Genomic DNA, 128650 nt, shown 5'->3' with positions numbered 1-128650 from the left:
TAATTGTTGTTCTAATTTTACATAAAAATAAGAAAATTTCATAAGTAAAAGAAAATCAATCAAAGGTTAGGAAATTTATGAGAAAACTTATGGTGGTGACGACAATTTGGCCATTCTTATTCTCATCATAATGCAAGCTAGTAACCTTGCTCTTACCTAATTTCATTCCTCTTCACTTCCAGTCCTGCTTCCCCTTACTTCCAATTTTGATTATTTTCAAGGAGTATCTTATATTTGCATTGAAAAGAACATTAAAAGTTGTTTAAAAGATCAAAAAAAGCAAATTTACGATCATGCATTATGTATTACTAGGAGTTATCGAAACTGCCTTTTTAATAAGGTTGAACATAAATATGATCCACTATATATGAAGGCTTTTGAAGGTTATGAAAACTGCATTGAAAACCGCAAATTTGTCCTTCATCGTGGAGATTGTTTATATGAATGTTACATATCCCATATAAAAAAGCATTGAGACATAATAATACATGAAATCCAAGAGCTAACTCAAATAATAAAATTGGTAAATACTCTCTCTCTCTCTCTGAATAAGAATGTTCACATGCATGAGAAATAAATATGTGACCAACCAACACCTTATGGGTTTTAAGATTACACCATTAGCCTTATGGGTTGGAAAAAAGTATCTTTTAACAATTAGCATTTAAATTTTAGTAAATTAAAATTATTAGTCTCATTGATCAATATTTACAATTTTTAGATGATTCCATGATAGTTTGCGTAATTTTATAGACAATAAGTTCTGGCGTAATAAAAAAAAGAAAAAAAAAGGAGAAATGTATTTGTTATTCAAATTTACCTTCCAATCCCTAAAGATTAGACCAGACCGACCCAAAGAGAGGAACGTGCCCACGAGGGCACCACCAGATGTTGTTAATGAACTTACTAAAGAAGAAGTTGAGTATATCATGGCTGACCGCACCATGGGCTAGCCCATACACCCATTGCACGAGTGGAATACTACTTAGTCAAGTAGAAGGGCCAACTTGAGAGCGAGGCAAGCCGGGAACGGGCTGAAACTTACGATTCGAAGACCAAGTCATAGACTACTGGACGTCCCACAGAGCGACTCTCAACGAGGTTTATTGCCAGCGATGCTCGAAGACGAATCGGCTCTTTAGACCCGAATTGATTATGCAATGGATTTAACAATGACGTTCCAAATAATAAAATTATGTGATCACAATTATGACAATTTAAACCACAAAATCAGAAAGTAACCAAAGCTCTAAAGCAAGATAAGATAAAAATAAGAGACAATGATATGGTGACAAAGTAGTAGAAAAATCGATGGAGAATGTTTGCAAAGGAAAAACCACTACCCCAAATAAAGCAATTCACCATGAAAGAAGAAGTATAAAATCTAGAAGAAAACTATGTGTGTGGGTTCTTTTTTTGTACAATAGCACACGGGCCCAAGTGAAGGAACAAAATCCTAGGCTTGATGCTTTATGCTTTAAGGGACTAAGTTTGGTTCACCGCAGCTAAATTTGGTTGATTTCGAACCAAGTGGTGCACAAAGCGCGGATCCTACAACACATACATACTAACATACAACAAACATATATGTATTGAATAGAAAGGAACAATAAAGAACGAAATAACGAGGAAAAGAAAGTAAAGTAAAATGTTAGGGATCCTTAGGAAAATATGGAATGTTTCATTATTTTCTTAATTTTGTAATACATCATGCTCACTAGGACATGTTACAAGGTCCAAATAAGTTCAAAAATCGCAGACTTAGATGGCTCTTTAGGCCTCTAAGACTTGTGAAGTTTAAATTCTTTTGAATTCAAGTGTGTTCTCTAATGACTGTTTGAGGATCTTGGACGGTGTTTTCCCTCTTTTTTTTTATTTTTTTTATTTTTAAAATTCTAACAGAGCTTTTTCAAGAATTTTTCAGTCTAATTCATTGTTGTTGAATGTCCTTCATTGTTGGCTGCTCCTTTTATAGTGCCATCTTAGGGTTTTTTGGGGTACCATTAATCCCCTCCATTTGTTGCCCTGAGTACTAGAACCAATGTTGTGTCAGCAATATTGGTGGTTGGTCCCTTCCTCATTCTTTATTATTTCCCTCTTTTGAGGTTCCCTCTTCAAAAGTCCTTGGTTGACTTTCCCGTTTTGGGGGGTCCTAGAGGGTTGACCTTTGATCCTTCTTTTTCCAAGACTTCTAAATTTCACCTTTTTAGATCCACCTTTTGACTGTTTTCCCTTTTGTCATTTTTCCTAAATGGGCCGATTCCTTTCTATTAGGCTAAAAGATCCTCAACCTCCTTCCTTTATGGTCCATCTTCCTAGGTTCCCCAAGGTACTAGACCCCTATTCATGAGTTGTTGGTTCCCAAGTCTTTTGATCATTTTTTGCATCATTGGGTGGCTGATGGGACATATCTACCCTCGTTCTTTGTGTCTCTGGGCATGCCCCTTGAACGGTCTCAGTCCTAACCTGGCCTTGCTGTACATCCCGAGGATCCCAGGCCTTTAGGAATCCCCAGGTATACTGGTCCAGCTTTCTCCTTGGGCTACCCAGTGATTTTCTTCCCTTGAGGGCTAGGTTGGACTTCTTCTTCACTTTGTTTCGTGAGGTCTAACGCTTGCCCATTCATGGGCTTTGGTCCCTTCCTATTGACCCTTCATGGATTTGGGCCTTCCCCCTTTTTTATTGAAAGCCCGAATGCTTTTCTAGATTTCAATCCTTTGTATTGTTTTAGGCTTTGATACAGCATTGTGATATTTTGGACCTCAACACTATGTTACATTGACTTCACAATTCCAATAGATGAACTCATTGTTGCAACACATTGTAACTTCAAAATTTCGTAACTTTTTTTACATTAATCCCTTCATGAACAACACAACAACTAGGGCCTAGAACAAATACCAAGGCACCTTTGCAAATTTGATACCACAATGAGCTTCACTAGGATGTGGTTTCAAGCTAGTTCTTTGATCACACCATATGGATAAAACCTGATGGAATATACTCTTTTGAACTCACGGGTGCACTAAGATGGAGGCTTTATTTTTCTCTATGTTTTTGCCTCTCTAATTGTATATAAGCTATGCAAAATAAATCCTTATTATAGTAGACTTTAGTAGGGATTTGAAAACAAAGCAACTGCCTTTGAGTTCTAAAACATGTCACTATGTTGCCAATTTTTGACTGATTGAGAGTTGATTGAATGGAAGTAAAAATCTTGTGCTTATCGAGTTCGACATTCATGTGTGACTTTAAACAACTATATATCACTTATTTTAAATCCTAATTAGGTCAAATGCGTGTCTATTTTGAAATTCTAAATGTCTACTTTCCAATGAAATAAGTTTCACTTTGAAATTCACTATGGGTAAAATATCATCAACTCTCATCTTAAGCAAACCAAAACTTTGTTATCTTTCAATAATTTCTAGCTTGGACTCAACCCAATTTTACAATGAATAAGTTACACCAATAAACTTGAATTCATTACAAACAAAGTTGTGGAATGGGCGAACAATAAGAACCTAACAAGCCCCTTAACAAAAATTTTCCTATGTGCTTTTATATTGTGTCTTATGGAGAATAATCCCTTAATTGTGATTATGGAGAAGACCTAACTACAAATTTGACTATCATACCCCTAATTTTGTGGATTTGACTGGATGGGATTGTAATGTATGAGTGTATGTTGTGTTGTCCTATACTAAATCGAATGTTGAATGTTTACTAGAAAAATTTTGTCTATATAATTGATTATTTATAACTCTTAATTGTAACTTGACTAGTTCTTTTGGGTATAGAAAAAAAATGTAGCTAGTATTTCTTAGGTTATGTGGCATAGGGCCACTATAGTGCCACACAAGTGTGGGTGAGGACATCAATGATTTTTGAGGTGGAGATTGTAATACCAAGAATTATGATAATTTTGATTGGATTGGACTACAATGTATGAGTGTATTGTGTTGGCTTATGTTAAATACCACATTAGTGTATTGGCTATATAGGTGATTATGGGGAGTCCAAATTGTAACTTGATCATTCCTTTTAGGTATAGTGTAGATGTGAATAATACTTTCTTTTGGTTAGAATAAATGCTACCATAGCCAACCTAGTAATGCCATGTGGCTTGGGGGCATTGTAGCGTAAGGACAACCTAACAATGATATTAGGAATTTAGGTTGAAAATATTGTGATACCCCGAATTGTGGATTCTATTGGATTTTGTTAGATGAATGCGATATATAAGTGTGTACTAAGTCCCATATCGAGTGATTTCTAGGTCAATCTAGGTTATATAAAAAATTATGAGAATCCCAAATTGTAACTTGACTAGACTTCTTTAGGTATTGTGCTAAAAGGACTAGTGATTTCCTATAGTAATTGCAAATGGAATTGAAGCTACCTTAAAAATATTATTTAGCTTAGGGTTACTAGAGCGCAACATAGGCCCTGACAAGGACATATGGGATAGAAGGAAGGAAAACTTTGATATGTCTAATTGTCAAGATTAGTCTTAAATTGGATGTGAGTGTCGATTGAATGGGCGTGCATTGAGTCTTACATCATATGTGTACTTGGTCGATTTGGACTTTGTAAGTGATTACGGTGAATCCTAATTCCATCTTTGTTTATTCTTTTTGTGTATATAAAAGATGTGGCTAGGGGTTTTTACTGGTCATGATATTGATGAAAATTAAGAAATTTATTATTGTGCAAAAGATCCGGGCAAAAGATCACCAACTCCTCATTTTGAGCACATTGAAACTTTGTTTTCTTTGATCAATTTCTAACTTTTACTCAACCTGCTTTTACAAGGAATTAATTACACCAATAATTCATGAAAATGTGAACAAAAACATTAAGTGAACCATGTGGAAAATAGAGCAGGTAAAAACACAAATAGTTTAGTAGCTTAAAGAGAGCATGTATCATATAGGAAGAAGATATTTAATAAACAAAGGCATATGTGAAAAAATAAAAAACAGATATCAACTTAAATCAATTGAAGTAAGCATTAAAATCATTTGCAATAAACACTAAAATCATTTGCAATAAGTACAACAGGATATCAAAAGGAATGGTTAGATAATCCAAGTTTTACATTAAAAATATACCCCAGCTCCCCCTAGCAAAAATAACACAAAATTCCCCATGAAAAAAACAAATAACCCTCCCCTTGAATCTTTGACCTTGTCAATAATAAACATTTCTCACTCCCCATTTTTGTCACAAATCAGAAATAGCACAATGAATATTAGAGTTTAATGTGGGAACATGCAAGGACCAATACATATCATAAGAATGCTTAAACAAAAGACCATAAATATATTATATAGGTTTCTGATAAAAAGCTTGAACTAAAAGAGAGTGTTAGGAAAAGGCTTTTTGGAAGTCTTTAATTAGTATTTTAGTTGAATTTTAAGTATTCTAAGTGCTTTTTGATCACTAAGTTTGATGCTTTGCCTTAGGTTTGAGCCCTTTTTTTTATAGTTAAAAATGGCAGAATCCATGCACTAGCGATGTGGGAGTAGTGCTTTGCATCACTTTTTGCTAAAAAAAACTTCCCATCTAAGGCTTTTTGGCCAGTAACTAAGCATGCAAGAATAAAACATAAGTACCTATCAGCATAATAAATCATACGTACGTATTAGCATTTTTAACATGCTTTGCTCTTTTTGGCTAAAGCTTGCTTCTTATAATTTCATGGTGATTAAGGTGTAGGGGCATGTTTGTTTGTTTATACATCTTAAAAGCAAATTGTTTAACCTAATATATTAGCCAAGTGATTATTTAGGTTAATTATCCAAATCTAAGTTAAATGATAATCAATCATATCATGCAAAACAGCGGAAAATAAATAACACTACAATATGATGACCCAGAAAAACCAATGAAACCAACAGTTTCAAGGTAAAAACTTAGGGAGGATTTGATCTAACTATCCTCAAGATAAAATAAATCCACTAATAAAGAATTGAAATTTTTACAAAAGATTAACCCTAAATCTATTGCTACCTCTAGTAGTAATTTATTGATAGGACCACATGCAAGCTTCAAATCCACGGACTCCTTCTCATTTAGATTTGTAGCACACAAGCACTCACGCTTGTGACTTTGAGATCCCACTCAAAAGTTTCTGATCACAGCTTTTTGATTTGTACAACAATTAGATTCCACCAACACTTGATTGTAGATCTTGTTCCGGTAGATGCTTGTAGAGTTAGAAGGTACAAAACCTCTAAGATATTATAGGAGTAACTCACAAGTCTTCCAAGAGTCTTCAAAATGTGGCTAGGGTTTTCTTTTTATATGTAGGAGTGTTGGATTGAAACCCTAAACATTTTCGACGGCTTAGGCTTGTTTAAGAATTCTGCGGAAATTATTTTTCTGCAATTCTCAATCGGTTGAGCCTCATCTTTCGATTGGTTGAGCTTCACAGAAAATTAATTCTTTTTCCTGCAGTTTGAACATTATTGAGTTTTGACCTATACAGTTTTGAGCAATGTCTAACACTTATCCTAGACATGCTTTTGTTCTCGATTTGCCAACACTTAACCTAACATTTAATCCAAAATCTTTATAACCTAACACAACCAAACTTGAAAACATGTTCTTAGGGTAGAAGTAGTATATTATTAACTTATTTTTTTAGAAATAATTACAATATGCTGCTAATCCCCTAACTCGAACCATTTTCCCCATTTAGATCTCAAGCACAAAGTGCTTGAGGAGATACCAATTCAATTACAACACTTAACCTAACATTTAATCCAAAATCTTTATAACCTAACACAACCAAACTTGAAAACATGTTCTTAGGATAGAAGTAGTATATTATTAACTTATTTTTTTTAGAAATAATTACAATATGCTGCTAATCCCCTAACTCGAACCATTTTCCCCATTTAGACCTCAAGCACAAAGTGTATGAGGAGATGCCAATTCAGTTACAAGTTCCTTAGTAGTTTGTGATATATTATTAACTTAGTTCATGATGATTTCATAGTATTCACAACTACACGCTATTACTTGATGAATTTAGTTCTTCACTAGAAATGCTTTGTGATACCATAAAGAGAAAATTTTATTTATATTTACTAGAAGCATATTTTTCTATCTTCTTTTTCATGCAGTTTTACTAATTTTTAATTTTTATTTATTTATTTTTTTCATTTTTAGCTTGATACGGTCCAAATTCTGTTAGCGGAAATCTCCAAGTTGGTGCACCAATTAGACTTGCTATATGGAAATTTCAAAGTTTCTTAAATTGTGTTGTTTTGAGTTGTGTAGTAATATTATGTAGGAGAGTGTATTACAAGACTTTATTTTGTGATGTATTTAAGTTTCAAAGCTATGATAAGCCTTTTCAAGCCCGAAATTGATGTCATGTACGAATTTAATTTTATATTAGATTATATTGATTAGTTTTTACTTCGTTATTTTATCTATTTTGTGGACGAGATTTTAACTTTAGTTCTTAGGTTGGGCCTGAGATTTTTAAATGAATTTATTATTTGAAAGGTTCTTGGCCTTTTTGGCCCAAGACTTTGCTGTTCTTAATTTCTCATAATAATTATTGTGATTACAACAAACTTTGGACACGAAACTAGCCTACGCTAAAATTACTTTGATAGATTCAATGACATGAAGTTGAAAGAGTGTTATAGTTTCTGGCATGATAAATTCGTTAGAAATGTTTAGATACAATAAATTAGGCACGTATAATGCAATTCGAATGGAAACTCTATTACTCTAGCTATTAGCGGCAACAAAAATCTACCCAAGAAAAGCTGTCCAAAGTCATTATTTTGGAAGGAGCTGCAAATATTGTATTACAAGCAGAGAAGCTACAGCTCAATCGGCGAGAAATGAAATAGCGTAGGATGTTATATTTGACGTTTTAAGAATAGTTAACTCCTTTAGCTCACACTGTTGTTGCCTGGGTCTCTGTTTGTAATTTTGTCATATTTGTTTTAATCTCTTTCCTTTCTCGACCTTGTTTTATCTGTTAGGAACCTCTACCAATTCTTCAATGCAAAAAACAACTATATTTGTGGTAATCTACTAAGTGTGAGTTTGGGACCAGATTAAAAAGCTAACTTATTTTACTATTCAGTTTATTTACTTTTTGGTATTATTCATGAGTTCTACTGTACTATTTCAGCTAACTTTTACCTTTATTTATAAGGGTCTGGTTAATATGTACCCTTAAACTATTCATTTTTGAAAACATTTTCTTGAGTATTGAAAAAACTGTCAATACTTTTTCAATTCCCAAGAAAATATTTCTAAAAATGATTAATTATTGTGTGCCCTTAGGACATACATTAACAAAATCCTATTTCTAATATTTTCAACAAAAAATTTTTAACTTCAATAAAATAAGTAGGTCTCCAATAAACCATAAATAGTGATGGACCTCAATTCATCATGTTATAATAGCATTCTTTATTAAATGAAAGAAAAAGAAAAAGAAAATCTTATGTTTTTCATTTTTGCATTAGAATGTAAAAAATTTAAAAGTACCTATCAAATCAGGGACCCAAAAAAAAAAAAAAAAAAAAAAACCGACAGAACATAGAGGCAGCGTTGGAGAGATGTGGACGTGTGGTGTGGTCAATAATGCTACTCCCAAATTATTATGGTTTAGAGCATAAGCATCGATTTTCGAGACTCTTCACTTTCTGTTTGCTACTCGATTCGATCGACTTTCATATATGCATGTCACTGAATAGGTTCTACTCTCTTTTTTTGAGGTGATAAAAATTTAGAAACTCTATTAGTTAGCAAACTCCATATAATTATTACCATCTCTTTAAGGGGTTTCTTTTTTGGGTCTCTTTTTTTTTTGCTGAATTGGGTCCTCATCTTCTCAATAAGAGAAGTAAAAATGATTACCCCATTTAAAAGTTTGTGATCATAATAGCAAACCACATGCATCACATTGTACCCCCAGAAAATATCACACGTACACATTAGACATACTTTTAATCTTTTATCATTGGGAAATAATCTAATTGAAAACGTTTTATATATTAAAAAAAAATTGAGATCTTCTAAAATTCTTAAAATAACCATACATGTAATTCTTAAAATCTATTATTAATGGTCAAATTAACTAATAACTTAAATTTTGACATTTTACTAACGTTTATTAGTCCTATATATTCTTACTTCTATTTAAACAATTGGTATAATTTAAATCACTTGTCTAATAATGAACACTTAAGATTTTCATAATTTTGTAAAAGAATTATCTTGGAAACCCTAGAGATCAAAATCCCTTAAAATAATAAAAATCATCACTAAGAAATAAGAAGTTTGTTATCACTACTTCTCAACCAAAAAAAAAAAAAAGTTTGTTATTAGTTATTACTAATTGTTCTTACAAGAAAAATAGTAAGTCTTTATATCTATTTGGACATAGCTAGCATCCTGTATTCTATCATGGGAGACAACCTAGAGTGCAAAATACACATTTCTTTGGATATATGTGCATGAAAAAAACCACAACCATTTCTTACTGTTATTTAGTCAAAATTTTCTTGTGAAATTGGTATACGCATAGCTTCTTATCTTTTTCTTATCATGAAATTTAAATAAGTCCCTTTTATATTAACTGACTTTTTATTTTATTTTTCTTGAATAAGAAAATTTTATTAACACAAAAACTTAAAAAAAACAGAGAAATGATCCAACCAACTCTACCCTTCCCCAAACGAATGGATGATATATAGAGATGGAAACAGAGAAACAAAGAGTTCAAATCTCTTTTTACGACAGAAAATTTCCAACCAACAAAATTATTGCAAAGGGAAACTATATCATCTAAGATTGAGGACACCCAGCTTCGCTATATAATTAACTTGGTACTGTTAAAAAAAGCATCTGAAATTCCATTTCCATTAAAAGTGTGTGCCTTGCCAAAAAAATATTCTACTAATCCTATTCTACAGCCAAAAGTCATCACAATAGTTTTTAAAATATTCGTCTAAATCCTTCATCATATCTATGAATGATTCAATATCAACAAGGCCTAAGAAAAATCAAACTAATCCCATTTTGATGCCTAAGCTAGGCTATAGATTATAGGCTGATTAGACACTAACCTTAACCTATATATATAGATTACGCTAGTCCCATCCCTTCTTTATTTTATATATATATATATATATATTATCTTTGATTGAAACCTAGAAAAATTAACCCTATTGATGTATATACCTAACCCTATTGACTTATGAATGAAAACAAACGCGTAGAACACAAGTTTATATTTTCTTCTACGTCAGCTGAATATGCATATGATGTGTGCACAAAAACTAGGATTCTATTTCTATAATTTTAATCGAAAATTATTGCTTTACGATGGATTTGTGAAATTTTTTGATACAAATAAGACTATATCCATTAATTCAGGGAAAAAGAAAAATCCAAATATAAGCAGTACAACTGTACAAGTTACAAAAACAAATCAGTATTTTAGAGAGAAGCTACCTCTGCTGTAATTTAGCTAATTGGTGCATGTGATACTAATTAGTAAAAATAAAAGTTTCAATATTTTTTTTATTATCTAATAATTAACAATAACATTAATAACTAAACTTATTTCTTATTTAATTAAGCTTTTATGATTATTAATAATTAGATAGTTGGAATAAGGGTTTTCAACCTTTGATGACTCTGTTGGATACACAAAAATGTGTCAATTAATTGAGCTATAACTTATAATGCTCTTGGCCTTATTTCTGTTAAGTTAAATTTACACTTTATCTCCAAATTGTTTTTTTTTTATTTTTTTATTTTTTTTTAATTTTAATAACTTTATAGTTGAAGGATGGGGGATCTGAATCTTAAAAGTCTTATTTGGAAATATTATAAGATGCCAACTAGTTGAATTACAAAGTTTTTAATATTTAAAAATAGATAAATATGTAAGTCTCAATTATCTCATATGGTAAAATTTCTTATCTTCAAGTAAGAGCTAGACTTGTGATTGAATCATGGCTACAACACAAAAAATAAAGGACAAAAATCTTAATATATTTATGTATATTTGTTAAAAAATTTTAAATTTTAAAAGTGGATATTTCTATTGAAAATACCATTAAGTACCAACCAGTTGAATTACAAAACTCTTAATTTTTTCTTTGGAATAAAGAATTTATGCAATAATCATTTATTATAATAAGTTCTGCATAGGCAGCGATGTTAAGAATAAGCCAATAAAATACCAAATTTAATATGTAACTAGAGGACACTTATACACCAATAACTAAGTTTTAATGTTCCAAACCACCATGTAGAAGCCAACCAAGTGTGATGGTTACAACTTTTTGCAAACGTTTGTGAAGATAAATATGTGATATGTCTTGATTCCGACGCCTTTTAAGCTAGGGCTTTTTACAATGATTTGGATGTAGGAGAAGTTATATAATGTTTCCGGTGCATGTTACTTCTCCCTCACATGAGGGTGGACCCCACAAGTAAGGGCCCAGTGTCTACCCTCATGTGAGGGAGAAGTAACATGCAGTGGAAACATGATAGAGTTTTTCTTGGATGTAGAAGCAAAGTCACGACTCACGAGTAAATTTGATTAATATATTCTTATATATTGACTAGTATTATCACACACGCTTTGCATATGTGATGAAACTTTTTTGTTTTTGTTTTTAGTGGTCCTATTTTGTAATAATAAAAAAAAAACTATGTTATATATATATATATATATAATTTTTATTTTGAAAATCTAATTTATAAGTGAATAAATCAATTTGAAAATTAATAGGAGAGTGATCTTATTTTTTAGGCAATATTTTAGTGGGAGTTAGAATTGCATTTTTACCGAATTGTTCTTTAGTTTGTCTCTACTTAAACATAGGGGTGGGGCATTTTTGAACTAAAAAAAATGAGGAATCCAAATAGGGGAAGCCCCTTAAATAATAGTATAGAATGAAAGTTAGAGTTGCATTTATACTAGATTGTCCTTTAATTTTGTCTCTACTTAAATATAGGGGTGTAAGAGCATTTATGAACTAAAAAAATAAAATGAGAAATCCAAATAGGAGAAACCCCTTAAATAATAGTATAAATAAAAGAAACAAAAAGAAAATAAAAGAAAAAGATTCTTATTCATTAGTAAGTATTAGTAATTATTATTGAAAGGTTTCACATTTCAGTAAAATAGTCTATAAATTTCATTTATAAGCGGATAAAATAAAAAGTAAGTATTATGACTTGAACTTTTACCGTTTTCATGATAGAATTCTCTCTTGACCCTTTTTTTTTTTAATAAAAAATTATATAAAAAAGAGACAATATAAAGAGATAAACATTCCAAAATCATTGTGGCAACAGAAATAATGCATGTCATCCCAAGCAATCAATTAGTTAATGAAAATTATGAAATGGTTAAGATTTTTTTTTTTTTTTGGAATAATTTGAATTATTGAAGTATAAAGAACCATTGTGTGAAAGTGGTCTCTCTATCTGCTAATTGATACTTTTATTAATTTGTTACTAATTATCATGGTAATCTAACTCAAACTTTACTTTATTTTAATTTTTTAAAATGTGATAGCTAGTTACAACATAGAGGGAGGATTTGAACCATAATTATCTCTGATGATTGTATAAGAGATCTGAGATTAATTCTCTTTCTACACCAAAAACTGATTGGTGTCTTGGTTCAATGATAAAAAGTTGTCATTATCATTACGAACAAGAGTCATAAGTTGAAACTCTCTTAAAAAAAACCTTAAAAAAGTATTAATTAAATTACAAGAAACTTAGCTTATTTTTTTAATTTCTTTTTGGAAAGTAGATCTTCCACCAAAATGTATACCTATGCCCATTACCTAGGCTAATAATGGTACACATGTATGCAAGCGTTATTAAAATTCGAACTTTTTTTTTTTTCTTTTTTCTTTCTCTAATGTTGCCTAGTACTCCCTCAAAAATAAAATAATAATAATAATGTTGCCTAGTAACTCACACTTAAATCTAAATTTAGATGTATTCAAATATAGAGATAAGGCTCAAACATTTAACCAAAATTTTGTGCTTTTGATTAGCAAAAAAAGGGGAAAAAGTGCTTTTGACACATTAAATTTTCACAAACAAATATAATCAATTGGTAAAAATAGATGTGATAAAATATGAATAATTAGTTCATTTTCTAATAGTCTTAAGTAGTAAGTATATCATTTCTGAAGTTATCCTTACATCTATTTCGGAAAATAAATAAATAAATAAATAAATAAAGTGCAAGAATTATATGGGTGTTTGTAGTGTTCAATCTATGGTTTTTATTTTTTTATTTTTATAAATGCCATATCCACTAGTTATCCACCACCATGCAAATTAAAGTCTAAACTAGTGGTACTCATTACAAATACTTTTATAGTTTATGATGCACATTCTAAATTATCTCATAATTTAGGGTGAATAGTTACCTACCACACTACTAATTTGATTACTAATGTAGACATGGGGATAGACATTGAAGATAATATCGTATTAGGGTGTTGATTACAAAATTTTGGAATTTAAGATACATACTAAAAAATACATTATATATAATTTAGGTCAGCAATTGTAATTAACCTAAAAATGTGTTAATGGGTATATTCACATTGAAGATAAAAACATTCTCATGAATTGTAATTACACAATCACATACTACTTGGAGTAGATGAAGTAATATTATTGGAGTATTACGTTCATGACAAAATTATTAGAACACTAATAATTCCACTTATTAAAATTTTAGAAAAGAAAAAGGTTCCTCTCATTATGGCACATCAATATCAATCCGGTTGGCCAAAGAAAGGGTTCAACTTTATCCAGGGAAATGAGCTAGCCTACTGCCTAGCCCCATAGGGTAGCTAGCCCTAGCCCTAGCTCCTAGGGTCCAATCTTGACCTATTTAGACTAGACTGGCTGGTCCACCAACAACATTTTGTTTGATGCTATATATGAGTAATATTTTTCAAAGAAAACCTTAGTGATGTTTACCTAACCATATGTCTCCTTATAAATAACATGCCAATTGCCACAGTCCAACCTGACCCACCAAAAATGGTGGATGTTTGAGAAATGCTTTTAATTTATTTTATTTTTTTGTGAAAATTGTTTGCAAACCATATTTGAATTTTGGAAGGTTGAGAAAAGAAAAGTAAATTTTATATTTTTGTTTCTTTGTGAGAAGTGCAGGTATTCAAACATTCAGCTACTTATTAGACTCGTACATTTAATGAAGACAATAATTCTAATTAAAAGGTTTCTGAAAAACAAAGATGTTAATTAGTCCACTGATTGAAAAAGTCTATAATAAGTTGCCCCACAGGTGTAAAAGAAGCTTTTATTAGTGTGACCTGTCTTGAAGAAATTGCTTCGAAAACGGTATCCCATCTTGATCTTGTCATATTATGCTTTCTTTCACATGAATGTTGTTTTCTCTGTTTCAAAATAAATAAGATTGTTTGTCTTTGTCCACAAAAAAAGAAAAAAAGAAAAAAAAGAGATAATTTTAAATGAAATTCATTTTGATGAAAACAGAAATGGTGGTTTTTCTTGAAATATCATTTGGTTGCACCAAGAAACATTATCATCAATATTTACCTAATTAATCAACTATTCTTGAAAACTTCTATGTATTCCATTAAGATTTTTGTTTTTAGTTTTGTTTTATTAAAATACATATAATTTATAATAATTTCATCTATTTAGATGAACAATAGTAGTTCTGTTCAAGTGATGACTCAACAGTATTGGTATCTTTTATAACGTCAATATTTATTGTTTGAATCTCATCTCCTCCCTTGCCACTAATTACTGACCTAAGAAAAAAAAATGAATAGGAGAATTAAAAATGAAAAACTAAATTGACCTAAAACTATATTTTTATAAAGCATTTTTTGATCTTATTTTTCTTATTTGATTATATATATCGTTTCAAACATCCATGATCTATATGTGAATAAATCGAATTACTTATCTTTCGGGCTATTAGTAAACTACATCTTTAGAAACTGCGAAAGACATTCCACTAGAAATATTTTTAATATTGCTTTGACTTATATTTCTCAAAAAGTAGATACCACTCTAATAGTTCTAAATAAATTAATACATGCATTAAGATTGGATGACTTTTTATCTTTAAAATACATATAATTTATAATAATTTCATCTATTTAGATGAACAATAGTAGTTCTGTTCAAGTGATGACTCAACAGTATTGGTATCTTTTATAACGTCAATATTTATTGTTTGAATCTCATCTCCTCCCTTGCCACTAATTACTAACCTAAGACAAAAAAAATGAATAGGAGAATTAAAAATGAAAAACTAAATTGACCAAAAACTATATTTTTATAAAGCGTTTTTTGATCTTATTTTTCTTATTTGATTATATCGTTTCAAGCATCCATGATCTATATGTGAATAAATCGAATTACTTATCTTTCGGGCTATTAGTAAACTACATCTTTAGAAACTGCGAAAGACATTCCACTAGAAATATTTTTAATATTGCTTTGACTTATATTTCTCAAAAAGTAGATACCACTCTAATAGTTCCAAATAAATTAATACATGCATTAAGATCGAATGACTTTTTATCTCTCACATGAACGAAAACACTTTCTCACTCTACTAGGGGATGTCACTTTGGAAAAAAAAAATTCCATACTACAAATTAAGATAAACTAAACCAATATTATATAGCAACTCATAACGTTATCTTGGTAGACCTTCTTTCCATTTGCACTTTTTATTAGACTAATCTTACATTGGATGATAAAAAATAATTATGCAAAAAATAATCCCCCCAAAAAAAAAAAATGGTGCAACATATAAGAAAATGACATAAATAACGAGTTACTATTTAATCACCGCCTTTTTCATGACTTAAAAAAAATTAATTTTTTTTTTTTTTAAAAAACCTCAAATTATCATCATTCTTGTACCAAGCGAAGAACTTTTTAAAAGGTGCAACTTAAGTGTCAGTACTTGTAGCAATGGTAGCTACAACCCCCTCACCATCAATGGCTCCCTAATAATATTCTCGCTCTCTAACTCTCACTGCCAAACTACCTCAGATATTCATTCACATACATCAAAAAGATTCTCAAATCAGATCACATTCTTATTCTCCTATTAGAGCATAGTCCTATTTCACTCTCATCATTTCTGTCTACCGCCAGTACCATTATTGATTTTTATTCTAAATAACCAACACTCACAAACCATATCATTCACCACATTTCTAAGCATGTTGGGTCTCCGAGACTTGGTTCTCATAGCTCCAACTCCATCCATGCACCAACAACAAAACCAACCCATTAACTCTGATCACCATCCCAACCTTCCTATACCTTCCTCAGCTTCACTTGGAGTTAGCCTCGGGATTTTCCCGCTCCTCACTGCCACTCCATGCATTACACCACCTTCTAATCATGGTGTCCAAGATTGTGGTAATAACTCAAATAACCCCAACTATTATTGGAGCCTAAAGAGAGGCCAAGAACAGAGTTGTGGCAAGAAAGATGGACTAAATAACAACACCACTGAAAATGATGATTCTGAGCAAATGGTGGAGAATGGTATGAGGGTGTGCAAGGACTGCGGGAATAGAGCCAAGAAGGATTGTAGTCATAGGAGGTGTAGGACTTGTTGTAAGACTCGTGGTTATGATTGTTCTACTCACGTGAGGAGCACGTGGGTGCCAGCAGCTAGAAGAAGGGAGAGGAAGATGTTAATGGTGGGTGGTGCTAGTACTATTGGTGGTGGTTCGTCTGGGTCTTCTTCTGGTGTTAAAAGGACAAGAGTTGTGGTGCCAAACTTTAATGTTACCAGTGCTTCTCATGCTTCTACTTCTAATGCTACCACTCCAAGGAGTATTGACATTCGCTCCAGACATCAAGGTACTCACCCTTTTCTCTCTCTTTCTCGCTCTCTCTTTGATTTGTCTATGTTTCAAAGTTATATAGTAATGGACTGTTACAAAAGCTGACTTGGTTTTAAAGAATCTAATAGATGCAAGCTTTACACTTTCTACTTGAACTCTATTTATGCCTTGTTATATTCCTCTTCTCTGTTAGGGGGAGTGGTTTTTAATTATTAGAGTTATCCAAAAAAGGAGTTTGGTTTGTTGAATAATTGATTCAAATATCTCTCTTTCCCTTTATCTGGAATTTTGTGTGTTTGAAAGTGGTTGTAACATGAACTTGAGAGAGTTAACTTGGATTTTGTTGAACTAAAGAAGCAACCTTTAAACAGAATGACTTGTTTTTGCTGGATTATAGATAAGGTTCTGTCTTTTCCTCTGTCTTAATGCTCTGCATTTCTAAGTGGCTGATTAATGGAATTGAGGAACCTTTTTTATTTAATTTTTTTTTTTGTTAAGTGAAATTGAGGCACTTCACTGAATTGGGTTTAGTTAAATCACAGATGCAAGTTTTAAAAAGTCCTTACCAGGCCAAGTTCGTGCACCGGCGGTTTTTAGGTGTCACAGAGTCACTACCATCAGTGATGGTGCAGCTGAGTTTGTCTACCAGGCTACTGTGAGCATCAGTGGCCATGTATTCAGAGGGTATCTCTATGATCAAGGGTTTGATGAGAAAAATGCATTCCCAAGTATTTCACAACTGCATTTGGTAAGTAGTGGCAGTGGAAGGAAGAGGGACGCTTCTTCATCTCCAATTGTGGCTCCATCAAATACCCATCCGGCCCCTGTCAGCTGAAAATTGCTCAATGGTAAGGCCTAACACACTCAATAGCTTAATGTTTCTAGGGCCGTATGAAATGATCAACTTGTTTAAGAGTCAAATGTGAATCATAATGATTGCTTGGAAGATATCGACCTTTCAAAAAATATGAAGTTATTAGGAATTTCACATTAGTGTGCAATGCTAAAAAAAGCCTAAAACTCTGGCGTTTGTATGTCCTTCCTAAGAAGTTCAATTTTCTTGGAAACTTGTGACAATATGTATTTGGTTTGTACAAGGATTTGTCATTCATAAATTGCAATGTTGTAACCTTTCATAACAAAGGTCAATTAGAATTATATGTTTCTCTCTAGTTTGTAGAAAAACTTGCAGCTGAAGACATGATAGATTCTTATTGAATTCAAATTATTACAACATATCATGGTTTTCTTATTGAATTCTTTCAATGAAGTTAGATTTGTGAGCATTAAGCCATTAAGTAGTTCGAAGTTTCTTAATAAGTTTGGAAGCATCGCTGTTGCTATTTCATTACTTATCAGTGAAGAAATTGGAAAGGCATTGCATTTGTCTTTTTCTACATCACTGTCGAAAAGGGAAATGCATTACTTTTGTGCATCTAGGCATGATATACATGTACTCGATTCAATTTCTTATAAAAACTTTTTGTAGGCCCAATTGTTTTTATTCCAGTTTCTATCAAGCTTTTTGTGCATTTTATATCCAGTCTCAATGTATGTTTTCCCTCAATATATGTAAATCTTAGCAAAGGTTTATACTCCTTTCTTCCCTTTACTTTCCCTTGTAAAAGGGGCACAACGTTTTTGATTTAGAGTCAAATTAATAGTGCTTTGGTCTTGTACTGATTTTTTTTTTTTTTTTTTTTTCTTGCAATTGGTTGAGTGATTAAGAATTCTGTAACTTGTAGTTTCTTGTGCATTCTCTAAAATTTCCTAGGGATGCTGCAAGTGAAATATGTATAATTTGGTATCTTTACTCCACCCATTGACCTTAATTAGGCTATCTATCTGAGCTTTAGATATAGGAGACAAGCATGGAAATAATTGATCTTTCTTCACATGCTATAATTAACTTTCTTTATTCTTTTTTTACATCAGTGACAGCTTTAAATCTATAGTAGAAAAAGGATAATGACATGGGCAAGGGTAGCATGCATTTTTCCATTTTTGTTTTCGCTTCATATTGTTAGTTTCCCAACTTCATGTCCATGTAAGAATTTGCATGCAGAATTCATGTAGCTACACCCTTGCTTTATCATGTAATCATGTCCTTAAGCATAAACAATTCTTTCTTTTTTGCCAGGCAAGTTTTAAGTGGATATTTTTGTCGTGCATTGCATAAACCAGTCATGACACTTGATGCAGGAAAATAAAAGAACATTCTCATTAGTAATGCAGTTCAACTATGGTTCATGTTCATTTCAACTTTGGTTGGAAAAATGTCAAAAATAGATACAATTAAAAATTGAAGGTGGCCGTGGCTGTGAAACATAATGCCATTCCTTTTCTACAAATTCTATTACTTTCAACATTCTATTTATTAAACTTTTCATTTTTATATCTGGTCATCATGCATTATTGTAAAAGATAATCACCTATTGTCTCCATCTGATAATTTCTTGAGCTGAGATTTTTCAGCACTCTTTTTTTATGTATGAAACTTTCATAATTGACTTGGAAACAATGTCTAAAAGAAATGCATATTTAGAAAATGAGTATAGACTAAAATGTTTAATTATTGATTTGTTTAACCAAACTTAAAAAATTGTAAATAGTCATAGAGCAACATTGAGTTGAGAATTTTATTCTGAACAACATGTTATTCCTCATCGTATTTATATTGAAATTATATTCTATGTATTTATGGTGCTGTTGGTGCACCCTAAAGTCGGTTGAGAGTGGATTTCCCAAATCTTACAAGTGTCAGGGCTCTTTAGTTACTCATGCAGTCCTTGTCTTGGCCCATTATTTGACACAATAAATTTGAGACCATGGTATTTGCAAATCATAAGTGACTTGTTGCTAAATGATAATCTATTACCTTTGCAATTATTTTCTCTGCTATTTCAGTTCTTGCCTTCTTAGTACTTAATACAGATTCACCTGACTCTTCAGAACATTAACTAAAATTTGTTTGTCATGTGTTAGGTGATGAAAGAGAGATCCACCTTTATAGGTTTTTGTTTGCTGGACAAGTTGAGTATCAAAAAATGTTACTGTAAAGTGTCTTCTACAGAATATATATATGAGAGAGAGAGAGAGAGAGAGAGAGAGCAGAAGGAGACTCCTTTGAAGTTCTAATATTAGAAAAACGGCATGTAATTTTTGGGGCTTCATGGTGACTAGCTGCAAGGTTGTGGAATGAAATATGTGTCCTAATTCCTAAATGCTTGATTCATTTGAACTTTTTTATCTTGGCAGCCAAACAAATCAAATAAGCCTTAGCTGTTTTTTTTTTTTTTTTTGGTAGCATTTAGCTATCAATCTTTACAGGTCATGCGGCTAGCTAGTGTTCTTTTGAAGAGAAAGATGTGGAAGGATCTTCCAAAGGTATTCTTGTTAGGTCACATTGTGTTGTGATACTGATACACATGCGATTGCTAAGTAATTTTTGGTACTATTTATCATGATTCAAATAATGCTAGCCACATCTAACCTATACTCAAATGTACTAATTAAGTTTGAATTAAGGCTTCTTCTAAGTACTTGTATAAAAATAGTTTGAACTTAGAAACACTTAATGTGGGACTCCACTTAACATACAATTATCCAATTCAATCCACATTACTTGGGCTATCATAGTTGCATATAAGGGAAATGTGGTTACACTGGAACAAGTGAGAAGGATTTGAGTCTGCCCTTGGCACACAATGTTTCGAGCTCTCCAAAGCCTCAAAGGTAGAAAAAATTGTAAAACGTAAGAAGACTCAATAGGACAAAGCTACAACAAGAACAATAGTATTCAGTGGCATTTCAGAAGAATACTAGGAAGTTTGTGTGGATTTACTTAATTTCGTTAGTTTTATTTATTTATTATAATTTAATTTATTTAAACTTCACATTATGTAGGCACAATAGTACTTTTTTTCAACTTTTTAGCAAAAATGTTAATCCAAACCCACGACTAAAACGCTCTACAAGAGAACATTGTTCAATACCAAATTATTTAAATGGGATGTTGAAAGCATCTAACACTTTTATCTTATCATTCATCTCGATAATGTACCCACCATATTTACCCACCATTTCTATTGATGCAACTTACGACATTTTGGGCCCAAATTACTCGGCACTAATTTGGGCCTAATTTCAGCTTTGGACCTAATTTCATACATGCCCCTGGTACTTGGTGTTGGAGCCTTATTGACATCTTGGACTCGGAAAATACTGGGGTCTAGTTGTATTGGGCCATGTGAATATTGTATCCAGCATTCTCTCTAGCTATGACCCCCCAGATTGAATTTAGATGCGTCTCTTCGGACTGAACCAAAGGCAGCACATCTAGAAGTTCCCAAAGCGAATGAAACGAGCTTGTCAAACACGATTCTTGAAGGAGTAGAAATGTTGAATTTTATCAAACTTATTCTATACTCACGTATGAGTAAATATCTTATAGCTTCTTTAATGGAAGAAATTATTAGCTTCGATACTTGAATGTTGCCCAACTTATTCATTGCTCACAATTCTCTCCCCTCACTGGTTTATAGCTTTTGTTAGTGGAAGATACAATTATTTTCTACCCCCAAAAAACGGTGTTGTTTTTATATTATTATGTATTTATAAGACTAATACGTATTCCATGATAAACTAGTAATAAATTCTTTCAAAAACAATGAATACCTTTGTGGAATATTTCATGTGCTTAGGCAGGTTGATTACTCCTTAATTTTATAGTGGATTAGGTACATATGAACTACATCGCTCTTGAAAGTTCCCAGAAAGTTTGTTCTTTCTCGACCTTCTTATAAATATGTGCTTTTCCCTGAGTACCTAAGTAGCGAAATCAAACCCAAACTGTTTTCACAAAAACACACCCAATTGTACCTATATTGTAGGCAATGAAAATGTTGAATAATCAATGTGGCCAAGTGAGACTTGAGAGACCCATCAATCTGTCATGCACGTCTTGTAGAATTAGAAGTTTAGAACACGACCCCTTGTACGTGGGTCAAGGGTCAGCTGTGCACTTTGCCGCATTCATTCTCATAGTTAGTAAGATGACCTTATTTAATCTGACAATGACGGATCAGATTACTCTTACACGTAAAAGCCAAATAAATGTATATGTCTCATAACTATTTCTATAAATCTAAGACACGTGAATTTCATACACAATTTCATTGGAATATCATTGGCAATGAAAATTTAGAAAAATGAATATGTGGTCATTTGGATATAGAGACCCTTCAGTCTGTCGTGCACGTCTTGTGGAATTAGAACATGACTCACTGTAAGTGGGGCTACTTTTTACAGTGACTAATGTGAGTGACAAATTGTTTTGGGTTGTGTTGACCTTGACAGTGACCCACGTAATTTGACAAGGGCTGGTCAAAAGACCATCAATCTCTTGCAAATTGAAATTCAACCAAAACTCTCCTGCATGGAATCTTTTACTTGCGATTTCACTTTTATTAATTTATTATTTGTAAGAGTTAAGTGATCAAGCATCTCATATGTCTAATCTTAGCACTTGGATTCGAGACGTGGAGAATATTATTACTAGAGTTAACAAGGTTATTTAGAACGGGAGTTTAACTCGACATGATAGAAAGTGAATTGTTCCCACTATTCTACCTTTTCTTAATCAGCAAAGGAAAAAAAAAAAAAAAAAAATCTATTACACATAAAAACCAAATAAATCGTATGTACAATAACTATTCTTTTCAATAAATTTAAGACCCACCCAATTTGCAATCTCACACAATTTTACCACATGATGAAATGATCTACTATAAATGATCCATCACTTTTTATAACATTTAAGATGAATGACCACGTTTTTTCTATAATTTTTAATCCCCCACTTCAACAAATTATAAAATTACTTGCTAAAAAAAAAATTCAGTGGAACATAGTATTTCGTACATTTGACTTCTAAGTTCTAAAATTGATTTGGGTTAGAAGCTTTGGAAAATATTGATGGACAAAGTTTCTTTCCAAGTTAGTTTAAAGAAAAATGCTTTAAATTGATTCTCACTAAAAATTAACATGACTGCATATTTTGAAAATCTAACAATTGGATTAAATGTTCTTAACACGTATATTAAATTTAATTCAAATGTAATATTATTTACTATTTGATCTATAAACTTATTTTTTATGCATAGTTTAAAATTACAAAAACATGAATTTTAGATATTTTCTTGAATGACATAGCTATCGATATTTGATATAATAAGAAAATTCAATCTAATGGTAAATTTATCATAATTCACTTTCAATAAATAATAAAAAATAGGAAGAGTCTGAAAAATAATTCTCTCCCCTCACTGGTTTATAGTTTTTATAGTGGAAGATACACTTAGTTTCTACCCCAAAACAACGGTGTTGTTTAAATATATATATATATATATATATATATATTTTTAGTATTTATAAGTCAAACACGTATTCCATGATAAACTAGTAATAAATTCTTTCAAAAACAATGAATATCCTTGTGGAATATTTCATGTGCTTAGACAGGTTGATTAACACTACGCCCTAATCCCAAGCTGAATGATTACTCCTTAATTTTGTAGTGGATTAGGTACATATGCACTACATCGCGCTTGAATGTTCCCAGAAAGTTTGTTCTTTCTCTACCTTCTTATAAATATGTGCTTTTCTCTGAGTACTTAAGTAGTCATATTAAAGGCGCAACCTGAATAGAGTCGAACCGTATGAGAGTATAAAAAATGAAATGAAAGTTGAAGGAATTTATTGAAAAAATTTAGACTATAGGCCATAGGGGCAAAAAATTGCAAAATTTAGAGAGTACAATTAATAATTTATTTTCTTCAATATATATATATATATATATATATGTGTGTGTGTATGTATTCGTGATGAAAAGTGTGCTTAATGTTCTCCATATCTTTCATCTAGATGGAGCTTGCTCTCGGATATCCTCCTTAGTCCTTAGTTGGTATTTGCTAAAGAAAACTTTGTACCATTTTATTTTACTGTTTCTCTTGTTGCAATTACTTTTCAAATATCTTGTGATGATGGTCTGATGACTAAAGCCTTATATCCTTGGCAATGACAGAGCCAGGATTTGACTTTAGTGGGACAAAAATTTTATATACGGATGATGCCAAAAAATCGTCAGTTGAATTCCTCATCGATATAGATGGATGAAGGTGTTGACTTCGTCCAGAGACGAACCTTTTGTTTTTGTTTTTTGTTTTTTTTTTTTTTTTTTTTTTGTTTTGTTTTGTTTTGTTTTGTTTTGTTTTGTTTTTTTTTTTTTTTTTTTTTTTTTTTTTTTTTTTTTTTTTTTTTTTCCTGGCTTTATAGCTTTTGGTGCTGAAAATTGTCAGTTGAACTCCATGTCAATACAAATGGTTGGAAGCATTGGATTCATCCAAAGATGAACCTGCAATAATATATGAAATAGAGAAATATGGATACACTGGTGAGGTGTTTGCCAAACACCCTCCTATGATCAAGTTAGAATGAAATTCAATTGTCGTATATGGCAAGAGAATTCAACTTGGAAATAGTTTTTTTGGGATGAGAGTTGTGCACCTCTTTGCCTTTGGTTTGTGTGGGATTTTATAGTCCTTGTCTTCATTGTCTAAATAAATATCTTCATTTATGAGATATGAAGCTGTTGGTATTAATGGCTGGTTTTTATTTTCTGCGAATAGCTATTCGTCCATTGGTGCCCGTACGTTACTCCCTGGCTGCCTGGGGCATTGAATGTCTTTTATGGCTTTGTCCATCATTGATGTCTATACGTTACGCCTTACATTGAATAGCATTTAATTCATCCGTCAATAGATAGACGGTCTTCATAAATTAACACTCATTAGTAATGAATGCCGAGGCGTTATAGACTTCAATGGTCTATTGCTTGTTAGTTCGTTGGTTACACTTTTGCCTATCTTATGTCATTTATGGGAAACTCATTTAATGTATGTTGCAGTCATTCATTATATGGACGTTGTTGGCTAGATGGACGATGCTAAAATTTTCCTCTTTTGCTATATGATAGACGAGGGTGATTTTTTTCCTCTTCAGTTGCTCCCCTATTCCTGCCATCATCTTTATGGACGCGGTTGGAATATGAAAGGTGATGAAGCCAAATTTGGTAGTCGATAGGTTTATCCAAGCAGAATCTGTCGTGATTGAGTCTGAGACTTGGAAGAGAATAAAAATGATGTTTCTCTCCTTCTAGTCACCGTCATGGTGCCAGCCAAGGTGCTTTTTCTTAGGTTTTGAGGTGATTTATGTAGATCTTTGACTTCTCTAACCGTTGGAGGCCATCAATGGTGGTTTTAATGGTTCTTGTAACGTCTCTGGTGGCTTTATAAGGTGATTGATTATCTTGCCAACGGTCATGTACACCTTTAGGTGACTTTATGTTTAGATAGTCCACTTGTAGGTGACTTTGGTCATCCGTCCACCCGTAGGCGACTTTGTGTTTGGACCGTCCACCCATAGGTGACTTTAATTGTTCGTTTACCCGTTGGCGACTTTGGTCGCCCGTCCACACGTAGGTGGCTTTGTGTTTGGACCGTCCGCCCTTAGGCAACTTTGGTCGTTCGTCTACCTGTAGGTGACTTTGTGTTAGACCGTCCATCTGTAGGAAACTTTGGTTTTTCGTCCACTTGTAGGTGACTTTGTGTTTATATCGTTCACCTGTGGGTGACTTTTGTTTAGACCATCTACTCATAGGCGACTTTTGTTTAGACCGTCCACCCATAGGTGACTTTGGTCATTCGTCCACCCGTAGGCAGCTTTGGATGTTCGTCCACACATAGGCGACTTTTGTGTTTAGATCGTCCACCCATAGAAAACTTTGGTTGTTCAATTCCTTCTACCCAAGCATCATAAGTGGAGAAAATGTTTTTATTCAAATGGTAAGCTCACAAGTCTCAAATAAGCAAATAACATCATATTATAAGTTGTGTCAAAACATGACACTTATAAGCAATGTATGCAAAGGAAATGCAAGCAAAATAAATGTAAACATGGTTGAAGGAGTGAACTATTGGAAGTAAAGTGTTTGGTGTTCCAAGGGTAAGGTAGCTTCTACCTGTCAAATGTCTCTTGTCGGGTGGTTGTTGTCCAAAGCGACATATTCCAGTTCCTCCATTAGTTCTACCATCTATCTTTGCTCTTCAATGGATGCTCTAAGTCGCTCTTCCGCTTTACCATCAATCTTGCAATGTCTCTTGTGATCATTCTTATCTCTCCAAGGGTTGCTCTAGGCCGCTCTTCTGCTCTACCTAGTTGCTTTGGTCCTTGTAAAGGTTGTATCTCAAGTCCACCTTAGAAAAATTGCTACAACTTCCCCTTTCTAATAAGGGCTTTGATTTGACATGTCAGCTTTTAGCATTCGGAGGTTTTGTGTCCATGGTCAGGATGGAAGCGACAATATTTTGCTTGGATCGCTTGTCTGGATCTCCTTTTATCATTTCTGGCCAATTAAGTGCGGAGTCGTCCTTGATCTGCATCAATACTTGATCCAGTGGAGTATGTTAGGTTCTAAAAGTTTAGAACAATTGGCAAACCATGAACACAAATTTGTCTAGATATAGATCTTATTGTCTATAGGTATTATTAGACAATGCTCAAGGTAATACAAGTCAAGATTCAAGAATATACAAGTTACAGAAAGAAGAGTTCAGAAATTGCCTGATTCGACCGATTGAGAAACAAGCTTGACCAATTGAAACACAGGTCTACAGAATTTTAAGTCGGCCTAAACAACAGTTCAAGCCCATTAAGGATTAGGATTTCAGATCTACTTCTTCTAGTATATAAAGGAAACCCTAAGCACGTTTTTCAGAGATCTTTTGGAGACTTTGGAGGTGCTCTTGTGAGATCTAAAAGGTATTGTGCCTTCCTTTTGTTGGAAAATCTGGTTTTGTATCTCATACAAAACACACAGTGGAAGTAACAAAGATAGATCTATTTCATTCATGATTGATAACATGCACTATGTAAATTTTAGAATTTAAGAACAAGATAGCGTATCTTGGTGCGGTGAAATTCAAAACAAAAGATTATAAGTACTTGGGAACACTTTTAATCTTCACTCCAATTTCACTTTACGTCCAAGAAGTGTGGTCTCTCAATCAGTTTCTAAGGGAGAATAATTGACTGGCTTCACTCACACATACACACCATTTCACAATGATGTCTTTCTTTTTTCTTAATAAAAAATTCTGTATATTTCTCCCTTTATATTTAACTGATTATCTAATTGGGCTGGCCTGTTGGGCCTTTCCAATTGGGCTTTAGTGTATGGCTTGGAGTGAGACCAAAAGGGAGCAATAAGACACTAGCTTTAATGGGCATTGGGCTTTTATGTCAACAAGTCCAAAGTTACCATTAATTATATTTAATACTATTATATAAATATAATTGCATTCTAGATCTTATTAATAAATTATATCTCAAGATTTTATTATACATGCAACATCTTCATAAAATATTCGTAGTAATACAAAGTCATGAATGTAGACTGCTACTTGGAAGATTACTACATCTTAATCCTTGAGTACCTAGTTTAATCCTTTAAGTTATTCATCATATATTTATGAAATCCAATTTCAAAAATATATACTTTAGTAATTTCTTACTAAAGTGGTTAGACTTAACTCTCTGAATAATTGTACCCATTAAACTTATCTCAAGGGAATATTTTATATCTCCGTTAAGAGACTATAAATTCCATCTTGAGAATATATGTTCTATCAACACTAAATGTGGCTGTCCAACATACTGAGGTTTTGACCGTTACTTTAAATCTTACTCTTGATATATCAAAGCAACCTACACTCCATGATCAAGTCCATTATTCTCTCAAGATTAAGAGTTTATGCAAATAAAAGTCATAAGATTTATTATTCATTTGACAGTCGTTAGAAGAATAATAAATCTCATAGCGGTTTAGTTCAATATGTCTTAACTCTTAAAACATATCAACATATCAACTAAAAGTCTCCACTTCCATGATCAAGACAAATTATCTTAGTTGATATGTTATAGTCTTCGTAGATGAAATACCCAATTTCATCACCGACTACGAACTATAATTCTGAGTTTACAAAGAACTTGTGATTTATATCTTTTGTGACTTTTCACATAAATCACATACCATGCATCTTATAGACTATGATAATATCCCATTAGTTCATAAATAGTCTCATATAATTAAACAACTTAATTATTTATGACATGCCAATAAATTGGATTTTAGGGCACAAACCCCAACACCTCTATCAAAGTCACTAACAAAAATCACTCTCATATTATTAGAACCAGTAGATCTGGAGTTGCTGCTATGAGATTAACATTTGCTGATGATCTAAACCTTCAAGGGTGATCTTGGATTCATAAACAGGTGAGTTTGTGTTGCTATACTTTTGAGTGGGATCTCAAAGTCACAAGCGTGGGTACTTGTGTTGTAAAGGCCAAGGAAAGAAGTAGTCCGTGGACTCGGAGCTTGCATGTGGTCCTGTCAGTAAGTTTCTACATGTGATATCAATAGGATTAGTGGATTTGCTTTACCTTGAGGATACCTTGAGGATAGTTAGCTTGCACGTGGTCGTGTCAGTAAGTTTCTTAAAATTATTATGCACCAGACCAATGAGACTCATTTTTGAAGTAAGACCCGCGTATCAGTGATATATGGGTCTCCAACTTACACATTACACTTTTCCAAGTAATTGTATTGGGCTGTTCTTGATAGTGACAAGGGCCAACTGCTGTGGAGTGGGTACTTTTTTTCCCTTTATTTTTATTTTTTTTATTTTTTATTTTTTTGAAATTGGAGTGTGGACCTTGGTTAGGAAGTCCAACAATCTTTTAGTTCAGTCATTAGTTTTTTTTTTTTTTTTTTTTTTTAAGTAAACAGTAAAACTTATTAGAATATACACGAAAATAGTAATATTAGTGTTTTAAATCGAGCTTATAATACATTACATAATCAGAGTACAACTACAAAATGACCTAACATTTGTAGTTGTAGACTAAGGTTATAAACAGAGAACACTAAACACACACAACCAATATAAGATAAATATCATTTTTTTTTAGTAAACAGTAATACTTATTAAAACACACATAGTCATTAGCTATCTTAGAGCATTAGTATTGGTGGTGCTAAAAAACCATATTGCTATTTTTAGCACTACCAAAACTAAAAAGCATATTGTAAGGATGGAGGGAAAGCCAAAAAATTTGGCTGTTGAACTACAATGCACAGTTAAAGATAGTTGTGCACTGTAGCTAAGATGGTAAAAAAAAAAAAAATTTATTAAAGGTTATATTATTTTATTGTGTTAGTGGTGGTGGTTATTGTTTATTGTAGTAAATATATTGTTTTATTATGTTGTTTATATTATTTTATTATGTTGAATGCTAAAATAAAATCACTGATGTTGGGTGTTTTTAAAGTGGCGTGGTAAAATAGATAAAGTAACTTTTTATATTGCCAAATTGCTAAATTTTTGACACTACCAATACTGATGTTCTTAGACATAAAAGTCATAAATATTTCCTAGGCAAAAATTTCGGTTTATTTTAGTATAAAAATTTATTACTTCTTATACCACCTTTCAAAAACATTAACATAATAATATATATTATATTTTTTATTTTATTAAAATTTTAATTGTTTCTTCACATCTCATACATCAAAATTACCATCTTCTTTTTCCTTCATTCTCAAAAAAATTTTAAAAAAAGAATGAAGAAAAATGGACCATAGAATGAAAATTTACTAGAATAGAGTAGCTAAAATGAAAATGGACCATAGATGCATAACTTTAAACATATTGATGTGAGTAATTTTAAGATTAATTGGTCAAAATTTAGCATTTAGGTCATTTTGCATGGACCAATGCAAGTGCTCCAACTATTTTAATAAATTTAAGAAACGCCCAATTTACAATTTTACAACATGATGAAATAAAATTTTATGTTTACATTGTACTTGCAAGGTAAACTTACATTTGCCTCTTTTTGTGTATCTATAATAAATTTTTGGCACCACCAATACTGATGTTCTTAGACATAAAAGTCGAATAAATATTTCCCAGGCAAAAATTTCGGTTTATTTTAGTATAAAAATTTATTACTTCTTATACCACCTTTCAAAAACATTAACATGATAATATATATATTATATTTTTTATTTTATTACAATTTTAATTTTTTAAAAAATTTTAATTGTTTCTCCAAATCTCATACATCAAAATTACCATCTTCTTTTTCCTTCATTCTCGAAAAAAAATTGAAGAAAAATGGACCATAGAATGAAAATTTACTAGACTAGAGTAGCTAAAATGAAAAATGGACCATAGATGCATAACTTTAAACATATTCATGTGAATAATTTTAAGATTAATTGGTCAAAATTTAGCATTTAGGTCATTTTGCATGGACCAATGCAAGTGTTCCAACTATTTTAATAAATTTAAGACATGCCCAATTTACAATTTTACAACATGATGAAATAAAATTTTATGTTTACATTGTACTTTTAAGGTAAACTTACATTTGCCTCTTTTTGTGTATCTATAATACAACTTTGCATTGTAAGTACAATACAAACATATAAAAGTCCAATAAAATGATCTAAAATATAAGTGATAGATACTAAAGGGTGCATTTGTTTCCAGCGGCTGCGTTTGCGTTTGCATTTGTTTCTAGTGTGTTTTTTTTTTGCTGGTCCATGGCATTGTTCATGGACCAGCCAAGTGCTAAAAACGGGTGAACAGTAATTTGTAGCAATAAAAAATATTTTGCTACAGTATTTTCAATAATAAGTTTTCAGTTTTCAGCAAAATAAGCGGTATCCAAACGTCCACTTAAAGTCCAATTATTACATGCATTCACCACTTTTTTTTTTTTTTTTTTTTTTTTTTTTTTTTTTTTTTTTACCGGGGGGGAATAAAATGTGTTTATTAAGGTTTTTGGAAGAAGTAACGGGATTATGTTTCAAGAAATTGGGCCTCTCTTATCAGAAAAGTTAATGGGTTTCTTCTTCAAAAGTCAAAAAACCTATTAAACTAGTCTAAGTCCTTCTTCAAACAAATTCTACTAAAATAGATTAACCCAATCATAATCGCTTTATAATTGGAAAGTCCTGAAGGGCATATCTAGCCCACGTTAAGTAAACTCAAATATCAAAATCTTTTTTTCCTTCTACCAACAGCACTCAGCAATTTAAATTTCAAACATTATTCACACCTAAAAACTGTAAAATATTATACACATTTGCATGAAAATGTATAATATTTTACACATATTTATTTTATAATATATAAATTTTACATGAATAGTGAAGAGGAGAAAAATCACCCCGTCCATTGTATAGCAGAAGAAGAGAAAAACCAGCATCGTTCATGTAATGGACAACTATAGTAAACATTAAATGAGTTCCTCATAAATGACATGAGTAACGGTTAACACGCCAGCAAGGGAAAGCATAACTGACAGACCAACGGGCAAAAGACCATTGAATTTTATAACGCCCCCACGTTCATTACCAACGGATCCAGAATCATAAAGAGAGGCATTTGCTCCCATACTGAGGGGCAAAGACCTACAAAAAGGCAAAAAGAATCACAACAAAAGTATGCAACATATTCACAACAACTATCTAGCCAAATAAGCAATTTCTCTGTACAATTGAGCTTTGATCTTGCTAACTAACTTGTCAGAGGCTCCTTAGCACACACCACACCGGTGTATTCCAAGCCTACTTATCCCTTTTTGCTGGATTTTGCAGCCGTTGATTTGACGTTGTCCATCTGTATTGACGAGGAGTTCAACTAATGATTTTCTGCATCATTAGTTTGACGCCTTCTGTGGGGACATTTGCAAAGCCATAAAATTTCCCTTTTCTTTACAAAAGAATTCCTCTTGATACCAGATAAATTCCACTAAAGTAGCGCAAAAAATTCAAGCTCTGACAACAAGTGTCGATGAATTGACATGGAAAAATTCAGAGTTAAGGCAGATCGCTAAAGCCCAAAATGATCAAAGAAATGAAGAAATGAAGGAGAACAACAATGATGAGGAGACGGCTGATCCATTGAATCATAGGAGAAGAACACCTGAGGGAGAAAATTCTCCAGGATGGAAGAGATGTTCCGCTACATGAAGAGAAAAATGGATGAACTGAGACGCGCAGATTCAGACAAATCTACATCCAACCTAGACGGCATGATTACGACTTCCACAGCTCGAATCCTTCAATGGATTAAAAGACCCCCTAGACCATATTGAGTCCTTCAAGACTTTGATGCACCTACTGATGACACCAAACGAAGTCATGTGTAGAGCATTCCTAACTACTCTAAAAGGCATAGCCAGAATGCAGTTCAACAAGATATCACCAAGTACAATTGCTAATTTTGAACAACTGAGTGAGAGTTTTGTTTGTCATTTCATAAGGGGACAATGCCACAAGAAACCCATAGGCCACTTGCTGAATATCTGACAAGTAGAAGGAGAAGTAATGAGGCAATATGTAGATCGCTTCAACAAGGAGGTGTTGCAAGTCAATGAGGTATAAGACCAAATTACATTGACCTCATTCCATGTTGGATTGTTTCCTAGAGACTTCTATTTCTCCATCACCAAAACTCCACCAAAGACAATGATAGAGTTGCTTCACAAGCCACAGAAATATATGAATGCAAAGGTCCAAAGGAATTGTTAGCAAAAGAAAGAAACAAGACGAACACATAGATCACCATCCAGAAGAAGGACCAAAATCAAAAGATTTAGTTTGGTAGACCTTGTCTGTTCCACACGATAGGGTGTTAGGAAATGGTGAATTTAATCACTTAACCAATTTATGGTTAAGTGATTAAATTCACCATTTCCTAACATAGGGAACATATCACCTTGTCCATGAAATATTGAGCATCGAAAAATGTATTACCAGTAAGGCCCCATAGTATTTTTCTTAATTCATATCCCTTCCAAGGATTAGCTTTGTTTCCATTGAAGTTGTATTCCATTCAAGTCCTTTTATCTCAATAAAAGTGAAGTCTTTAGAGAGAAGAAATAATTTTCCATAAAAATACGTAACTCATAGAAAATACTGATAAAATATAGTATGCTTCTACATATATATGTGTATGGAAAGTTTAAGATCATCATCATTAATACACAATACAAATTATTATCGTTAATACACGATACAAATTACCATTGTTAATACACGATAAATCATTAATACATGACACAAAGTATCATTGATACATGATATACATCATTAATACACGATAAATCGTTAATACAAGAAATTATCATTTTTAATACATGATACAAATTATTTTCGTTAATACATGATATATCATTAATAAATGATACAAAGTATATCATTGGTACATGATATACATAATTAATACATGATACAAATTATCATCGTTCATACACGATGAATCATTAAAAAGTATCATCGATACACACTTAGAGCTTGTTTAGACCCCCAATTCTTAATTACAACTTGATTAATTTTAGGCTTAACACTTAAATATACGTGATTAGCAAATTAATCAAATGAAACATTCAACAATTGCATGGATGAACATATAAGTGCAAGGCAAATATGCATAGAGCAGTAGGGAAAAGAGACTCAAACCCAAGATAACATGGCGATGTGTTATCGAAGAGGAAGACCGAAGAACTTGGCGTAAAAACCTCTTCGCGACCCTTTAAACCGAAATGATCCACTAGTGAATAAGTTGGAGTACAAGGATACCAAAAAGATCCTCCAAACCTAATCTATCCAATGTACTTGAGGCCTCCAACCTCAAGCTACCAATGGACTTCTTAGAGTTTTGTCTTCACTAGCTTCCTGAATTCCGCAATACTGCCCGATTGCATCGCCAAGCTTCACCAGCTTATTCTAAGAAACACCCAATGCTTCCCAAGCTCCAAAACACCATCTACTCTAAATGGGTGTGGGTTGTGTTTATGCACAAATCTCCTGTCAAGGTATAACAATAGGAGAGAGGACGAGAAGAGATTACAAGGATTTCTCTCTTAAGGATGAGTAGCTCTCTCTATTAATGTGGGTGTTGTAGAAACCTTTCTGGGGTTTTTTTTTTTTTTTTTGAATACCCTCCTTACAATTTTGTGGGTAATGAGGATATATATAGTATGGGTGAAGGGTGTAAGAGTCACACTTAAAATCCCAGCTATCAGTGCATCTCATGGGTCATCTCGCAAGTTGGCCTAATCGCGAGATAAGTCGCGAGATACATTGACTTTTCAGCTTCTAGCATGTGCTTCTCATGTGACCTTTAATTGTCTTGATCAAATCTTCACCAACTTAATACTATACCCATTACAATTAAATCCTACAAAACACAAGGAAATAAATTAATGCAATTACAACACTTTTTGTCATGGAATAAAGACAACATAAATGTTATGTGAAAAACCATAACTTAAAAGATACAAACTATCATCCTTCATACACGGTGAATCATTAAAAAAGTATCGTTGATACATGATACAATATCATCGTTCATACATGATGAATCATTAAAAAGTATCTTTGATATACGATACAAACTATTATCATTCATACGCGATGAATCATTAAAAAGTATCGTTGATACACAAGACAAACTATCATCATTCATACACAATGAATCATTAAAAAGTATCGTTGATACACAATACAAACTATCATTGTTCTTATATGATGAATCATTAAAAGTATCGTTGATGCATGATACAAACTATCATCGTCCATACATGATGAATCATTAAAAAATACAAACTATCATCGTTCATACACAATGAATCATTAAAAAAGTATCGTTGATACACAATACAAACTATCATCATTCATACATGATGAATCATTAAAAATAGTATCGTTAATACATGATACGAACTATCATAATTCACACATAATTATACAGGCAAGAAACAAAGAGAGAGCTAAGAAGACTTACCAGGAACTAAGGCACCAAGTAGAGGAAAACCAAGAAGAAGACCTAGAAGAAACACTTGGAGGAAAGAAATAAAAACCCCAAAAAATAATGCGCAGGAAACATGGCGAACGGTAGGGTTGGGTCGAGTTAATCGGGTTGCGGGCTAAACTTGTTGGGTTAAAATACGGGCCATTTTAAACGGGTTAAAAATGAGTCGGACCAATCGGGTTATGGGGGGGTTAGGTGGGTTTGGGCCGACCCGTATTTTCACATTAAAAAAAATTTTTTAATAAATGTCAAATTTTTAGAGAGAATAAATCAAATCAATCAAAGAAACAAATTGTACATAATGATAGTTCCTTGGATATCAGTAGGTTGACGAGTCTCGAACGATGATGATCTTTGGGCTATATCCTGTAAAACAAGACCACTGAATCAGAGGGGACCGGTGGGGACCGGCCAAAAGTCCTCCGATGATGAAGATAGTGACCTTTTGAACTCTCTGTAAGGAAGGAATACTTTCTTAAATAAAATTGTCTAAATGCCTTACCCTTCATCGAAGAATCCTTATATAGTATTTGTGGAACAGTTATCTGTTTAATAATTGTTCCTAATGTCGAGGAGTCCGGAGAATTGGGGTGACTTCCATAACCGCTATGGAAGTTACCTAGGTTGGACGGCCTGCTCTATGGTGAACTCGTCCATCTTTTATTAAAGACAGACGAGACCATCTAGGACGGCTCGCCCACTGTCTAGGTGATGATGGGTAAGATTCCCATGGGACCTCGTCCGTCCAAAGACGGACGAGATTAGCCAGGACGCTTGGGAGATCACTTAGCCTGTTTGGTTTGTCCTAGCTTGTCTTTCACTGGACGATGCATATGGACGAGTTCAGGAGTTCATGTTTTTTGTGACACCACCAGTTGCCCCCTCGTCCATATGGGTCGTCCAATGAGTAGGGTGAGTAGCCGACACGTCCTTAGGTGCATATAATTGGTCAATTAATCACTGCGCCACGTGTCATTGGATAATTGGCGACTGGTCCCGTCGATTTAGTGTTCCGAGGTAGATGCCACGTGTCATTTTCGTATTGGTAGAGTTGTTTCAAATGCCCAGGTCAGCATCCTATAAATAGTGGAATGCCTCCCTTAACCCTTCTCATTTCAGAGATTTTCTTCCTTGACATCCATCGTCTAGAGCCTCGTCTAGGAGTTCCTCTGCGTCTAGAGTCCTCTTCCATCTAGAGCCAGGTATTCTTCTTCTCTCCGTCTTTAGGTTCTAAGTTTCTTGTCAAAAATGTCTGTTGCTTCTTCGTCCACTGATAGCCTTGATGAGGCTATAGACGAGTATTATGAGGAAAGTAGTGATAGATCTAGTTCTAGTAGTGCTAGTGACGATAGTGGAGGAAGTACAGACGAGAATTACTCTTCTGGGGCCCCTGGGCTCCCTATTGAGGTCATCCAAGAATAACTTAGAAGAGCTTCTGGCTCTCAAGCTGGCTCTCCGTCCAGCGTGCCTCCGTCCAATCCGACAGACGAGGAAGAGACCGTCTTTAGTTGCGTAGTAGGCGTCCATTCTAAGACGGATGAACAAAGATTAAATAGTCTTAAATCTTGGTATCAAATTCCGGACAAGTTTAACCCTAGGCTGCCCGTCCGTGGAGAGTGGTGTTGTGACCCACGTTTTGGAATAGGCGTCTATGAATCTTATTTCCTGGGTGGCCTTAGGTTTCCCTTAAATGCCTTTGCTAGAGAGTTGTTAGTCAAGTTAGGTTTAGGTGTCTGTCAATTTAATCCTAATGCGTGGAGATTAGTTATCTCCATGCAAATTTTGTGGAGGGAAGTTTTTGGTGGGGACCATCCTCTTACTGTTGACGAGTTTCTTTATTGTTATAAACCTTCTGCAATAAGTCAGTCTGAGGGTTTTTACCAGTTCACTGCTAGGGGGAATGATTGTAGGTTAATCAAGTCCCTAGCTTCGTCTAATAGGAAGTGGAAGACGAAATTCATCTTTGTCTCAGGCTTCTGGGCAGGGAACCCTGTGGACATTGGCAGGGATCCCTTTCCTCCTTACATTGGGGACTTAGGGAACCTTCGTCCAGAAGGTATGTCCCTTCCCCTTATTTATTTTTATCCTTCTTTCTATTTGATCCGTTTACAATTTCTAACCTTTATTTACTCATTGTGTTGTAGCTGCCAAACGTCCGTCTTTGAGCAAATTTCATCGGGACCGCGTCCACAGGGCTCGTCTTCATACAGACAGGAGCTTTCGTTCTCTTGTCACTCTTAGACGTCTAGCCAAGTGGGGTTTAGGTCCTGGGTCGTCAGACGAAGCTATTGCACACGAGGTTACTGTGCGCAAAAGTAAGTTTTCAGCTAAGTTTTATATATATATATATATATATATGTATGTATGTATACATTCCTGATCTGTTTGTTATCTCGTTTTAGGAATGTCAACGATGAAAGAAAACAAAGGGAAAGAAGTTGTAGGTGAGGGGAAACGTCCTGAGGCTCAGACCCAGGATCGTCCTGAGGTTTAGGTACGTCCAACGGTTGGGGACAAAAGGAAGTTCTTGCCAAAGAACATTGATTTGGAAGGGCTCCCCAGTCGTCGAGACAAAAGAGTGAAGCAGGGCTCGTCCAGGGTGGTTAAGTCCAAACCTCCACAGTCTCAGCCTTCCATTCAGGTAGTTGATATGGACTCGTCCACTCCGATTGAGTCCACTCCGTCCAAGACTCCTCCGCCCAGAACTCCTTTGTCCAAGCCAACTGCGGCTGGCTCGTCCTAGCTTTCTACGAACATCATTGAAAATGAGGATCTGGCTTGGGAACGTTTTCAGTTGGCGGTCCTAGACAAGGACATAAACGTGTTATAACATGGGCTTGAAGGAGTTTGAGCATTCTGGCTTCCATGACCTCTTTAAGGTATGTTAATATTTCTCGTCCTTGTTCAGTTAATAACCGTTCTTCATTTAACCATCCTATGTTGTTTTATCTATTCATAGGCCATGTCAAAGTTTATGGCAGCATCCAGACAAGCAACAGAACTGGACAAAACGAGGGTCTTGTTGGAGATGAGGATTCAACAGGTGAATGCTGACTGCAAAAAATGGGCTGGGGCTGCTGCAAAAGCTAAGGAGGAGGTCAATGAGCATAACAAGCTGATCGAGGAGCTAAGGACTGATGCATTAGAGAAGGATACCCGCATTGATCATTTACAAAAGATGAACGACGAGCTGAATGCTCGTCTCTCCAAGGCAAAAGAGGACACTGTGGCTGAATTCAAGTCGTCCAAAGTGTATACGGACACCCTGGATCGCAATTATGCAGCTGGTTTTGAGGATTTCAGAATGGATGCTATTGAGAACTTCCCTGAAGTTGACTTTAGCTCAATCAAACTTAACCTTACTGCTGCCACAAGCTCTCTTATTCAGACCGGCTCTGATGACGTCAATGTGGAAGACGACGCCAGCACTCAGCCACCCCAGGACGAGCCCAATGTCAATGCTCCCTCTGCTTAAGGATGAGACCTTTACACTTAGAGCAGTCTTTGTTTGTTTTCTTTTTGTTTCGTTTTTGTTTGGTCCTCTGTTTTAGGACCTTCATTATGTAACAAGAATACACTAGCCTCGTCCATGGTTTTAGGACGGGGCTTTTAAACAACCATTTCAATTTTTTGAACTAATCAAGGGTTTTTGGACGTAGGACGTCCACCCTTTGAATGAATGAAGTTTCATTTTCTTTGCATGGACGAGTGATCTCATTTTCTTTGCATGGACGAATGCTGTTATGCTATTTTAATTCAACCCCAGCTTTAGCTCGTCCATGGCGAAAATACATATTCTTCATATTATATTAGTCTAACTCGTCTTTGCAGGTAGTATTTTTATCCAGCTTGATTCGTCTTAAGACTTACAAGCTGATTTTACACACCATCCTACTTTTTTTGCCTAACTTTTTTTTCTCGTCCAGAGTTTGGATTGTTTCAGTTGGCTTTTGATTCTCACCCTTAAGTTGGACGAAAATGTTAACTTTTCCTCGTCCATGAGTTGGACGAGTATATTTATGGTTTTTTCCTTGCTTTACTTAAGAAAATTTAGACGTTACATCTCTACGTCCAGAGATTTTATTCGTCTTGGATCTTTCAATCCTCTTGAGAATTGGCTTGGACGAAAATATCATGGAGATGTAAAATTCACACAACATGTTGTACATAACATAGATATTGTTTACAGATAAGGCACATGCACACTGATGACTTTTTATTTAATAAGTACATACTTCATAACTTCGTCCATAACCATGACACAACCATAATAAGTAATAAGGTAGTAGTTTCAAACTTCAAACACAAATAGCATCAAACATAAGTAGTATCAAACACAAACAGCATCAAACATAAGTAGAACATAAGTAGACAAACAAGATCCAAGCTCGTCCATAGATTCACTTTTACTGATAGTACCTCCTCAAGTGCTCCACATTCCAAGGATGTTCCAACTTTCTCCCGTCCAGGGCCTCCAGGTAGTAGGATCCTTGCCTTTTACAGTTGATAACTCTATAGGGTCCTTCCCAGTTTGGGCCCAACTTCCCATGTGCTGGGTTTTTGGTTGACAAAGAGACCTTTCTCAGGACGAGATCTCCTATGTTGAAACGCCTTGGCTTTACCATCGCATCATACTGCCTAGCCATGAGGTTCTTGTACTTTGCTGCCCTGTGTTCTGCGTCTGCCCTTACCTCCTCTATTAGATCGAGGTTCAGACGGAGTTGCTCCTCATTATCCTTGTCTTGATACATCATCACCCTGTGATTAGCCATATGTACTTCTGCAGGTATGACTGCGTCGCTTCCACAGGCTAGCTTGAAAGGAGTCTCCCCTGTAGGGGTTCTCACTGTGGTCCTGTACGCCCATAAAACTCCTGGTAATTCATCTGGTCATACTCCCTTTGCCCCCTCAAGCCGAGTCTTGATGATTTTCAACAAGGATCGGTTTGCAACTTCAGCTTGGCCGTTGGCTTGGGGATGTGTAGGCGAGGAATAATGGTTCTGAATTCCAAAGTGTACGCAAAAGTCCCTGAAGAGTGCATTGTCAAATTGTCGTCCGTTGTCAGATACCAATACCTTCGGCACTCCAAATCTGCATACAATGTTCTTCCACACGAAATTTTTCACATTCTGTTGTGTGATATTTGCCAACGGTTCAGCTTCCACCCATTTGGTGAAATAATCGATGCCCACCACTAGAAACTTCATCTGCCTCGTGCCTAGAGGGAAGGGACCCAAAATGTCTAGTCCCCATTGTGCAAAGGGCCACGGTGCCACCATCGGGGTGAGGTATTCTGACGGTTGTCTAGGGACGTTACTAAACCGTTGGCACTGGTCGCAGACCTTAACGTATACTTTAGCATCAGCTTGCATGTTTGGCCAGTAATACCCTGCACGGACGACCTTGTGGACAAGTGATCTGGCTCCTGAATAATTGCCACATGCCCCTTCATGAACTTCTCTTAGTACATAGTTTGCTTCGTCCAGAGCTAAGCACCTAAGGTAAGGTTGAGAAAAGCCTCTCTTGTATAGCACTTCATTCATAAGGACGTATCTAGCCGATCTCATCCTCAACTTCCTGGCTTCGTCCTTCTCTTCTGGTAGTCGTCCGTCTTTCAAGTATGATATAATCGGGGTCATCCAATTTCCTCTGCTATCCACCTGTTGTACTTCCGGGACATCTATACTTGGCATATACTGAACTTCATCTGATTCGTCCATTGATTCATTTGCTGAGGCTTCTTTTGCTATAGTATCAGCTTCCACGTTCTCCTCCCTTGGGATTTGAACGAAGTTAGCTTTTTCAAATCTTTTCACAAGGCGCAGCACCCTACTAAGGTATTTCTTCATCCGTTCTTCCTTCGCTTCATACATCCCATTTACTTGCCCCATGATCAGTTGAGAATCCCCCAGGACACGTATGGACTTGGCTTCCATAGACTTAGCCAATTCTAGCCCTTTGAGAAGGGCTTCATATTCGACTTCGAGAAGGGCTTCATATTCGACTTCATTGTTAGTTGCTTGGTACTGTAGACGGACTTTATGTTTCAGTGTATCTCCTTCTGGAGATTGTAGGACCACACCAATTCCTCCTGCGTGCCGTGTAGACGAACCATCCAAGTGGACGATCCATCTTTTACCGTCTTCTGTCTCATTATGACTTGGGGTAAACTCCGCAATGAAATCTGCTAGTGCTTGAGCTTTTATGGCATGCCTTGGTTGATACCAAATGTCAAACTCACTGAGCTCTACAGCCCACTGGATTAATCGTCCTGCAGCTTCCAGTCTATTCATTGCCTTCTTGAGCGGATGATCTGTCATGACATTAATGACATGTGCTTGGAAATAATGCCTCAGCTTCCTAGAAGCGGTGATCAGTGCGAGGGCTAATTTCTCCATTTGTGGATACCGTCCTTCCGCTCCCCTCAATGCCTTGCTTGTATAGTACACAGGTCTTTGCACTTTATCTTCTTCTCTTATCAATGCTGAGCTCATGGCATGCGGGGTTACCGCCAGGTATAAATATAACTCCTCTCCCACCACTGATGGACTCAACAGCGATGCCATGGTAAGGTATGCCTTCAAATCTTCGAAAGCTCTTTGACACTCGTCGGTCCATTCAAATGTTTTTTTGAGAACCTTAAAAAATGGCAAACATTTGTCAGTAGCTTTAGAGACAAACCTGTTAAGTGCGACAACTCGTCCAGTAAGGGATTGGATTTCCCTGGTATTTTACGGTGGCTTCATGTCCAATATTGCTTGAATTTTATCTGGATTTGCTTCAATTCCCCTGTGGGAGACTACAAAGCCAAGGAATTTCCCTGATGATACTCCAAAAGCACATTTGCTAGGATTCAGCTTCATGTGATACTGTCTCAGTGTGTCAAATATCTCCTGCAGGTCGTCCAGATGCCTTCCCTCGTCCTGACTCTTCACCAGCATGTCATCTACATAGACTTCCACATTCCGCCCAATCTGCAGACGAAACATGTGGTTGACCAATCTCTGATATGTTGCTCCTACGTTCTTTAAACCAAATGACATTACCTTATAACAGAATAAGCCTTGACTGGTGACAAAGGATGTCTTCTCTTGGTCAGCCTTGTCCATCCTTATCTGATTGTATCCAGAAAAGGCATCCATGAAGCTAAGCAACTTGTGGCCCGCAGTCGAGTCTACCAACTGGTCAATGCGTGGCATCAGATAACTATACTTGGGGCAAGCCTTGTTCAGATCAGTGAAATCTACGCACATTCTCCACTTGCCATTTGCCTTTTTGACCATTACTACATTGGCCAACCAATCCGGGTAGTACACTTCCTGAATAAACTTCGCCACCATCAGCTTTTGAACCTCGTCTTTGATAGCACCATCTCTCTCAGGGGCAAACACCCTCTTCTTTTGCCGCATAGGCTTGGAGGAAGAACATACATTCAAACAGTGGGTAATGACACTAGGGTCTATACCCGGCATATCCTCGCGACTCCAAGCAAACACATCAATGTTTTTCTTTAAAAACTGGACGAGGTCCTTTTTAATCTTTTCTTCTAAATCTGCTCCAACCTTGGTACACCTCTCAGGGTTATCTTCATCCAAGGAAATATCTTCCAATGTTTCAGTAGGCTCTGCTACAACCTTCTTTTCTTCAATATTCATGGCTTGAACTTGTTCATCCATGGCCAACATGGCCAGGTAACATTCTCTTGCTGCTAGTTGGTCCCCTTGTACCTGCCCTACTCCGTGTTCTGTTGGAAACTTGACTGATAAGTGGTAAGTAGAGGTAACAGCTTTCCAACTATTCAAAGTTGGTCTTCCAATTATAGCGTTGTAGGAGGATGGACAATCTACCACAAGGAAGTTCACATCCTTGGTGATTTGTCGTGGGTATGCCCCCACTACCACGGATAAGGAAATAGTACCCACTGGTTGCACCTTTATCCCACCAAAGCCTACTAGGAGGGAGTTTACTGGACGAAGCTGGTCTCGTCCTAATCTCATCTGCTGAAAAGCTGGATAGTATAAAATGTCTGTCGAGCTTCCATTGTCCACAAGCACTCTTCTAGTTGTGTAGTCAACAATTAATAAGGAGATGATGAGAGCATCATCATGGGGGCGATGAATTCTCTCAGCGTCTTCGTCCGTGAAGGTGATTGCCTGCTCGTCCGCGGACCTTGCTCTCGGTGATCGTCCAGAAAGTTGGACGCTTTGTACTACCTTCAGGTATGCTTTCTTGGACTTGGACGACTGGCTAGTTGAACTTCCCCCTATAATGACTCTTATTTCTCCGAGTGGTGGTCGTGTTGATTCTTCCATCTTCCCTTTCTGTTTCTCGTCCCTGTGGTCTCGTCCAAGGAAACTCCTCAACTTCCCTTGCCTTATAAGATTTTCAATTTGTTGCTTTAAATCGAAACACTCGTCTGTATCATGACCATGATCCCTATGGAAGCGACAATACTTGTTCCTATTGCGCTTGTTGGGATCCCTCTTCATTTTCTCTGGCCATTTCAAGGAAGGATCATCCTTGATTTGCATAAGGACTTGCTTAAGTGGGGCGTTCAAAGGGGTATATTGCTAGCTCCGTGTTGAAGGGCCTGGCTTCTTACTATCTCGGTTTCTCCTTTCTTCCGTCCGTCCCTTCTTTGGACGAGTACCTTGCTCGGGATGGCGACTGGGATTTGCGTCCATTCTTTCAGACCTCTTCCTCTTCTTAGCAATGATCGCATCTTCTGCATTCATAAAATTTTGAGCCGAATGGACGAGTTTGGCCATGGACTGGGGCTCTTTTTCATAGAGTTTATGTATAAACAGATTCGAATTCACCCCATTATGGAAGGCCGCCAATAGGAGCTTATCATCTGCTTCGTCCACACTCAGGGCTTCTCTGTTGAAACGGCTGATGAATGACCGAAGGCTCTCGTTCTCCCCCTGCTCTATTGTCAACAAACTAGACGAGGAACGCTTGTGCCTTTGTCCCCCAATGAAGTTGTTAACAAACAACTTGCTCAGCTCTTCAAAAGAACTTAACGAATTTGGGGGTATTTTGCTGAACCAAACTCGCGCCGGACCCTTAAGGGTGGTAGGGAAGGCTCTACACATTATCTCGTCAGGCACCCCTTGAAGATGTATGGTGGTCTTGAAAGTGGCTATGTGATCAAATGTGTCACGTGTTCCATCATAAGAATCTAGAGAAGGCAACTTGAATTTTGATGGTAGAGGGTGACCGTTGATGGAAGCCGTAAAGGGGGAATCAGTTCTGTGAATCAAATCTTCTATCGGATTTGCCCTCCTCATATTCTCTTTCATTTCCTCCATAACTCTCTTCATTTGGTCCATTTCTTCCTTCAAGTGTGGTACCGTTCGTGAAGTGGTGCCTCTAAACTGACTTCCAATTTCAGTATTCTCTCTACCGCCATGACTCTGTGTTTGTCCTCCTTCTTCACGTTTTTCACGTGTCTGCCTCCTCATATTAATCTTCATTCTTAACTCTTGGTTTTGGCGAGTCAACTCCGCCATAGATTGTGCATGTTGGACAGATGATGTCTGCATGACCGGTGCAGACTGGCGATCGCGATGAGGGTTGCTGCTTCCCTGATGGCCTGGGCTAGTAGCCTTCGATCTAGTCCGAACCATCAACCCTTTGTCACGGAGAAGTAAACTGTGAAACAATCTCTTCCCACAAACGGCACCAACTGATAGTTCCTTGGATATCAGTAGGTTGACGAGTCTCGAACGATGATGATCTTTGGGCTATATCCTGTAAAACAAGACCACTGAATCAGAGGGGACCGGCCAAAAGTCCTCCGATGATGAAGTTAGTGACCTTTTTAACTCTCTGTAAGGAAGAAATACTTTCTTAAATAAAATTGTCTGAATGCCTTACCCTTCATCGAAGAATCCTTATATAGTATTTGTGGAACGATTATCTGTTTAATAACCGTTCCTAATGTCGAGGAGTCCGGAGAATTGGGGTAACTTCCATAACCGCTATGGAAGTTACCTAGGTTAGACGGCCTGCTCTATGGTGAACTCGTCCATCTTTTATTAAAGATGGACGAGACCATCTAGGACGGCTCGCCCACTGTCTAGGTGATGATGGGTAAGATTCCCACAGGACCTCGTCCGTCCAAAGACGGATGAGATTAGCTAGGACGCTTGGGAGATCACTTAGCCTGTTTGGTTTGTCCTAGCTTGTCTTTCGCTGGACGATGCATATGGATGAGTTCAGGAGTTCATGTTTTTTGTGACACCATCACATAATACCCTTTGTTTTTGTTTTTTTTTTTTCTTCGTAAAGTGGGCACCTACTATTATTAGACTATTTGTGTTATTAGTATACATGTAAAGGGAAAAAAACAAACAACCAATAAACATAAAACTTTCCATATCTTTCCAATTTTGATTGTTTTGTGCCTAACTAAAATTCTTTACACTCATAATAACAAAATCTTCCATGTTAATAACTCACAGGCATAATGCTTATAGTTACAAATTTACAACTTGAGAAAGAGATAGATTTTAAGGAGCACAAAAAGTATATAGTAAGTTTACACACTTCTAATTCAAATTTCACTAATGATATGGATTTTTGGACTTTTTCTTTTACTTTAGTTTTGTATTGTGCTAGTTAGACTTAGTGTTTGTTACTTAGTCCTAGTATTTAACTCTACTACTTAGTATTAGACGTTTAGTAGCGTAGACGGGTAGTTGTAAATAATTTTTCATTTTGTATTTTTTTTCCTCTACTACTTAGTATTTAACTTAGTGTTAGACGTTTAGTAGTGCAGACGTGTAGTTGTAATTTATTTTGTCTTTTGTATTTTTTTCATCTACTACTTAGTATTTAACTTTGTGTTAGATGTTTAGTAGTGTAGATGCTTTTGTTTTTGTATTTATTTTCTTTTAATTAATAATTTTTTAATAAATGGAGGAATGGCCACTGCCACTGGTGGCTACTAAATGGCTAAATAGTGTATGTGCAGTGCTTTATGCACTTATGTCTATTCACCTAGCACCTTGGTATGTAGTCTAAATATTTTTTAGCAAAAATAAATAAATAAAAAAGGGCCAGCGGGTTAGTAGGATCGGGTTGGGTTGGCTCGCAAAAAATTGGGGGGGGGGGTTGCAGGTAGGCCTGTTTTTACTTCAGGATAAAACGGGCAGATTTGGGTTGGGTCAACAAATTTTGGCCTGTTTTGCCATGTCTAGGGAAACCCAAAAAGCGGCTCCAACACGCCTAAGTAAGCATAGACCAACATGTGTCATGACAAGACCGAATATTCCAACCGTGTCTGTAAATACGACGGTAGGAATAAAGGGGCAACTAAAGAGGAGAAAAATCACCCTTGTCCATTGTATAGCAGAAAAAGATAAAAACCAGCATCATCCATGTAATGGACAACTACAGTAGACATTAAATGAGTTCTCCATAAATGACATAAGTAACGGTTAACACATGGAACAGGCAAAAGCGTAACCGACAGACCAATGAGCAAAAGACCATTGAAATCTATAATGCCCCCGCATTCATTACCAATGGTTCCATAATCATAAAGAGAGGCATTTACACCCATCTTGAGGGAAAAAGACCTATAAAAAGGCACAAAGAATCACAACAAAGGTATGCAACATATGCACAACAAATCTAGCCTAATAAGTAATTTCTATGTACAATTGAGCTTTGATCTTGCTGACTAACTCGTTGGAGGCTCCTTGGGACACACCACACCAGTGTATTCCAAGCCTACTTAGCCCTTTTTGCAGGATTCTGCAGCCACTGATTTGATATCGTCCATCTGTATTAACGAGGAGTTCAACTGACGATTTTCTGCATCATCAAATAGTATAATAAAAACTATTAATTTTACCCAGGAGTGGAGGCACGTTGTTGGGTGGAGGGGCCATGGCCCCCCCAAAAGTTCAAAATATTTCTATAATATGGTCTAAAACATTAGTTGGGTTCTTAAAACTTAATAGTTGGCCCCTCCAAAATATATTGGGTGGCCCCCCCAAAGTATGGACTTTACATTTAAATAGTTTAAATCCCACCTAAATGTCAATTGGGTTTCTTACTTTTTAACTTTTGTCTAACTTATGTGTGCAAGTGTGAAAATGTGCACTATGCAACACCAAACTTTTTTTTTTTCTTCTTAATAGCCCATGCAACAACACACTAAAAGTCCACTGAAAACCCATGATCATGACGGGCAAAGAAAAGAAACTCACTGAAAACGTGTACTGGGCTTTAGTGAGTTTTTTTTTTTTTTTTTTTTTTTTGTTCTTCTTCTTTTTAATCTTTAAACTTCACCCTTTACTTCTCTTCATCATCATCATAATTTTTTTTTTCTTTTAAATTAGATATAATTTTCTCTCATCATCATCATATATCATTTTTTTTTCAAAATTGATTTGTGTTCTTTTGGATTGAATTTTGATGCCAAATAAGTTGTTCCAATAGTGATTTGTTCATAGAAGATTATTTGGGTTTGTTGTAGAAAGAAGATATATATCTTTCTAAAATTTCCCTTTTACAGTAGAATCTTCTCAAGTTATGTATAATGATTTTAATAAATGCGTATGCTATACATAGTATTAAAAATATATATTTTATCTGCTTAAATTTTCAATTGTTTGTTACGGTTGATTAAGACTAAAGATAATTTTTTTTTTTTTTAATTGTGCTTAACACTGTGTTTGGTTGGGGTGAATTTAGGAAGGATGGAAAACATAAGAAGGAAAATAGAGTGGAAAACAGTGTTTTTTACTGTTTGGCAAACGAAAGAAAATAGAGAGGAATGAAAACCCGGGAGAAAATTTTCTCTCCCGGGCCCAAAAATGTTTTCCTCCCAAATCAGGATGAAAAGCCTGAAGAGAAAATGCTCTCCCGACACTTTTACCATAATGCCCTCTGGAGTTAAAAAAAAAAAAAAAAAAAAAAACACCAGAGAGCACGACGGTGAAGCACAAAATTGATGGAGCTCTCAATCAAAATACAAACTCAAATCAAAATTTTAAAACTAATCAAATTAGAACCAAAAAAAAAAAAAAAAAGAGAGAGCAAAACTGACCCATTTGAGTCTCGGTGGGAAGAGGACATGCAGTGGTGCTTCTTGAATGATCTGGAGTAGACTTAGTGCTAGAGAAGAAAAGAAAAAAGAAAAGTGAATATTGAAGATAGAGCTCCAAGCGAAGTGCTAGAGAAGAAAAGGAGAAGAAAAGAAAAAAGAAAAGTGAAGATTGAGGCTTTGTTTGGATGGAGGAGTGGAAAAATGGGAGGATGGAAAATTGTGGAAGGATGGAAAAGTGGGAGGATAGAAAATATTTAGTTTTCCCTCTTATGTGTTTGGTTGGAGGGGTGGAAAAGTAGGAGGATGGAAAACTCTTTTGTTTGGTTGGAGAGAAAAATGGAAGAATGGAAAATGTAATTTATATAAATTGACTATTATACCCTTGTTACATAATATGTAAGAAATAGATTTATTTGTACTCATTAAATAATATAAAATTTACCACATCATATATATAAATTTATATTTATATTTTTATTATTATAATGTAAAAATTACATTATAATCTTTTTTTTTTTTCACGTTGAAAAAAAAAAAAAAAAAACAACAACAGAGGAGAACCTGGACTTCTCTGGACGGTGTGCTAGATGAGAAGATGAGAAGGGTATGAATGAGGGTAGGTGGGCAAAAGTCTTCAGCTGGGTAGGTGGAGGGTATGAATGAGGTTACGTGGATGGGTATTACGGTAAAATAACAATGAGGGAGTTTTCCCTCATTGATTTTCCTCCCGATTTGGGAGGAAAGTTTTTGTGGGCCCGGGAGAGAAAAGTTTCTTCCGGGTTTTCCATTCCTCTGATTTTCTCCCATTACCAAACAGTGGAAAACTGAGTTTTCCACCCTATTTTCCCTCTTATATTTTCCATCCTCCCTATATTCCACCCATCCAAACACAGCCTGAAGATAGAGCTCCAAGCGAAGTGCTAGAGAAGAAAAGGAGAAGAAAAGAAAAAAGAAAAGTGAAGATAAGAGGATAAAGCTCCAGACAAGTGAAGATAAAAAGAAAAAAAGAAAAGTGAAGATAGAGACAAGGGAAAGGTGTGGAGGAGAAAAAAAGAGGAAAAAGAAAAGAAAACAAAAGGAACGTGTGGATGAGGAAAAAAAAAAAAAAAAAGAGATAAAGGACAAATAAAATAAAGGATAAGAAATTGAGAAATGCTACTACAATATTTTTACAATAATTTTTAAGTGGTGGGTTGTTACTAATTAATGCAGATGAAAAAAATATTTAAGTGATGTGTTCAAATTAAAATCAGTAATAACTTACCATATATAATTTATTGTGAAAGTATTGCGAAAAATGTTGTGGACGTAATACTTCTCATTGAAAAATATAATTATTGATAAATTTTATATTATTTAATGAGTACAAATAAATCTATTTCTTACCTATTATGTAATAATGGTATAATAATCAATTTATATAAACTACATTTTCTGTCCTCTCACTTTTATTTTCAACCAAACAAAAGAATTTTCTACCCTCCCACTTTTTCATCCCTCCAACCAAACACACATGAAGGAAAACTAAATATTTTCTATCCTCCCACTAATTTTCTATCCTCATACTTTTCCACTCCTCCAACCAAACGGACCCTAAAGGAATAGTTAAATATTTTCTAGATCAATTTTTTAACCATTTTATTAAAGATTAAGGAGATGCATGATAATTGATGATTTTATTCGATGAAAGATCATTTTCAAGCATAACTTTGATGGGAGATGTTAAATTCTTCATTAAAATATTTTGTACATCTTTATAGCAAAATAAACAATTTTTATATATTCATTTGAGTTTAGAAATATTATATATATATATATATATTTTTTTTTTAATTTGATAATTTTTTATATATAATATATTTATAAAATAACGGCTTACATATGAATGTATAATCCGCCCCCCATGTGGAAATTCCTGACTACACTCCTGATTTAACCATTCTTTAACTATGACAATGGTTTTGGATGAACACTACGAATTTGTTTATCTTGAAAAAAAAATTGTCCCTAATAATAATAATAATAATAATAATAATAATCAATTGGAGCACTGATTTTTTTTTTTCCTGCTATGTTAGAAATTTCTTCATAAGAGTACGATGGATTGAATAATGAATGTGACTACGTGTGATTTGCGAGACCCGTCAATCCGTCAAGCACGATACAAAGGAAAGCTGTGAATAAAAAAAGCTAAAATTAAAATCACTTGTTGACGAACGAGACTCATATGTCTCATATACTTGCTCATCGCACTTTTAATAGGTAATAATTGTGTTGGGTTGTGCTTGACAGTGACGAGGGCCAGCTCTATTTGGAGTGTGGATCCTTCTTCTTTTGCTAAATAATTGGAGTGTGGACCTTGGCTACGAAGTCCAGAAATCTTTTAAGTCAGTCAATATCTATCTTAGCCATAAAAATCAAATAAATATATTCCATGCAAAAATTTCAGTTTATTTTAGTATAAAATTTTATTTCTTTTTAGACCACTTTTAAAACCATTCACATAATAATATTTTTATATATTTTTTATTTTATTAAAATATTAATTTTTTATTTTATTGTTTCTCTCTCATCTCATACATCACAATTACCATCTATTTTTTCCTTTACTCGAAAAAAGCAAAAAATGAATAAAAACGGACTATAAATGCATATCTTTAAAGACGTGAATGATTTTTAAGATTGATTGGCCAAAATTTTGCATTTAGGTCATTTTATTTGGACCAATGCAAGTGCTCCAACTATTGCAATAAATTTAAGACACGGCCAATTTACAATTTTACAACATGATGAAATAAAAAAATTTATGTTTACATCATACTTGCAAGGTAAACTTACATTTGCCTTTTTTAGTGTGTCTACAATACAAATTTGCACTGTAAGTACAATATAAACATATAAAGGTCTGATGAGATAATCTACTGTATAAGTGATAGATACTTTATGTCCATTTATAACATGCGTTCACCACTATTTTTTTTTTTTTTTTTTTTATCATTTACAATCTACCACCTTAATAAATTATAAATCATAAAGTTGAGTGTGAACTTCATAATAAAAAATATATATGCATATAAATAAATAAACTGAGTATGAACGTAGTATTTTACAAGCTTTGGAAAATATTGAATGAGGTAGATAGGAACAGGGCCGCTCAACAAGTTTTGGGGCCTTAGGCGAAAAATTTAAATGGGACCTTTTTATAAGTAAATATTAATAAAATTAAAATGATAATTTAACTAAAAATAAAATTTAAAGTATAGAACAATAGAACCTGGTTATTGTAATTTTTCTGAAACCGTGACCATTTGAAAATTTAAACCTGCACAAGTAAAAATTAATTTAATATATAGTTTAATAAATTAGTGTCACTATAATACAAATGAGTTAATATGATATACATCAAATTATTAATTGACATAATTATTTATAATAATAGATAAAGTGTCAGATTAAAAAAAAAAGAGGTTAGAAACCGTCGGACCAAATAAGTAAATAATAGTTATCTCTGTGGTCTTTAACAAAGAACAACAAACAAAAAAAAAAAAAAAAAAAGTGTGGTCAGTGGTCTGTCACGTGATATGACAAACCACTGACTACAGTACCACTATATAAAAAAAAAGGGGTGAGAACCATGCTGTGATCCAGCCGGACCAACCTTTTCTTCAATTTCTATGGCTAAGTTTTAAAGCAAATAAAGGTCCACAGATGGGCAGAACAAAAAACGTGTCCCATCCCATCAACATCAAACAGTTGTTCAGTGACAGTTGCGGTGAAAGTGTGAAATAAACTAAAAATATATATAATATAAGTTAAAGAAATAGAAGACTCTTGGGTCTTTATTTTCGGCAAGGCAAAGTGTGTGTTTGTATTCCGCTTCTGCGTTTGGAGCTGCGTTTTGTTCTTTTATTTTTTTTATTTTTTTATTTTTTGGTTTTCATGCGTTTTGGAGTGTTGCAGTTACTGTTCAATGAACAGTAATCGTAAATGTTGACTTCCTGCAGTGAATAGTGCAAATATGCATTGTTTACGGACCTACAAATTTCATTTTTTATTAATTTTTTCATTAAAAATGGATCCCACAGCACTATTCACACATTTAAAAATTATTTTGCTACAGTGTTTTCTGTTTTCAGTTTCAGCAAAATAAGTTTTATCCAAACACACCCAAAGAGAAAAAGACAAAGAGAAAGAGGGAAAGAAAGAACTGAAGCAGAGAATGAGAGAAATACTTTCTGTGACTGCCGGCTGGTACTGGTAGGCTGGTATGCTGGGATCAACAAAGAAAAATTTTAAGCTAGAGGGGCTGATTGAGTTGATGGAAAAAGATCAAAAATAAAGATGAAGATGAAGAAAAGAAAGGTAAGGCCGTAAGAATATAGATGGACAGGCAGAAAGATAGAGAGATGAGAGGTTTTTGTTTTGTTTTTGATATTTATAATCCCTATTTTAGCATATTTTAAGACAATTGCGTTATATTATTAATGAATTTGTCTGCTATTAATTTTAATTTTAGCATATTTCAAGAATGGATTAATACATTTGTCTCCTAAAATTTAATTGTGTTAGTTGAATTTTGACTTTTTTTCCTTTTTAATATTTTACATTTTAGGATACAATGAGGCCTTTTTAATGCATTTTATTGACCAATAAAAATACTTAAAAAAATTTTAACTAAAATATATAAATAAATATATTATATATAAAATTTTTTTTTTACAAGTGGGGCCTTCTTTTATTTGGGAGCCTTAGACGGTTGCATCTCTTGCATCTACTGTTGAGCCGGCCCTGAATAGGAATAGGTTCCTTTTTTTCTTATCAAATGTCCCTATAATCGCTAATTTTTTTTTTTTTTTTTAAATGTCCCTATAATCGCTCAAGTCCTCGTAGTCAATGAGTACTAGGGGAAAGTAAAGCATGTAATAAATGGACATAAAGGATTACATAGGGGAAAAGTGTATGTCATAAAATTCTCACCCCACAGGGGAAAAGTAACATGACATATGGGTCCATGAGAGAATCTCCATCAGGATGTAAACTAACCATCTATTTTACACAGAAAAAGTTATTTTTTTTACTTTTTATTTATTTTACACATTCATTTTTACAAAACATGCACATTAGTCCATCTATTATACACTATATTTTATATAAATAATATTTTTATATTCTTTTTTTAATATTATTTTACACATCCATTAACCTATTCTTCTTCTTCTTTCTTTTTCTTTCTTTTTCCTTGTCTCTGCCATTTCCTCTTTCATTTCTTCCTCTTTCTCTCACGGTCAAAACCCAGAAGCACCATCACAAGCACTCCATCAACACCATAACCCATCACAAGCACCACAACGTCTCTCCAATCTAGAAGCACTGATCAAAACCCACATCACCGATCAACCATCAAAACCCACATCAACGATCAAACATTCAAACCCACATCACCCCCAAAGAAAAAAAAAAAAAAAACAATGAGAATCTTATATCTATGCTCTTCTTCAGTCCACGGGACACCTCTCCTCCTTTGTGTCTCTTTAGACTTGGACCCAAAATCCATTGAGTCAAACTCATCCTCGTAACTCGGCAACACAACTCGAAGAGCTTGTCCTGGATACGAGACCAGGACGAGGCACCCTCTGTGATGATTTGTTTGTGTGTTTGTGTTTGTGTCTATTTGAGGAAAAACAAGATGAGGATTGAGGAGAGAAGTCAGTTTGTTTTGCACAAAGAAGAGAGAGAGAGAAAAAATGTGCCAAATGAGAAATTAGTAAAATATGGTATACATGAGCTACAGTAGCCGTGCATATATGCACGGTTACTGTAGCAAATGTGTAAATATGCACAATTTTAGAAGGACTGATGTGGAAGATTTTTGAGGTAAAATGTGTAAAAGTGATTGCTTTTTGTATTTTGCAAATGTTTACATTCACTGATGTGGATGCTCTGAGGCATCTTTATTATCTAATCAATGGATTAGTTGTTGTTGTTGTTGTTGTTGTTTTTTTTTTTTTTTTTTTTTTTTTTTTTTTTGAGAGAATTTCAACCTATGCTGTTTGCTCTTTGATGATAGCTTTTTATTATAAGACCAAGACACTTATCGGTTTTTTGTGTAGGCGGGGATTGAACCTCATATCACTCTTATTCAACCATCAAAGACTTTACCAATTGAGCTAAATGGATTAGGTGAATAGGTGTGAATAAGAAACCATTGGTTTATTTATGTTATTAATCCATAATTAATCTTCAGGACACATAATGATCATGGTGGTGTATGGTCAATTGAAGTTTCAATATAAATTAGTAGTGTGGCATGTGAGAATTCAGGAAAATCTACAGCATTCCATGTGGATCATGGGTCACCGTCTAGGCGTCTATTACACGGTTTGATTAATAAAGATGATCAGACTGACCACACATCTTGGATGTAAAATTTTTCCATTCCCAAATATGGAATGTGTTTTGTCATTTTTGTAAAAAATGAGAGCTATTTTGCATTTTTAGCTCTCTGGATGGATGGGAATGCTCAATTAGATAGTGATCAATAAAAATAAAAAGATGTCAGGGTGAGATTCAAACATGGGTACATCCCAAAAATAGAAAATGAAAAAAAAAAAAAAAAATTCACTCTTGGGTTTCAAAAAGCGACCAACAAAAATAATTTCCCTTGAACACAACCATTGTACAATCAACTAGCTCGCTCAATATTTACTGCCTTTCTCTCTCTTCTCTGCCGGTCAGTTTCTCCTCTCTCTTCTTTTTATCGTGTAAATAGTGATTTAGTTAGTTTTTAAAGGTCATGTGCTTCTCACATGCCCATATTTCGTTAGTGTTTTAACGTGAAACTAACTGGAGTATTGATTTGGCAAGTGTATATAGTTTAAGGAGTAAATTGGCCAATAAAAAAGTTTAGAAAGTGTCTTAGCCACTAGTTCAAAGTTTAGAGAGTGTATGAGATTTTTCCCAAATTATTTCACATAAAATTGCAAAGTATGATAAAAAGTCACAATCAAAAGGCAAAAGCACATTTACTAAAATACTAATATAATGGTTGTTAGGTTTTTGGAAAATCTTTGCAAAACTTACATAACCGATGATATAAAAAGGCAGAATCAAAAGATACCTTTGGAAAATCTTGGCAAACTTGACTTGCGGTCTTGCACTATCAACTTTAGACTTTGCAGAGTCTTTTAAGTAACTATACTTTGAAATCTCCCCTTCCAAGTGGAGATTCGAGATTAATTACTTGATCAAAAAGCAAAAGCACATTCACTAAATTACAAACATAATGGTTGTTAGGTTTTCGGAAAATCTTTGCAAAAGCTTACCCAGCCAATGAAATAAAAAGACAAAATCAAAAGATGCTTTTGGAAAATCTTGCCAAACTTTTTTTAGAGGGAAAAATCTTGGCAAACTTGACTTGCGGTCCTGAATTATCAACTTTAGACTCTGCAATATCTCACCAAAAAAAAAAAAAAAAAAAAAGTTGCTTGGTGAGATTCACACATGGGTTCATCCCCCCCCCCCCCCCCCAAAAAAATAAAATAAAATAAATCACACATAAGTTCCAACTTCAACCAATCATTCAATAGCAACCAGCAAAAATAGATTCACAAAGGATGCGAATGCTCTAAGTATTTTTGTTCATTAATGTTGACGTTTCAAATGAATATTTATTCTCTAAAGTTTCAAAAATGCCTTCTATTTAATCATTTCAATTAGTTCTGTTATTTTTCTTGTGTATGTGGCATTGTGGCTAATGGAACAATATTGAAACAACCTATTTTCAATAAAATTTATTTATTTATTTATTAAAATACACTATAACCGCATCCAACTCGAACCCATATTTAAGGGCCAATTTCAGTCACCCAATTTGAGTCTTTAAGTAATTATATTTTGAAATCTCTCCCCCCAAGTAGAGATTTGAGATCAATTGCTTGATCCTACTAATTTTTTTAATAAATATTTCTTTTCCCGCTATAAATGGAAGCTACTTTACCTATTATTAGAGTAGAAAGTCCTAAGTACGATCCTTAACTTTACTCTACTCCTAAATTAAAATATTAAAAATTTCATGTATTGGTCAGACAAAATGGGCTTTTGCCCTTTTCGGGCAAATTAATTAGCTTTATACCCCATTTTCCAAACTAAGTAGGGAAATGCCTCTCTTTTAAAACTCGATTTATGATAAATCAAGTTAGGCTTTATAATGACGTTTCAAGGAGCCTATAGTGACGTTTTTTAAGACCTATAGTGACGTTTTTTAACTCGACTTCAATGAAATCGAGTTATAGGTAAAAAAATTGCCTATAACTCGATTTCATTGAAGTTGAGTTAAAAAACGTCACTATAGGCTCATTAAAACGCCACAATAGGGTTTCAGAATTTTTTTTTTCTAACTCGATTTATCACGAATTGAGTTTTAAAAGAGGGGCATTTCCCTATTTAGTTTGGGAAAGGGGGTATAAAGCTAATTAATTTGCCCGAAAAGGACAAAAGCCCATTTTGTCCTGTATTGGTCTCTACTTATTAAGTGCGAGTTTAGGTCTACACATAAGCTGGAGTGTTAGAGCTAAGTTTAAATAATTAAATTTATTATTTCGTAACAATTTAAGTTTTTGAGACAATTAATAATTTAACAACTACTACCTAACCCAATTTCTTTAATGTTTTGTAGCGAGGCATGTGAGTATTTAGGAAAAGGGAGATGGAGAGGAAGATGGAGATATTGTGTGCTTATATTTGTTGTGACTTGATGTAAAGAGTGTGGATGGAGAAAAAAAGAAAAATGTGAAGCAATAAAAGAAAAGGCCACCACTACACAGGTTTGGTGCAGTGATCACTCCACAAGTAAATACTTGTAGGGTATGGGGGGTAAGGGTTGGGCTTCAAGCCTCTAGAAGGAAGGTTCACACATATATACTTAAATTATGCTAGAATAAAATTTCTATCATGTATAAAAAGAAAAAAAGAAAAAGGAAAGGCCATTCGGCCGTTTGTTGCAAAGAGAGAAGAGTGAAGAGGATTAGGAATTTAAAATAATTATATTAAGGGTCTGTTTGGATAACACTTATTTTGCTAAAAATTGAAAATAGAAAGTTGAAAATATTGTAGTAAAATAATTTTTAAATGTCTAAATAGTATCGTAGAATCCATTTTTAATGAAAAAGTTGCTGAAAAAAGAGGTTTGTAAGCTCCGTAAACAGTGCACGAGATCCATTGGAAGTGTGTTTCAGTGTTGAAACGCGCTTCCAAAAAAAAAAAAAAAATGTAGACACACAGATAGTGTTTTTCAGCACTATCCAAATGCACACTAAGTGTATGGTTGGACAGCTGCCACGTCCAGCGTTTTTTGTGAATCTTATGTACTGTTTACGGGACCTACTTTAAAAAAAAAAAACAAGTTTAAAACTAGACCTCATAGTACTATTCACATATTTAAAAAATTATTTTGTTACAGTATTTTTTGTTTTTAGTAATAAAAAGTATCCAAATAGACTTTAAAAGTCTTATAATTTAGTTGTATTATCTGCTCATCTTTACGAGAGCTATGGTTCGAATAATTTTTTTTTTTTTTTTTTTTTTTTTTTTTTTTTGGCAACTATCAAATTTTAACAATAAAAAAGATGTTGGGTGTGTGGCACACGGGGGTTCCAGCCACACTTGGATTGAACTTATTTTTGCTGAAACTGAAAACTGAAAATATTGTAGCAAAATAATTTTTAAATGTGTGAATAGTACTGTGGGACCCATTTTTAATATATTTAAATGTGTGAACAGTGCTGTTACAGTGCGTAAACAGTGATTTTTGTCTCTACACAATAAATTCATGTGATTTTACTGTTTATGTGCTGAAAAAAAAAAAAAAAAAACGCTAAATGCAGACGCGCAAAACGCGCAATCCAAAGGATACTTTAAAGTTTTCAAGCCAACCATCTGCAACCATGTCTCTTGATCAGACTTCAGTGTGTGGGACACGCTGAAGGGTCTGGAAACGTGTATTTTGGGCTCATCCGAGTACGGACGCTGCACTTCCAAATCCTTAATTGTTAAAACTTAATACACCAAATAAACACACCTTTGGTTTAATATAAAGGGGGCAAAACTATAGCATTCCACGTGGATCATGGGTTCACGGTCCGATTAATTGAAGATGATCAGACCGACTATAATCCCCAAAATTCTCGCACCAAATATCTTCTCTTCCGCTATCGTTATAAATTTGCCACTTCTTGAGATTCTAGACACAGCCAAATTAGCCTTCCCTCACAATACACACTTGTACCAACTGCCTCTTCAACCATATTGCAGATGGGGCTTTCCCAGTGGAGTTCTTGAGATTCTATACACAGCCAAATTAGCCTTCCCTCACAATACACACTTGTACCAACTGCCTCTTCAACCATATTGCAGATGGGGCTTTCCCAGTGGAGTTCTTGAGAATCTATATACAGCCAAATTAGCCTTCCCTCACAATACACACTTGTACCAACTGCCTCTTCAACCATATTGCAGATGGGACTTTCCCAGTGGAGTTCTTGAGAATCTATATACAGCCAAATTAGCCTTCCCTCACAATACACACTTGTACCAACTGCCTCTTCAACCATATTGCAGATGGGGCTTTCCCAGTGGAGTTCTTGAGAATCTATATACAGCCAAATTAGCCTTCCCTCACAATACACACTTGTACCAACTGCCTCTTCAACCATATTGCAGATGGGACTTTCCCAGTGGAGTTCTTGAGAATCTATATACAGCCAAATTAGCCTTCCCTCACAATACACACTTGTACCAACTGCCTCTTCAACCATATTGCAGATGGGGCTTTCCCAATGGAGTTCATCTCCACCGTCCTCTTCTTTTTTCATGCACGCTTTTATCCTTCTCTGGTGGTGTGGCTTGTTAGTCACCTCTGTTGTTGGCGGGAATAATGAGACCGACCGGTTGGCGTTGCTTGAGTTCAAAGCCAAGATCACTCATGATCCTCTCCAGGTTTTGAGCTCCTGGAATGATAGCTTCCACTTTTGTCAATGGCGAGGGGTTACCTGTGGTCATCGACATCAAAGGGTCATTAAGTTGAAACTGCAATCTTCGGAACTGGTAGGCTCTATATCACCACATGTTGGTAATTTAAGTTTTTTGAAGATTCTATCACTCGCAAACAATAGCTTTCATTATGAAATTCCTTCAGAAATTGACCGTTTACGCAGATTGCAATTCCTACAAATGTACAATAACACACTTAGCGGCAAAATTCCAAGAAATTTATCCCATTGGACCGACCTCATATTCATTAATTTCGGTCACAACCTTTTGGATGGGGAAATCCCTACAACTCTTGGCACTTTCTCAAAACTCCAATACATTAATTTTGAAAAAAATAATTTGACAGGAAGTATCCCACCTTCTTTCGGCAACTTATCCTCTCTAGACGTGTTTGCTGCAGCTGGTAATAACTTGGGTGGGAGTATCCCTACTTCTTTTGGCCAATTGACAGAACTTACATTTTTTGGTGTCAGTTCAAATAGGTTATCTGGAAGAATTCCTCCCTCCATCTTCAATTTGTCTTCGTTAATTGTGTTTAATGTAGGAAACAACCAAATCCAAGGGCATCTTCCGTTGGATATAGGTATCACCCTACCTAATATCGAAAGACTTTCCATTTTCTTAAACCAATTTACTGGACCTATCCCTATTTCAATATCTAATGCCTCGAATCTAGAGAATCTTGATCTTAACTACAATAAACTAAGAGGAAGAGTTCCTTCTTTCGAGACGTTATATAGAGTTTCACATTTGGCCATGGCTTCTAACAAGCTTGGAAATGGAGGGACAAATGACTTGAGTTTTCTTTGTTCTTTGATAAATTCTACATATCTAACCATTTTAGAGATAGGCGACAATAACTTTGGGGGAGAGTTGCCCAAGTGCATTGCCAATTTCTCAACTACTCTCAAGTTTCTGCGTCTAAATACGAATAATATATCTGGAAACATTCCTACTGGAATAGAAAATTTGACCAATTTGGAGTTACTAGATATGGGGTATAATAAATTATCAAGTCATATTCCTTTTGAAATTGGAAAGCTTCATAAGTTACAAATTTTGGATTTATCTGCAAACAATATCTTTGGGAACATTCCATCTTCTCTTGGAAATTTAACTATTTTGATAACTTTGTATTTACACGATAATAATCTTCAAGGAAGCATCCCCCTAAGTCTAGTCAAGTGTGAAAATGTAGTTCATTTGGATCTTTCTAAAAACAATCTCAATGGTACCATATCATATCAAGTAATTGGTCTCTCATTCTCATCAATTTCTCTAGACTTGTCAGCCAACAAATTTACTGGTGTCCTTCCTACAGAAGTAGAAAATTTAAAAAATTTAGAACACTTGGATATTTCTGAAAACATGTTGTTTGGAAAAATTCCAACAAGTCTTGGTAGCTGTGTAAAACTAGAATATCTAGCCATGAGAAGCAACTTCTTTCAAGGGGTCATTCCTTCATCTTTGGAATCATTAAGGGGCCTTCAACTTTTAGATCTTTCTAAAAACAATTTCTCTGGCAATATTCCAAAATTTTTTGAGAGCTTTATCTTCTTGAAGTTAATGAATTTGTCTTATAACAATTTCGAAGGGGAGGTACCAACAAATGGAGTTTTCAAGAACACAAGTGCAATTGTGATTAAGGGGAACGGTAAGCTTTGTGGAGGCATGCCTAAGTTTCATCTTCCTGTATGTAAATACAATAAATCCAAGAAGAGGAAGTTGACTCCTTCCTTGAAGCTAATAATCTCTATATTATCTGGCCTTCTTGGAGTAACTTTGGTAATGTTATTTTTACTTCTCTGCACTTTGAAAAGAAAAAGAAGAGAAAGTATTTTAAGTAATTCAGGAAATTTGCTTTTGAATGTATCTTACCATAGTCTCCTAAAAGCTACAGATGCATTCTCCACCACTAATTTAATTGGTGTGGGTAGCTTTGGATCTGTATATAGAGGAATTCTTGATCATGACAGACGTAAAGTTGCTGTCAAGGTGCTCAACCTTTTGCAGCATGGAGCTTCAAAAAGTTTTATTGCTGAATGTGAGGCTTTGAGAAATATCAGACATCGGAATCTAGTGATGGTACTCACAGCATGTTCAGGTGTTGACTATCAAGGTCATGATTTCAAAGCATTGGTATATGAGTTCATGACTAACGGCAACCTAGATGGGTGGTTGCATCCAGTTTCAAGAAGAAATGAGGTTCCTGAAGAACAAACACATTTGAATTTTCTTCAAAGACTGAATATTGCTATTGATGTTGCAAATGCATTGGAATATCTTCATCATCATTGCCATTCACCAATTGTTCATTGTGACCTCAAGCCTAGCAATGTTCTTCTTGATGATGAAATGACTGGACATGTTGGTGATTTTGGCTTAGCAAGGTTCCTTCGTGAGGCCACCCAAGAGTGTTTCACTAATCAATCAAGCTCTATTGGATTAAAAGGAACAGTTGGTTATGCTCCTCCAGGTGAATATCTTTTCCATTTTTGAACAGTAAATACTTTTCTTTTCATAATATTTTTTATTGTGCAAATTTCAAGCATGAAAATAACTTAAGGAATCCTTTTAGACGATGGAGCATGTCCTATAAAAAGTTCTACATGTCATAATTTTTTTTTCATTTTATATGCCGATAGAAATATCTTTCAAAGTTGTGCTATTATATTATTATTATTATTATTTTAATATGAAACTACATCAATCATATTCTAAATGCTATGTGCAATTGCAGAATATGGTATGGGAAATGAGGTGTCAACTTTTGGTGATATCTATAGTTATGGTATATTATTATTGGAGATGTTCACAGGGAAAAGGCCCACTGATAACATTTTCAAAGAAGACTTGAACCTTCATGATTTTGTTAGAGGAGCTTTGCCCGAACGAGTGATCAACATTGTGGATCCTATCATTCTTTTGGAAAGAGAAGATATGGAAACTAGGACAAATGACACTCACATTCAAAATCAAATAGGATGTCCCAAAATTTTGGAGTGCTTGATTTTGATATTTGGAATTGGAGTTTCTTGTTCTATGGAATCTCCAAGAGAAAGGATGAACATTAGTGATGTTGTAGCTCAGTTGCATTTGATTAGAGACAAGCTCCTCAGAACAAGAAGACGCCGAGAAAGACTTCAATTTACAGGTAAATTGTTCATGACATAGTACTTGTTGCTCTTAACACCCCCTCCAAACCTTTATGGAGGGAGGGGGATCATATATCCAACACAATGCTATGTGCTTGTCACGGTACTTTCTTTTGTTCTAGCGAAATCGATAATATTGAATGCTATGTGAAATTTGAATACATGATGGTACTATTCATATGATTAAGATTCATCTAATATGTTTTCTATGATTCAAAATATGCTCTTCTTTGTCCCGTCCCCCCTCAAAATGTTTGTTGTAAAATACATAAACGAAAATGACATTTAAGCTATTTTCGATTTGGTGATTTCTACCATTAGTGATTATTGGTATTGTACTTACACTTAGTACTTTTTATAGAGATGCGTTTGATGACTTTGATGTAGACATAGGCTTGAATTACTCTAAGTATGGAATTTTAATGGGTAAGAAGTTTAACTAATTTACTGAGAATTATTTAGTTGTTTATAATCTTATCTATCTCTCAAGTATCAGGATAACCATTTCCATAAAACATTTTAACCTTTTTGCATTACTATGAATCCCCTTTACTATTTTAAAAACCAAAACTTCTTATACATAGAAATGATTTCCCTTAAGTCAATGATTTAGAGAGATAATTGTCCTCCTTGAATGCAGGTACAGAGGGCTAGTGACCCTATTGGAAGGCATCATGACGTAATGAGGTTTTGATTTTGTATAATGTTGGAACAGAATAATCAGATTTGTAGCACCTCCTTTTGTTTCTTTTAACACTCACTTATTAGTTTATCTTGTATTTGTCATAGTTTTGTTTGTTTGTTTTTTTTTTTAATATCCATGGAATAATTTGTGGCTGTAACATTACTTTTAAAAAATGATCGAGACTCTGTGGATGTAGGCTTTTATGGCTGAACCACGTTAAAATTGTTGTCTTCCTTCTTTTGTTTGCCTTCATTTTTCACAAAGGAATTTTACAGTTTCGAGCCTTGGATAGCACCAGTAGCCAACAAGGCTTCTAGTTTGGTAGTTACTAGTTCCTTTGTCACTGCGAATTATTAGCACTATAAAGATGTTTGTCACCCATAATTTGATGATTATCTACAAGATAAAGCAATTTGTACTTCAAGATCATACCATTAAGGTTGGTGCTTATTGCCAAGCACCGAATAGTTTCTTATAGATCTTATAATGAAAGTCCTTTTATGTTGATAGGAATTTTTTTCCAAATAATATCTTTTGAAGTTAATTTACTTGAAATAATTAAAGATGGTCTATTTCATAGTTAATTTAGATTTTATTTTAGGAATTTAACTATATACAAACTATAACGTTTTTTTAAATTTTAAATAATGCAATACTAAATATATTTTTAAATTTGTAATATTTAATCTTAATGAAGAATTTGATCAATTTCCAATTCAAGAAATACTCAAATTATGTTCAGAAGTGAGAAGAATGTATATAAATAAAACATCTTTGCATTTCTTGAATTTAAAACTTAGAAAAGATATAGAAAAAACTATCAATGTCTTGACACTTGATAGGCTTCTTTTTGTTCAACTTGAAAACTCTAACCCATCACGTACATCCCCTGCTTTGGGCCTTGGTTGAGGATGATGATGGTTGGTTCCCCTATATTGTTCCTAATAAATTATTATCCTTATTTGCGAAAGCAGTTACATGCATACCAAATATGAATTCATAATCATTTTTGGTGTGGTTTAGAAGCATATCCTTTACATGAAAAGTGAAGGAAAAAAAAGACTGTTTATTTCTCATAATTAAAATTTCAGATTTCTATTGGTTCGTATCAAATTCTTGTAATGAAATAAAAATTGAGGATTTTTCCATAAAATAGGTTTAAGGCTTGTAGAATAAATGGTCACACATTTGGCAATTTCACTAAAAGTATTAAGGGAAATCTTATATTTTAAAACAGCTTAAAGGCTAAAGTTAATAAAAACTATTAATTGACATAATTTTTTTTCTTTTCAAAGTGACACATAATGATCCCTAATTTTAAAAGATAATGGTGGCACTAATAATAATAAAAATAAAACAACATTGACCATTGATTGAATTGATTGTGTTCATGTATGAAAATACAAAACATTGTAATATTTTATATTTTTTGTTTAAATCTTTAACCATTGGTTACCAAACAGTGTTAATAACATTGATCAGTAATATAGTATAATATAATGAACTATGAACTTACAGTTTAAATTAAAGACATTCTTTCCTAAAAGAAAAATGAGACTAGGCAAAAAGGCCCGCAAAAAGGCCCACAAAAAGAGCAACAAATAACTGACTTTAAACAAATTGACTACACGGTAAATCCCCCTAACCAAACATCCATGTATCCCAAAATAATAATAATAATAATAATAATGGACACGTTAGTATTCAAATTTATTACATCAATTCAAATAATTGGTGAATTTTATCACTGAAGTTTGTTTCATTATTTAATTAATTAATTTTTACGGAAAGTTGTTTTCATGATTAGTATCATGGTGTCTTTATTATTATTGTTTTATTTTGTGAACATTTATAGTTTTGAGTCACTATGTCATAAAAATAAAATTCACTGTTTATTAGCATCTTCTGTTATATTTAATGAACATATCTAGAATTTAAATCTTTCCTATGTTGTAACTATCAAAAAAAAAAAAAAAAAAAATCCACTGTACAAGTAATTAAGTAAAATCAAATTTATATACGTACTAAGCATGCTTCAAGTCGTAAGCCATTATTTTTTAGGGGAAAATAATAATAAATTTTTTAGTTAGGATTTTGTCTTGGTCCTTTTGGAAGATGTAAGGGGGTTCGTAAATAAAAAAAGAAAAAAAAAATGTAACGGGTTGGGTTTTCAAGAGATTGGGCCTCTCTTAGAAAAGTTAATGGGTTTCTTATTCAAAACCTAGCCTAAGTCCTGATGGACCTCCATTCTGTTTGACCGCCCATCTAGCCCATAAAAAATCCTTACTAGTTTTTAGTTAGTATCAAAATCTTTTTTCTTTTTCTTTTTTTCCTTTCACAAAGATCCATCTAACAATATACAACCTGATGGTGGAAAAAATCGATCATGTTTCAAGTTAATACCACCTCATTTGGATGTAGTGGATGAGATATTAAATATGAATTTGTTATTCTTGAAATAAATTTTTATCCCTGCAACAAGGGTAGAACTACATTTAAGGGTGTGAGGGCCATCCCCCTCCAAATTTTTTTAAAATTCCTTTATAATATTTGTAACTATTAATAATTTTTTAAGTTATAGCTTATAAAAATAGGAATTGGCCCCTCAAGGAAAAATACTTAATTCTGCCACTGCTTGCTGACAATAATCAATTTGAGCATTGATATCTTTCCTGCTATGTTAGAATTTCTTCATAGGAAATTTTGGAATATCGTTGGCAATGAATATATATTTTTTTTTTTCAAAATTTTTTAAATATTTATAACTATTAAACATTTTTTAAGATATAACTTTTAAAAATAGGAGTTGTCCCCTCAAGCAAAAATTATTGATTTCACCCCTACGTGTCGATAATAATCAATTGGAGCATTGATATATTTCCTCCCATGTTTGAAATTTCTTCCCAAGAATATCAATGGATTTGAATATCGTAGGCAATGAAAATGTAGAACAATCAATGTGGGATTTGAGAAACCCTTCAATCATGATGAAGTGCACGGTTGCAGCTAGAAGTCCAGCCCACATGGAATTCTATTTCAAGGTGAAATAGGTGAAGTTGGCTTGCATGAATAAAACTCCTATTCCCAATTATACTAGAAGTGTCAGGTGATGGCAGGTACTAATAATATCTTCTCTCTAGAGAGGAAGAGGCAAAGTTAGTCCGTAGTAACAAGAAAGTGAAGAACGTCAGCCACGCTGAGTTCGACGGCCAAATGAATGAAGATTAAGCCTTTCTAGCAGGCATGCGTAACATCACTAGGCACCCATTGTCCTTCAAGGATAGATTGGTGGGTGAACTACCCGGCGCATATTCTCAAGCTTTCAACTTTACTGAATGCATGGATGCAGAGGAGGAGTCAGATTCAGAAACAACGGATCTTCGTGAGGGTCTCATCGCCGTCAAGTTCTCCAAAGACCAAAAACGTCGATTCCGATCCCCTTGGAGTAAAGCTCTCATTGTGAAAGTGTTTGGCAGGTCAGTGGGGTTTTCTTTTCTTCATTCTAGGCTTATGTCCTTATGGAAACCAGTTGGAAAAATCGATTGCGTGGGGTTGGGGAATGAGTTTGTCTTAGTCCGTTTTGCAATAAAAGAAGACTGTGAGGCTGTTCTTAGGAATGGACCTTGGTTCATTGGAGGAAATTTCTTATCCATTAGACCTTGGGTTCCAGATTTTAATCCTTCGAGGCTAGCATAGCTTCGGTAGCAGTCTGGGTGAGATTGACTGAGCTGCCTATCGAGTATTATAATGTTAAAGCCCTTCAGATCATTGGGAATGCGATTGGCAGAGTTCTAAATATAGATACTCATACTGCTAATGAATCAAGAGGCAGGTTTGCTCGCCTATGTATACAGGTTGACATTGAAAAACCGTTGATTACTGCGCTTCTCATTGGTGGTAGAGAGAAGCACATTAGTTATGAAGGTATACAACGGCTGTGCTTTTCTTGTGGAAGAATAGGCCACCGTCGTGAAAGCTGTCCGTATGCGGTGCGGAATGACCAGGCAAGGAAGACGGAGGTGGGGGAAAATCCCCCGGAGCAGGGAAACAGAGAGGGTAGTGGACACTTGGATGCCAGCTCAGGTACGAATTCGGTTAAGCCCATGGAGGCAGGGATGTGTGTAGGTGCACAAGATTTGTGTGAAGATACGTCAAAGTACACCTCCAATGATGTGTACGGCCCCTGGGTTGTAGTGACACAGAAAAAAGGTGGGAACAAAACGACAAGGAAGGATGGTCCCATGGATCAGAAGACAGTTAAGCATATGGGCTCACCAAAGAATGTGGACAGTGAAACTTTTAAGCGGGAAGGGAAGAGGAAGATCCTATTGGATCATAGTCATAAAGAGGCCCATATGCAAAATGTGGTCCAATCAATTGCAACAGGGCCGAAAACTTGGACTCAACGTTCTATCAAGGAGAGTAATGCGCTTAAGACCTCAGGTTCAATGTTCAGCCCTTCAGTAAAGGGCAAAAAAGGGATTGCAAGAGGCAGGGCGTCTTTATCCTTGCCAAAAGGTGCGACCAGCAATACTTCTTTGAAGGACAACTCTGTTACAGACACATCCTCCTTTCTAAAACACGGTGGTTGTAGCTCAGACCCAATGTTTACCTTCAATTCTTCAGTGGATCGGTCTCAATAGGAGGCAAACTGCTATAGAGGGCAAGATATTAAGGAATAGCAGAAATTTCGAGGGAATGAGATGAGCATGGAAAGAAGAGAGGCAGGTGCTCACATAACGTGTAGCTTGCCAAGTTCAAGTGAGCTAGGAGGGGATATAAGGGCTTTAGAGGTGCCAGAGGAGGATATTCCGCAAGCTAAGGTTAAGGAGAGACCGGATGGAGAAGGTGGAGCAAGTGACCAAATGGAGCTTGAGGAAGGAGAAGCAGCTAAGCGTGCTGATTGAAAATGGTTTTTTCTTTCCTTTTATTTTTAATAATGAATATAGTAGTTTGGAATTGTAGGGGTGCTCTGAAGCCCAATTTTCAGAATTATGTGCAGGAGATTGTTCGGTGTAATGATCCGACTTTGTTGGTGGTTATGGAGACCCGCGTTGGGGGTGATAGAGCTCGTGTTGTTATTGATCAGCTTCCATTTGATGGTGTAAGTATTACTGAAACAATTGGCCGGAAAGGTGGGCTGTGGCTTCTCTGGTATTCAGATAGAGTGGAGGTGACTATGCTAGCAAGTTCTGAGCAAGAAATTCATGCTACAGTCAAGGTTAGTGCCTCTGACTCCCAATGGCTATTCTCAGCTGTCTATGCTAGTCCTAGGAGTGCGGAAAGGCGTATTTTGTGGAATAATTTGTCGAATGTAGCTGAGTTGCATAATATGCCGTGGGTTATTGCAGGGGACTTTAATGAACCTCTCTCTGGAGATGATAAGTTTGGGGGAAGAGAGGTTAGTACGAGTAGGTCTCTTTTGTTTAAAGAATGTTTGGACAATTGTAATATGGTGGATTTAGGTTTCTTTGGTCCAAGGTTCACATGGACTAATCGGAGAGAAGTCCAGAACCTCATTCAAGAGAGAATCGACAGGTTTTTTGCTAACCTGGATTGGTGTGTCCTTTTTCCTGAAGCTAGAGTAACACATCTCACTAGATGTCACTCAGATCATTGACCGGTCCTTCTTGAAACTAAACCACAGAATAGGGTGCGTCTAAACCGCCCTTTCAAGTTTCAAAAGTTCTGGCTGGCAGATAGATCGTTCCCCAGGTAGTTGATCAGGCCTGGAATCAGATGTCTCATCTTCAGGAGGCGCTTGATAAGTTTGTGATTAAGGCTAAGGAGTGGAATAGGGATCAATTTGGTAATATCTTTTTCAAGAAAAACCGAATTCATGCTCGGCTAAATGGTGTGCAGAGGGCTATGGCCATTCGGCCTTCAAGCTCCCTTTTAGAGCTTGAAAATTATCTTATTAGGGAGCTAGAGACTATTTTGAACCAAGAGCAAGAGCTGTGGGCCCTCAAGTCTCGAGTGAATTGGATGGTCCAAGGGGATCGAAATACTGCATTTTATCACGTTTCAACATTAGTTAGAAGGAATAGAAATCGCATTACTGCTATTAAAAACAATGTGGGTGATTGGATTAACGAAGAAGAGGAGGTGATGCGGTTTATCCGGAACGGTTTTTGTGATATCTACTCAACTTCTCATTCCTATTCTCTTAGAGATTCAAGTCAAGACATAAGGAGACAAGCTTGCCTGTCTAATGAGGAAAAGGATAGCTTGAGTCAGAGGGTTACAACTGAGGAGATAGAGGCTAGTCTGTGGTCTCTCAAAGCTAATAAAGCCCCTGGCCCAGATGGGCTGCATGCTGATTTTTTTCAACATTTCTGGCTAGTGGTTGGGGATTCTGTTATTCAGGAAGTTAAGAACATTTTTGATACGAAAATTATGCTGGAGTACCTAAATAGGACCCACATAGTTCTCATTCCAAAAATTCAAGGACCTGAAACTTTGGGGAATTATAGGCCAATTAGCCTGTGTAATACAGTGTACAAAATTGTTACGAAGATTATTGTAGCTCGGTTAAGATCGTATCTAGAGAATCTGGTGTCTCCTCTTCAAACGACTTTTGTCCCTGGTAGGAAAGGGATCGACAATGCTGTAACTGTTCAAGAGCTAATTCATTCAATCAGCAAGAAAAAAGGAGGTACGGGGTATATGGCAGTGAAAATAGACCTGGAAAAGGCTTATGATAAACTTGAGTGGAGCTTTATCCGAGATGTGCTTGTGAAGATTAATCTGCCGCAGAACTTAATAGACCTCATTATGAGTTGTGTGAGTTCCAGCTCTTCTTCTATTATGTTTAATGGTGGGTGTCTTCAGCCATTTCTTCCTTCAAGGGGTATAAGGCAGGGAGACCCCTTATCTCCATATTTGTTCATTCTTTGTATGGAATTTCTGGGGCAGCTTATAGAAGAAAAATGTAGTCAGAAGCGTTGGGTTCCGGTAAAATCTTCCCAAGGTGGCATAGCCTTCTCTCACCTTATGTTTGCGGATGACATTGTTCTCTTTGCTAAGGCAGACCATATGAATTGCATAACTATTAGAGAGGTGCTAGATGATTTCTAGTAAAACAGGGCAAACCATTAGTGCAGCGAAATCTCGGGTCTATTTTTCTCCAAATGTGGGCGGAGATATAAGGGAGTCTTTTTGTGACACTCTTGGTTTTGCCTCCACTCCTAATCTCGGTAAGTATCTAGGAATTCTGATCAAGCACCCATGTGCAACATCTCAGGATTACAACTTCATTTTGGATAGAGTAAAGAACAAACTTGCAGGTTGGAAGGCTAACCTCCTTTCTCCAGCAAGCCGGGCTGTCCTCATCCAGGCTTCTTCCTTTACTATCCCTGCTTACGTGATGCAGTTCAGTCTTTTACCGAACCGGATTCTAGAAGGGATTGATCGGGTGAACAGGAATTTTTTGTGGGGTTCGACAGAATCAGTGAGGAAAGTTCACTAGGTTGGTTGGGGGAAAGTGACCCAACCAAAAAGCGAAGGTGGCCTTGGTCTGCAAAGTGCTAAGGGAAGGAACACATCGCTTCTAACAAAATTAAATTGGAGGTTCCATACGGAAGAGGAGAGTCTATGGGTGCGAGTTCTCAAAGCTAAGTATTGTTCGAATCGAAGAATTAACTCTAGGAACTCTAACATCCTGCCAAGGTCTCAAGTCTGGAGAGGGATGAATAAGGGGCGGATCTGTTTCAGCAGGGAGTTAGATGGGTGATTGGGAAAGATAGCAATCTTAGCTTTTGGTATGATGCTTGGTCTAAGAAGGGCTCTCTAAGGCAGCAACTTTATGGCCCTTTGCCTTTGGGGGTATCGGAGTGGAAGGTGAAGGATATAGCAACCCCTGGGGGATGGAGGTGGGACCTTATTCCTTTTGAGCTTCCTGCTTCCATTAAGCTGGAAATTCAAGCTATTCCTTATGCTTTAGCTTCTACTAGTAGAGATAAATTAATGTGGGTAGACTCGCCTCGCGGGGAGTTTAGTTTAAGCAGTGCATACAGGTTGGCTAATGGTTTGGGTCAAAGCTTAGATTTTGGCGGAAAATGGATTTGGAAGCTTCAAACCCTCCCAAAAATCCAATTTTTCCTCTGGAAGTGTGCCCATAATAGTATTGGAGTAAATGGGTGTTTAGCTGCCAGGGGTATGGAAGTGGATAAGTTCCAGTGGATAAGTTCCAATTTTTCCTCGTAGGGGTGGCAATTTTTATCCATACCCATGAACCCGCCCATTACCCACCTTATTTGGATAAGTTTTAACCCAACCCATTTAAGTATTTGGGTTAAATGGATAAAGACCCATTTGAATATTCAATTAGATGGGTCTAAATGGATAAATCCACTAACACCCACTAAACCCATCTAAAATTTAAAATTAAATAAACCCACCAAGAGCATCCTTATCAGCTCATGTAAAATCCTCTAAAATAGAAAAAGATGCAAGTTTTACACATTTTAGGCAAAAAAACACCCACATCAGTGGGTGTAAAGATGTGTAAAATATACACCCGAATGTGTATATGAACAGTAACCGTGCATATATGCACGGTTACTGTTCAATGTGTAAATAATTTTTTATTATTTTTTTCTCTCTCCTCTATCAAACTGCAACAAACTAGCGCGGCAAGGAAGAAGAATATCCCAGCGCTAGCGCCACCGCCACCGCCACCGCCAGCGCCACCACCAAACTACAACAAACCCAACCACCAAACCTAGCGCCACCACCAAACACCGCAACCTAGCACAGAAAAATATCCCAAAATCAACAGAAATCCAAAAATCAACCTAACTCAAAATCAATTAAAACTCACCGGGAAACCCAACCCAAAAACAGTACACACCCACCGGAAAACCCAGCCCAACGGAGCCGGATTTACCGCCCGATCTGCTGCCACTGCTGCCATCGGGTCTTCCATTGCTGCCGGATCTTCCATTGCTGTCGTCGGTTGGAGGTGGGAGGCGAAGGGTCGGTTGTGGAGGAGAGAGGGAAGGCGAAAGCGAAAGGGAGGTCGAATCGACTGGTGGCTGAGGCAGCGACGGCGATGAGCTGGATCGGCGATCTGGGAGTGAGCTAGATCAGTTGGGTCGGCGAGCTGGGAGTGGGTGAGGGAAAGAGAGAAACGAGCGAGCTGGGAGTGGAATCGACTGGTGGCTGAGGCAGCGACAGCGGCGAGCTGGATCGGCTGGGTCGGCGAGCTGGGAATGGGTGAGGGAAAGAGAGAAACGGGCGAGCTGGGAGTGGAAAGAGAGAAACGGGTGAGCAGAGAGAAACGGGTGAGCTGAGTGGGTGAGGGAAAGAGAGAATGGGTGAGGAAAGAGAGAAAAACGGTTTTAATACCTAATAATAAAATAATAATAATAAATATTATTTAATTAAAATAGGTTTGTAAAATAGATGAACTGATGTGAGTGCTTTAGAAATGTGATAATGTAAAATAGAAAAAGTAGCTTTTTTCGTGTAAAATAGATGATAAATTTACATGAGCTGGTGTGGATGCTCTAAACCCACTAATACCCACTAACCCCTTCTAAAATCTAAAACTAATCTAAAACTTTTTTTTTTTTTTGAGAAACCAGCCAATCTGACTGGGACTTTATTGAAAAATAATCTAAAACTTAAATAAACAGTATGAACTCAATCTCACTCTCCCTCAAATTTTCTCAATAACCAAACGCTTTCCCAAACTCTTTAACTTCTAGATTTCTAAGCCCAAACACTTTCCCTCAAATTTTCTCAGTAACCAAACAATGGAGGCCATGCAAAATGACGAAAATTCCCTTTCACAATCACAAACACAACCACAAACTCTCTTGAAGAACGCTCAAAAGAAGCTGCTAAAGCAGCAGAGGTACGAAGCAAAAAAGGCGGAGAAGAAAGCGCACAGATGTAGTGTATCAGCATCATCTCCAGTGAAGCTAGTTTTAATCGGACCCTTTAATGGGTCGGGCAATCGGGCCAGTTGGAGACTTGAACCTGAAAGTCACGGCATCGTAAACGCACCTGTGAAACCCAACCTCTCTTCTATTGCACTCTTTGCACACAATGACGCCGTTTCGAACAACGGCGTTGCCGTTTACGAAAACGGTGCCGTTCTCTCAATTCCCCAAACACAGACGGGTCAGGCCCATGTTCGCCAACTACTTCTCCCTTTCGATCAGCAACTCCCTGATCCGATTCTTGTACTCGACCTGATCCACGATCGGCAAGAAGGCAATTTGGCTCTCAATCCCGACGTTGCATCGGAGAAGCATAATGTTCTTTGGGACTTTCATTTTCCCTGTCCGTATCTCTCTCTCTCTCTCTCTCTCTCTCTCTCTCTCTCTCTCTCTCTCTCTCTAATGCTTTGTTTGGTTGCTGAGAAATGAAAGGAAAAACAATGATTTTTTTATCTGATGGGTCTTTTGCTACAGAGAAAATGAAAGGAAAGAGAAGGAAAAGGTGATTTTTGAACCTTTTTTTTTTTTTTTTTGAAGTTGACAACTTTAACTTTTTCTCATTCTTTGTTCAGTTGCTGAGGAAAAAAAAATGGAGAAGAAAAAAGTCATTTTTTTCTCGCTTTGTGGCTTTGTTTGATCGCTGAGAAATGAATTTTGTGAAGGAAAAATGAAAGGAAATAACAGGAAAAGTGATTTTTGAACTTTTTAATTTTTGTTTTTAAAGTTTTTAATAAGCTATTTATTTATTTGGGTCATATTGGGTTGAATGGGCGGGTTACTAATTAAATAGGTTGGGCGGGTAATGAATAATTAATTTATATATAAATGGGTAATTATACACCCAATCCATTTATGACCCAACCTGCCCATTTGCCACCCCTACTTGTACGTATTGTTTCTAGCTAATCCCAAAGTGAATGAAACGGGCTTTTCATATAAGTAAGGTATCTTTGCATGTCTTGAATACTCACGCATGCAACTGTGTATGGTCTCAACTCTCACGCCTTTATTTAAAATTTGTGAAAAATACTTTGGAGCCAACTTGTTGAAACTTGAGACACCTTATGCATATCTTCTAAGTAGAGACAATTTACAATAGCCTCTCCTTAAACTAACTTATGAAATCTGATATGAAACCTCAGATTTCCGTACTAAGAGCCCATTTGGATTGAATAGAATTTACTAAAAATAAGCTAATTTTGGTTTAAATTTACTGTACTGTATTCTACTCTTCTTCCTTCCCTCTCAATCCAAACGGACCATGAGTTGTGTAGTGTGTTGTGGCCCTGTGGGTGTGTCATTTTTTATATTTAATAATTGTTAAGTATATAACCAAGTTTAAGGGTGATTTTGGCTGGGATTTATTTTTTAAATGGTGATTTTAATAATTGCTTGATGAAAATGGACTTTTTGAAAAAGCTAGAACCTTTAATTAAGGTTGCTAAAAAGTTTTGTTTCAATAATCATATTGTTTGGCTAGAACCTATTAAAATCGTCGTTTGAGGCGTAAATTACCGAAAATGAGAAAATTAGTATAAATAAGGTTGTTAAATTTAACATAATGCAACTTACATATATTTAACAATTAAGTTCATTTAGAGTTATATTATTATTTATTTATTTTCATATTTATCTTTTATAATATTTTATAATTTTAGGTATTATATGATTATGTAGATATTTATAATTGGGAAAAAAGTACTTTTCCCCTTTATGTTTGGAATAGTTCATAATTTCCACATTTATCTTTGAAACTTACCAATTTTTCCCTTTATGTTTGGAAAATGAGTAAATATCTACAATCCGTTACTTTTTCTGTTGAGTCTAATGAAATGAGAACGATTACAAATATAATCCAAAACAACAACAATGCAATTTTCAACTTTTTATCTTCTTCTTTGTGTTCTCTGTGTTTGAAGCCTGTGAAGAGGTACTTGGTTGACCACCATTCTTTGGTATCATAACCTTAACTGGCTTGTTAAGGTATGTAGAAAATAATGGCCAAACACCTTTCTATGCGAGCATTTGTTGGGCTTCCATGGGTTCTCATTTCTCAATAGTAACCTTAAAAGCACATTCACCTGGCAGCTTAACTAATAAGGAATCAGGAATATCATCATCAAACCCCCAAATCCTCAAAATTCTAGTAAAAATCAAGCCTAATTGACTTCAAACAAAACAAATACACAATAAATCCCCCCACCCCCAACATCTATGTATCCCAAAACTATGGTGAATTTTATTTTAATGGCATAATGGCCCAAAACTATGTACTGTTCTCACTGAAGTTGGTTTAATTATTTTATTAATTAATTTGTATGGAAAGTTGGGTTCATGATTAGTATCTGTACGTTTTTAGACCCCTTAAACACAAGTTAATTAACCTAGTTATTTAACCAAATGATTACTTAGTCAAATTATTCAGATCTAGGTTAACACATGTAAATCATATCATTGAAACAGTACGGAAAATAAATAACACAACGATAAGATAACCCAGGAAAACCAAATTGGTAAAAAACCTGGGGAGGATTTAACCTAGCTATCCTCAAGATAAAACAGATCTACTATGAAATAATTGAAATTTACACAATAGCGACTTAGACCACTAACATCCTACTGCTACCTTAAGTTGGAAACTTACTACCACTACCACGTAACAGCTCCGAGTCCACGAATTACTTCTTTCTTAGATTCACAGCAAGTACAAGCACTCCTGCTTGTGTATCTTTAAGCTCTTGAAATAGCAACTGAATTGATCACCAAGCTCTTGACATCTGAAAGTTCAAATAGTGTATAAAACACCCTTGAACGTTTAGACCCCCAATTACAAAATAACCAATTCAAGCTTTATGTCAAACAACTAGTGTGTGAAAAATGAACAAAAGCAATAAACAGAATTGGTAAACAATCTAAGCCAATTAAAATCACAACCCACAGCAAATAATAAAAGGCAAAGATAAAAGGGAAGGAAGATGCAAACACAAGGACAACAAACGATGCGTTATCGAAGAGGAAACCGAAGCCCTTGGCATAAAACCTCTCCGCCGCCCTCCAAGCGGTAAGTAATCCACTAGAAAATGTAGTTGGGATACATGAACAGTAATAGACCCTCCAAGCCTAATTTACCCAGTGTACCTAAGCCCTTCAAGCTTCTTGCTCTAACGAGGTTGCGCTGAACCTATTTCTTTTCTAGCTTCCCGGATTCCACTACTTGACCATAGCATCAACCAATGTAGATTGGTTCCTTCCTAATTGTTTCCCAGAACACCAAACAACCCTCTCACAGTAATGGATATGGTGAGAAAAGGTTTTGGTAAAAGACCTCTCAAGGGTTTAACAATGGAGAGGAAGAGAGTTGAGGAATTTGAAGAGACTCTTATGTAAAGATTGTAGATGAATCAATCTTGTTTTACTTTAGGGTTTCTCTCTCAAAATTCTCTCTGGAAGCTCTCTTTCTTTTGTGGGTATAAGGGGTATTTATACTGGGGTGAGAATGGAATGTGAAGAGTTAGGTTTTATAAAACAGGAGTGGCTCGCGGCTTGACTGAGTCGCGAGATCCAGCTGCGAGATAACAGAATGGCCAGTTGTCCTATTTTGTCCTGTAGTGCTCCAGCTAGCATGACGCTTCAACTTCTGGCATGCTTGGCACGTGTGCTGCTTCTGGTGAGTCACCCGCGAGATCAAGTCGCGAGTCTCTGTTTTCTTGCACACTCTTGAGCATTTCAACACTTTATCTCACTCACTACCCTTACAACAATTCCACCTAAGTACAGGGTTACTAAATGCTGAAGTACAAGCAAATTTGCACGGAATAAAGCCAATAAGATGGTTGATTAAATTCAACCTTACAATCTCTCCCTTTGACTATTCTGTGACAAAACCCTAAAACAGACTCTAGACTTAACATGTGAGTTGGGAATAGTTGAGCAAAACTCACTCACACCTAATTCTAGAAACTGTGAAGCTCTTGAATCATATGAACATGAAACTCCTGAAACACAACAATACACCATGATCATTGTATGCAGAAACGCATGAAATGCATATGAAGCAAGCAATATGTGATCAAGCAAAGATGGAGTTAAGAAACAAACCATGGCTTGATCAACCAAGCAATCACTACAAGGTAGTGACCACAATGCTCATTCACACTTGGAATGAACACTTGAACACAAGGTAACAAGCTCAATGCAACTCACTTGCATGCCCAACACTCAACCAATGCACAAACACTAAGTATATGCATCTAGGAACAGTCCTACAAGGGCATAAGAGTGATAGTACTTAACAAGAAAATGCATGACATTTAGTTAACAATACTAATTTAACAAAGTATAAAAGGCTACATAAAGCATGGTACAGACCATAAAGCCTACAGAATAAGAACATACCGAGTTTCAAAACCATCCATGTGTTATGAGGTAGAAACAAACATACACCAAAACCACAGTGTATCAAACCCATAGTAACATAATTATCCAAAAACATAAACCTATAAATTAAAGGATAAGTCTAAAACAAAAGTATATGTACTCCCCCTATTACTATGCACACTTCCCTTTGAACTTTCTCCCCTTTACTGTATGCTCTCCCCCTTTTTGGCACGAATAGCTAAAGGCTGTCGTCTAACTTCTGTTGAATAGCTTCTAGTTGATTCTCCATGGTCTCGAGTCGCATTTGAACATGGTTGTTGGTGGAGTAGAGAAGGTTCACCATTTCCTCAATGTGTTTCTGAATATTTTCCAGCAAACTACCCACGCTATCAATTTGAGGATCAGATTGTGCTTGCGGAATGCTAGTTTGTTGATCTTCAGGGATGACACGCGAAGTAGGTGTGGTATGTATAGGTGTCTCTGACTCAGGTGCAGATGGAGTAATCGGAGAGATGTGTGCACTCTTTGGTGTTTTAGAGGAATGGCTTTTACTGGCTTGTAGAGTGAGCATGGAAATTGGACGCAGACGGGTCATCATTTTTCCATTTGAGAGAGAAACAATACCTTCACGAAGAATGAACTTCATGATGAGACTGTAAAAAGGAATACATCCTCGAGCTGCTGATCGAGCCGCGGTCTTCCTTATGGTTTGAAAGATGTGTGCACAGATATCAATGGGGGCTCCTGTAATAAAATCACAGAGGAATTGAGCTCTTCCAAGATTGATGAAAGTTGTGTTGGACAATGGGTAGAGATTGGAGAACATGATAAACTTTAGTGTGGTCAGCTCAGGTGCAAACTTGGCAGTGCTTATGGATGTGCCTGTACTAGAGACTTCATGGTCAGGTCCAAGAACTTGTAGAATGTCTTAAGTCTCTGGAGTTCGATCATCATACGGAGTTAGATCCACATTCGTAGGTCTAGTGATGCGGAGAATTTCGGCTATGGAGTTTGGGGTGATGATAAATTCCTTTCCTCTTACCCAACAAATTAACTCAACTCCAAGATCACTTGAATTAAAGTAGCATTCCTTGACCAGTTCATCCATTGGGTCGTCAAAATTCCCAAATAAGTTTGCCTAATCTCTTGGTTCAAAGATTTGAGGGATAAAAGTTATCCCCAAGGTGTCAAATTCAACCACCCGTTCCACTATAAGAGATGCCCTGTCAAAAATGTTTGAGTAGATGTGTGAGGTAAGTGAGGTTCTGAACCTCTCCAAATTGGAGTCTTGAGATGATTGAGATGAGAGTTGAGTCCTTTTAGCAACTGGGGTTAATGGATCATCAATAATAATGTCTTTGCCTTTAGAGGATCGACGAGACATCTGTAAGAGAATAGGCACACAGCAAAGAACCAAAAACAACACCACAAAGGACATATATCAACTTGATTAGATTCAGATATGAGTGCAAACCAGAGATATCATACACAAATACAAACATAAGTCAGGTCCCCAAACAAAACCATAAGTAACACTAAAGTGCAGAATGAGGCAGGTGCATCAAAATGGTGATAGTGTAAGAGAACACAGGAACACAAATTTATAAATAACTGTCAATGAGACAGTCTACCATGAGCATGATATGCACAGATCAAGAACATTAGTGAAATAAGGACGGATAGCACAAATAAGACCACAGAAGATAGGAACAGGCATAAAACATCAATATGGAAGAGTAGTGGAAACCACAAACACCCAAAATAGAGCACATGGTAGTGAGGCATAGCATTCTGAAAATGGAATGTTTTAAAGAAATACCCTCAAGACACAAGCACACACATGTTATGTCAACATAAAAAAACAGTAATATAAGATAAGCAATCCAATGCCTCAGAAAAACTTTAACACTCACACATACAAATGGAGTAAAACACAAAAAAATACCAAACCCATTTACCAAATGAGTATGAAAACCAACAACAGCCAAAGCACAGACCAAAGAATAGCACAATGTGACCAACAATATGAAAACGGATGAAATCAACAACAAACACAACCAACCATACCCAGCAAACTAAGAGAAGAATGTTCGAATACAGTATCTACTCAAATGGCAAGAAAATAATACACAAAACATAGAATATTAAGTGAGGAAGATAAGACCCATACCTTTTCCTGATGATTTTGAGAAGAAATGAAGCAACAATGGAGTTCGAAGTGGGTTACACTGAGTGTTTGGGAAGTTTCAGATAAAAGAGAAAATGAACAGTCACATAAAGTTTGAGGGAAAACTGAAAAAGATTTTTAAAAACTGCTCTCACTGTGCAAAACACATGTTTTTCGCGGCTGAGGTAAGTTGCCAGATAGTCGCCAGATACACCCGCCAAAACACTTCAAGCCAAAAGTTTTGAAAATTTTTCTAAGTGTTTTTCGTGACTGGAAGTCTCACTCGCGAGGGAGTCGCGAGCTGAGCCGCGAAAATCTCTATGTACCCCTCGCGACTAAACCTTCCACTCGCAAACAAGTCGCCAAAACTGACCCGCAAGCTCGCGACTGTGGCATGTGACTTGACTTACCCGCGACTGAGTCGACAAAACAGGGCAACACTGTTTTTGAAATTTTCATTTTTGAAGAACAAAACACTTTCCAAAAACACCTAAAACACTCAAAAATCTTTTTTTGTTTGAATCAACAAAGATTAAGCATGTGAAAACACATTTTATCAAGTACAATCACACAAATGAATATGGCATTCATTGAACATAAACTTGTGTGTTGTATGTGGGTATCAACAATGAGATAGTCCTTAGTCTAATGTGAAGCTTCAATGATCAATTCAACCAAGGCATACATAATTAACACTAGATCATGTGACCCATCTCAATTATAGAAGAATGCATATATGACCTCCCACAAGACTTGATTACATACTTTGGAGCTTTACATTTGACTCCACTATCAAACAAAATATCAGATCTTTTTGATCTTTTGATACAATCATCTCTCATTGTGAGAGTGATATTTGATATTTCACCTTAATGAGATAGCCTTTGGCTTTTTGAATAATCATTCACTTTAATTTTTGGTCGCTTTCCCTTTTTCCTAGTCGAATACTAGTATATGCGATAGGCTTTTACAGCTCAATATCTCTTTTCATTTGGAGATTTACATTTGGTGAGCTCTTTTTAGCAAAAACAAAAATAAAGAGTGGGAAGATATATAGGCACAAGTCTATGCATATCTCAAGATCAACATAACCATTCACTAATCATTCAAGACAAGTTTGAAGATCTATTTACAACAGTCACATAGATTTTAAGATTTCTTCCACAGTGATACGAGTGCAAATGAACAAGCTACGCTTGTAAATGCACAAAGCCATTAGCACAAAGGTACAAGGCAAAACAAGTTTTGAGACAAAACTCAACAATATCGATCAAACTTTTTGATTTTCTACTTTTTATGTGGTTTTTGGATTTTTGACACATAAGAAGGAAAAGATTGATAAAAAATAACAAAAAGGAATAACCGGTAGAATGCAAAAATAAACAAACACATTTCAACCAACACAATTAAAAAGCAAATAGCCGAACAAAGTCACAAAGCATAGAAAGTATTGATGCATGGACATGTAGTAATGCTTATGCATGAGTACCTTTTTTCACCCACACGTCACTTGCGTTTGGGGTGATTTCCTTATAGGATTGGGTACGAGAGTTAGGGCTTTCAAACTTTCGTGTGAAGCTTTCCAAGCATTTGGTGAAAGCACCAATCATCTTCATCACGTCCATCATTCCGGGATCACCACTTTGATCTCTTGATGGTTCACCAGCCCAATTTCTCCTGTCATTTCTAAGTCCTCGTGACCTTGGAGTAGTTGCATTATTCATTGCTCTCAGCTTTTGACAATTTGGCCGAGTATGCCCTTGAAGTCCGCAATGATGACACACATAGTTCGATCTAGGACTTCTTTGTGATCGTGGGCGAGACTTGGCTCGAGATTCAGACCTGCCCACAGAGTGATTACGAGGCTTGTTCACCATCCGTTGGTTCTCCACATTCCTCTTCTCCTCAATCTTGGGCTTCTCAGCAGTAGGGCCAACTTCAACTGACTCTTTGGCCTTTATAAACTTCACTTCTTTAGTGATATTTCCAGATGAGCTACTTCCTCCAGTATATCCCAACCCGAATTTGTCTGAAAAGCTCTTTTGTGATGAAATAACATCACATAGCTTCTTGGTGGTGACCTTCTCTATCTTAGCATTTGCTTGAACAACCTCTTACTCAAGAAATCTCACTTTTGTGTAGGCTTCTGACAGCTCACTCTTCAGTGTTTCTATCTCACATTTGGCCTCCTTATAGCGCATTAGGAGACTTTTATAGTCCTTCTCTGCCTTTTTCATCTTTCTCACAACTGCCTTGGCCACCCTTGTGTACTCACTCGACTTCTCTAGGAGTGAGTTATAATTCTCTTGAAGATTGGCTGTGCTTTCATATTCTTCAGCATCTGATTCTTCAACAACTCCCAATGATTCTTCATCACTATGTTCTCCAAGTTCTCGTACAAGCAAATTCAACTCGTCTGAAGACTCAACATGGGCAATAGTCATAAAAGCTGAATAATTCTCTTCTCCGTCGTAGCTTTCCTCAGAATTTGAGTCAGATGAATCCGAGTCACTCAACGTCGTGGCATACACTTTGCCTTTCGATTTCAAATAATTCGAACATTCTTTTCTTAAAGTATCCATGCCCGTTGCATTCAAAACAAGTGACACCTTGTGTAGATTGGGATTCTTTTCCATCTTTCTTTTTGAATTTCCTTTTCTCCCTTCCTGAACTTTGGAATTTCCCTTTATCACCAAATTTTTCATTATTCTTGAATTTCAAGAATTTTCGAAAATTTTTTACAAGGTATGCAACATCTTTGTCAACCACATCTTCATCCGATGAGTCATGGACCTCCACCTTCTCATTAATGGTCTTAAGAGCAAGAGATTTGCTCTTCCGTTGATTAGGCAGCGACATTTCATAAGTCTGAAGAGAACCAACCAGCTCTTGGACTTTGATATCATCTAGATCCTTGCTCTCTTCAATCGCTGTCACTTTGGCACGAAAACTTTCCGGCAATGATCGAAGGATCTTCCTTACAATTTTAGAGTCTTCTGTTTTCTCTCCCAAATTGAACTTGCTTAAAACCACCTCATTCAGCTTGCTATAGAAAGAGTCAAAGAACTCATCCTCACTCATTTTTAGCTCCTCAAATCGAGTGGTCAGCATCTGTAGCTTGGTATCTTTCACTTTCTTCGTTCCTTCGTAGGAGGTCTCCAATATCTCCCATGCTTCTTTGGCAACGGTAATGTGAGAAATCCTATGAAACTCATTAGGGAACACACCACAGAAAATTGCATTAAGTGCTTTACTGTTAGCATTAGATGCAGCGAGTGTTGCCTTATCCCATGTGGATTTGGCTTCCTCAGGCCTGGTCCAACCTATATTAACAGTATCCCAAACTGATTCATCAATGGAACATAGAAATGCTCTCGTGCGAACCTTCCAAAAGGCATAATTACTACCATCAAAATATGGAGGTGCATTTAGGGATTGAGACCGATCCATCTCAATAGGGAGTCAAGGATCACACTATGGTAATGAAACCACTAAAAGTGTACCCGCTCTGATACCAATTGAAAGTTCAAATAGTGTATAAAACACCCTTGAACGTTTAGACCCCCAATTACAAAATAACCAATTCAAGCTTTATGTCAAACAATTAATGTACAGAAAATGAACAAAAGCAATAAATAGAATTGGTAAACAATCTAAGCCAATTAAAATCACAACCCACAGCAGATAATAAAAGGCAAAGATAAAAGGGAAGGAAGATGCAAACACAAGGACAACACACGATGTGTTATCGAAGAGGAAACCGAAGCCCTTGGCGTAAAACCTCTCCGCTGCCCTTCAAGCGGTAAGTAATCCACTAGAAAATGTAGTTGGGATACATGAACAGCAATAGACCCTCCAAGCCTAATTTTCCCAGTGTACCTAAGCCCTCCAAGCTTTTTGCTCCAATGAGGTTACGCCGAACCTATTTCTTTTCTAGCTTCTCGGATTTCGCTACTTGACCATAGCATCAACCAATGTAGATTGGTTCCTTCCTAATTGCTTCCCAGAACACCAAACAGCCCTCTCACAGTAATGGATATGGTGAGAAAAGGTTTTGGTAAAAGACCTCTCAAGGGTTTAACAATGGAGAGGAAGAAAGTTGAGGAATTTGAAGAGACTCTTATGTAAAGATTATAGATGGATCAATTTTGTTTTACTCTAGGGTTTCTCTCTCAAAATTCTCTCTAGAAGCTTTCTTTCTTTTGTGGGTATAAAGGGTATTTATACTGGGGTGAGAATGGAATGTGAAGAGTCAAGTTTTACAAAACAGGGGTGGCTCGCGGCTTGACTGAGTCGTGAGATCCAGCCACGAGATAATAGAATGGCTAGTTGTCCTATTTTGTCCTGTAGTGCTCCAGCTAGCATGATGCTTCAACTTCTAGCATGCTTGGCATGTGTGTTGCTTCTGGCGGCTTGAAGCCGTAAGTCACCCACGAGATCAAGTCGCGAGTCTCTGTTTTCTTGCACACTCTTGAGCATTTCAACACTCTATCTCACTCACTACCCTTACAACAATCCCACCTAAGTACAGGGTTACTAAATGCTGAAATACAAGAAAATTTGGCACAAAATAAAGCCAACAAGATGGTTGATTAAATTCAACCTTACAACATCAATCTTGAGATTGGAAATCCTAAGTGTGTATGAAGGCAAACACCTCTAGATCTCACAAGAGATTCACACACATAGCATAAAGAACAACCTTAAAACATGGCTAGGGTTTTCCTTTTTATACTTAAGACAAAACATAAAACCCTACACGTCAAACGGGCTTAGGCTGAGTTGGAAAATTCTACATAAAAACAATCTGCACGAGTTTCGATTGATCGAGTCTAATTCTCGATCGATCGAGCCAAGCAGATTTACATAGTAAATCCTGCAATACACTCGATTCCAACTTTACATATAAACATACTTTGAGCAAGCCTAAAACAAGACTAAAACGTTTTGTCATGGTTTGCCAACATTACAAAATGAAGTTCTAATACATTAGTTCCTAATTCCTTAGAACCTAACAGTATCATATTATCTTTATTATTTTCTTATTTGGTGAACATCATGTGAATTTGGGTCACTATACATGCCATAAAAATTAAATTCACTGTTTATTGGCATCTTTTGTTGTATACTTGTATCCAATGAACATATCTAAAGTTTAGATCTTTCATCCGTTGTAACTATTTAAAAATAAAATAAAAAATCCAACTGTGCAAGTGATTAAGCAAAGTCAAATTTATATACGAAGCATGCTTAAAGTCGTATGCCATTAGTTTTAGGGGGGAAAAAATAATAAATGTGTTTAGTTAGGGTTTTATTTTGGAAGAAGTAATGGGGTTTGTATAAAAAAAAATTAAAAAAAAAAAAAAAAAAAAAGTAACGGGGTTATGTTTTCAAGAAATTGGGCCTCTCTTAGAAAAGTGAATGGGTTTCTTGTCGGAAACCTAGCCTAAGTCCTAATGCGCCTCCACTTCTACTTAATAGTTAAATGCCCATCTAGCCAATGTTTAGTCATCTCTGGTATCAAAATCTTTTTTTTTCTTTTTTTCTTTTTTTCTTTCACCAACATCCATCCAATGATAAACAACCTGGTGGTAGATAAATTTTATCATGTTTCGACTACATGTAATACCACTTCGTTTGGATGTAATAGATGAGACCTATGAATTTGTTATTCTTGAAATAAATTTTTGTCCTTGTCGATAGGGTTGGAATTACAATCAAGAGTGTGAGGGCTCAAAAGTTTTTAGAAATCGTTTATAATATTTATAACTATTAAACATTTTTTAAGATATAGCTTTTAAAATTAAGAGTTGTCCCACAAGCAAAAATTCTTGATTTCGCCCCTGTCTGCTGATAATAATCAATTGGAGCATTAATATCTTTCCTCCTATGTTAGAAATTTCTTCCTCCTATTGTAGGCAATGAAAATGTAGAATAATCAATGTGGGACTTGAGAGACCCATCAATCCGTCATGCACGTCTTGTAGAATTAGAACACGACTCCATGTACGTGGAACCATTTTTAGTCACAAGGATAAGGGTCAGTTGTGGACTTTGCCTCATTCACTCTCCTAGTTAGTAAGGTGACCTTATGTAATCTGACAATGGCAGATTAGATTACTCTTACACATAAAAGCCAAATAAATATATATGTCCCATAACTATTCTATAAATCTAAGACATGTCAATTTCATACACAATTTCGCAATATAGGGAAGTTGTACACTATGAGTGATGGATACTTTTTATCCACTTTTTACATAAAATCACCACTTTTTTTTACTACTTACAATCAACCACTTCAACAAGTTATAAAAATTAGTGTCAACCTCACATTTGGTATATTTGACTTTTAAAATTGAGCAGGGTTACAAGCTTTAGAAAATATTGAACGAGGTAGATAGGAAGGCTCATCCACATTGTTTTAAAATCAAATGTCCCTTGTCAAGAGAAGAAAAAAAACATGAAAAGAAAGAAATCACTATAATCCATCTAGTCCTCCTAATCTTTTGGATTAGGTATGATGTGTACCACATCGCTCAAGTTCCCAAGTGGTTTGTTCTTCGCTACCTTCTTAATTATACATGTGCTTTAATTTGAGCACTTAAGCAGTGAAATCAAACCCTCTGTTTTGACAGAACAGCACCCAATATTTTAGGGATGAAATTTGGTCTAAAATACTACGATTAGTATCATGTAGTCTATATTATTTTCTTATTTTTTGAACATCACGTACTTTTGAGTCACTATGCTATGAAAATAAAATTCACCTCTTATTAGAATCTTTTGTTGTTTTCAATAAAAATATTCAGAATTCAAATCTATTCTTATTTAAAAAAAAAAAAATCAAAATGATAATTGCTTTAGAATTGAAGCATTATTTTTTTCCCTGCTACGTTAGAAATTTCTTAATACGGAGGATTGGATTCATTGGAATATCATTGGCAATGAATATGTGGTTGCGTGCATTGTTCCCACTATTCCACCTTTTCTTAATAAGCAAAAAAAAAAAAAAAAAAAAAAAAAAAAAAAAAAAAAAAAAAAAACCTCTTACACATAAAAACCAAATAAATCGTATGTACAATAACTATATTTTTCAGTAAATTTAAGACCCACCCAATTTGCAATCTCACACAATTTTACCACATGATGAAATGATCTACTACAAGTGATCCATCACTTTTTATAACATTTAAGATGAATGACCATGATTTTTCTATAATTTTTAATCCCCCACTTCAACAAATTATAAAATTACTTGTAAAAAGAAAATTCAGTGGAACATAGTATTTTTACATTTGACTTCTAAGTTCTAAAATTGAGTAGGGTTACAAGTTTTGATAAATATTGATGGACAAAGTTTCTTTCCAAACTAGTTTAGTGAAAAATGATTTAAACTCTCACTAAAAAATTAACATGACTGCATATTTTGAAAATCTAACAATTGGATTTAATGTTCTTTATGTTCTTAACATGCATGTTCAATTTCATTCAAATTTAATATTATTTATTATTTGATCCACAAACTTATTTTTTATGCATAATTTAAAACTACAAAAACATTAATTTAGATATTTGCTTGATGACATAGCAATCGATATTTGATTTTCTTAAAATTTTGCAAACATAAAAGATATAATAAGAAATTTCAATTTAATGGTAAATTTATCATAATTTACTTTCAATAATAATTAAAAAAAAAAGAAAAAAAAAAAAAAAAAAAAAAAAAAAAGAAGAAGGAAGAGTCTGAAAAAACATTTGTCTAATATTGAATAAGGTCGATAGGCGAAGTTTCCTGCCTTTTGTTTTATTGTCAAATGTCCCTTATTAAGTGGAGGGGAAAAAAAGAAAATAGGAAAAAAAAAAAAAAAAAGATATTTCTATAATCCCTCAAGTCCCTTATTATAATATATGTGCTTTTCCCTGAATACCAAAGCAGCGAAATCAAGCCTAGACTGTTTTCACAAAAGACACCCAATTGTAGCTCTTAGCAAAAAACATAAAAGAGTTTGTACCAAGCTACGTGACTGGGAATGGGGCTTTACGACATGAGTTCAGCTCCATCATCCTCATCTTTTTACATGCATGCTTTTATCCTTCTTGTCTTGTGGTGTGGCTTGTTAGTCACCTCTGTTGTTGGTGGGAATAATGGTTAGTGTTGCTCGAGTTCAAAGCCAAGATCACTGATGATCCTCTCCAGGTTATGAGCTCTTGGAATGACAGCATCCATTTTTGTCAATGGCAAGGGGTCACCTGTGGTCCCCGACATCAGAGGGTCACTGTGTTGAATTTTCCATCTTCGAAACTGGTAGGCTCTATGTCACCCATGTTGGTAATTTAAGTTTTTTGAAGAATCTAACACTCAAACAACAGCTTAATTTCATAATGAAATTCCTTCAGAAATTGACTTCTTACGCAAATTGCAAATCCTACATTTGTACAATAACACACTTAGTGGAAAAATTCCAAGAAATTTATCCCAATGCACCAACCTCAAATGCATTAGTTTCGGTTGCAACCTTTTGGATAGGGAAATCCCTGCAACTCTTGGCACTTTGTCAAAACTCCAATTCTTTTCTTTTGAAAAAAACAATTTGACAGGAAGTATCCCACCTTTTAGCAACTTATCCTCTCTAGAAATGTATGGTACAATTTATAATAACTTGGGTGGGAGTATCCCTACTTCTTTTGGCCAACTGACGAAACTTACATTTTTTGGTGTAAATAGGTTGTTTAGAAGAATTCATCCCTCAATCTTCAATTTGTCTTCGTTAAAAACGTTTGATGTAGGAGTCAACCAAATCCAAGGGCATCTTCCATCGGATATAGTTATCACCCTACCAAATATTGAACTATTAAGCATTATCAACAACCAATTTATTGGACCTATCCCTATTTCAATATCTAATGCCGCAAATCTGAAAATACTTGAATTTTCTGGAAATATACTAAGAGGAAAAGTTCCTTCTTTGGAGAATGGAGAATTTAAACAAAGTTTCAACTCTTGTCATGGCCTACAACAAGCTTGGAAATGGAGGGGCAAATGACTTCAATTTTCTTTGTTCTTTGACAAATGCCACATATCTAAAGGTAGAGCAGATACAAGCAAATAACTTTGGGGAGAGTTGCCCAAGTGCATTGTCAATTTCTCAACTACTCTCACCATATTGAGTCTACATAATAATAAAATATAGGGGAACATTCCGCTTGGGATAGGAAGTCTGATCAATTTGGAGACACTAGAGATGTGGAATAGTAAGTTATCAAGTAATATTCCTTCTAAAATTAGAAAACTTCGAAGGTTACAATATTTGGCTTTATCTCAAAACAATTTCTTTGGTAACATTCCTTTCTCTCTTGGAAATTTAACTCTTTTGGTAAGCTTGTATTTAGACGATAATAATCTTCGAGGAAGCATCCCTTTGAGTCTTGGCAAGTGTCAACATATGATTGATTTGAATCTTGCTAATAACAATCTTAGTGGTACCATATCATATCAAGTCTTTAGTCTCTCATTCTCACTAATTTTTCTAGATTTGTTAGCCAATAAATTTACTGGTGTCCTTCCCATAGTAGTAGTAAATTTCATAAATCTACAAGAGTTGAAAATTACTGAAAACATGATGTTTGGTAAAATTCCTGGGAGTATTGGTAGTTGTGTAAAACTTTAAATTCCTGCAATGAGAAGAAACTTCTTCCAAGGGGTCATTCCTTCATCTTTGGAATCATTAAGCAGCCTTCAAATTTTAGATCTTTCTAAAAACAATTTCTCTGGTAATATTCCAAAATTTTGGGAGAGCTTTATCTTCTTGCGGTTATTGAATTTGTCTTATAACCATTTTGAGGATTATCAAAATACGAAGTTCTCTTCTCCTTTCGTTCTCTTCTTTCTTTTTTATTTTTACTTGGTTGGTAGGGTTAGGGCCTTTCTCGTTGGACGAGCGCATTCGATTCTAAAGTCCTTTCCTAAACCACTTCTCGTTCAGTTGCTGAAAGATAGAGATAAGCTTTCAAAATGAGATTGAGTTCCACGAATATGCAGGCTAGAAAGATGCTATTTGCTGCTATTCCATCTATTTGTGCATTAAGTTCGAAGAAGATCTCAATCTATAATGAACTATAAGAAATCCGAAAGGAATTTTAAATTCCGAGGGATTACCCTTTTGACTCATTCCTTGAAGCTAAGTATCTCTATACTTTCTGGAATTTTTGGAGTAACTTTGGTGGTTTCATTTCTACTTCTCTTCTCTTTCAAAAGAAAGAGAAGAGAAAGTACTTTAAATAATTCACAAAATTTACTTTTGAATGTATCTTACCAAAGTCTCCTAAAAGCTACAAATGCATTTTCCTCCACTAATTTAATTGAAGTTTTGGATCTGTATATAGAGGAAATCTTGATCAAGATAGACATATAGTTGCTGTCAAGGTACTCAATCTTTTAACCATGGAGCTTCCAAGAGTTTCATTGCTGAATGTGAGGCTTTGCGAAATATTAGACATCGAAATCTTGTAAAGGTACTTACAGCATGTTTAGGTGTTGACTATCAAGGTCACGATTTCAAATCATTGGTATATAAGTTCATGAGTGATGGCAACCTAGATGAGTGGTTGCATCCAATTTCAAGAACAAATGAGTCTCCTATGGAACAAAGGAATTTGAATCTTCTTCAAAGACTTAATTTTGCCATTGATGTTGCAAATGCATTGGAATATCTTCATCATCATTGCCGCACACCAATTGTTCATTGCGACCTCAAGCCTAGCAAAGTTCTTCTCAATGATGAAATGATTCGACATGTGGGGGACTTTGGCTTGGCAAGGTTCCTTCTTGAGGCGACCCAAGAGTGTTTCACTAATCAATCAAGCTGTACCGGATTAAGAGGGACAATTAGTTATGCTTCTCCAGGTAAATAACTTTACCATTTCTTAACTTTAAATTTTGATCTTTTCACAATATTTCTTAATGTATTTTCAAGGATGAAATATAACTCAAAGAAGAATGTCTTGTAGAAGATAGAGCATTTCTTGAAAAAACTTTCCGCTTTGCATAACCATTTTCTTGTTATATGCCACTAAAGAGCTCCTTTGCAATTTGTGAGATTATATAGTTCCCGTTTTCTAATGTTAGTATATAGCTTGGTCTAGCCTAACCCATCGGGCTTAGCCCTGTATACTGTACTTATAGTATACTTGTATTATTTGTACTTAACACATACTTTGTCTATATAAAACTCTCTATTGTACAGTGTTATATACACAAAATATACATCAATATATAAACTATTCAATCTTTCTCTCTCTCACTTTATATTCTTAACATTCAATATGAAGCTAGATCAATCACATTATAAATGTTGTGTGTAATTGTAGAATATGGTACCAGAAACGAGGTGTCAACTAATGGTGATATTTATAGTTATGGTATGCTATTGTTGGAGATATTCACATGGAAGAGACCCACAGATAACATATTCAAAGATAACTTGAACCTTCATGATTTTGTAAAAGGAGTTTTACCAGAACGAGTCACTGACATTGTGGATTCTACTCTTCGATTGGAAAAAGAAGAAATGGAAACAAGGACAAATGATACTCACAATCAAAATTGAATTGGAAGTCCCAAAATTCTAGAGTGCTTGATTTTGATATTTGATATTGGTGTTTCTTGTTCTATGGAACTCCCGAGAGGATGAACATTAGTGATGTTGTAGCTCAGCTACATTTGATTAGAGAAAAGTTCCTCGGACCTAGAATACACCAAGAAGGACTTTAACTTATAGGTAAATGTTTTCTGACACAATAGTTGCTCTAATACCCACTTTTATGATAAAGTAGTTACCCTAATACGGTAATACCTACTTTTATGACACAGTAGTTGCTCTAATACCGTGTGGCTGTCACATTAGTTCCTTTTATTTGCAATATTGAAATATCGATGTCGGAAATTTGATAACATGATTGTACTATTCTTCTGATTCTGAATGAGTCTAAATGTTTTCTATGATTAGGAAAAATCTTTTTTCTTACCCTTCAAATTTTTTTTGCTCAAAACCAATTATTATTATAATTTTTTTTTCCCAAAAGGGCATTTAATCTATTTTTGATTTGGTGATTTCCACCATTGGAGTGGTTAAGGTTTTTGGCATTGGACTTGCACTACTTGGTACTTTTGTTGGAGAAGCCTTTGATGAGTTTCATGTAGACATAGGCTTAAATTATTCCAAGGAAATTTAATGGCTACAAGGTTTAACTAATTTACTTGGAATGGTTTACTTGTTTGTAATCTCAAGTCTTAACTATCTAACATTTAATTATATAACAATTACAACAAAAATATTTATTGAGTTTGGGATTTGACAACTGACCCTTCTTGTATTATAATGAATCCTCTAGGTAGCAATACTAAAATGGATACTTGCTTTAAGCTTTGGGAGGCAATTTTTTTTTTTTTTTTTCTCAATTCCTCACTTTTTATGGGAAAACCTCATTCCCCACATAACATCGATCTATTTTGTTTGTAATCTTAACTGTCTAACATTTTCTTCCCATACATTGAAATGATTTCTCTCAATTCAACCATTTAGAGAGATAATTTTCTTCCTTCATTGTAGGTAGAGGGGGCCGATGACTCTATCGGGAAGTGCCATCATGACTTGCTGAGGTTTTGATTTTGTATAATTTTGGAGCAAAATAATCAGACTTGTAGCGCCTCTGCTGTTTCTTTTAGCGATCATGTATTAGTTTCTCTTGTATTTCTTATTTCTTGTGCTTTTTTCAATATGAGAAGCTTAAGGACTATCATTTTTCTTTTTTGTATGAATGAGAGAATATTATTAAGCCAAGAAGAAATTTTACCATTCAGCTGCCCAATATGCTATTTGATAACTTCATCCCAATCAAAGGCTAAGGCTACACACTGCCTCAAACACAGCCAAGAAACCAGCTTCCATAACCTCTTAGAGGAGCATTAGAAAAATAAATGAGTTCTACACTCCATCTGGTTTTTGCGGAAGCCACAGTAAGCATATCACCTTTCCAGATTATAGAATAAAAGCATTTCTAGGAACAATGATTTATTAATCCTCGCATTAATAAATCAGGCCAGAGAGATCATTGAATTGTTAAAGCACCTGCTGCTTAAATTGTATGGAGTTCTCAAACATAGATGTGAAAAAGTCACTTTGCCACACCTAGGATGAAACATTAACCAATCTAATACGTACACGTGGCTAGTTAAGTAACTGACTTCTTGCAAAACGACAACACATTAGCAAAAAACCAGAACCAACGACTTGTAGTATAATTCGAACACATAATACGATAGTTGTTAACTGACATGTCGTATGAACTCAATCAACAGTACGACATAGTTGTTTATCTTTTATTTTTATTTATTTATTTAAAAATCTGTATATCTTTGTACAGGATGCTAGTTTTCCTATGCTAACATGAGTATCAAAAAAAAAAACAAAAAAAAAAAAAAAACAAAACGTTGATCTCAAGGGGCGGAGCCAAAGGGGTCGAGAGGGGGCAATTGCCCCCCCCCCCCCCCCCCCCCCAACTCCTCTGAAACTTTCTTAGCTATAGGCTATGAGAAAAGTTTTCCCCCTCTGATTCATTAACATAAAATGAAGAGAAAAAAAAAAAAAAAAGCAAAACAACACTCAGTAAAAGGAACCAAAATCTGACACAACCTTCCTAAAAAAAGCAAAAGAACACGGCACTGTAACAAAGAGAGAAAGGAGTTACCTGACATATCAAAGTCTTTTTGTTTTTTATTTTGTTTTTTTGTTTTTTTTTTTTTTTTATCTGGACATAGCAAAGTTAACAAGTCAAAAAGAACTTTTAGTTTTGGCTTGTCTCACATTTTTACTTTCTTACTAATATACTGTCACTGACTTATAATACTTTTGCCTTTTATTTTTTATTTAATTTATTGAAATGGTAAGTATCACAATAATTTTCACAATAGTTGAGTTAGTAAATTTTTACTTATTTACTATTGTATATATTTTTTGTTATAAATATTTATTAATAATTTCAAATTAATTTTGTCCCCCTTGAACTAAAATTTTGGCTCCGCCTCGATCTTAACCCACACATCTTGCTACAGATCAAACTGTAGCAGGATGTAAAATTTTTCCATTCCCAAATGTGGAATGTGTTTTGTGCATTTTTGTAAACAATGAGAGTTATTTTGCATTTTTAGCTCCCCGGATGGATGGGAATGCTCAATTAGATGGTGTTCAATAAAAATAAAAAGATTTTTCAAACATGGGTTCATCCCAAAAATAGAAAATGAAAAAGAAAAAAAAAATCACTCTTGGGTTTCAACTTCAACCAATCATTCAAAAAGCGACCAGCAAAAATAATTTCCCTTGAACACAACCATTGTACAATCAGCTAGCCCGCTTTATATTGAGTGCCAAAAATTGGCAACTCTAATTAAACAATATAAGCAAAAATATAATGATGTTACCTAAAGTTAAGCACATTTGAGCATTAGTGTTGGGTGTGCTAAAACACCCAAAATGCTATTTTAGCATACCGAAGAGCAAAAAATTCCTTCCATTCAAAGAGTGATGCTATTTGTTTTCTTCCCTCTCTCTCCACTCTTAGACTCTCTCATTTTTTTTCTTCTCCTCTCCTCTCTCTAATTGGGTTGTGGTGGTGGTGGTGGGTTGGGTTGATTAGATTGTGATGGTGGGTCATTGATCGGGTTGTGGTGATTGGGTTGGCGGGTTCCAATCTAATCGTTGGTTGTGGTAGTTATTATTATTTTAAAAGTTAGTTAGCTAGTCCAATACTGATGCTCGTAATAATCATCACATAGTCATATTATTTATAAAGTTGACAGGGTCACTGTCTAGCATCTATTACACGGTCTTATTAATTAAAGACAATTAGACTGACCATAATCCCCAAAAGTTTGTTACGATCATGATTGAATTTAGACGCGTCTCTAGCCATGATCCCCAAGCTTGAATTTAGATGCGTCTCTTCGGACTGAACCAAAGGCAGCACATTTAGAAGTTCCCAAAGTGAATGAAACGAGCTTATCAAACATGATTCTTGAAGGAGATATGTTGAATTTTATCAAACTTATTCTATACTCACATATGAGTATATCTTATAGCTTCTGTAATGGAAGACATTATTAGCTTCGATACTTGAATGTTGCCCAACTTATTCAGTGCTAATTCTCTCCCCTCACTGGTTTATAGTTTTTATAGTGGAAGATACACTTAGTTTCTACCCCCAAAACAACGGTGTTGTTTAAATATATATATATATATATATATATTTATATATATAGTATTTATAAGTCAAACACGTATTCCATGATAAACTAGTAATAAATTCTTTCAAAAACAATGAATATCCTTGTGGAATATTTCATGTGCTTAGACAGGTTGATTAACACTACGTCCTAATCCTAAGCTGAATGATTACTCCTTAATTTTGTAGTGGATTAGGTACATATGCACTACATTGCGCTTGAATGTTCCCAGAAAGTTTGTTCTCTCTCTACCTTCTTATAAATATGTGCTTTTCTCTGAGTACATAAGTAGTCGTATTAAAGGCGCAACCTGAACAGAGTCGGACCGTATGAGAGTATAAAAAATGAAATGAAAGTTGAAGGAATTTATTGAAAACAATTTAGACTATAGGCCATAGGGGCAAAAAAATTGCAAAATTTAGAGAGTACAATTAATAATTTATTTTCTTCAATATATATATATATATATATATATGAATTGGTGATGAAAAGTGTGCTTAATGTTCTCCATATCTTTCATCTAGATAGAGCTTGCTCTCGTATATCCTCTTTAGTCCTTACTTGGTATTTGCTAAAGAAAACTTTGTACCTTTTTATTTTACTGTTTCTCATGTTGCAATTACTTTTCAAATATCTTGTTATGATGGCCTGATGACTAAAGCCTTATATCCTTGGCAATGGCAGAGCCAGGATTTGACTTTAGTGGGACAAAATTTTTATACACTGATGATGCCAAAAAATCGTCAGTTGAACTCCTCATCGATATAGATGGACGAAAGCGTTGACTTCATCCAGAGACGAACATTTTGTTGTTGTTTTTTTTCTGGCTTTATAGCTTTTGGTGCTGAAAATTGTCAGTTGAACTCCTTGTCAATACAAATGGTCGAAAGCATTGGATTCATCCAAAGACAAACCTGCAATAATATATGAAATAGAGAAATATGGATACACTGGTGAGATGTTTGCCAAACACCCTCCAATGATCAAGTTAGAATGAAATTCAATTGTTGTATATGGCAAGAGAATTCAACTTGGAAATAGTTTTTTTGGGATGAGAGTTGTGTACCTCTTTGCCTTTGGTTGTGTGGGATTTTATAGTCCTTGTCTTCATTGTCTAAATAAATATCTTCATTTATGAGATATGAAGCTGTTGGTATTAATGGCTGGCTTTTATTTTTTGCCAATCGCTTTTCGTTCGTTGGTGCCCGTACGTTACACCTTGGCTACTTCGGCCATTGAATGTCTTTTATGGCTTTGTTCGTAATTGATGTCTATACGTTACGCCTTGCATTGAATAGCAATTAATTCATCCGTCAATAGATAGACAGTCTTGATAAATTAACACTCATTAGTAATGAACGCGGAGGCGTTATAGACTTCAATGGTCTATGTTAGTTCGTTGGTTACGCTTTTGCCTGTCTTATGTCATTTATGGGGAACTCATTTAATGTATGTTGTAGTCATTCATTATATGGATGTTGTTGGCTAGATGGACGATGCTAAATTTTTCCTCTTTTGCTATATGATGGACGAGGGTGATTTTTTTCCTCTTTAGTTGCCCCCCTATTCCTACCATCATCTTTACGAACGCGGTTGGAATATGAAAGGTGATGAAGCCAAATTTGGCAGTCGATAGGTTTATCCAGGCAGAATCCGTCGTGATTGAGTCTAAGACCTGGAAGAGAATAAAAATGATGTTTCTCTCCTTCTAGTCACCGTCGTGGTGCCAGCCAAGGTGCTTTTTCTTAGGTTTTGAGGTGATTTATGTAGATCTCTGACTTCTCTAACCATTGGAGGCCATCAATGGTGGTTTTAATGGTTCTTGTAACATCTCTAGTGGCTTTATAAGGTGATTGATTATCTTGCCAACGGTCATGTACACCTTTAGGTGACTTTATATTTAGATAGTCCACTTGTAGGTGACTTTGGTCATCTCTCCACCTGTAGGCAACTTTGTGTTTGGATCTTCTACTTGTAGGCAACTTTGGTCGTCTGTCCTGACTTTGTGTGTGGACCGTCCGCCCATAGGCAACTTTGGTTGTCCGTCTACCCATAGGTGACTTTGTGTTAAACCGTCCATTTGTAGGAAACTTTGGTTGCTCCTCCACTCGTAGGTGACTTTGTGTTTAGATCATCCACCTGTGGGTGACTTTTGTTTAGATCATCTACTCGTAGGCAACTTTTGTTTAGACCATCCACCCATAGGTGACTTTGGTCGTTCATCCACTCGTAGGCAGCTTTGGACGTTCGTCCACACATAGGCGACTTTTGTGTTTAGACCATCCACCAATAGACAACTTTGGTTGTTCAGTTCCTTCTACCCAAGCATCATAAGTGGAGAAAATGTTTTTATTCAAATGGTTAGCTCACAAGAAAGTAAGTTAAGTCTTAAATAAGCAAATAACATCATATTATAAGTTGCGTCAAAACATGACACTTATAAGCAATGTATGCAAAGGAAATGCAAGCAGAATAAATGTAAACATGGTTGAAGGAGTAAACTATTGGTAGTAAAGTGTTTGGTGTTCCAAGGGTAAGGTAGCTTCTACTTGTCAAGTGTCTCTTGTCAGGTGGTTGTCATCCAAAGCGACATATTCTAGCTCCTCCATCAGTTCTACCATCTATCTTTGCTCTTCAATGGGTGCTCTAAGTCGCTCTTCCGCTTTACCATCAATCTTGCAATGTCCCTTGTGATCATTCTTATCTCTCCAAGGGTTGCTCTAGGCCGCTCTTTTGCTCTACCCAGTTGCTTTGGTCCTTGTAAAGGTTGTATCCCAGGTCCACCTTTGAAAAATTGCTACAACTTCCCCTTTCTAATAAGGGCTTTGATTTGACATGTCAACTTCTAGCATTCGGAGGTTTCGTGTCCATGGTCCTGATGGAAGCAACAATATTTTTCCTTGGATCGCTTGTCTGGGTCTCCTTTTATCATTTCTGGCCAATTAAGTGCGGAGTCGTCCCTGATCTGCATCAATACTTGATCCAGTGGAGTATGTTAGGTTCTAAAAGTTTAGAACAATTGGCATACTATGAACACAAACTTGTCTAGATATAGATCTTAGAGTTTATAGGTATTATTAAACAATGCTCAAGGTGATACAAGTCAAGATTCAAGAATATACAAGTTACAAAAAGAAGAGTTCAGAAACTGCCTGGTTCGACCGATTGAGAAACAGGCTTGACCAATTGAAACACAGGTCTACCGAATTTTAAGTCGGCCTAAATAGCAGTTAAAACCTATTAAGGATTAGGGTTTCAGATCTACTTCTTATAGTATATAAAGGAAATCCTAAGCACGTTTTTTATAGATCTTTTGGAGACTTTGGAGGTGCTCTTGTGAGATCTAAAAGGTATTATGCCTTCCTTTTGTTGGAAAATCTGGTTTGTATCTCATACAAAACACACAGTGGAAGTAACAAACATAGATCTATTTCATTCATGATTGATAACATGCACTATGTAAATTTCAGAATTTAAGAACAAGATAGCGTACCTTGGTGCGGTGAAATTCAAAACAAAAGATTATAAGTACTTGGGAACACTTTTAATCTTTACTCCAATTCCACTTTACGCCCAAGAAGTGTGGTTTCTCAATCAATTTCTAAGGGAGAATAATTGAGTGGCTTCACTCACACATACACACCATTCACAATGATGTCTCTTTTTTTTCTTAATAAAAAATTATGTATGTTTCTCCCTTTATATTTAACTAATTATCTAATTGGACTGGCCTATTGGGCCTTTCCAATTGGGCTTTAGTGTGTGGCTTGGAGTGGGACCAAAAGGGACCAATAAGACACTAGCTTTAATGGGCCGTAGGATTTTCTGTCAACTCTTAACAAGTCCAAAGTTACCATTAATTATATTTAATACCACTATATAAATATAATTGCGCTCTAGGCCTTATCAATAAATTATATCCCAAGACTTTATTATACATGCAACCCCTTCATAAAATATTCGTAATAATACAAAGTCATGAATATAGACTGCCACTTTAAAGATTACTACATCTTAATCCTTGAGTACTTAGTTTAATCCTTTAAGTTATTCATCATATATTTATGAAATCCAATTTCAAAAATATATACTTTAGTAATTTTTTACTAAAGTGGTTAGGCCTAACTCTCTGAATAACTGTACCCATTAAACTTATCTTAAAGGAATATTTTATATCTCTGTTAAGAGACTACAAATTCCATCTTGAGAATATATGTTCCATCAACACTAAATGTGGTTGCCCAACATACTAAGGTTTTGACCGTTACTTTAGATCTTACTCTTGATATATCAAAGTAACCTACACTTCATGATCAAGTCCATTATTCTCTCAAAATTAAGAGTTCATGCAAATAGAAGTCGTGAGATTTATTATTCATTTGACAGTCGTTAGGAGAATAATGAATCTCATAGTGGTCCAGTTCAATATGTCTTAACTCTTAAAACATATCAACATATCAACTAGAAGTCTCCACTTCCATGATCAAGACAAATCATCTTAGTTGATATGTTATAGTCTTCGTAGATAAAATACCCAATTTCATCACCGACTACGAACTATAATTCTGAGTTTACAAAGAACTTGTGATTTATATCTTTTGTGACTTTTCACATGAATCACATACTATGCATCTCATGGACTATGATAATATCCCATTAGTTCATAAATAGTCTCATATAATTAAACAACTTAATTATTTATGACATGCCAATAAATTGGATTTTAGGGCATAAACCACAACACCTCTATCAAAGTCACTAATAGAAATCACTCTCATATTATTAGAACCAGTAGATTTGGAGTTGCTACTATGAGATTAACATTTGCTAATGATCTAAACCTTCAAGGGTGGTCTTGGAGTCATAAACAGGTGAGTTTGTGTTGCTATACCTTTGAGTGGGATCTCAAAGTCACAAGCGTGGGTACTTGTGTTGTAAAGGCCAAGGAAAGAAGTAATCCGTGGACTCGGAGCTTACACGTGGTCGTGTCAGTAAGTTTCTACATGTGATATCAATAGGATTAGTGGATTTGCTTTACCTTGAGGATAGTTAGGTTAAATCTTCTTCAGGTTTTACACCTTGAAACAATTTGTTTCATTGGTTTTTCTTGGTCATTATATCGTGGTGTTATTTATATTTCAGCTGCTTTGCATGATGTGATATTATCGTGTTAACCTAGAACTGAATAATTTATCTAAATAATCACTTGGCTAAATAACTAGTGTTAGGTTCTAAAAGTTTAGAACAATTGGCAAATCGTAAACACAAACTTGTCTAGATATAAATCCTAGAGTCTATAGGTATTATTAGACAATGCTCAAGGTGATACAAATCAAGATTCAAGAATATACAAGCTGCATAAAGAAGAGTTCAGAAACTGCCTGGTTCGACCAATCAAGAAACAGGCTCGACCGATCGAAACACGTATCTGTAGAATTTTAAGTTTGGCCTAACAGCAGTTCAAGTCCATTAAGGATTAGGGTTTCAGATTTACTTCTAGTATATAAAGGAAACCCTAAGTACATTTTTATGAGGCTTTTTAGAGAGAGAAGAGTATGCCTCTTTTTGTATCTAGGATTTTGTACCCAAAAACTCTCTCATATCTTCTACATGTGTTATTCCTTGAAAAATCTCAAGATCCGGTAGATCTGAAGTTGCTACATCAAGATCAACAATAGTTGAAGATCTAAACCTTCAAGGGTGGTCTTGGAGTCACAAACAAGAGAGTTTGTGTTGCTAAACCTTTGAGTGGAGTCTCAAAATCACAAGTGTGGATGCTTGTGTTGCAAAGGCCTAATAGAGAAGGAGTCTGTAGATTCAGAGCTTGCACATGGTCATGTCAATAAGTTCTACATGTGGCTACAATAGGATGTTAGTAGTCTAAGTCTTATTGTAAACTTTGATTCTCTATAGTGGATTTGCTTTTCACCTTAAGCATAGGTAGGTTAAATCCTCCCCAAGTATTTTACCGGTTTGGTTTTCCTAGGTGATCATATCATTGTGTTTTTTTATATTTCCACTACTTTACATATGTGATTTACGTTTGTTTGACCTAGATTTGAATATCAAACCCAAGTATCCACTTGGTTAATTAATTAGGTTAAACAATCTAGTTTTCAGGGATCTAAAAACTAACAACTAGGTTAAGCAAATCTGGTTTTCGGGGACCTAAAAACTAACATAGTATTTAGTGGGATGAAGTTAATGATTAGCCCGGATGGAGGCCTCGCCTTCATGAATATAGATTGAATTAGTATAGGGATTCTATTCCCCAAAGTTGTATATATAAATAAAGCTCTATAATAGATTTTTTTCACTGAAAAAAGGAAAGTAGTAGAGACTTTGTGGATGTGGGCTTTTATGGCCAAACCCCATTAAAATTGTTGCCTTCTTTCTTTTGTTTGCTTTCATTTTTACAAAGCAGTGTTACATCTAGGAGCCTCAGATAGAACTAGCAGCTAGCCAACAAGGCTTCTAGTTTGATAATGATTATTTCCTTCATCATTGCAAATTATTAGCACTAAATCATACGTTTATCACCCACAATTTGATGATTATGAACAAAAAAGAGCGATGCGTTTTGACAAGATCATACCATCAAAAGCGTCCAATAGTTGCTTATAGATCCTGTAATGAGAGCCTTTTTATGTTTAACGGGATCCCTTCTTCTTTTTTGGCTTTCCAGATAATATCTTTTGAAGTATACTTAAATAAAAAGAGAGAGTCCATTTCACATTATATTTTATGAATTTAATAGTATACACATTGTAATGTTATTTTAAAATTTGAATAATCCAACATTAGATGTATATTTAAATTTCTAATAATTAATTTTAGAGATTAATTTTTGTAAGGATATAGTGTAAAACTCTTGTTTTACCCATCCAATCTCAACATATTACATCATCTTATCATATATTTAAGAATAAGTACAATCACACCCAATCAATTCTAATACCCATATATAAATCTAACCAAATTAGGAATTATTGAGATATTATTAGCTATTATAGAATGTATTAAATTTTAAGTAAAATGCTGATGTAGCAATCTCTTATTGGATGGTGTAAAACATAGATTTTACAACCCATCTTTACCAAATTTGGACTCTTAATTTTAATGAAGAAATTGATCATTTTCCAATTCAAGAAAAAAACCAATGAATGGTTAGCTGTGAATTAGACCGAAGTGGATGGAAGTGGACTGAAGTAAACTAAAATTGGAATAAATTGGACCAAAATGGACTGAAATTGACTGAAAATGAAGGAACTTGTCTATGAAACTTGAATGCCAAATAGCGTTGACTGAATTAGTTGCACTCTCCCAGCGACAACATTTAAGCTGACCAATTTAATTTATCCAGCAACAAACTTTGAAGAGATGAGGGGAAGGCCAAAGTATTTGAGATTAAGAGAACAATCTTTAAGTATTAAAATATTATTTTAAAACACAATTACACTTAAAATACATTAAAATCCGTTGAAATCAGGTCTCCAAGATACGATTTTAAAAAAGAAGCCAAGTTTCCAAATAATTTCAGGGCAATGCCAATTTAAGTAAATAAATAATATTAAGAGTATTATTTTACAAATTTAACCAAAATCCTAGGGTGATTTTTATGCACATGGCTCTTGAATGTAGATCGATCGTGTCTATTTGGACTGAACCAAAGGCAGCTCTTCTAGCAGTTCCCAAAGAGAATGAAAAGGGCTTGTCAATCACGATTCTTGAAGGAGAAATGTTGAATTTTATCAAACTTATTCTATACTCACATATGAGTATATGCCATATCTTTCTTATAGCTTCTATAATGGAAGACATTATTAGCTTCTTCTTTTTTTTTTTTTTTTTTTTTTTTTTTTTTTTTTTTGAGGGGAAGATATTATTAGCTTCGATACTTGAATGTTGCCCAACTTAATTATTCAGTGCTCGCAATTCTGACCCCTCACTGGTTTATAACTTTTATAGTGGAAGAAATATTCCTAAAAAAATGGGACATACTTGTTTGCCTACTTCTTATAAAGCCTTATAACCATGATGATTTGTCAAATATCATATTCTATATTCCTAATAGGAGGAAGAAATATTTGTTTCTATTTTTTTTAATGGGACATACTTGACCATTTATTGTCTCCCTTAAACGTTTACGGACGCTACACTTCCAAATGCTTAATTGTTAAAATACACCAAGTAAACACACCTTTGGTTTAATATAAAGGGGGGCAAACTATAGAATTCCACGTGGATCATGGGTACACGGTTTGATTAATTAAAGATGATCAGACGGGCTATAACCCCCAAAATTCTCGCACCAAATTTCTTCTCTCTCGCTCTCGTTATAAATTTGCCACTTCTTGAGATTCTATACACAGCCAAATTAGCCTTCCCTCACAATACACACTTGTACCAACTGCCTCCTCAACCATATTGCATATGGGGCTTTCCCAGAGGAGTTCATCTCCACCGTCCTCTTCTTTTTTCATGCATGCTTTTATCCTTCTCTGGTGGTGTGGCTTGTTAGTCACCTCTGTTGTTGGCGGGAATAATGAGACGGACCGGTTGGCGTTGCTTGAGTTGAAAGCCAAGATCACTCATGATCCTCTCCAGGTTTTGAGCTCTTGGAATCATAGCATCCACTTTTGTCAATGGCGAGGGGTTACCTGTGGTCATCGACATCAAAGGGTCATTAAGTTGAAACTGCAATCTTCGGAACTGGTAGGTTCTATATCATCACATGTTGGTAATTTAAGTTTTTTGAAAAAACTATCAGTCGCAGACAACTTCTTTCATAATGAAATTCCTTCAGAAATTGACCGTTTACGCATATTGCAATTCCTACAAATGTACAATAGCACACATATTGGCAAAATTCCAAGAAATTTATCCCACTGCACCAACCTCAAAATCCTTAATTTCGGTAGCAACCAATTGCATGGGGAAATCCCTACAACTCTTGGCACTTTGTTAAAACTCCAATGGGTTTCTTTTGAAATCAATAATTTGACAGGAAGTATCCCACCTTTTTTCGGCAACTTTTCCTCTCTAGAAAGTTTTGGAGCAGTTATGAATAACTTGGGTGGGAGTATCCCTTATTCTTTTGACCAATTGACGAAACTTACATTTTTGAGTGTCGGTGGAAATAGGTTGTCTGGAAGAATTCCTCCCTCAATCTTCAATTTGTCTTCGTTAAAATTGTTTGATGTAGGATTCAACCAATTCCTAGGGCATCTTCCATCGGACATAGGTAACACTCTACCAAATATCGAAAATTTTTACTTTTCCAACAATCAATTTACTGGACCTATCCCTATTTCAATATCTAATGCCTCAAATATAAAGATGCTTGAAGTTGGCAAAAATAAACTAAGAGGAAGAGTTCCTTCTTTGGAGAAGTTACATAGAGCTTCAAATTTTGACCTACTTCATAACGAGCTTGGAAATGGAGGGGCAAATGACTTGAGTTTTCTCTGTTCTTTGACAAATTCTACATATCTAACCTATTTACACACAGGTTACAATAACTTTGGGGGAGAGTTGCCCAAGTGCATTGCCAATTTCTCAACTACTCTCATCTATCTGTTTCTAAATAATAATAAAATATCTGGAAACATTCCTACTGGAATAGGAAATTTGACCAATTTGGAGTCACTAGGTATGGAAAATAATAAATTATCAGGTCATATTCCTTTTGAATTTGGAAAGCTTCATAAGTTGCAATATTTGGGTTTATCTGCAAACAATATATTTGGGAACATTCCATCTTCTCTTGGAAATTTAACTATTTTGATAGCTTTGTATTTAGCCAATAATAATCTTCAAGGAAGCATCCCCTTAAGTCTAGTCAAGTGTGAAAATCTGGTTTATTTGGATCTTTCTAAAAACAATCTCAATGGTACCATATCATATCAAGTAATTGGTCTCTCATTCTCATCAATTTCACTAGACTTGTCGGCCAACAAATTTTCTAGTGTCCTTCCTACAGAAGTAGGAAATTTAATAAATTTAGAACAGTTGGATATTTCTGAAAACATGTTGTTTGGAAAAATTCCAACAAGTCTTGGTAGCAGTGTGAAACTAGAATATCTAGCCATGAGAAGCAACTTCTTTCAAGGGGTCATTCCCTCATCTTTGGAATCATTAAGGGGCCTTCAACTTTTAGATCTTTCTAAAAACAATTTCTCTGGCAATATTCCAAAATTTTTGGAGAGTTTTATCTACTTGCAGTTATTGAATTTGTCTTATAACAATTTTGATGGTGAGGTACCAACAAATGGAGTTTTCAAGAACACAAGTGCAATTGTGATTAAGGGGAACCGTAAGCTTTGTGGAGGCATGCCTAAGTTTCATCTTCCTGTATGTAAATACAATAAATCCAAGAAGAGGAAGTTGACTCCTTCCTTGAAGCTAATAATCTCTATATTATCTGGCCTTCTTGGAGTAACTTTGGTAATGTTATTTTTACTTCTCCGCACTTTAAAAAGAAAAAGAAGAGAAAGTATTTTAAGTAATTCAGGGAATTTACTTTTGAATGTATCTTACCATAGTCTCCTAAAAGCTACAGATGCATTCTCCACCACTAATTTAATTGGTGTGGGTAGCTTTGGATCTGTATATAGAGGAATTCTTGATCATGACAGACGTAAAGTTGCTGTCAAGGTGCTCAACCTTTTGCAGCATGGAGCTTCAAAAAGTTTTATTGCTGAATGTGAGGCTTTGAGAAATATCAGACATCGGAATCTAGTGAAGGTACTCACAGCGTGTTCAGGTGTTGACTATCAAGGTCATGATTTCAAAGCATTGGTATATGAGTTCATGACTAACGGCAACCTAGATGGGTGGTTGCATCCAGTTTCAAGAAGAAATGAGGTTCCTGAAGAACAAACAAATTTGAATTTTCTTCAAATACTGAATATTGCTATTGATGTTGCAAATGCATTGGAATATCTTCATCATCGTTGCCATTCACCAATTGTTCATTGTGACCTCAAGCCTAGCAATGTTCTTCTTGATGATGAAATGATTGGACATGTTGGTGATTTTGGCTTAGCAAGGTTCCTTCGTGAGGCCACCCAAGAGTGTTTCACTAATCAATCAAGCTCTATCGGATTGAAAGGAACAGTTGGTTACGCTCCTCCAGGTGAATATCTTTTCCATTTTTGAACATTAAATACTCTTCTTTTGATAATATTTTTTAGTGTGCTAATTTCAAGCATGAAAATAACTTAAGGAAGCCTTTTAGAAGATGGAGCATGTCCTATAAAAAATTTCTACTTGTCATAATTTTTTTTTTTCATTTTATATGCCGATAGAAATATCTTTCAAAGTTGTGCTATTATATTATTATTATTATTATTATTTTTAATATGAAACTAGATCAATCATATTCTAAATGCTATGTGCAATTGCAGAATATGGTATAGGAAATGAGGTGTCAACTTTTGGTGATATCTACAGTTATGGTATATTATTATTGGAGATGTTCACAGGAAAAAGGCCCACTAATAACATTTTCAAAGCCGACTTGAACCTTCATGATTTTGTTAGAAGAGCTTTGCCCGAACGAGTGATCAACATTGTGGATCCTATTATTCTTTTGGAAAGAGAAGATATGGAAACAAGGACAAATGACACTCACATTCAAAATCAAATAGGATGTCCCAAAATTCTGGAGTGCTTGATTTTGATATTTGGAATTGGAGTTTCTTGTTCTATGGAATCTCCAAGAGAAAGGATGAACATTAGTGATGTTGTAGCTCAGTTGCATTTGATTAGAGACAAGCTGCTCAGAACAAGAAGACACCGAGAAAGAATTCAACTTACAGGTAAATTGTTCATGACATAGTACTTGTTGCTCTTAACACCCCCTCCAAACCTTTATGGAGGGAGGGGGATCATATATCCAACACAATGCTATGTGCTTGTCACGGTACTTTCTTTTGTTCTAGTGAAATTGATAATATCGATGCTATGTGAAATTTGAATACATGATGGTACTATTCATATGATTAAGATTCATCTAATTTGTTTTCTATGATTCAAAATATGCTCTTTTTGTTCCCGTCCCCCCTCAAAATGTTTGTTGAAAAATACATAAATGAAAATGAAACTTAAGCTATTTTCGATTTGGTGATTTCTACCATTAGTGATTATTGGTATTGTACTTACACTTAGTACTTTTTATAGAGATGCGTTTGATGACTTTGATGTAGACATAGGCTTAAATTACTCTTAAGTATGGAATTTTAATGGGTAAGAAGTTTAACTAATTTAGTGGCAATGGTTTAGTTGTTTATAATCTTAACTATCTCTCAAGTACCGAGATAACCATTTTCATAAAACATTTAATGAGTTTAGGATTCGAAAATTGAACTTTTTGCATTACTATGAATCCCTTTTACTATTTTGAAAACCAAGAATTCTTCTTATACATAGAAATGATTTCCCTTAACTCCATGATTTAGAGGGATAATTGTCCTCCTTGAATGCAGGTACAGAGGGCCAGTGACCCTATTGGAAGGCATAACTTAATGAAGATTTGATTTTGTATAATGTTGGAACAAAATAATCAGATTTGTAGCTCCTCCTTTTGTTTCTTTTAACACTCACTTATTAGTTTATCTTGTATTTGTCATAGTTTTTTTTTTTTTTTCCATGGAATAATTTGTGGTTGTAATATTACTTTAAAAAAATTATAGAGACTCTGTGGATGAAGGCTTTTATGGCTGAACCACTTTAAAATTGTTGTCTTCCTTCTTTTGTTTGCCTTCATTTTTCGCAAAGGAATTTTACAGCTTCGAGCCTTGGATAGCACTAGTAGCCAAGAAGGCTTCTAGTTTTGGTAGTTATTAGTTCCTTTGTCACTGCAAATTATTAGCACTATAAAGATGTTTGTCACCCATAATTTGATGATTACGTACAAGAAAAAGCAATTTGTACTTCAAGATCATACCATTAAGGTTATTGCTAAGCACCGAATGGTTTCTTGTAGATCTTATAATGAAAGTCATTTTATGTTAACAGGAATTTTTTTCCAAATAATATCTTTTGAAGTTTCTTGAAATAATTAAAGATGGTCTATTTCATAATTAATTTATATTTTATTTTATGAATTTTACTATATACAAACTATAACATTATTTTAAATTTTAAATAATGCAACACTAAATATATATTTAAATTTGTAATATTTAATCTTAATGAAGAATTTGATCAATTTCCAATTCAAGAAAAACTCAAAATATGTTCAGAAGTGAGAAGAATGTATATAAATAAAACATCTTTGCATTTCTTGAATTTAAAACTTAAAAAAGAAATAGGAAAAACCATCAATGTCTTGACACTTGATCAGCTTCCTTTTGTTCAACTTGAAAACTCCAACCCATCACATACATCCCCTGCTTTGGGCCTTGGTTGAGGATGATGATGGTTGGTTCCCCTATATTGTTCCTAATAAACTATTATCCTTATTTGCGAAAGCAGTTGCATGCATACCAAATATGAATTCATAATCGTTTTTGGTGTGGTTTAGAAAATCAATACTCAAATGGTCTCACCACATCCCCTAAGAATACTCATGCATGTCACATCTCCAAATTCCCATCACCTTAAACGTTATGCATATCTTTTAAGTAGAGACAAATTAAAATATACTACTCGAGTAATTAAAGCAACTCCAAATTCCCATCACATTAAGCCCCATGCATATTTTCTCAATTTGAATACTTTTTATAGAAATGCTATATTTTAAACATTTTCATAACACTTTCTCAAAAACTTTAAGTGGCATCTAGGTTGTTATTTGTTATTAGTGGACAAACAAGGAATTTTAATAGTGAGTTCAAATTAGAAACAATAATAACTTATCACCTAAAAAGTGTTGTGAAAATGTTGTGGACATAGCACTTCTCAATGTTTTACTATAAAACTCTCTTGCGCTTCTATCTTGAATTCAATATCTGTGTGGCATTAACTATTGAATATCTATGATAGAATTTAAGACATACAAGCTTGAATTTTGAAGCATATCCTTTACATGAAATAGAGAAGGAAAAAAAAAAAGACTATTTATTTCTCATAATTAAAATTTCAGATTTCTATTGGTTCATATCAAATTCTTGTAATGAAATAAAAATGAGGATTTTTCCATAAAATAGGTTTAAGGCTTGTAGAATAAATGGTCACACATTTGGCAATTTCACAAAAAAGTATTAAGGGAATTCTTATATTTTAAAACAGCTTAAAGGCTAAAGTTAATAAAAACTATTAATTGACATAGTTTTTTTCTTTTCAAAGTGACACATAATGATCCCTAATTTTAAAAGATAATGGTTGCACTAATAATAATAAAAATAAAACAACATTGACCATTGATTGAATTGATTGTGTTCAAGTATGAAAATACAAAACATTGTAATAATTTACATTTTTTGTTTAAATCTTTAACCATTGGTTGCCAAACAGTATTAATAACATTGATCAGTAATATAGTAATATAATGAACTGTGAACTTACAGTTTAAATTAAAGACATTCTTTCCTAAAATGAGACTAGGCAACAAGGCCCACAAAAAGAGCAACAAGTAACCGACTTTAGACAAATCGACTACACAGTAAATCCCCCTAACCCAAACATCCACGTATTCCAAAATAATAATAATCTATATATAAAATAATAGGTGAAGCAGAGATAGTGTGAAATTGAATTTCAAATTAGAACTCTAATTTTGTGCCATGTGTCTAGAATCTGAAATTGAAGTTGAATTTTGCATCATGTGGCTAAATGTATGTGGGCTCATTCTCATTAAAACCACTTCTATGTATCGGGTCAAGTGAGTTACTGTGCTAATTAAGTTTTTTCTTGATTTTGTAGTCAAACGTGAAAACCAAAGAGATTAATATCGGTGATAAGAACTTGGTTTGTGTACATTGCATAATTTCCAAAAAGATAGCAAAGCCAGAGTTTGCATCTTTGTTATAAATTACTTACAAAGTTTGCATCTTTACATTTGCACTGAGTTTCGGATTAAAGTGCTTTCTTCTTGGTTCTAACACTGAGTTTTGTTTACTATTCACTTACAAAGTTTGCATATTTACATTTGTTATAAATTTCTAATATGTGATTAGATGCACATTATGCCTAAAATTCACTATCCTTATATTTGGCTTTTTGTTCAGGTTGGGCACCTATAACAATGAAGAAAGCACTATTGTGGACCGATGGATGATACTTTTTGCAGGCTGCAAAGGAACTTAGTGATCAATGGAATCTCATGCGAATTGGAGAGGACCCGGCTGTAGATGTCTGGATGGCAGATGTGAGTCACTATATTTTTAAAATGTTCAATGAAGGTAAAGGTTATGAACAATGTAAATTTTCCGGAGAGAGATTTATTATTCTATATTTACGCAAGTTTGGTCGCCTTCTTGGAGTGGATCACTCCACCCTGTCTTTCTACTGGAATTTTTTATTCAGATTGTTACAATTTAATTTGAAATTTTATTTGAATTTTCCTATTGTTGTTACTATCATATATTATCATTCCAATTGTTCAATTAGAATCTAAAATTGGAGTCCAATTTTACTATACACGTGTACAATCTAATTATTTTTAATTTTGCTATCATGTGCAGAAGCCAATGAGATGAAATTAATAACACATTAAACACTCATGCTTTGGGAATCGGTAGTACCAATCTAAATCCATTGGACCTGCTTCGTGATAATACAACTATGAAGGATGTATAAAAACACGCACAAACCCATCTCTCTATAAAAAGAGATTGGAGAGAATTTCTTTTATCAGCCATGGAACTTCAAAGGTTTTTTCTTCACACAAATGCCCATCATGTTACAAAATGACCCATCGTAAAACTACAAAATGAGTACAACTCTGAGAGTTTTTTTTTTTTTTTTTTTAATTAAAAATTTTTTAAGTTGCGAAAATTTCAATCACCAATAGAGATTGAAGATTCAAAAGCGTGAATGGATCTTTTGGATAAACATTGTCACCAAGATTCATATTTCTGTGTGAAATATATATACTGCTAAGTTTTGTTAATGAAATTTTTTGGTTAATAATATGAATTTAGACTTAATTGAGCTTTTTAAACATGAATAAACTCATGATTAATAATATATCTATTCTCGTGCGGTAGCACGGGGCTACATACTAGTAATAATAATGGACATGTTAGCATTCAAATTTATTACATCAATTCAAACAATTGGTGAATTTTATCACTAAAGGTAGTTTCATTATTTAATTAATTAATTTTTACTGAAAGTTGTTTCCATGATTAGTATCATGGTGTCTTTATTATTATTGTTTTATTTTGTGAACATTACGCAGTTTTGAGTCACTGTCATAAAACCAAAATTCATCGTTTATTGGCATCTTCTATTATATTCAATGAATATATCTAGATTTTAAATCCTTCAAATGTCATAACTATCAAAAAAAGAATCCATTGTGCAAGTCAGGGCCAGCTCAACCCTTAGGCAAATTAGGCAATTGCCTAAGGCCCCCAAGTGGAAGGGGGCCCCAAAATTTTAGAAAAGAAGGGGTAGTAGGGGTAAAAAAAAAAAAAAAAAAAAAAGTTTTAGATGAATTAGAAATATCTAGCACATCCTTTTAACCAAAAAACAAAAATTTTGGTAGATCCTGTTAAACATTGGTTCTAAACAAAATTATTGTCCAAAAATAACATTATGGTTCTCTAGACAAACCAAAAATCTACAAGATAAACTACAAATCTGGTCTAAGAGATTAACTACAAAACAATCACAAATAAAACAACTCAGACCCCTAAAATTTTTAGTTTTACAGTTCCCTCTGCTTCTTTCTCTCTGCTCTCTGCCTCTCTCAACTGCTCAAGCAAGCTGCAAGCTTTCTCCGCCTCTCTGACTCTCATTCCTTCTCTGAATCTTTGATTCTCTGCTCTCCGGAGTCTCCGCCTCTCTCAACTACTCTAGAACTTTGAGTTTTCTAATACGGTGCGGTGCGTATCATGTATAATATTTGAGCCCTTGACTTTCATTTTAGCCTTTCTCTTTATTTTATTTGTCCAATGGGCCTGCCTCCTGCCTGGACGTTTCACTTTGTTTGGGCCTTCAATTTTTTTTGTTTTAATAAAGCCTGCGTTTTTTTTTTTTTTTTTTTGGGGTAATAGGTAATAGATACAATTTGTTTTGGAGTTTTTTTTGGTGGGTCTTGTCAATAAGTCTTGTGTTATGGCTGTGCTTAAATTTTTGTTATGCTTGTGCTTAACTTTTTTTTTTTTTAATTTTAATCTTGTGTTTATATATATATATATATATATATTAGTTAATGGTAATATACTGAATAAGTCTTTATTTATGCAGGTTGAAACTACAACAATACTTTTTATATAAATCAGGTTCTATTTCTCATTTGCTCTACATTTGAAAGTTATTTTTTATTTTAGTTTTTATAAATATATTGTTTGATTAGAAATGTCTACTAAAAAATATGCATTTGGATATGAAAAACTTAAAAAAAGAAAAAAAAAATTAATTGAGTCTCAAAAAGGATCAATGGATAAATTTGCTATTAGTAATAAAAAAAATATAACACAAAATTTAGATGAAAATATCACAAATGAGCAAGAAATTCACCAAAAAGAGTTAGAAGATAATGAAATGATACAATTGCAAGATAATGAAATGATACGATTGAAAAAGAGATGTTAGAAGAACTTGAATACAAAAATTTAATTAGTCAATTTGCATCTCAAAAGGCAAGAAAAATAGATTTTAAATGAAATATATTATAATATAAAAAATTAAATAAATATTAATTTAATTAATATATAAGTATTAAAAAAAAAAAACCCCATTTTTTATTCTCGCCTAAAGTCCCAAAATGTCTAGGGCCAGCCCTGGTGCAAGTAATTAAGTAAAGTCAAATTTATATACTAAGCATGCTTCAAGTCTTTTGCCATTATTTTTTAGGGGAAAATAATAATAAATTTTTTTAGTTAGGGTTTTGTCTTGGTCCTTTTGGAAGATGTAAGAGGGTTCGTAAATAAAAAAAGAAAAAAAAAATGTAACGGGTTAGGTTTTCAAGAAATTGGGCCTCTCTTAGAAAAGTTAATGGGTTTCTTATTTGAAACCTAGCCCAAGTCCTGATGGACCTCCATTCTGTTTGACTGCCCATCTAGCCCACGTTAAGTCAACTCAAGTATCAAAATCTTTTTTCTTTTTCTTTTTTTCCTTTCACCAAGATCCATCTAACAATATACAACCTGATGGTGGAAAAAATCGATCATGTTTCAACTTAATACCACCTCATATTGGATGTAGTGGATGAGATATTAAATATGAATTTGTTATTCTTGAAATAAATTTTTATCCGTGCAACAAGGGGCAGAACTACATTTAAGGGTGTGGGGGCCATCGCCCTCCAAAAATTTTTAAAAATCCTTTATAACATTTGTAACTATTAAACAATTTTTAAGATATAGCTTATAAAAATAGGAATTGGCCCCTCAAGCAAAAATACCTAATTCTGCCACTGCTTGCTGATAATAATCCATTTGAGCATTGATATCTTTCCTGCTATGTTAGAATTTCTTCATAGGAAATTTTGGAATATCGTTGGCAATGAACTTTTTTTTTTTTTTTTCAAATATTTGTTAATATTTATAACTATAAACATTTTTTAAGATATAACTTTTAAAAATCGGAGTTGTCCCCTCAAGCAAAAATTATTGATTTCACCCCTACATGCCGATAATAATCAATTGGAGAATTGATACATTTCCTCCCATGTTTGAAATTTCTTCCTAGGAATATTGATGGATTGGAATATCATAGGCAATGAAAATGTAGAACAATCAATGTGGGACTTGAGAGACCCTTCAATCCTGTTGGGGTGCACGGCTGCACCTAGAAGTTCAGTCCACATGGAATTCTATTTCAAGATGAAATAGGTGAAGTTGGCTTGCATGAATAAAACTCCTATTCCTAATTATACTAGGAGTGTCAGTCGGTGGAACGTATTTTATATATAAAGCAATGTATTGTGTGCGTGTGGTTTTTATGAGAGAGAGATTGAACACTGAAACACAGTTTTAAATCCGACCGAAAGAAAAAGAATAGTTTTTTGTTTGGCACTAAGGAAAAAAATAAAAGATAAATTTTCTTTTGCTAAAGACGTACAAGGAAGATAAATTGTAGGTTCTCTCTAGGACTATTATTTGGGTGCTACAACCACATAAAATTGAAATAATCAGAGTGGAAGAATTCCAATCTAGCATATTAGAACAAGTTGATATATTCCTTGAACCAGGCATAAGAGAATCAGACAAAATGCATAGCTCTACATTTCAATGCTAGAAGCTATGTGCACCTTTTTCTGTGTTTTCTATATTCATTCATTGTCGCTTGCTTGCTGTGATATTATCCTCTTGTGTTCCCTCTGAATTATATTTGGGTTTTCACCTTTCTTTTCATACTTATAAATCCATCTTATTTTGATAAACAATCAGGTCGTATTGTTACTGATGAGATCGATCATCCTTTGACTAATTAAAGAGCCCGGTACTGAAAATTTGACCTTACTCTTCCTTGCTAGCCAAAGGATGATTTTCCCTTCAACAATTAATAATGGGTATGAGTTGTGGATTCGAAATGGCTAAGGTCTAATCCTAGGGAATTTTAACATTTTTAACAACTTATTGTATAATTCTAAATTAATTTTAACAATGTTAACGGAGTAATGTGTAATCAAATAATTTTGGATAATCTTAACAATTTAAGTGTAATTCAGTTAATTATGGAGAATTTAATTTCGACAATTGAAGATGTAATTTAAAGTTATTTTGTGGATTTCAATCATTCAAGATTCAATTCGAAATAATTTTGGTGAATTTTAACCAATTAATAAATGTATTTTAGAATTACTTTGTGAATTTTAACAACTCAAGTGTATAAGAAATTAACTTTTATGAATTTTTTTTTTTTTTTTGAAACCAAAACGATAGAAATTTTATTTCAACAGCCAATATACAGTAATAACTAGATCAAGCATCTAGTCCTTGGGTGGACCATCAGCGAACAACATAACATGTTGCCATGACCCACAAGAGATACTTTTACATTCTATCCAATAAACTTTTATGAATTTTATTTATTGAAGGTGTGATTCCAAATAATTTTGGGGAATTTCAACTGTTCAAGGTGTAATTCAAATTTGTTTTTAGTGAATTTTAGTCATTATTTAATCCATTCAAAATGTAATTTGAACCAATTTTATAAATTTTGAGGGAAATTTTTCTCTTTTTCTTTTTGTGCACTTAAGCATCTGGGTCATTTTATTTGATTTGGGATGTTGTAGACTTGTAGTGTACCAATTGGTCTTTGCCCCTTTTTCCTGATCTCGGTTCAAGCATTTGATTCAAGCTCATTTTCGGTTTGGCCCAATCACTTTTAATCAAATGCCAGTTAGAACTGGGCTTATTTTGGATCAGACCTAATCATATTTTAAACAAAAGTTAGTGTGTTTAGGACTAATTTAGTTCGGCTTGACTGGACTCATTTTAGATCGGGCCTAATCTTATGTTAATATGCCATTGCAAAGGATAGACACAGTTAGGCTTGGCTGAGTCTATTTATTATTGTCTTTACCTTATGAGCTAGATTTTTTTTTTTTTTTTTTTTTTTTTGATAATTTAAGGAGAAATTTACATGTTTGAGTGCATGAGTGCATTTAGGCAATATGCTTTTTTTTTTTTTTTTTTTTTAGAAAGTTTCAATCTATGGCATCCGCTCCTGACGATAGATTGAATCTTAGATATCTTATTTAACTATTAGAAACTTTACCAATTAAGCTAATTAGAACCCACATCTAAGCAATATGCTTGTAAACGGGTTTTGGATGCATAGGTTCTAAGTTCAAATTCCAAAGGAATTGTGAAATTGCCTGAATGAACAATTTGGTAAAATTGTAGCAGGATGTAAAATTGTTTGTGTAAGGACACGATTTACGTTAAACCACAGTAGGATTGGGTTCGCACGTAAATGGACCCATACAATATCATTTGTAGAGAGTGGGATCGAAAGGCTAAGTCATGTTTACTCGGCTGTGGTTTTGTTAAGTTGTTCATGCATGATTTAGAGGTGTTCACCCCTTTTTGGTCCTTTTCTCTGGAAGGATCCCCCCCTCTTTAGGTTGCAAATTTTCCTTTTATATTAGCATGCATTCAATTTCCTTCGTCCACGTGTAGGGTCGAACTTTCCTAACCTGACACTTGTCCCATCAGTTTAAGACCTGAGTTGTTGGGAGTGGTTGAGTAGGCTAAAGAGACACGACTCTGTGAGAGGCAAAGCTCCGTCTAGGGCAGGTAGTTTGGGCAGCCTTTCCTAGATATTTTAGATTTCTTACAAGATTATCCCTATGCCACTTTTACCCCTTTCCTTAGTGTAGCTCTGGGCTAGCCGAGGGCTGTACCTTCCTCGGCGGTTTCTATGGCCCATTGGTGCTTTGCGTTTATTGGGCTGGGACTACTATCCTCTTCGGCTTGGGCCTTAAGTATTCTTGTGAATAGGTGGATCTGGCCCATCTGTTGTCGGGCCCCACAATAGCCCCTCAAAACCATGCTGTCCGACCCCTTGGTTGGATAGGAGGGTTTTGATAATACCGAGCATTTACAGCGGCTCATTAAATTCGGCCCTTGATCAACGTCGGCGACTTTTCACCTCCCCAAGGAATGCGCCGGTCTACGAGATGTCTCCCTCGATTTGCGCGTGATGCGTTGATACCGTTTGATTGTTCATAGTCTGCCTTTAATATTTTCCTGTTACGAGGCCTCCCAAACCAAGCGGTTACTGATAATGTGGAGGAACAAAACGGACGCACATTTATTTGGGGATTTCTTGGGATATCAGAGCGCGTTACGTACCCTTGTCCCCTTCCCCTATATAAAGATAGAGAACAAAAGGTGATTCTCTTATATCTGAATTCCCCAGGCTCTTCTCAGAATTCACTTCCTCCATCCGGTTACTTAATATTCGATAATACATCCCCCACAGTAATCCGCCATGAACAAAGCCTTCCTTTCCCAGAAACGTCATGTCCTAACAAAACTTGAGATGGCTCGGTCGGGGCAAGGATGGAGGAGGCTCAAGATTTGCCTCCCCATTCTTTTAGCCAAAATCCGAAGCAGGGACTCGTCATACCCCATTTCTGGTGTGACTGAGTCGAAAACCTCCCTTGTCATCTCCATCCGCTCTCTCATGAGCATACCTAATATGGCTCCCCTTCTCCCTCTTTTGCTCCTTTTACTTTCTTTTCATTGCTTCCCTCTTCTTCTCCTCCTTCCCGCTCATGTCCTCCATCTTCTTTTTCCCTTGCTTTCTTCAGCAACAAGAGCTTGCTGAAGTGCTTCCATGTGTTCCAATTCTTCTTCCTTGTCCTTCATTATTTTTGTATAAGGTTCTTCTCCTGATATGAGCAGTACTGAGGCAGAGATTTCAGAGAGACTTTGAAGGCGAGTTCAGAAGACGCCCAATGATTTACTTATTTGTATTGCGGATGTTAGTGTTATTTTGACAGTTCATTTTTTTTTTTTTTTTTGTATAGGCTTGTTTAAGCCCTTCCTTGTACGTTGTAATAATAATTTTATATTAATAAAGGTTACTGTTATTCTATTTCGTATGTTCTGTTTATATGTTTTTAATAAATTTGCAAGTTCTGCTCGGCACAGTAGTATAGCATTTGAACCGATGACAACTAAGGCCAGAATACTTGCTGATAAAAAGTCGCCACAATGACTTTAACAAAATTATTATTAGACATAACAATCCGACCAGTGAAGGACGAGACTTACCTTAACCTTAGTCGCGAGGGGGACTAAGTGCCTGATAAGGTGTAAGAAGTAATTATCCGAGGACATGTTACTCTTTCAATGAGCAATTTCCTTAGGCTAACGATCATCGATTCGTTACGCCCTACTCTTAACACACTGACCTTTACCTTTTCCAGTATTTAAGCCGAGAAACTTCTTCATACGGGCAGTTGATTTCCCCGGAAGCCTGTGTCCGAGGACTTTACAAAACCTAGGTTTTGCTCAGGACTTATGCGTTTTATCTTATGTACTTGACCTTTCCCTTAGGCTTGAGTCCGAGACTTGTGTCTTTATCGGTACTTGGTTTCCCCTTTTAGCTTGAGTCCGAGGATCATGCAAGCCTTAGGTTCTGTCCGAGACCAATGTCTGCATCAGTACTAGGTTTCCCCTTTTAGCTTGAGTCCGAGGATCATGCAAGCCTTAGGTTCTGTCCGTGACTTTGAGTTCAGATTTTCCCTTTCTTTGAGCATTTCCCGAGGTGCCTAACGATGGTTGTCCTCGGCCATGGCCACTGCTCGGCTTCGGCCAAAGTACCTGGGCCCTTACACAAAGCGGGCCCGGGGCCACGAATCCACCTAGCCCATGAATTAAGAGATATTTCTACAACTTCTGGCCACGTGGTACTCTCTGATGTCACAGTGACCGAGGTGCGCCTTTACGAGGCTCTTTAATCTTGTGGTTGCAGTTGATATTGGAAGTTGAGCCAGGACTGTTTTGTCTGTAGCGTTTCTTGGGACGCCACATGAGTTGACTGCCATCACCTTGTCTTTTCCAATAAATGGGAAGGAGGGAAAGTTGCTTTATATACGCACAAATCCTTCAGATTTTCTTCCACATCACAGCTTCCATATCCGGAGTTCTCCTTTCTTGGCATAACATGTTGAAAGGGAGGGTTGGGAAGAAAGAACTGTCTCCGCCGCAGAAGCGCCGTGTCTTCATGAGGCTTATAGCAGTAAGGTATGGGCACAGGAAGCACAAGTTCAGGAGAGTTTTCCATCTCCCCCGAGGGAGAACGGCGTCTCTCCCTCTTTTAGCCAAAATCCGAAGCAGGCTCTGTTCATGCCAACACTTTGGTATGGCAGAAGAAGGGTTTTCCTCCATCAGTGCCTCTGCTTTGCGGCAGGTGTATATTTAGAGAAAGCCCCATCACCTTCAACTCCCTGCACCTTTTCTTCAACGGTGTCAGGTTCAAGTTGGGTCTCTTTGGCTGCCTGAGTTATGGGCATGTAAGGGTGCGGGGGAAGAATAAGGTCTCAGGGCTGTAGCCAACCTTTCCTCCGACATACCTCCTCGGCTTTCTCCAGCTTTCTTGTATTTTCTTTTCTTGCTTATGTAGTAAGCTTTGACGTGGGCTGATTCCAGCTTTTCATTTGTACACTGTACTACTTCTTCATCGTAATAAAAATGGAAATTGATTTACATGTTTTAAGCGTTGATCTAATGGGCAACACAACTCTGTGAACGAATGTGCTCTATGTATGTGTTGCTCTGAGAATATTTGTGATAAAGCTACTTTGAAGCATAATCTAATCAAATCTCATCTGTCATCACTATCAGGCATTATACCGATAATTTGTAATAAATCAAAGTTACGAAACTAACCGGGATATCAGTTGGACATTCTGTGATAAGCGCGTGAATGTCGTCCAAGACTGATGATTTATAAACAATCTATCCGAGCAGTCGACTGGGAGTTAGGGAGCTCCGATGGCGCTTTTGTGTACTTGGTTTCCCAGAGGCTTGGGTCCGAGGACCATGCAAGGCCTTGGTTCCGTCCAAAACTTGTATGCTTCTTTTTAAGTAGTTGGTTTCCCCAGAGGCTTGGGTCCGAGGACCATGCAAGGCCTTGGTTCTGTCCAAAACTTGTATTCTCCTTTTTAAGTAGTTGGTTTCCCCAGAGGCTTGGGTCCGAGGACCATGCAAGGCCTTGGTTCTGTCCAAAACTTGTATGCTCCTTTTTAAGTAGTTGGTTTCCCCAAAGGCTTGGGTCCGAGGACCATGCAAGGCCTTGGTTCTGTCCAAAACTTGTATGCTCCTTTTTAAGTAGTTGGTTTCCCCAGAGGCTTGGGTCCGAGGACCATGCAAGGCCTTGGTTCTGTCCAAAACTTGTATGCTTCTTTTTAAGTAGTTGGTTTCCCCAGAGGCTTGAGTCCGAGGACCATGCAAGGCCTTGGTTCTGTCCAAAACTTGTATGCTTCTTGTTAAGTAGTTGGTTTCCCCAGAGGCTTGGGTCCGAGGACCATGCAAGGCCTTGGTTCTGTCCAAAACTTGTATGCTTCTTTTTAAGTAGTTGGTTTCCCCAAAGGCTTGAGTCCGAGGACCATGCAAGGCCTTGGTTCTGTCCAAAACTTGTATGCTTCTTTTTAAGTAGTTGGTTTCCCTAGAGGCTTGGGTCCGAGGACCATGCAAGGCCTTGGTTCTGTCCAAAACTTGTATGCTTCTTTTTAAGTAGTTGGTTTCCCCAGAGGCTTGGGTCCGAGGACCATGCAAGGCCTTGGTTCTGTCCAAAACTTGTATGCTTCTTTTTAAGTAGTTGGTTTCCCCAGAGGCTTGGGTCCGAGGACCATGCAAGGCCTTAGTTCTGTCCAAAACTTGTATGCTTCTTTTTAAGTAGTTGGTTTCCCCAGAGGCTTGGGTCCAAGGACCATGCAAGGCCTTGGTTCTGTCCAAAACTTGTATGCTTCTTTTTAAGTAGTTGGTTTCCCTAGAGGCTTGGGTCCGAGGACCATGCAAGGCTTTGCTTCTGTCCAAAACTTGTATGCTTCTTTTTAAGTAGTTGGTTTCCCCAGAAGCTTGGGTTCGAGGACCATGCAAGGCCTTGGTTCTGTCCAAAACTTGTATGCTTCTTTTTAAGTAGTTGGTTTCCCCAGAGGCTTGAGTCCGAGGACCATGCAAGGCCTTGGTTCTGTCCAAAACTTGTATTCTCCTTTTTAAGTAGTTGGTTTCCCCAGAGGCTTGGGTCCGAGGACCATGCAAGGCCTTGGTTCTGTCCAAAACTTGTATGCTTCTTTTTAAGTAGTTGGTTTCCCCAGAGGCTTGGGTCCGAGGAACATGCAAGGCCTTGGTTCTGTCCAAAACTTGTATGCTTCTTTTTAAGTAGTTGGTTTCCCCAGAGGCTTGAGTCCGAGGACCATGCAAGGCCTTGGTTCTGTCCAAAACTTGTATTCTCCTTTTTAAGTAGTTGGTTTCCCCAGAGGCTTGGGTTCGAGGACCATGCAAGGCCTTGGTTCTGTCCAAAACTTGTATTCTCTTTTTATTTGCTTGTCTTTTGAAGGTTTAGCTCCTCGAATAAGGTGGGGGGAGCTGGCCTGGTGTTTGAAGCCCCTAGGCTTGTCCATGTCGTTGACACCGTGGAACGTAGCCCCTAGTAAGAGCTTATGTTGGAATATCAACAATATGTCACCGGTGATATAGGCACCTTCATAGCCCCTTGTTCGACAGAAGCTCAACTTCGCCACCGCTCGAGCTAACATGCAAGCCTCCCCACAGACGGCGCCAATTGTAAGGACACGATTTGCGTTAAACCACAGTAGGATTGGGTTCGCACGTAAATGGACCCATACAATATCATTTGTAGAGAGTGGGATCGAAAGGCTAAGTCATGTTTACTCGGCTGTGGTTTTGTTAAGTTGTTCATGCATGATTTAGAGGTGTTCACCCATTTTTGGTCCTTTTCTTTAGAAGGATCCCCCCCTCTTTAGGTTGCAAATTTTCCTTTTATATTAGCATGCATTCAATTTCCTTCGTCCACGTGTAGGGTCGAACTTTCCTAGCCTGACACTTGTCCCATCAGTTTAAGACCTGAGTTGTTGGGAGTGGTTGAGTAGGCTAAAGAGACACGACTCTATGAGAGGCAAAGCTCCGTCTAGGGCAGGTAGTTTGGGCAGCCTTTCCTAGATATTTTAGATTTCTTACAAGATTATCCCTATGCCGCTTTTACCCCTTTCCTTAGTGTAGCTCTGGGCTAGCCGAGGGCTGTACCTTCCTCGGCGGTTTATATGGCCCATTGGTGCTTTGCGTTTATTGGGCTGGGACTACTATCCTCTTCGGCTTGGGCCTTAAGTATTCCTGTGAATAGGTGGATCTGGCCCATCTGTTGTCGGGCCCCACAGTTTGCATTCCCAAATGTGGAATGTGTTTTGTGCATTTTTGTAAACAATATTGAGAGCATTTTTTTCATTTTATAATATCAGCATACACAAGGAAGACTAAGTAATTGACTTCGTACAAAACGACAACACATGCAATAATTAAAGACTACAACAAACGACTTGTAGTATAATTCCAACACTAGTAAAGAAATTGGTAAGCAACATGTTATATGAACTCAATCTACTGCACGACTTGTCGTTTAATTGTCCTTCAGTGCTTATATAGGCTAGACTAGCCAAGAAAGATATTGTCTTGGTACATAATTATATACGATCAGTGTACTATATTAAGAAATTATGTCGAAGGGGTGAGTTCATGTAACTCTTAACATTTCCTTTTCATCTTCTATAATTAATTCGGCCTCTAAAATACTAGATCAGTAAAAATTTAACTCAATTGAAACCATAAATCGTTTGAAAAAAATAAGTTGTCAATGTACTAAGGGTCCGTTTGGATTGAGCTTATTTTTGCTGAAACTGAAAACACTGTAGCAAAATAATTTTTAAATGTGTGAATAGTGCTGTGGGACCCATTTTTAATGAAAAAGTTGCTGAAAAGTGGAATTTGTGGGTCCGTGAACAGTGCACGAATGCACTGTTCACTGTGCAAAAGTCAACAAATGCGGGCTGAACCAAAAAAAAAAAAAATAAAATAAAGAGAAAACCGCAAAACAAAAACGCAGTCGCCAGGAAACTTTGAATCCAAACGGGCACTAAATCATCAATGATTAAATTTTCCTACTAGCTTGAGACCATAATTTTTATAAACCAATATCCTATGTGTAGTTCAGAAATCATTACATATTATTTTATTTTATTTAACATAATTTTTACTTAAACAGTGCATCACATGGTCATAATACAAGGTTTCTATATTCTTCACAATCTCAATTTCTTGTTAACAAGATTATCAGAAATTTGGTAAAACTTATTTCATTAAAATTCATTCACTAACTGACAGGATGTAGGACTCACTATTCATATGAGATGATAGAGTATGTATTTATGGTACTTTGAAAGTACACAATAATTTTTCCTGATTACAAGGCCTATATATATATATATATATATATATATACACACATAAGCAGTACAAAGAAAGAAACAGAGTAAACCCACTAACTAACTAACACACGTGCTATACTAAACCTAATTAACATACACACATGTAGAACTAATAACAGAAACAACAATAGCAAAACTACAAGTCGTATAGCTAATTCCCTAAGGGAAGCTACTGTCGTTTTGTCTCTGGTATAGAAGGACTGCTGCTCTTGTCTTCTTGATAAGCTTCACATCTCTCTAATTTCTTCTTATCTTGATAGAGATGTTATATATTATCTAATCTATAAGCTCATTTTTGTGTATAATTTGAACGTATAAAAAACCTGAAACTGAAAACATTTTATAAATGAACTAGTTCTTAATCTTTATAAATCTTGCTATTTGACAGGTATATAGAGAATTCAATCCAAGGGTGAATTTAGTGAGAAAAGGCAGTTAATAAAATTTTATTAAATAATGTAATATTAACAATGAACTATTCAAATCTTATCTTATATATTAAGTTGTCTTAAGGAAAAAAAAAAAAAACAAACAAAAACAAAAACAAAAACAAAGAATTACAAAAGTGTAACTTAATCAATATATGCTTTAGTTTCGGTCCTTGCTTCTTGGTAGTAGTGTGGTGCCATATTTTTCATGCCAAAATTGCGCACTCGTGATGATTCCTGATTGCAAGCCAACCAATCAGCATTTCCTAGTCATGCTGACATTGATTGAAGCCATTTTTTAGTCTTTGATACTCATTTTCTTGAGAAGAAGATAGTCTTGGTCGACGTTATGATTCAAAAATATCGGTGTGTAGTACTTTTAGCAGAGAAAAACGACTAGATAGCGAAAGACCTGTGCTTCACGAATCACGATGTTGCACCAAGTCTTTTGTGCGTGTGTTTCCTGGCAAGTTTGAATTACTAATGGGAATGCAGGGACAAATTTCACCCACAGACTCAACCACAGAAGAGAATCAGTAAACGGTTTGTACAATGAAAAAATATAGAAGAAAAAAAAAGTCTACAAAAAACCTTTTATTTATATAATTTTTAATTTCGATACTTGTACAATGAAGTCCAATCTTGCATATTAGAACAAGTGTTACCGAACATGGTGCATTTAATCTAAACTGAGTTATATATCACTTGAACCAATCATAAGAGAATCAGACAAAATGCGTAGCTCTACATTTCAACGCTATTGCCTTTTCCTTGATGTGTGCTAGAAGCTACGTGCAGCTTTTTTGTGTTTTCTATATTAATTTGTCGCTTGCTTGTGATATTATCTTCTTATTTTGTCACTCTTTGAATTATATTTGGGTTTTCACTTTTTCTTACTTAGATTTCAATTATAAGCTAATTTTGTGTCATCTGTCTACCTAAGATTTTTAATTTTTTTGCCAAGTGAGTTAGTGAGTGCATAATAATAAGAGTCTAATTTTAATGAACTATAAAATAAGAATAATGGGTTTTCACTTTTTCTTACTTAGATTTCAATTATAAGCTAATTTTGTGTCATGTGACTACCTAAGATTTTTAATTTTTTTGCCAAGTGAGTTAGTGAGTGCATAATAATAAGAGTCTAATATTAATGAACTATAAAATAAGAATAAAAACAAAAACCAATTATATATCTACATAACAAAAATCACCATACTTTCTATCTTATTAAAAATTAAATTTAAAATAATCATAAATAATTGTGGGGGCCGGCTAGTCAATAAAATTATTAAAGTCAAGTCAATTGGGCCTGTGGCCCATTTGAGGACGAAAAGCTATCCGAGAAGGCTCATATCAGGTTGTAAGGGTAACCAAACGAAAGGAAGAGTAGATATCACATAAGGTGGGTTCAGTATTCGTCCGAGGAAAAAATTCTTCTCGGCAATCTGAGTCCGAGGACGACTAGAACTCCACTTTGTTACAAACGTCCTTCGAAGCTATGTTACCACTAAAAGTGGGATATGGGACCAAGGGTAAGAAAGAAAAGGCAAACAAATATCTATAACAACAGCTGCCTCCGCATTAATTGTCTCTCAACCAACTCTTTGACCGTTTTAATGTGGAGGTGATGCTTGAACAGTGACAAAGCAGCCTTACAGCTGCTAGTTTGAAGTTCCAAAAGGTGTTAGATGGGACAGAAAAAGATCCCCTGAACCAAACTAACACGTGTGTGGTGAAGATGATAGAAAGAGGGCAATATATAACAAGAAAAAGGGCATTAAGGAGAAGGATATCGGAACAAAAAAGAAAAAGACAAAGAATACTTAGAAAAGGCCTGAAGAACAAAAAAACTGAACTTGTTTCAAAGAAAAACTAACTGTTATATCAGTGCTATCAATCTATAAACGGGAGTTTGAATCGTTTTTCTTTTAGAGTTAACCTAGTTCTTGAATACCCACGCTCTACAAATTTTATTGTTTGGGCTTTTGACGTACGAACCCAATATCAGTTTGGGATCGTTACAAATTGAGTTCTTACAATAATATTAAAGTTAGGCAAAAATTTTAACATGCATTTAATTAGGTTTATTTTTATGCATGCCTCTACATGAGTTATAAGCTAAATGGTGAAGCCAAAAATTTTCTTAGGAGGGGCCGATGAATACATTTTTGTGTAATTTTTAGATTTATTATCAATTTTAAAGAGGAATAATGGAAAATTTTAAAAGCTAATGGGGCATGGCCTCCCTTGGCACCCCCTAACTCCGCCTATGCTAATAGTTACGTATTTATGTTCAAGTCAATAATTTTGAAGGGGAAATAAAAAGTAGAGTGCTACTTAAAATCAATGATCACATCAATTATAACAATAATTAGGATGTGAATTCAAACACAACAAATATTTCTAATTTGTTGACTTAGCATAATAAAATCACCGGCTTAATTCACCGCATATGATTGTCACTAATTGATGTGATATATCATATATGGCATTTCCTAGTCATGCTGACATTGATTCAAGCCATTTTTTTTTGTCTTTGATACTCATTTAATTTTTTGAGAAGAAGATAGTCTTGGTCAATGTTATGATTAAAAAATGTCGGTGTGTAGTACTTTAGCAGAGAAAAACGAAGACCTGTGCTTCATGTGTTTCCTGGCAAGTTTGAAATACTCATGGGAATGCAAAAAAAAAAAATATATATATATATATATATGGCAGAGAAAAACGAAGACCTGTGCTTCATGTGTTTCCTGGCAAGTTTGAAATACTCATGGGAAATTGGGAATGCAAAAAAAAAAAAATATATATATATATATATAGATATATATATATATATATATATATATATCTATATATATATAGCAGAGAAAAACGAAGACCTGTGCTTCATGTGTTTCCTGGCAAGTTTGAAATACTCATGGGAATGCAAAAGGAAAAAAAAAAAAATATATATATATATATATATATATATAAAAGAAAAAAAAAGTCTACAAAAAACCTTTTCTTTTATATTATTATTATTATTTTTTTTTTTAATATTTCGATACTTGTACAATGAAGGATTGTCAAGTATTTACTGAGTTTACTCCTTATTTTTTTTTCTCTTTTAAGTCCTAACTCAATTCTTACATTTCCAAAACTTTTATAGATCCCTCTCTCATCAATATGACAATATTACATTTAATTGAGCACAAACGAGTAGAGATATTACTTATATCTTTCTTGTAGGGACACGTTTTGAAGCCCAAGCCCAGGATATAAAGGGATGGTGGCCTAATGAGTCCAATACAATAAATTTGTAGAGAATGGGTTAAAGAACTAGGCCTTAATGAAATTGACAACGGCTAATATGGACTTTGAAAATGATTAAGTGTACACAATGAATATAGAACTGAACGAACTCGTTGTTCGAGGAGGTCAGTTATCGTATAAATCAATTAAGCAAATCATAAGTGCAATTTGGATTGCTATAGTGTTCTTTCTCTCTCTTTCTCCCTCTCCTTCCTCATGGGAAGTCTCTCATATTATATAACTTCTTCTGGATCATCTTGATCATACACTTGTTGATCATTTGAGTCATCACTTGAGTACCTATCCCATCAGATACCCTCTTTTGCTTTTTGTGAGTTGTGATTGTTAAGGCAGCACTATTTAGGGGTCTTCTTAACATAAATGCGGCTAGAAGAGTAGTTGTAGTGTATTTAATGCGATGGTAGCAGCTTTCCCTTAGATATTTTCGAGTCCCATTACCCTGCTACGTTTATGATGCATGTCCCTATCGCTGGAACTTCCTGGAAGGTAACCTTGATTAGTGAAGTATATGATTGAACTGGATTTACCATGTCCGAGGAGGAAATTTCTACTCAGACCATCTTAACTTGTTCTTTGTTTATACTACTCTTAAGCCTGTATCACCTAAAGTTGTTTATTTCTCCTCGGACAACTCGCGTCTTTAGCTAAAGCCCAAGGCCCAATAGATGATTTGGGCTTCCAACCCTACATTTCTTATATTTAAAAATCAATAAATATAATAAATATACATGTGAGAAATTTTGTTCAATTAAAACCAAATCTTCTCGCTTTTTGAAATGCATAATTAGTATTTAATTTTTTGTACTTGAGTTTTGCTAACATTTTTTTCCAATTAATAATACGGTTGATTTACTAGTCTTTCCTTCTTTCTTTTTTATTGTTAAAAAAATTGATAGCTATAACAAGAAGGAAGGGTGACTCGAACCAAAGTTTTCGTAAAAAAAGAGCAGACAATACTACTAGATTACAAGACTCTTAGTACAGTTAATCTTAAGTAATATTTTACCATTTTTAATTTAAAAAATTTTCTTCTTGTATAAGAAATTGTAATAGGTGCTATCAATAAACTTCAATAAGCGATAAATGCATTTAGAAAATAATTAATCTACTCATTTTACATGACTTCATCTTTTAATCAAAGTGTATTAGTTTATTTCTAAAAGCTCTTTTACAACTTGTAGTTTTGACAATAAATCTATACCATAAAAAAATTCAGCTAAATGTTTTTTTTATCACTAGTAACAAATTTCTTAAGATATCCTATTTTTAGATTCAACCAATTCTTATATTCTCTGTTTTGTTACTATCCACATTTTTATTTTTATAATATATCTTTATAGATTAAATATATGTAGAAATACATTGTCAAAAAAATATATATATGTAGAAATAAAATAACCACGATCTACTATAAAAATTCTAATCGAACTAGAATAAAATAATTTGTAAAGTGTAATATAATAAAACCTAATTTATCAAATGCACTAATTACATTTATTTTTTCTAATATTTTGATTAATTATGTATATTTTAAATGTATCTATGTGTAAGTCAATAATTTTGATGGGGAAATAAAAAAAGTAACGTGCTAATTAAATTTCTATGAGTTCCAATTAACTCAATTGGTAAAGTCTCTGATGATTAAATAAGAGATCTGGGATTCAATTTCTGCCTACACCAAAAACCGATTGGTGTCTTGGTATGATAATTAAGAACTATCATAACAGCGGTATTTCAGCTAACTTTTATTTTTATCTACAGTTTTCAGCAAAAAATTTTCAATTTCAACTAAATAAGGTGTTTCCAAATGGACACTAAATTAAATTGGCATGTTCATTGTGTCATTGATAATAACAACTCCATATTACTATAAACAAACGGTGTAGCTCTAGACTTAGTAGTTTAGTTTATTGGTGCAAAACAAAGTACAAACTGTTTGGCAAAGACAAAACCAGGTTTTTCTTTTGGCTAAGATTAATAATCAGATTCATGGTTGACAGCTCTGTTCAGTTCTTATGTTTGCTTTAGGATTGGTTTTCCATTGGAACATAGAGAATTTTAGAAGTTTCGTGTGCAATAACAGTAACACAACAAAGTAATATTTTGTATATAGAAAATAAAATAAATAATAAAGAAAAAAAGAAAAGTAACATGACATATAGGTCCATGAGGCATCTTTATTATCTAATCA

General features: G+C 35.1%; 3 protein-coding genes and 2 long non-coding RNA genes across 6 annotated transcripts; 4 read left to right on the top strand and 1 right to left on the bottom strand.

Moving 5' to 3' along the window:
• The first annotated feature begins 16004 nt into the window (after positions 1–16004).
• Positions 16005–20132, top strand: LOC126723610 (protein LATERAL ROOT PRIMORDIUM 1-like). The gene is made up of 3 exons (XM_050427189.1): positions 16005–16926; positions 17453–17758; positions 19896–20132. The coding sequence occupies exons 1-2, from the start codon at positions 16275–16277 to the stop codon at positions 17743–17745; spliced, it is 945 nt and encodes a 314-aa protein (XP_050283146.1). The 5' UTR covers positions 16005–16274; the 3' UTR covers positions 17746–17758; positions 19896–20132.
• A 26189-nt stretch (positions 20133–46321) lies between these two features.
• LOC126724543 (uncharacterized) lies at positions 46322–48131 on the bottom strand. Its single transcript, XR_007655027.1, has 2 exons — positions 47982–48131; positions 46322–46741 (listed from the first exon to the last, which is right to left on the bottom strand). It is a non-coding gene; the product is annotated as an uncharacterized LOC126724543 (long non-coding RNA).
• Positions 48132–58192: 10061 nt separating this feature from the next.
• On the top strand, positions 58193–107277 carry LOC126723606 (probable LRR receptor-like serine/threonine-protein kinase At3g47570). 2 transcript variants are annotated; one of them, XM_050427186.1, is made up of 3 exons: positions 58193–61503; positions 61768–62181; positions 107127–107277. In XM_050427186.1, exons 1-3 carry the CDS (start codon positions 58800–58802, stop codon positions 107141–107143), a joined length of 3135 nt encoding a protein of 1044 aa, XP_050283143.1. In that variant the 5' UTR covers positions 58193–58799; the 3' UTR covers positions 107144–107277. The 2 variants fall into 2 exon arrangements, with proteins under 2 accessions (XP_050283143.1, XP_050283144.1); XM_050427187.1 differs by lacking the exon at positions 107127–107277 and adding an exon at positions 62823–63107.
• Positions 102908–106688, top strand: LOC126723605 (probable LRR receptor-like serine/threonine-protein kinase At3g47570). The gene is made up of 2 exons (XM_050427185.1): positions 102908–105775; positions 106047–106688. The coding sequence occupies exons 1-2, from the start codon at positions 103072–103074 to the stop codon at positions 106478–106480; spliced, it is 3138 nt and encodes a 1045-aa protein (XP_050283142.1). The 5' UTR covers positions 102908–103071; the 3' UTR covers positions 106481–106688.
• A 2050-nt stretch (positions 107278–109327) lies between the features above and the next one.
• On the top strand, positions 109328–110124 carry LOC126723609 (uncharacterized). Its single transcript, XR_007654387.1, has 2 exons — positions 109328–109418; positions 109812–110124. It is a non-coding gene; the product is annotated as an uncharacterized LOC126723609 (long non-coding RNA).
• Positions 110125–128650: the final 18526 nt, after the last annotated feature.

The sequence above is a fragment of the Quercus robur genome, chromosome 4 (assembly GCF_932294415.1).
Source record: "Quercus robur chromosome 4, dhQueRobu3.1, whole genome shotgun sequence".
NCBI classification, from domain to species: domain Eukaryota; kingdom Viridiplantae; phylum Streptophyta; class Magnoliopsida; order Fagales; family Fagaceae; genus Quercus; species Quercus robur.
The sequence above is the reverse complement of the archived record's forward strand: the minus strand, read 5'-3'. Positions and strand labels throughout refer to the sequence as shown.

What these genes read in the sequence shown, in the direction of transcription:
- LOC126723605 (XM_050427185.1), top strand. Translation starts at nt 103,072, where the DNA reads ATGGGGCTTTCCCAGAGGAGTTCATCTCCACCGTCCTCTTCTTTTTTC. An exon ending in AGTTGGTTACGCTCCTCCAG is followed by an intron (nt 105,776 to 106,046) that starts GTGAATATCTTT and finishes GTGCAATTGCAG; the next exon opens with AATATGGTATAGGAAATGAG.
- LOC126723606 (XM_050427186.1), top strand. Translation starts at nt 58,800, where the DNA reads ATGGGGCTTTCCCAATGGAGTTCATCTCCACCGTCCTCTTCTTTTTTC. An exon ending in AGTTGGTTATGCTCCTCCAG is followed by an intron (nt 61,504 to 61,767) that starts GTGAATATCTTT and finishes GTGCAATTGCAG; the next exon opens with AATATGGTATGGGAAATGAG.
- LOC126723610 (XM_050427189.1), top strand. Translation starts at nt 16,275, where the DNA reads ATGTTGGGTCTCCGAGACTTGGTTCTCATAGCTCCAACTCCATCCATG. An exon ending in CATTCGCTCCAGACATCAAG is followed by an intron (nt 16,927 to 17,452) that starts GTACTCACCCTT and finishes GTTAAATCACAG; the next exon opens with ATGCAAGTTTTAAAAAGTCC.